Raw genomic sequence first — 144,179 nt, forward strand, 5'->3', positions numbered from 1 at the left:
CCCCTTACCTGTGATAAGACTCTGCCTTCCACTTTGCACCATGTTAAAATGGCTCCAAAATAGGCTAGACTTAAGCTCATTTAAAGTTGTGTTCAAAAGATTGATTTTTGTTATAAAGATTACTGTGATCTCAAACAGGGAATATAATATATAACTAAGTCAAAGTTCAAGATTATTAAAGTTATATTTCTTGTTTCATAGCTATCACACAAATTGAATATGTTTTTGCTCAGTTACTTTTATTTTGTATTTTCCTTGTAAATTTTATAATTGTTGCCTATTAGTGTTCTGCAGAGATACTGCTTTTGAATAAACAAAAAACAAAACCCAAATGGGTTCATTTGAGATAATAAGCCATCTATTACAGGACAGATAAGTAAATAATGCTGACTTCCAGTACTAATACCAACCCCAATTACATGAAAGGGGTATCTGCAAAATTATAGATATTTAAGTTATAACTGGTTACTCCCTCTTTAAGAGAGGCAAAATGACTTTGCTGTGTGTTTAAACCAAAATCTTGGAGACCAAAGTCAAGGAAGTAAAAATGACAAGGAAACAGTAGCTAACATTTGGCACTTGCCCTCTAAGATCATCCAGAACCCAGAGAATGGTGGGACCCCTCTCTGGGACCTGCAACTCTGGTGAGTTACTCGATCTTCTAATCAAGGAGATTGAGAAAACAGGAAGCCAACCAGTGCTCATTTTACAAAGAGGAGGGTCATTGGAGATGAAAATTTCCCTGATGCTTCCAAGAGAAAGCCACATGTGATCAGCCACATTCCAACCATTCTGGTAAGTGGCATCACTGTTAGAGAAAAGCTAAAGGAGCCAGGGGACTTCACACATGTCTCCAAGAGTGATCTCTGAGGAATCTCACCTGACTCATAAGAGTAGAGAGTAAAAAGGTCAGTTTTGACACGCTTGGTCTTAAACACTTGGCAAGAGAATATAACCTAAAAAAAAAGCACTGTCCTATGTGAACATTTCAAAGAAAAAAGAGAGTTTTAAAAAATGTAACTTAAGATGTACAGTTATGTCAGCCCTACCAAAAGTAAGTAAAGCTGGAGGCAATAACAGAAGGGTTCTTGTGTGAGAGTGCCTAATAATACTGACCACAAGAGTTGCAAATTTGTCCAGAGTAATTTGAGTCTGATTTCATAGACAAACAAATCTTCCTAATCTCTTACGTTGATGAACTTGATCTGGTTTTCACTGATAAGATTATGAGTTACTGTCTGCATGGCTTTCAGAGACTGGCTAAAATACTAATTGTTTTTGTTCTAATCACTTACATAAAAAGTAATGCTTTGCTGCCTTTATTGTTGTCTTAGCATGATCCCTGCCCTATATGTGTTTTTGTTCAGTCAGCTGCCATCTGACACTGTGGACCTCTGAACTGCTCCAATGCTGAATGCTCTTAAACTGTTCACACTCGACCTGATAGAGAACAAGAACTTGGGGTTACATCCCCCAACTTCAGCACCTTTCAGCAGGAAGTAGTTTGGAAACACTTTCCATAGAAATGGAAGGTAAAAATTGACAGTGGGGAATTGTAACAGGACTTCACTTGATGCTTTGATTATATTCCTTGTGGTTTTGAAACTTACATGTTGTTTTCTTTTTTCCCAACTTCTTCTCCCTGATCTTCCCCTCTGTGACATTCTCTGCTGATTTTCTTGTTTGTAACCTTTTCCTTCCTGATATTTTTTCCCCTCATCTGCTCTGATATTTTTTCCCTAAACTTCTCTTTCCTGATCTCCTTCTTGATCTCTCCTCCCTAATCACATTTTCTCTAAATCATCTCTTTAAAAACCTCCTGTGATCCCGCTAATCTAAGTATTTTTAAATTTTATTCCTGACTTATCCTGCTATTATGTTGCAGTCTATTTGATTTTTTAAATTGAGGAGAATTTATTTGATGTATGTAGATGCTCCATTGTTAGGGGCATAAATAGGTATGATTGTTATGTTTTGCTGATGTATAATTCCCTTAATCAGTACAAAATGCCCTTCTTTGTCCCTTATGATTAACTTTGGCCTGAATTCTATTACATCTGATATGAGCATAGAAACCCCTCCCTGTTTATATAATTCATGTGAGTGATATGTTTTCCCCATCCTTTCACTTTCAGTCTGTGAATGTTGTTGCCTATGAGGTAAGTTTCCTGGAGATAGCATATTGTCGGGTCTTGTTTTTAAATCCAGTCCCCATGTGTATGCCTTTTGTTTGATGACTTTAGGCCATTGACTTTAAAGTTTATTATAAAGATATGATTTATGTTCCTGGTTATTTTGGTTTATTTCTAGTTTTTAATAAATGTAATTTCTCTTTGATTGACTATTCCTTTAGTGTAGTTCTACCTTTGCTGGTGTTCACTTCTTTTATTTTCATTTTATCTTCATGGGATATTTTGAGAATGTTCTGTAGAGCAGGCTTTTCTAGTTGTGAATTCTTTTAACTTTTGTTTATATTGGAAATTTTTTACAAATCAAAGGAGTGATGAGAGCAGATATCTTTGTTTTATTCCTGATTTTAGAGGAAATGCTTTCTGTTTTACCCCAGTCAGTATTATGTTGACTTTGATTTGTCAATCTAGCCATTATGATGCTGAGGTTTCTTCTATTACTAGTTTTTTCCCCAGTGGTTTTCACATGAATTGGTGCTGAATTTTATCAAGTACTTTTTTTCTGCTTCTATTGAAATGATCATGTAATTTTTATTCTTAATTCTACTCTAGTGATGAATTATGTTTACAGATTTGTGTATATTGAACCAATTTTTCATACCTGGAATGAAACCAACTTGTTACTGGTGTACAATATTCTAGATGTGTTTATGAATAAAGTTGCTAATATTTTAAAAATATTTTTACATCTGTGTTCATCAGGGAAATTGGTCTGTAGTTTTCTTTTCTTGATGTGTCTGTCCTTATCTGGGTTTTGTATCAGCATGATATTAGTATCATAGGAAGTGTCTCCCCTTCATATTTCATGGAATAATTTGAGGATGATTGACATTAGTTCTTATTTAATGATCTGGTAGAACTCAGCTGAGAATCCAGGTGGGCCTGCACTTTTCTTTTTTGAACAACTTTTTATCACTGCTTCCATTTCATTGCTTGTTATTGGTATGTTTAAGTTTATTATATCCTTTTGCTCAATTTGAGTAGGTCATTAGTTTCTGGAAATTTGCCAATATTTTACAGATTTTTAAATTTATCCGAATGTAAGTTTTCAACATAGTCTCATTATCCTCTGGATTTCAGAAATGTTGTTAGAGATGTTTTCTTCTTCATCTCTAATTTTGATTTCAGTCTTTTTTCTTTGGTTAGTTTGCCTAAGGGTTTATCAATCTTGTTTAACTTTTCAAAGAACAATCTCTTTGTTGCATTTATCCTTTGTGTTGTTTTTATTCTCTATTTTGTTGGCTTTGACTCTGATCTTAATTATTTCCTGCCTTATATTGGTTTTGTTGTGTCAGCTTTATTTTTCTAGGGCCTTAAAATGTAACATTAGATTCTTTATTTGGTATCTTTCTGTTTTTTCTTCATATGTAGATATCAATACTGTAAACTCTTCTCACCCACATCCTGCACAGGTGATGGAATTTGGGTCTCCTCTGTGTGAAGTGGGCTGGCTGCAAAATTAAGCTAAGAAAAGGAAGCAGTAAAAAACCACACTACACGGGAAGTAACTTTGGAAACTGGAGGTGGGATGGCTCTATGAACTTAGGGGTCCAGCTTTACACTGGGAAGAGAGAGAGTGGGGCCCTGCATTTGTTTTATTATACATGGGAAATCTTCAAAGGTTATCCATAGAATGTTCTTTGCCAAATAAGGCAGGAGGTGTGCTGTCCATGCCCAATGGGTCACACCCAATTCTGGAGTTATGAGAGCAGTCTTTCTAGCTAAGTAAAGACTGAAGTCACATGCATGTGTAATCCATTAAGTGGGAGGGGCCACAAATATTATGCAAATGCCAGACCAAAATCTCCTTGGCTCAAGTCTTGAGTGAAGATGCTAAATAGCTCAGGAGAATCTTCCCACAAAATATTCTCTTAGAAATGCCTTTGTATTGTCCCATAGATTTTGGTGTGTTGTATCACTTTTCTCATTTTATTTAGCTTAGTTTGATTACAGAAATTATTCAATTTTTATGGTTTCTATAATTTTTCTAGCTGTTGATTAGAATCTCATTCCATTATGATCTGAAAAGGTGCAACAAATTCTATTGATTTTTTTTTTGTATTTGTTAAGACTTGCTTTGGACCTAAAATATTTTCTATTTTGGATAAGATTCTATGATCAACCAAAAAAGAAAATGAATCCAGTTGTTGTTAAATGAAATGTTTTATAGATGTCAGTTTGGTCCTTTGATTTATAGTATTTTTTAGATCTGATGAGTGTTTATTGATTTTATGTTGGATGATCAATCCATTGGTGAATTAAGTGTGTTAAAATCACCCAGTATTATTGTATTGGGGTGATTTGATTCTTTATGTAAAAAAATGTTTGTTTAACATAATTAGTCTCACCAATGTTTGACATATAAATATTTACTGTCATCATATCTTATTGGATAGTTCCCTTTATTAGTATGAAGTGGCCTTGTGTGTTCTGATTAATTTATGCTGAAATCTGATTTTTTAGATATAAAAATAGCTACTCCTTATGGTTTTCTGACTTCATTTACATGGAATATTGTTTTCCATCTTTTCACTTTTAACCTGTGGAAGTCATTGCACATAAGTCTCTTGCAAAAGGATACAGTTGGGTGTTATTTTGTTTTTGCTCTTAATTATTTTATTAGCATATATTAATTGTACATATTAATGGGATTCATTGTGATGCTTCCATACATGAATACAGCATGCATTGATCAAATCTAACCATTCTTTCTTTTCCCACCCACATTCCCTACTATTCCTTACTAATCCATAATAATCACTATTCTACATTCAGGTTTTTTTTTCTTTTCTGTATTTTTCACATATGGGAACACATAAAGATTACATAAGGAATCTTTTCATCTAAGGCTTATTGCTTTTTTTTTCCCTCTACACTTACACAAACCATAGTTACCTTTTGTTTGTATTGCTTCAATCTACCAAAAATTGGAGATATGTTTTACATGATTTTTCAGCCTATAAAAATCAGTCTCAATCAGCTGTAATTCATCTTCATTAAATTTTGAAAATATATTTTATATTCATTTATTTTGAGTTATAGTGGATGAAATAAAATATAGCAATGTGATTGTGAAACAGCATAGAAAATGCATAAAGTAATAGAATAAAAATAGTAATATTTAGTTTGATTACAATATTTTTTAGTTTAATTTAGTTTGATTACAGTTTTTCTAGAGGAATCTGTTGTCCCAAATACAAATAAACAACTAGAAGAAAAACTACCAGAATGTTAATAATGAATCTTAGTGTGATAGTTTTCTGATTAAAAATAAATTGGCATACATCACTTGTTTAGTGAAGGAAATATATGCATTTTTAAAAGTTTATATTGTCCCATTTTTGGGGAGGTTGACTTAACATGAAATCATCTGTATTTCACCAATAGATATGCTGTAGTCTCACAAAAACAAGGTTCTTTCTTGATCAACATAGAAGACAAAGAACTGTAGAACACAAAAAAACCTTAACCAAACAAAATGATTTAACAAAGCAAACTGGCAAAAGTAACTACAATTAATTTAGAATTCATAGCTCTACAAGGTCATAGCATGTTTTATATATAAATGGACACAATATTCTTATTTTATTTATCTTTATGTGGTGCTGAAAATTGAACCCAGTGCCTCACATATTTGAGGCAAGCAATCTGCCACTGAGCTACAACACCAGTCCCAGCATGTTTTTTTTTTTCTTCATATTTCTGGAGCTTCATGACCCATATTAACTATAATACATATAAATCTGTAATTTATATAATCTGAGCACAGTGAATTTGATATTTGAACAAGAGAGTAAATTCTTACTATGAAAATGATACAAATGTGAGATAACAGTTAATCTGGTAATTAATTTGAGTTAGCCATTTTGTTGCAAGACGTAAATTTATCAAAACATCATGTTTGAAACCATAAATATAGGCAATTTTTGTTAAGTAGGGTGTTTATTTTTTGTTTTTGATCTCAATTATTGTGATATTAATGGGATTCATTGTGATATTTCAATACATGCATACAGCATGCACTGATCAAATCTAACCATTCATCCTTTTTCTACCCACACCCCCTACTCTTCCTTACTAATCCATAGTAATCACTATTCTACATTCAGGGTTTTTTCAAGTGTTTTTTTTTTTAATTTAAAAATGAGACAATTTTATGTTCACTTGAAATGAGAATAGAAAGTTATTTGCTTCTAAACAAATTTTATCAATTTAAAATTTAGAGTGATAGGTTTTTTTACTTAGAATTTCAGCACAGGCTGGAAGAGGGGGCCATTAAAAAAGCATGCATTTCCCAGAAGATAAATGTTAAAAACAGAAAAACATATAAAACCCTAAGTTTTGTCTAGCATCAATTTTTTTGAGAAGGGTTTGTTTGATATATATAGATGCTTCATATATATCAATAGATATTTACAATTGTTATGTCTTGATGTATGATTCCCGTAAGTAGTGTGAAATGACCTTCTTTATCACTTCTGACTAACTTGGGTTTGAAGTCTGCTTTATCTGATATAATGATGGAAACACTTGCTTGTTTATGTGGTCCATATGAGTGATATTTTTTTCCAATCCTTTCACCTTTAGTCTGTGGATATCTTTTCCTATGAGATGAGTCTCCTGAATTCAGCACATTGCTGAATTTTTTAAATCCAATCTACCAGACTATGTCTTTTTATTGATGAATTTAGGTCATTAAGATTCAGGGTTATTATTCAGGGTATGGCTTATATCTCTTTTTTTCGTTTGTTTGTTTTTTTTTTGTTTTGTTTTGTTTTTAACTAGACTTGGTTTCTCCTTTGATTGGCTTTTCCTTTAGTGTAGGAACTTCCTTTGCTGATTTTCATTGTTGTTTTTCATTTTCTTCTCTTAGAATATTTTGTCATAAATGTTCTGTAGTGCAGAATTTCTAGTAAATTCTTTTATCTTTTGTTTATCATGAAAGATTTTTATTTTGTCATCAAATGTGAAGTTTAATTTTTTTGAATATAAGATTTTTGGTTGGTTCCATTTTTTTTCAGAGCTTGGTATATATATATTTTCCTTTTCCAGGATCTCCTAGCTTTCAGTGTTTGGGTTGAAAAATCTTCTGATATATGGATTAGTTTACTCCTATATGTAATCTGAAATTTTCTCTTGAGGCTTTTAAAATTCTATCCTTATTCTGTATGCTTGGCATTTTCATTATAATGTGGCTTGGTATGGATCTGTTGTACATTTGGTGTCCTACAAGCCTCTTGTATTTGATTTTCTAATACATTATTCAGGTTTGAAAATTTTTCTGATATTATTTCATTGAAGAGATTTTGCATTCCTTTAGTTTGTAACTCTGCCCTCTTCTATTCTGATAATTCTTATATTTGGTCTTTTCTTGTTATCCCATAATTCTTGGAGGTTCTATTCATGGTTTATTACCATTTTCACTGTGTGGTCAACTTTATTTTCCTTCTTTTTATTTTTTCAACTTTATTTTCAAGATTATATATTTTGTCTTCATTACCTGAGGTTCTGTCTTCCAAGTGATCTAGTCTGTTGGTGATGCTTTCTATTGAATTTTTAAATTTGGTTTATTGTTTCCTTCATTTCAAGGATTTCTGTTTTTTGTCTTCCCAGAATCTATCTTTCATGAATTAATCTTTTGCTATTTGTATTTGCTCTCTTATGTTTTTGTTAGAGTGACCAATTATTGCCTGTATTTATTTTCTTATTCATTGCTTTGCAGATCATTTTAATTATGTACATTGAAAACTCCTCCTCTGACATTTCATCTATGGTGCTGTCAATGAAGTCTATTATTGAAGCATCTTGGTTTGTTTGGGGCACTTTCTTCTTTTATTTTTTTATGTTGTCCTTGTGTCTTCCTCTCTATCAGTGAAGATCCAAGGTATTACAGTTTCTACCCTATAATCTTGTAGTGTCCATTCAGGTTAATAATACCTTGCCTTTATGGGGAAGATCAACACAGCATCTAATGCAAAAAAATATGTAGCCTTAAGTCAAATAGCTCCTATTTAAACAATTAGAGTTTTGTCACAATAAACAGAAATGATGTGCTAAATTAATATCTTCAACATAAATAGTAGGATTGCACAAGGGTCTACAGTTTCTAATGGTGAACAAAGAGAGCCAGGGAGGTGGGTAGGGTGTAGAATGTGGGGTTTATAAGGTAGGAGTCAAGGATATAGAGGTATATTAGATCACAGGAAGAGTGAAAGAGAAATCAAGAGAAGTATGTTAGCAGGGATACTTCCAATATAAACAAACCTACAGGGACGTTGGTGGTGGCTGTTGTCTGTAAATGGAAGAAGGCATGGCCCTAATTTTTGTTGATGGCAGCATTAGACCTGTAGGTACCTTGATGTTAGGTTTCCAGGCCCTAGCTGGTGTCTTAATATAGAAGCTGCCCAAACCAAATATGGTGGTGGCAGCAACAGAGGTAACACAAGATGTTGATGGAGGCATTCCAAGATGGAAGTGGTGGCTTTCATAGATGGGACTGACAAGGCACATTATGCAGTAAAATTGGGCAGTCTGTTTGGAGATGCAATACTGTGGTGTGCAGTGCTGCAGCAGGCTGCTGCCTTCAGGCCCTGTCTATTGTCCTAATGTGGAAGCTGACACATGCTGTGGGTGGTGGGGAGCTATCAGGATGGCTGCAATGTCACAAGATGGAACTAGACCAGAAGAGCCATGTGTTCATAGATGAGAGGCCATGGCACAGTCAGTGTCCTCCTCCACTCATGTACCAGTCAGTATCCTCCTCCTCCTCAAGGTGAGCCAGGGTCACTCTGCTTCTCCTCCTCTGCAAGGAAGGCCCGGGTCCTGGGTGTTATTTCCTGACATTTTTATTTATCCCATATATTTAATTTTGTGTTAATTCTCATTTGTTTAACTTCTCTTCTAATGAGCCTCATCCATTCAGGAGCTCTGGGGTTTAAGTTATTTTTTAGTATTTCTTTAAATATTTTCTGTAGTGCTAGCTTACTAGTCAGACTTTATTTAAAAATTTATCTTGGAAAGATTTTATTTCTTCTTCAATTCTGAAGGATAGCTTTGCTGAATATAAAAATCTTGGTTAACAGACCCCCCCGCCCAGGTATTTTTATTTTTAAATTTATTTACTTATTCTATTTGTTATACATGACAGCAGAAAATATTTCAATTCACAGTACACATAAGGAGCACACTTTTTCATGTCTCTGGTTGTACAAAAAGTAGAGTCACACAATTTGCATCTTTGTACATTTACTTAGGGTTATGATGTCCATCTCATTCCACCATCTTTCTTACCCCGATGCTCCCTCCCTTACCCTCCCTTCCCTTTGACCTATCTAAAGTTCCTCTATTCCTCCCATGCTCCCCCCACCCCCATTGTGAATAAGCATTCACATATCAGAGAAAACATTTGGCCTTTAGTTTTTTGGGATTGGCTAACTTCACTTAGCATAATATTCTCCAACTCCATCCATTTACCTGCAAATGCCATGATTTTATTCTCTTTTAATGCTGATTAATATTCCATTGTGTATATTTACCAGTTTTTTATCCATTCATCTATTGAAGGACATCTAGGTTGGTTCCACAATTTAGCTACTGGAAATTGTGCTGCTATAAATATTGATGTGGCTGCATGACTGCAGTAAGCATTTTAAAAATTCTAATTTGTTATATATGACAGCAGAATGCATTACAATTCATATGATTTATATAGAGCACAATTTTTCATATCTCTGATCATACACAAAGTAGAGTCACACCATTTGTGTACTTAGGGTAATGATGTTCACCTCATTCCACCATCTCTCCTACCCCAATTCCCTCTCCCTTCCCCTTTGTTCTATCTAGAGTTTGTATAATCTTCCCATGTTCCCCCCAACCCCATTACAATTCAGCACCATTATATAAGAGAAAACATTTGGCATTTTTTTTGGGGGGGGGATTAGCTTACTTCACTTACCATGATATTCTCCAACTCCATTCATCTACCTGGCAAATGCCATGATTTTATTCTCTTTTAATGCTGAATAGTACTCCATTGTGTATATACAACAAATTTTCTTCATCCATTCTTCAACTGATGGGCATCTATATTGCTTCCACAGTTTAGTTATTGTGAATTGGGCTGCTGTAAACATTGATGTGGCTGGGTCCTTGTGGTATGCTGTTTTTAAGTCCTCTGGGTATAGACTGAGGAGTGGGATAGCTGGGTCAAATTGAGGTTTCATTTCCAGTGTTCCAAGGAATATCCATGTTGATTGCACTAATCTGCAGTCCCACAAGCAATGTATGAGTATGCCTTTTCCCCCACATGTTCACCAACTTTTATTTTTTTCATATTCTTAATAACTGCTATTCTGACTGAAGTGAGATAAAATCAGAGTAGTTTTGATTTGCATTTCTCTAATTGCTAGAGATGTTGAACATTTTTTCATATATTTGTTGATTGATTGTATATCATCTTCTGTGAAGTATCGGTTCAGTTCCTTGGCTCATTTATTGATTGGGTTGTTATTTTGGTGTTAAGTTTTTTGAGTTCTTTATATATCCTAGAGATTATTGCTCTATCTGATGTGGGTGGTGGTAAAAATTTGCTCCCATTTTGTAGGCTCTCTTTTCAACTCACTGATTATTTCTTTTGCTGAGAAGAAGCTTTTCAGTTTGAATCCATTCTGTTTATTGATTCTTGATTTTAAGGAACTTGGGGACTAATCTGACATGATGAAGTTTTGCCATACTTTTTCTTCTATTAGGCTCAGGGTCTCTGTTCTAGTTCCTAGGGCCACGATCCACTTTGAGTTGAGTTTCATGCATGGTAAGAGATAGGAGCTTAATTTCATTTTGCTGCATATGGATTTCCAGTTCTCCCAGCACCATTTCTTGAAGAGGTTATCTTTTCTCAAATATATATTTTTGGCACCTTTGTCTAGTTTGAGATAACTGTATTTATGTGAGTTTGTCTCTGTGTCCTCTATTCCATACCACTGGTCTACAAGTCTAGTTTGGTACCAATACCATGCTGTTTTGTCACTATTGCTCTGTAGTATAGTTTAAGATCTGGTACAGTGATGCCAGGGATGCAAAATAAGGTGTTAAGGAGTTTAGGAGGTGAGGATATAGTTATTAGATCTTAGGGAGCTTGAAAGAGGAATCTAAATAAGTTGGCTAGTAGCAGGAGAAAAGAGAGAAAGTGATTTTGGGGAGACATAAAAGTAAGTGGGAAGACAATAGAGTATAACCCCCCCAATTTAAGAAAACAAAAAATGTAAAAACAGGAGATAAAAGAATACACAACACAACTATAATATACTATTCCAACATCCCACTCCTCAGTAGCCTCATTCATGAAAAGTACTTGGTTTCACAAATATTAGGGATGTGAGGGTTGCAGAAGAAAGAGAAAAGAAGAAGAAAAGAAAAAAGAGATATTAATTCTCAGGAAAATACAAGAATTGATTTTGTTGGAGGAGTATCTTTCCTGCTTCCCTTCTCATCCAATAGGTGGGGTTGTCTGTTGTTTGATGGTATCTCCACCCTCAGAATGGTGAAGGTTATTAGGTTGGGAGGGTTGGTCTTTGCGGAAGAGCTCCTGGAGGTGGGGTATAGCACTTGATGTTCCCCAATGGGAGATTGCAACCCAGAGATCTCCTTTGGGGCCTGCTCATGTGATGTGGGTGCCTGGTCTTATCTCCTTATATCACCTCTAGACCTCACAATTCCTGGTCTCTAATTTAGTCTCTAAATTGTATCTAACTCACCTTCTTGCTTTTTACTTCCCAACCAGGAACCTCTCTTTCTGAAGGTCTTTTGCTGCACTCTGGGGGCTGCACATCTGCTGCAGAGAGCTGTTTTATATTGGGCAGTTCAGGGCCAGACTTTGCAAGCTATTAACTGGCTGCATAGATGCAAACACTGTGCTGGGTTAGTGGCTGCAGAGAAGGGGGAGTTGGAAACCTTGATATTGCTTCTAGGCCCCAGCAGGTGTCCCAACCTGGGAGTTGCCCAAACTAAAGTTTGTGACAAAGGTGTCCCAAGATGGAGGTGGCTGCTTTCAGAGATGGGGTGTCAGGTTGAGTTGGGCTGGGTGGTAGCATTGGACAGCATGTTCAGAGATGCAGCTCTGTAGTGTGAAGTGTTATGACTGGCAGCTGTCTCCAGATCCTATGTCCCCAGGTGCAGACTTATGAGTGTAGGGGACTATGGCAGTGGTTCCAGAGTCCCAAGATGAAAACCCCACATTGATAGATGGAGGTCCACACAGGTGTGGTGGCCAGAGGTCCTGCATGTGGGCAGTGACACTTAGGTCTGGAGACCTGCACAGGCACAGCGGCTAGAATTCCTGTGAGAGAGCAGCTGTCAGGGGTCCTCTAATAACTCACAGAGAAACAGTATTTTCATAACCAGAATCCCAGGTCACAGAGTGACACAGAATGTGTCCTCCCTCTAGCCATCATCTTGGATCTCCCTACACCCAGGTCTTCAAATAACTCCTTCCAAGTCCTTCTGGATTTTTAATGTGTATGCTAAGAAATCAAACATTATTCCTATTGGTTTATCTCTACACATGACCTGACATTTTTATCCTGAGTGTTTTAAGATTCTATTCTGTTATTTATATTAGGCATTTTAAATATAATGTATCATGGAGATATTTTCTTTTTTATGTTGTCTATTTGGGATTCTGTATGCATCCTGTATGGGAATGTGTCCATCTCATTGTTAGGGTTTGAAAAAATTTCTTCTATTATTTCTCTGAAAAAGTTATTAATGCCAGTAGCTTGTATCTCAGTTCCTCCTTTGATTCCAATAACCCTTATGTTTGGTCTCTCAATTTCCCAGAATTCTTATGTATTCTCAAATTGATTTAAAATTTTTTCTCTATTGCTGATAAGTGTTCAAATTCATATAACTTGTATTCAAGACCTGAAATCCTGTTTTCTACATAGTTTATTTTATTGGAGAGATTTTCAACTAATTTTTTTTTTGATTTTGTGTCTTTCATTTCCAGGATTTCTGTGTTTTTTTTTTCAGAATCTCTCCTTATTGAAATACATTTTTTACATCCTGTATTTTCTTTCTTACTTCATTGCCTAGATAATTAATCATTTTAACAATATTTTGTAGTCACTCTCTGGAATTTTATCTCCTTCAACAACTGCAGATTTAGTTATTAGAGTGTTGCAAATTTTTGGAGGTGTCCTGTTGATCTGTTTTCTCATGTCTTTAGAGATCCTGTTGGCATGTTTCCTCATGTTTTCAGAGGTCCTATGTTTGCACATCTGTTGAGATGGATTCCTCTTCCTCATTTATGTTGGGTTCTGTTGGTGACTAGTTATCTCTTTATGAGTCCTGTGTTGAAGTTGTATTTTAACTTCAACAATTCTGATCAGCAAAATCAAAGCATTAATTTTAACCCCCAATATCTCTTTGAAAAGAGAGTGCTGCAAGTCACAGTGGAGGTTTATGAGCAAACCATATATTAACAGATTCTATAAATGTGATTACTAGTGATCTCTACAACTCTACTAATCAAGGAAGAATATGAGTGAGAAGTAATATAGAAGAGGCTGAACAGATTACACATTAATAATTGTATACTAAATAGAATTTGGATATGAGGTAAAAATAAACAGAAAAAAAAGAAAAGGACCAAGGGAGAGGAGACAGAGGTTAAAATGGGGAGAGTAAAATTGATGTAGGAGAGGAGGCTGAAATGAAGATGCAAAAGAAGAAAGAGATTGTGGATAGCAAATACTAAGTATTAGTGAATGTCAATCAGTTAATGCAATAATTATCATACAGAGTTTCAGATTACTTCTTCCTGAAGTTTTTGAAATAGTGAACCCAGGGGTGCTTAACCACTGAGAAACATTTCCAACACTTTTTATATATTTTTGGTTTTGAGAAAGGATCTTGTTAAGTTGTTGAGTCTGGCTCTTTGAACTTGCAATCTTCCTGCCTCAGACTCCCAAGCTGCTGGAATTACAGGCATGTGTCACCATGCCTGGCAATTTTGTATCCTGTTTTTCAATTTTAAAAACATCTAACTTGGAGGAAGTTTCTATGATGCAAACCTTCTACACTGCAGTTCTGACCCCAAATGCCAAACTTGTTAGGTGAGGCTATGTTTCCTTGCCTGGCAATCTCTGGTGGAGGAGAGTATAAGTATGGACATCTTTCACTCTCAAAATGGTTTGTTGTGTCAGGTGTGTGTGTGTAGAGGAGTAAATCTAGTTGTGTTGGACAGCTTCTTTACCTACTCTGTCTGTAGTCTGATCATGGTTTAATTGTAATCCTAGTTCCAAGAGTCTCTGTGTGCTGGGGAAATGTGTGTGGGAGCATCACTCTATCTTCCAGTCATTTCTGTGCTTGAGTGAGGTGGATCTCTCCATGTGACCTTGTTTGTCCCAGTTGCTTACCCCATCATCCACACTCCTTGTCCCAGAGTACAGCCTTCCAATTTCAAAATGGAAGTGACCTTTTCCCACTCTGTAGATTGATCAACTGGTCAAATCTCTCCCCAGATTGAGTTCAAGTGTTTCTTTTATGCTCAGATTGACTCTCACATGGGCACCACCAATTCAGTTAAAAGTAGAGTCCTAAGTTGTTATTTGTTCTTGGATATTCAAAAGTAAGCATACCAAATACAGGACAAAAAAATAGTGCTTTCTGAAAAACAATGATAAACTGTAATAATTCCTATTCTGCTGACTCAGAAAGTCTAAACAAGCCTCTATCTTTATCTTGCTCTATTAGAGCTTTGTGGTTATTATGTATTTGGGTTCATCTTGACAAACTCATGCATGCATGGCAATCAATTCCAAACAACAAGTCTCATAAAGTTGTTAATGCTTCCCCTCTCCAACCACCTGTTCCAGGAGGCTCCAGTTATCTTTGCCGAGGAGTGCTGGTTCTCTGGTCACCTCAGCTTTTCTGCTTTGATTCCGAATATGGTGGTCAGCATCAGTTTTTTTTAAGCTTGGTGAAAGAACGTCTTTGGACTTGTTGGGGAAGTATTTCCTTTTCCACTGAGCCACACTATGCCCAGCACTGGGCATATTTAAAATTTTATTTCTATTCTAGAAATTAGTATTTTTGTTTTTCTCCTGGTTGCTAAAGTTGTCCTCCAGCTTTGCCCTACCATTTCCTTACCTCAGTTTGCCTCTACAGAACTGCTGCTTTAATTCACTCTTGGGGAGCTAGTATGGTGCTCTAGGTTCCTCTGATCCATTATTTTTAAAAATCTCTCAAATCTTCTAAATACACTTACTGCTTTATAACAAAACTTTGTCTATTCTGTTACCAAAAAAAGCTTGCTACATTTTCCCTCCATGAACAATTTTTCTATTCTGCTTTGTATCCTTCTGCCAGTTGTATATTTAAATAAATTTAGGTCATTAAATTCTACATTATCTGATGGTGAAAGAGCTATATCAGCTCTTTTGATGTTTGCATGATACATATTTTTATTTTCAACATTTCCACATTCTTATGGTTAAAATGTGCCTCTTATAAGCAAGGGTATTTAAGAAAAGTCATCTACACAATTGTGTTTTAAATGAAGAATTTAGTCCACATATATTTAATATTAGTTTAATTGTATAATTTACTAAATGCTATTTCATAACAAGAATTGTTTTCTCTTTAGAATTGTTTCATTTTCAAATTTTCTTCTCCGTGAATTAACTTGGCAAATATATACTCTTTGGCTATTCTTGTAGTGGTTACCTTAAGATTACAACCTGCATTCTTGACTTATTTATAGTAATTGTTTATTTCACAACCTCATAGATAATGTAAGAACCTTAGGGATATTTAAGTCCATTTTTATTCTTCTAACATACAATATTTTCTTCTGGTATACCATGGACACAATATCTTTATTTTTATGTGGTGCTGAGGATTGAACACAGTGCCTCACATGTGCTAGGTGAGCGCTCTACTTTCACTCTTTATATTAGCAATCCAAACCCTTTATATTATAGATTTTACACTCTACAAGATATATTTGTTTTATATATGATCAAGATTTGTCTATTTTTACCCATCTATTTATTATTTTCTTTGTTTATTACTTCTCATATTTCCAACCCTCCAAGTAGGAATATTTTTCTTCTGTCTGCTGAGTTCTCTTGAATGCTTTCTTTTTGAGAGCTTGTCTGCAATGATTTCTCTTGCTTTTGTTTCTGTCTTTATTCTTGAAGGAAAATTTTTGCTAATTACAGAATTCTGTGTTGGCAGTTAATTTCTTTCTGCACAGTGAAGATATCTCAGTGTTTTTTGGATTTGACTCTTTTTATTGGCTGTCAATCTAATTGTTATTTCTTTGAAGACCACTTTTCCCCCATTGCTTTTAAGATATTTCTGTGCTTGGTATTTAGCAATTTTACCATGCTTTATCCAGATATGATTTTCATTTGTTATTTAATTTTAGAAAGCCCTCAGCTATGATCTCTTCAAATATTGTGTCAGCTCCAATCTCCTCTCATTTCTCCTATAACCTCAATTACAAATATTTTGGATCTGTTTTCTCTTTCATCCCTTTCCTATATAGTCCATCCTTTTTGTCCCTTTGTGCTCCATTCTAGATATTTTCTTCAACTATTAAGTTCACTAATTTTTTCTTTAGCTGGGTTTTACCTGCTGCATTATCCACTGGATTACTCAGATTTTCCATCTGGTTCTCATTGTTTCTTGTGTTAAAATTCTTAATCTTCTCTTCTATATATTTGAATGTTATATGAATATTTAAATATCTGTATGGCAACTAATTCTGGATCCCATTGGATGGGTTTCTATTAGCTGTTGCTTTTGTTGGTTTTGTTATTATTTTTATCTTCATATGCTTAGTTTTAAATTTTCTTTTTGCAAAAATTGTTTATAGCAGTAAGTTGAGAGCCCAAATAATTCTTCATAGAGCAGACTTCCATATAGTTGATGCTTTAGCACTATGGGATTACTTAAATGTAATTATAGGGACTGAGAAAATTCAAAGTTGGTTCAGCACCCTGGGAGAGCCTAAGTCTGGTTTACCCTTAAAGTGCTGACTATGGGACCCATATACCAAAATTAGCTTATCAGTCCTGACCTTCTTCTTAGTCCCCAGATTCCAATTTTGGTATTTTTTTTCCCTCTGTGAACCTACCCATACCAAGTCACTCTACCAGGTTTAGAAGATAACCTAGAAGAAAAAGGGCTCCAAAGCCAGAGGTCACCTTTTTTGAACTTCATGCCCTTGTAGCATAGTAATCTTTCATCCTCCAGTTAGTTCTCTAATGCCTTTAGGTAATTTTTATTGTTCTTGTTTTTTTTGTGTTGGGGATTGAATCAAGAGTTTTATAACATGCTAAACATGCAATCTACCATGGAGCTACACCCCTGACCGAGGTAATGTTTAAAGGCATTTTGCCTAGTTTTTCCATTTCTCAGTAGGGGAGTTTATCCATATTAGCTTGTCTGACATTGCCAGAAACAGAATTCTAGTAGAGTATGTAGTAGAAAAAAGTGATTTCAATTTTAACATTTTAACTTCAGGGAATATTTATATATAATTCATTGGATTAAAGTTCTTTATAAGGGAAAATAAGAATATACTATGATTCATATTTCCTAAGAAAATATGAACATGGAAGCTAGAACCAGTGTGACCTAACCTTCTGAGGAATTTGGAGCAGCTGATATCACTTCATAAGTTTTGACCAGGTAATTTCAGGTTCTTCAGCTCTTTAAGTCTTATTAAAAATTCAGGTGAGAAAATACTGCTTTCTTAAATCCTTGATTTTTAGCAGCTCCTAGAGTAGAAGGAGAAGGAAACTGCCTATCATAAAAGGCTTTCACGTGGGACTCAGCCAGGTGTTGATGCAGAATATTTCAGGACAAAGGGGCAAAGGTCATTCCAAGACAGTCCCTTTCTTTTTTCTTAAACCAGAGACCAGTCTGTGAGATACTGATACCCCAAAGTTATGTTCAAAAACAAAACAAACTGCTGCAAATGCATCTTTCCCTCACTTTTTTTTCTCTTCCAGTTGCTCAGTGTCAAAACACGTAAGAGTCCTTGCTTCTTTTTCTTTCAAACCCCTTATCAAATCCATTGACAAAATCCTCTTGGCACTACATTCAATGTATGTCCAGAATCATATCACATTTCACACCTCTACTGTCACCCCTTTCCAAGTTACCATCATTTCCTGATTAGATTATTTCAATAACTCTTAACTGTTCTTCAAGCTTCTATTTTTGCCCTGTATGGTCTCTTCTTATCAAAGTAGCTGGAGGAATACTTTAAAAACTGAAGACATGTCACACTTTTTGCTCAAAATCCCATAATAGCTTATTTCATTCAGAAAAGCTCAAAGTCAGTAAGTTGACTTATAAATTCATTTCTACATGCCCTCTCCTCTTACCTCTCTGACCTCATTTCCTGCTCTCACTGGCCTTGCTGTTTTTCCAGTGTCAGCAACTTTGCACTTGCTGGTCTCTTTTCCTGGGATGATGTTCTTAGAAAGAAGGGTAAAAAGATTGCATTTCTGCTTGACTCACAGCATGGTTTGATATATAGTTTTAAAATTATATTTTAATTTAAAAAGTCAGTTTGCCTCACTAGATCCTGAAAAATCAGGCATTATTTTTGAAGTTGAGATTACTTCATTCTTACCTTGAAGATTCACCTCACCCCAGGCTGCCAGAAGGTGATAGTGTGCCTGGCTGATTTCATTGTCCATTGCTCTCAAGAACCCATGTAGAAAAGGTGATATCATGGTCTGGATAAGATGCAGGTTTTTGAGTTCACAAGGGACAAGAACATTATATGACAGTGAAATAAACATTGTGAATACCTAGAATCTATCAATTTCACTTGTGTGTTTCCCAGAAAAATATTCTTAAAGGTGTTGACAGCAAGACTATTTTTAATAAAGGATTGATTAAAAGTCAAAAATGGTCTTCTTTAGAGATATGAATAAATGACAACATTATAGTCATTAAAGTAAGGAATAAATTAGACCTGCACATAGTAACATGAATAGCTCCCCAAAAGCATAATAACACAGAACACAAAGACTGGTTTATAAAGTAAATATTTAGTGATGGCTGGGTTTGGAGGACGAAATGGGATTAGAATGAGGGTAAAAGGAAAAAGCAAAATAAAATACATAAATATGAAATTAAGGGTTCACACACAAACCAATTATTATGATGTGCCATGAACTAAGTTTATAATCAATCCATTCTGAGAACCTAAGGTCATCAACTGATGTAGTCTTGGAAGAGGGCAGAAGCCTACAGTAAAACCCCCTTTAGAATGAATTGATATCAACCCATAAATAGAACCCTGTGAATAGTCATTCAATAAACATATCTTGAGAGGCTTCACTGTATTAGTCATTATTCCATATGTTGAGTCAAATATGAACAAGGCAAATATGGTATGTTTTCCAGCATCACAGGGTCTCACACAGTCTACCTACTATTCTACATCTTTTTGTTTGTTTGATTTTTATAGTAAATTTTGTGACCGGCTTGCCAAAACATAGATATTTAAATTAACAGACCATAGAATATAAAAGAGAATGAGTGACACACATATTGAGTCCCAGGAATCAAAGTCAAAATTATTCTCAGAAAATCATTTTAATTATCATGAAATCCAAAAAGAAGCCCAATATAACAAATAATGTAACATCCAAGTTTTTTGTGATTAGCCACAGACTTTCCTTACTCTACCTCTATGACAGAAAACTAAATGCTATTATTTATACACACACACACACACACACACACACACACACACAATCTCCATAGAGATCTGTCACAAAAATTTCTCAACTCTGCCCACAAAGTGGATACGATAGTCTTCTTCTAGTAAGTCTTGTCTTTATTTTCATAAAATAATGTCAGTTAAAGTAATTATATGCACTTCTCATGTATAAGATTGAGCTTTTACGTGTATGGGTTTTCTGGTGATAAGTGCTGGCTTCCAACTGAGGGCCATTCCCTCCCACATACTACATTTATATGGTATTCTTCAGTGGGTGTCCAGAGTTGAACCACAACAGCTCCTTTACTCTATTCTTCACACTCACAGGGTTTTTTCCTCCAGCGTAGATTCTTTGATGTTTGATGAAGTTGTCACAGAGCTTCAAGGCTTACCCACACTCATGACACAGATGAAGCTCCTGTAAAAAATAAACTTGTTTATGTTCAATGATACACAAACTGATTCTGAAAAGATCTTTTTAGTATCTGAAGTTTTTGACACATTCTTCACTCTGCTAGGATCCCTTTCCAGGCTGAGGATATTCATAGGGTTTTCTTCCAGTTGGATGTGCTGATGTTTAAGTCAGGGTTGCTGATATGTGGTAGGATTTATGTTATCAGGGAGGGATACTCTAAAACCAATGTTTTTTCCATTCATTTTACATTAAGAAATTGCTTCTTTTAATTACAGCTGAAGGTGAAACTTAAGTGCAAGGTGAATAGAGAGTTTCTACTCAAGAGCACTGGAAGGACTGAATTTCAAAGTGAATTCTCCCAGGTGTGTTGGTTTAAGCTATCAGCAATACTCTTCTTAGTTTGAGGCTGTGTCTCATGTGCTAACTCAAAGGGTGTTCCCCATCACTTGGGTAAATTATTCAAACTTCTTTAGGGTGGGACTCCTGAAGAATATTTCTGTTTAGTTTTCAGGGCATCACCCTCTGAATTGGACTTCTGGAAAACTCTGTCTGGAAACAAACTTTTTCTTTAAGGTCAGAGGTCACCACCTGAAAGAGCAGGCAGATGTTGTAATCAGCACCCTTTTCCTGAAGGCAGAAAGGAGGATTCAAATATATATGAGAGTATCCTACAGAGAATCTATCCAAACACAGCTCTTTTTTTAAAAAAAATATTTATTTTTGGTTATAGGTGGACACAATATCTTTATTTCATTTTTATATGGTGCTGAGGATTGAATCCAGTGCCTCACGCATGATAGGCGAGCGCTCTATCTCTGAGCCACAACCCCACCCCCAAACCCAGCTCTTTATATGTGAAAGCTTTAATTGCTTTTTCATTAATCTCTGCCCTTATCTTTAGTATTTTCTTCCTTCTGCTTTCTTGGGTTTATTTTCCCGTTTTTTTTTTTTTTTCTTCTTCTTTGCCTTCTTCTCCTTCAACATTCTCAAAATGGATATTTAGTGTTAGAGTCTGTAAACAAGTCTGGATGGCACCTGGCATTTTGCCAGAGGGAGTGGTTTGTGAAGTAACGCCAGCAAGCCATTAAGTGTGGAGATTCCTTATTGGTTGACTGCTGTATCTAGTTTATGTTAATTAATATAAGCTGTGTGGAATGTATAAATACCTCTGTTGTCCTACAATAAATGGCTCCCACTCCTGCTGTATCATTGTACACAAGTTGTTCGTCACCCCCCCCCCCTTATTTTGCTGCAGCCGGACTGCGACTGCGGCAGATGGTGGCCCATTATGGGGAGCCCCGGGACACTCGGGGGTAAGTGACGAAAAGAAAAAAAGCTGCCTGTCCATAGGTAGGACGGGAGCAAATCTGCTAGTCCCTAGGCAGATAGGGCGAGATGAAAAATGGCCATTTTGAGAAAATGGAGAAGACTGATACAGTATGTTTGTGTCTTGTTTTGTCTTGAAATGTTGTATTGTCTTTGTGACAAAAATATGGAAGGGGTGAGAAGTAAATTACTAAGGGAAGGAGGCACCCCAGTGGAACCAAGAATAGTTAGGGTATGTGTTGATAAGAGCCCAGGAACTCTAGTCAGAAAGAAGAAAGTTCAGAAAAAGAAGGATTATCAGAAAAAATGTTGCAGCAAAAGGCTATTACTGAATTCTTTTTGTTACCGGAGGGTGCATGAATCCGCGCGGCAGCTGCCATGTGTGAGAGCTGGTCACTACAGCAGCAAGAAATTTCCAAGCCGGGCAGCTGGCTCTTCCACTGCCGAGAGCTCAAATCTAGACCTGACCTGGAGGCACAGTCTCGCAGGCTCTTGCTCCCTGTGCGGGAAGCAGTTTGAGTCCGGGACTCTCCCCAGGGCCATCTGGGGCTGCAGGTGGAAGACAGCCTGCATCCCTGAAGTTTGATGTTTCCAAAGCCAGTAACTACAATGGTTCTCCCACACCTGGAAGCTAAAGAGTGAGCGCCATTAAGGCCTATTTCAAATGTAAAAAACCTTGAGATAATGTACTAAATTGTTCAGAAGGTTGTTTTCTTAGTGCCTGCTGGAATACTACAGGATTTTTCTTTAGCCATCCGGAGTTCCTGCCTTCCTCCCAGTTCCAGTGAAGACGAAGGTGGAAGAATTTCCAGTGTTGCTGAGAACCGGACAAGACTTCGGATCAAGATAGCTTCCTGCAAAACTTACCTTATGTGGACTGTGAGTTAATCTATTGAGACACTGCTTTACCTGGACTGAGACAACAAACTGTAATCTACAACAAATTGTAACTCGGTATCTTTGCTAACAGTGTCATTGCTGGTATAATTTTTCCAAGGGCTTCTTACATGGAGCCATCAATTGGCTTGGTATTGTGGCATTTTGTATCCTTCCCTTCTGCTTGTAGCAGATTATTTATGGTGTTTGTGTAAAAACCACTATGGTCATTAGTTAAATTAAACAAAAGGGGGAAATGTTAGAGTCTGTAAACAAGTCTGGATGGTGCCTGGCATTTTGCCAGAGGGAGTGGTTTGTGAAGTAACACCAGCAAGCCATTAAGTGTGGAGATTCCTTATTGGTTGACTGCTGTATCTAGTTTATGTTAATTAATATAAGCTGTGTGGAATGTATAAATACCTCTGTTGTCCTATAATAAATGGCTCCCACTCCTGCTGTATCAATGTACACAAGTTGTCACCCCCCCCCCCCCGTTAGTTTGCTGCAGCCAGACTGTGGCAATTTAGAGCATTATTTTTTTTTTTCAGTTTTGCTTTTCTAAATAAAGCACATGCACTTTTAAATGAAATAATATAAATAAACAGTCAAAAAAAGTACCTGGAGCAGAGTAGGTATCAATAAATAGTTGCTACTATTATTAGTAGTATTAATAGAACAGAAGAAGTAAAATGGATGGCACTAGGGAGGAAATCTCAATACTTACTCAAGATCTGTGAATGTAATAACACACAAAATAGCAGATGAATAAAAAGGTCATCCCATCAATAAGGTGTTTCTCATATACTCAAAGAGATTATAAAAATATCAATAAAAAAAAAGATCCTAGAGCCTAGAGACATTAAAAAGATAGTAAGGGTTTATCCTTGAATAAATGTATCCTTAAATATTATAAAATGAATGAAACAACTTGGATGAAAAAGGAAAAAATTTTGAAGGATATGAATTTCCAGAATTAATTGAAAGAGAAATTTAAAAATATGAATGTAAAAAAACAAAAACAAAAAAATTCTTCAAAAAAAAAAAACTGGAAAAGTATCACAAAATATCTCGTCTGTGTCCCTTACTTTTTTATTCAAATTTAGACCCAGCTAGATGATTTTGTCTTAATTACCAGACTTCAGTACTCAATTATCTTAACTAATCTATGAAAGGAGAGAAATTCACCATCTGTAGTAAGTTGCATGGTGTTCCTCCAAAAAATTATGTTCATGTTTAAACCCCTAGAACTTACAAATGTGACCTTATTTGAAAAAAGGTTTTTCACAGATAATTAAATATATTAAATTATATTAAATATATAATCTCAAAACAGATTAATTTATGACCTGACCTTGAGATCATCCCTGCATTATTCAGTTACTGACAAGGGGCCTTATAAAAGAAGACAGAGAGGAAGCAAAGGCCAGTGTGAAGACAAAGGTTGAAGCTTGGGCAATGTGGCTACAATCCAAGGAATTTTTGGAAGCAGAAATAAGCCATAAAGTATTTCCCCTAGAATTTTCAGAGGGAGTACAGCCCTGCTGACATTCTGATTTTGGACCTTCAGAAAAGTGTAACAATAAATTTCTATCGTTAGGTCATAAAGTTTGTGGCAATTTTTAACAATATCCCTAGGGAACTAAAATACCATCTGAAGATATTTAACAAGGCAATACTCTGCCTTCTTGTTTTAACTCTCACACTATAAATAAGTGTCCTTTTGAGGCAAAACTAATACATGGTATTAGTTTTGGGGTGGGTAATACTGCGGTTTAAATTGATCCCCAAGTATTGTTGAGAGCCACAGCCGAAGGGGCCCCAGCAAACTTTCAGACTGCCAGCTGATGATTGGCTCACAGCAGCCCCAGCAACTTCTAGCTGATTGGCTCCTCTGCGGTGATGCTCATTGGGCTGTTTCCCCGCCCTTTCAGACTACGGAGCTGCTCATTCGGGGACTTTTTTTGGCTCTGCCCACGTGACCCAGCCAATCGGCCTCAAGAGCAGGAGGAGTGGGGGAGGTTGAGAGGCTTGTGGGAAGCCAGTGGTGGCAGTTGGGCTCTGAAGGTTTTCCTGAGGAGCTGTTTTGTTTGGCGTGTGTGGTTCTAAAAATAAAGTTCGTTTCTTTTGACAAATGGCTCCTGAATTGTGCCCAGCCAGACTGCGGCATAGTATAGTGCCTAAGTGCTGTCTAGTGTTTGTATGTGCAAGACAGTAACATGTCTTGCAGAGAAAATGTGTGTGTTAGATAATCTTTATTCATATATAAGTTGTAGTTATGTGGTATGAATACAATATTAGTGAATTAACAACTTGGTATATTCAGAAAAGGGAAGAGCAAATTTGTCACTCTGCATTTCAGGCATAGAAAATGCAAGTAATATGTATAGTGTGTGACAAAGCTATGAAAAAGTGGTTAAATTTGTGAATTCATAAGCTGACAACTTTCTTATTTCTTTAACATCTTTAAAGAAATAATAATGGGTAGCATTGATTTGAGGGTGCAGACCTTATTTGAAAAAGCCAAGAAAATTCATGGTTCTTCTAATAAGGGTCAGGAAAAAAATATTAAGACCTTCTCAGTTAGGGCTGGCAGGTACACCCATCAATAGTGTGGAAAATATCAGATTTGCAGGTGAGGCAGGTTCTGCAGATTAGGCAGCAGTGGAAGACTTTTTAAAATACCTTTTAGTGTTATATAGGAAAAGGGTTACAATGAAGAGCTGTTTTCCAAAACTTATGGTAATTTTACAAGGATACTGACAAACAGACATGTACAATACAAATGACATTTTGATTAGTGAAAATGTAAATAGAGAGTCACAGGATTCTAACCTTGTATTCCTTTAGGAACAATAGTTTGATGTTCATTAATTCAGTGTTTACAGAAACTTTATAGAATACCACTACCCCGAATAATAAGAACTGACTGTATCTTACTAAAACCAGATCCACTAGAAGGGCATAGGAACTGAGTGTAACAGATAGGAAAATGATTTATTTTAAGCATAAGAAACTAGTAGCTCTTAGAAACTATTCCTCCTCCACTGAATGTGTAGCCCAGGAAGTGAATGATTAGCATAGATTTGGGATCTCTAAGTCTCAAAAATGTTAGAGATATGGGAGAAAGCTAATATTAAGATGGGATACTGCCAAGGGGAACCTATAGCTGAGGTAACAGCATGCCTTTCAGACAAGGATGCCATCTATCACTTCTTTTTATTATAGTACTAGAAGTTATTCTCATATAATAAAGGAAGGGAAAAAAAGTATCAAGATTGGATGGAAAATAATTACTGTCATTATTTGCGAGTGCCATATAAAAACCCCAGGAGTTTCTAAATATAAATCATTAGAATACTAGATAAGTAAATATAAAGAATTTTAAAAATGATTCCACTAACAATTACATGGGAAAAGAATCAAATGCCTAGGAATAAATCCAACAAAGTTATAGAAGACCTCTATATGGAAAACAATAAAATACTGTTGAGAAAAATTAAATAAGACTCTAAAAGACATGAAACCATTTTCATGCATTGAAAGACATGTAAAAATATTGATTCTTCTAGGTAGATTCTTTATATTCCTAATAATCTACTCCTTATATTTTTTAGGATTGGGTAGAACTTGACAGTTCATTTTAAAAGTTATATGTAAATGCAAAGGACCAAGAACAGTCGAGATACTTCTGAAACAGGAGAGAAGCTAGTGTTAAGAACTGATCTGATCTGGAGAGGGCTGAGCTGCTAGGAGTTGGGAGTGATTATGTAAAACAGGCTAAAATGATAAAGTACTAGTCAAGTCTTTAACCCTTCTGAGAGGCATTAGCAAGAAGTTCAACAGAAGAAAATGCTAGCTTTCATAATATTCCATTCGTGCCTATGGAAATGTGCTAACCAGGGTAAGATGTGGGGATCATCTCACTACCAAGAAAGCAGGTTGGTATTTTCAGATTCAATAAGTACACATGTTCCCTCTCTCATCAACCAACACTGCTTCTAATTTAAAACTAATGTTTTATCTATAAGACTCACAGCAATAAAATAACAAAAGACTTGTGCATAGAGAAACAAATATATTATTTGAATTACTAAAGTTCATTCTTACTAATTTATGGAATATGATTTCCCCTTTTTATTCATGTTACAGTTATACATAATAGTGGGTTCATTTTGACATGTTTATAATGCAAATAACATAATTTGCTCCATTGCAATCCCCAGCACTTCACCTTTCCCAACCCCTCTTCCTCTCTGATCCTCCCCCCTTTCTCTATGGAATATGATTTTTATTTATTTTTTGGTACTGGGGACTAAACTTAGGGGTGCTTAACCACTGAACCACATCCCCAACCCTTTTTATATTTTATTTAGCAGGGTCTCACTAAGTTGCTTAGGGCCTCACTCAGTTGCTAAGGCAGGCTTTGAACTCACAATCCTCCTGCCTCAGAGCTACTGGGATTACAGGCATGAGCAACTGCACGTGGCTCGGAATAAGATTTTTAAATGGCTTTACCTTACTGTTGTAAACAACACTGTCAGAGTAGATGTGATTTTTCAGTCTTAGATATTATGCTGCTGGAGTCACTTTCAGTGACTTTTCATTTCTTCAGTATTCCAAAAGGTAAAATGAAAATTAATGCATTAACTTTTTATCATATTCTTCTTTTGATGGTAACTTATGATGCAACAAAAGGCCTCTGGAATATCTTCACCACATACATCACTGATGACACTTAACTTTGGTGTGTATTTTCTGGTGCTTAGTTAAGACTGAAGTTCCCACAGAAAGTTTTCCCACATTCATCACACTCATATGGTTTTTCTCCAGTATAGATTCTCTGGTGATGAATAAGGGTTGAGATCTGACTGAATGCTTTTCCACACTCTCCACATTCATAAAGCTTTTCTCCAGAGTGATTCTCTGGTCATTAATAAGAGTTGAGTTCACATAGAAAGCTTTCTCACACTTCTTACACTCATATGGCTTCTCTCCTGTGTGGATTCTTTGATGTTGATGATGGCTGAGCTCAGACTGAAAGATTTCCCACACTCATCACATTCATATGGTTTCTCACTACTATGGATTCTCTGATATTTGATAAGGTCTGAGCTAACATTAAATGCTTTGCCACACTCTCTGCAGTCATAGGGCTTTTTTCCATTGTGGATTCTCTGATGTATAATCAGATGTGCCCTCACAGTTTAGGCTTTCTTACATTCATTACAAGTATAGGGCTTCTCTCCAATGTGGATTCTTTCATGCACAATAAGGGTTGAGCACACACTGAAGGCTTTTCCACTGTGATCACACTCATAAATTTTCTCTCCAGTGTGGATTCTCTGATGCCAAATGAGGCCTGAACAAACATTTTTCCACACTCAGTGCATTTACAACATCATTCTTCTGTGGTCCTGCCTTCATACTTTTCTAATTGGTCTTTATACTGACAGACTTCTCCATACTCGGGAATCTGTAAGGAATCCTCATAATATATGCTAGAGATCTTTTGGTATGTATTCATCCTTACAAAATCCTTCCCTTTAAAGTTGATACCTTGTTTGCAACTCTGGTCTTGATTCTGAAACAATACAGAGAATTTTCAAATGTACTTTATTTCCTGCTGCTAAAGCAATAAAAATAAAATAGACTTAATTGGGGCTCTCAAACATGTTGTTAGTAATCTGAGGACACACCAATTATATGGTAGCCAGATCAAATGTCTTCAGTCAGCTTATAGAAAGTAACATTACAGAATTTTTGGAATGAATACTTGACTCAAATGGCTATTTAAGTCTATCATCTAAGAAAGTATTTTAAACAATATGGAATATATGTAAATATAGGAATAAGGGAATGTACTTAATTGTAGAGCTAATGCACGATCTCCAGTACCAAAATAAATGAATAAATGAATAAATAAAAATAGCATACGATCATACATTAGACTTTGTGTATTTAATTAAATCGAAAAAGAGAAACTTGGGGACTTGCAGATACGGGGTTGATGAAGGAGCATGGGAATAAAAATGGCAAAAAAAATATTCAATTGATAAGAAGCCTGAAAAAAATGACAATAACAACATTTGATAGGTATGCTTTACCACCCACAAGAATCCACACTTCTTGAGCTGGAAGAGATATGGGGATGAAAAAGGCATTGCAGGTTATAATGCCATCACTGCAGCAGTTACTGTTGCTATCTGCTGTAGGATTCTGGAGGCTTCCTTCTCGGTGGTCCCTGAGCTGACAATGGAGCAGTGAAGAAAGGATTCTATTTACTCTGAAGAAGGTGATAAAAACAAAACAAAACAAAACTCCTTTGATCCTGCAGGAAAAACAGTATCTTAGCAACAGTATTTTAGCAACAGGGATGATATATCCCCTCTGCAATTGTGACAAAGTAAACCCTTTACTGGTTCCCACTAGCTCTTTCTACCTTTGTAGTTCAGACCAACATGCACAGAGCTTAGTGGACTGCAGCCACTCTCTTATGCCTTGGGAACAAACATAATTTTGTCTCCAAACTTGATAAAAACTTTGCTCCAAACCCAACTTACAATAATGATTCCCCCTCTGCCTCTTTTCATGTTACAAACTGTCTCAACAGAGGTAAGTTGTCAGAATGCACTCTTGATATGATAAAAATGGCATTTTATCTCTGATCTTCCTTTCCCTGTAACTTCAATATAACAATGATAAAACCAAATTCAGAAGGACATTTTACAAAGAAGAAGAACAACAAAACACACAAAATCAACACAGGGAAGAGTGGAGGACCGAGACAAGGAGAAAATAACATCTCCATTCACCCACTCCACCCGGAATTTAGCCCCATCAGAAAAGACAGTAGGGTCACTAAGAGCCTTGGACTCTGACACAAAGACTGGAAACTGGATCTAAGAGCCTGGCTCAGCTATCAGCACACTCCTCAAGCACCCTCTCTTCCAAGGTCTCTGGGGAGTCTGCTCTACTTGTGCACTAAGATGGGGTGGGGGCGGGAAAAGGGAATGAAAAAGAAGATGAGGGAGGAGAGAGGGAGGACAAGAGAAATGGAATGGAAGGGGGCGGGGTGAAGAATGGAGAAGGGAGAGGGAAGAGAAAGGGCAGGCCTGAGATGATTTCTTCCTTCCTCTGCAGCTGTTCACCCCAAGGTCCACGCAAAATCCAAGGACAAAGTCAAGAGAGAAACTCACCTGAAAAACTGATTAGACCTAACTGAGTGACAGACAGAAGATAGTGGTCTAGTGGTCGGCCTAGAGAGACCTTTTACCTGTAGAATTCTGCCCCTGGGCACCTGGCTATCTGCTCTAGGATTCTAGAGGCTTCCCTCTCAGTTGTTCCTGAGCTGACAATGGAGCAGTGAACATAGGATTCTATTTACTCTGAAGAAGGGGTTAAAAACAAAACAAAACAAAACACTTATTATCTCCTTTGATCCTGCAGGGAAAAACATTAAAATTTTCCTCTCATATATTGGAAAACTGAGAAGCAAATAAATTTTCCGAGTAAAGACAATTTTTAAGACAGACAGATGAGAATTGAACCTTGTTCTTTTCTGGCACTAGAGTCACCTTGTGGCTCTTTAGGGCTTAGCCCTAAGAGACTGATCTCAAAATCAGTTTGTAAATTTACCACCATTCTAATAGAAAACAAAACAAAATAAACAAACAAACAAAAAACAACAACAAAAAAACTTTAGAAGTAGATTTTAACATTCACATAAAAAAAAAGCAAGATTAAGTAGGAAGAGTGAAAAGAGAAGGGGACCTCTGTCCTAAAGAATTTTAAATATGCTATCAAGGCTTAAGGCTTAAATAGTGTGATATTGGTAAGAGAAACAAATAGTACCCAATAAAAAGCCCAGAAATAAACACAACTGCAGGTAGAAATTTAGCATAGAGGTAGAAAACAAGAAAAAGATGAGTAGATTCTTCAATAAATGTGTAAGAACTGCATAATCATCAGGAAAGACATTAAATTGGATTCTACCTCAATCTGCATACCAGGAAATATTCCCAATAAATCAAAGTTGTAAATATTAAAAATAAAAACAAAACATAAGAAAAATGTGGGAGGTATATTTTAAAGCAACAGATAGAAAAGCCTATTATGACCACAGATCCAGAGGTCATAAGTAAAAAGATTGATAAATATAAACCACATGTGGTTTGGATTCCCTCCTGTTCTAGCCTCACTCTGAATTCAGACTTTGTAAACATTAAGTACATACATCCTGACCCACTAATTAGTAGAATTTTTTTTTTCTTTAAAGCTCTGACTGGGCATGTAGCTTAGTGGTAGACAGCTTGCCTAGCATATATGAGGTCCTGGCTCCATTCCCAGCACCACATGAGGAAAAAGAGAAAGCTTTCTCAAGTCCCTTACTTCCAGAACCTCCAGATCACAGGATGTCAAAGCTTAACAGAACTCTCATGTAGAGAACAAAATCTCTGATATTTCAATAGTGTATTTCTGAGTGACACTGGAAAAAAGTTATTTCCCCTCTGCTCCCATAGCTGGCATTTCTTGTCAGTTTATTTTCTGACTGTGTGCAATAGTTGGGACTAAAAAAAAGTTAAACACACGAATTTATGGATCACTGTAGAAACAAATCAGAGAGCAGAACAGATCATCTTAGGAAGTATAGATAATAAAAAAAAAAGAAAAAAAGGAAGTATAGATAAGAAGAAATAGAGTGACTATCTGGATAGCACTTCTATGTACAAGGTATTTTCATGATGTCTTCATAAGAGCTTAGGACGTGTGCTTTAATCACTTTTGATTATAGATGAGGAAATAGAGGTAAAAAGAGATTAAATGAATTGGTCAAAACCATAGGTAGTCTGACTTCAGATTAACATGTCTACAAAGTAGGACAAAGAAAAAGAGAAAGGAATTCTTAAGATACTTATACAAGTTTTAAAATGACTTCATAAATACCTTTCCCTTTCCATCTGCTGTTTGGGTTCATCTAACTCCATTCACCTTAGCCAGTTCCCCAAAGACAACAGGGCACACTCACCCTTCCAGCAGTGCTTCTCCCATTCCCAGAACTGGTGCTCCTCAGTCAGTGCCAACCATGCTGCTGGAGCCAGCTCATAGTTGCTGGCCTGGAGAGTTTTCTTGTTAATAGAATCCTTGGGGTCATTGAAATCAGCTAAAGATGCATCCAGGCATTTTCCTATAATTGAACAGTCTACAATCCACTAAGTTCCCGCCCCCCCATAATTGAACATTCTACAATTCACTGTTTTTTTTTTTTTTTTTTTTTTTGAGGGCTCTTCTTCAGGAACACTTTTGTAAAGGAAATCTTATTTTATCCAAAGAAAAGACAAAAGGTTGCCATATTGCTTACACTAGGTATTATGGAGAAAAAAGTGCCATGTCAAATAAGAAGCTAAGTTGAAAAGGGCCATGAGATCACATGCTGGAGCATTACATCTGCTTTAACAAACTCTCAACCATTGCCTCTAAGTACTGCTGGGGGAGATGGTGTGTCCTCACAAGAAACATCAAAGTTGTTGGAAGGGGCCCTGGTGTGGGAGTGACTACTAAAGGAAAGGGTGACCATTTACTGACAGTTTGAAATAGAGAGGTCTATTCTACATTCAAAAAGAAAATGTCACTGCATAAGTGGAGGTGGAAGCTGGTGGTGGTGGCACACGCTTGTGTATCCCAGCTACCAGGGAGGCTGAGGCAGAAGGGATTGCAAATTCAAGGCCAGCCTCAGCAACCTAGCCATCTTAAAAAACTAAAAAGGGGTGGGATGTAGCTAAGTGGAAGAGTGCCCCAAGGTGTAATCGCCATTATGGAGGGATGAGAGGAGATGAAGAAGCCTCTCCTAATACATATTTCCAATTATTTGCAGTTTCCCCTTTTGTTAGAAAAGTGAGCTGAGGTGTGGTGGGCAGTGGTACCAACTGTAGCCGGGATACACTTGTAGTTAATTAAGACAGTAGAAGGGATCAGAATTATAGTCCCAGAAGGGAAGCAGTCCTAACTAGTCACAACACTGAATCTCTAGGAAAAACTCTCTAGGAAAGTTGCACTAGGGGGTAATTCCTACCATCCCAGGAGGATTTGCTTCTCTGGGAATTTTCTACAAGTTCTAGCCTGGGCAATCTTGAATGTGACCTGAGAGGTACAGAAGAAGAATGCCCACCCAAACCCCTCCCCTTGTTGCCTTCCCACACCGTATCTGAAGAAGAGCAGCAATGAGTTCCCAGGCTTCTCTGCTAGGTGGAAGACTCTCTGGCACCTCCAGGGAGGTGAAAGAGCCTGGAAATCTCTGGGTATGGCCTATATTTGCCCAAGGATGTTGTGTCCTTTTCCTTGCAATGGCTCTAAGATTGGGTCCTGCCCAGGAGCGCCTCTGACCTAGGTCACTGGCAAGGCCTCTCAGGAAAGTAGTTTTTACTTTCTTGAGTTTTACCCTGAGTAGGACCACCCTTGATTTTTGGAATTTAAAGGCACTGCAGCTGGGAAATGTCTCTGGTGCAGCTCTGTAGGATCCCCTTAAATGGACAATTGGGACGACACAACATCTTGTCTTCATTATTAGTTACCTGGTAGTCGACACTGTATATCTGTGTTCTTTTTCCATATGATGGACTAAGCGTGAGTGTACAACTTTCAAAACATAACTCCATTACTGCAGAAATCTCTCGGGCTACTCATTTATTTATGAAGGAATTTAACTTGACACCACACTAAGTATGCTGGTTTGGGCATAGAAACTTCCTAAAATGAAATATTCAGATGCAGTCACCAAGTTTTAATCCATCCTATGACAAAACTTGAAATAAGAACATAATATAGGGACAACCTTGGGGTATAACCAGCCAAAAGTGAAATGGGGAAAAGCTTCAGGAAACCTGGATTTGAGTTCCACCTGTACTAACTTAATGGGTGTCTCAGGGTAAGTCAGGTGTCCTCTGTGGGCCTCCACTTTCAGAATAATTGATTAGAACACTGAATGATACCTAAACTTACCATTCGTTAGACTATGATTATTTAAATTCAATAAAGTAATAGTTATTTTTTGGTGCATTACACAAACTCATTTCTAACCCCAGAGGTGATCCTTTCTAAACCCATTTGAAAGTACCACTGAACTGCAAAAAGACTAGTTTTTAAAGTCTTGCTTACTATTTAATTTAGGGAATCACATTTCCTCTGACACTTGTGCCTTCTAAGTAGGATTAACAATGTATTAAAAACTTTATGAGAATGGGTTTTATGTAGCAAATGACATTCTGGTTTGTGATTTTCTTGGAGAGTCAGTAATTTTCCTGTTTATTGACTACCGGAGGGATTGTTGAGGATTGTATACTGTGACCAAAGATAAATCTTTGATAATTTACAGCATTCTCTTTCTCCTTACTGAAGATAGCCCTGACATTCGATGCTATGGTAATGAGCCCATATGTGAAGGCTTAAATTAGATTTACTCCTGTAATGCTTATAATAGGGATGTTGGCAGATTTGATGTTGAAGTAACTTTAAAATATCACAAGGGACACAGGGGTGCAATTGGATAGGAGTGCTTTTTTCTCTTCTCTTTATTTTATGGTACTGGGTATTGCAACTAGGGCCTTGTACATATGCTAGGCAAGTGCTCTACCCCTGAGTTCCATCTCCAGTCCTGAAACAACTTCTAGTTCTATAGCAGTAGAAAATATTATTGACATCAATAAATTGAAAATAGCTAATAGTATTTTGATTGTCTTCAACACAAAAAATTATAAATGCCTGAAGTGACAATATACCAATTACCCTGATATGATTATTACACACTGTATACATGTATTGAAATGACACCCCATAAATACAATTACTTTCAATGAAAAAAATGCATTAAATTTTTGTTATCAATACCTGACACATGTTGCTGTGAATTACAAATATTAAGTCTCTGTTTTCTTCAATAATTTACCATAAAGTAAACATAAGATTCTTTTAAAGCTTGGTATAGCTAACTTTTCATTAGTTGTAATGCTAGTATTTCATCTCTCTTCTTTCTTCCATTTCCCTAAATATAAATAAAGTGAGGCCTCTGAATCTTGGTATTAAACATTTTGGGGTTGATTTTTTTTTTTTTTTTTTTTTTTTTTTGCTGCGGAGGCTGTCCTGGGAATGTATGTTTGACAGCATCCCTGGCTTCTATTCACTAGATACCAGTAGCATCCCAGGTTTCTACCAATGATACAACCAAAAACATTAAATATCTCCCAATAACTGCTGAAGCTCTAACCTGAGATACAAAAGCCTATTCTCAAACAATTTTACAATTATAACTTTAACACAATAGTCTTTAGTGTTTCCTATTTTCTTTCTTTATCCATAAATAAGTCTTGCCAAGCAAATGGAGAGCTTCAAACTTCAACTTTTCACCATACTTGCCTAGAGTTGGATTTTTTGGCTTTACTTTTAAGTCAAGCAGATCTTCTTTTCTTCTTGAGCACAAAGCCAGTAAGATACATCCTTGAAAACTACTTAAAAATTCCTATAGTACCAAAAATAATCCACACAATAATTCAACAAGCATTTATTAAATGCCTAAGTGCTCAGCACTGTACTAGGCACTAGGGGGTGCAGCAATACAAACATGAAAGTCACTGATTCCTGCCCTCAAGGAGCTTACAATGTAATTTTGAAAATAAATACAAGTGTGAAATTACAATACAGTATGCTAGAAAATAATTACAGAGCAATATATTAGTAAGTGCATGGATCACAGTACAAACTCAAAACATAAATGCTGAGGCAGACAGAATAAGGGAGGTCTCAGTGTGAAGTGAAGTCAAATTAGAAAGAGCTCATTCAGAAGATACAAAGAAAGCCTTTGAAGGGACTGATGAACATGAGCAGGGGCCAAAGATTAATGTAAGCAAAAAGAACAGCATGAGAAAGGCACAAAGGCACGGGTTTTAAGACAACAGTAGAAGGTTACAGGAAGTTTAAATGTGGTGAATCAAGATGAACATGCTAGGGAATAATGAAGACTAAAGGCATTTAAGTATGGAGGGCAAGGTGGGAGAACACCATTATGGTATTCTGGAACCATTCTATATCATTATGGTGTAATGGAACATCACTATTCTAACAGGAATTACCTGCTGGGTACTGAATAAACAATAAATCATTATGAAAATGGAGTTTGGAGGATCATTTTAGGAAGATTTATACAAGATGGGAATTCTGAGGACCAGGAAATTGAAAAGAAAGAATTACAGTACCTGGGCCTTACATTATGTGGATCTTCATGGAAAGCCATAAAGGGATGGCAGAAATGTAAAAGATCATGATTCAAAGAGAACATAACTAAAAATTGAGTCAACAGCAAGACTCTGGATAAGGAGATTGGAGAGCAAAAAATGATGAAAAGGTAATTCCAATGTTGGGATAAAAAATAGGAAAGGTAATGAGTCTCTTCAGGGCAAAGCAGTTAAGCAATGATGCCCATTTGAAAAGAAAATGGAGACTGGTTCAGAAGAGTGATGAGTTTTGTTTTCAAATATCAAGTTGGACAGGTAACTGGAAAATTCCAAAAATTGTGAGATGGCACACAGGGTGGAAAACAGGAAGCCACTCAAATATACAAAGAAAGCAAAAGAGAAAAATAGGGATATAGAAAAAGCAGTAAGACATTATTTTCAGTAGAACAAAGGAAAAATGAAGAGACTAACAAAGAAAAGCCAGATATTGAATAAAAACAATCTAAAAGGATCCCACAAACCAAAGGAGAAGAGTATCTCTGAGGTGCAGGAGAGATTCAATAATATTAAAGATAAAGGAGACTAAAAAGGACAAGAACTATAAGAAGAAAAAAAAGTAAAAAAAAAAAAAAAAAGCCTTTCTATTTATCCACTGGAGAGTCTAAGGACATTTCAATATGGTCAGTATGAAAGCTAATAAGGAGAAATTTTACTAATAAATCAAGGAGAAAAATGGGTTAAAAAATGAATGATATCTAGAAAACCAGGGTTGAGAAGACAAACAAAATGGTTGTTGGAAATGGGCAAAGAAGTTGAAGGTTCTTTACATTTCATGCTTTTGATAAACTTACTATTGTCATCTTAGCAATCTATCTCCCCAGCCTGGAACACTGAAGGTTTCATTTCCCTCCATAATTCTACTTTCCCTTAGGCAATTTGGAGAAATGTGTTTGAATCTAAGTTATTATTGCTTTATTTTCCCAGTTACTCTTTTAAAGATTTTATTTGTATAATTTAGCTTTCAAGAACTAAAAAGCATCAAGAGAACCAACATTTAAAGGAAGTATACCATTTGTATTTTTCAACCAATTTTCCAGTTATTATAATGAATTTGTACTATACCAGTACCTATGCTGGCATTTACTCAGTACCTTTTTTTTACCAGGGATACATGTCTTTTAATGTTCAGCTTTCTCTGCCTCCATTAATTATCTATAAAATGGAGCATATAACAATAACTATCATAAGCAGGAGAAATGCTTAACATAGGGTTTGGCACAAAGTAAGGACTCAATAAATTCCAGCTATTATATGGAGACTTAGAACCAAGAATAAAGCTAAGCAGCTTCGTAAATGAATCAACTATTCTAGCACTGCCACCTTGCCTCATGGGGAAAGTCTTTGAAACCTAAGATACCTCTCCTTGGACTGTGTTGAATGGCAAAAGAGTTATGGAAGAACCACCTTATCAGTTCTAAAACTAGAAACTGAGGATGAAAGAAAGCACTGATGAATAGTTCATTTCAGATTAAGAGCATAAAAACAGAACCTGCAGATAAAGGAGCATAATATATGTAATTCAGAGTTAAAAGTTCAAAATAATTTGTGGCTCAGTGGTTGAGTGCTCACCTCACATGTGGAAGGCACTGGGTTTAATCCTCAGCACCACATAAAAATAAAGGTATTGTGTCCATCTACAACTAAAAAAAAAAAAAAAAAATTTAAATATTTGAGTGGTAAGAGAACTTGAGACAAAGAATGACTTTTACTTATGTGTTCAAAGAATCTAATCTTAAATCACTTGGCTATTTCTATATAATATGCCGAATCAGCATTTTTTGGGAGGCCATACTGAGAAGTGAACCCAGGGTGATTTTCCACTGAGCCATACCCCTAGTGCTTTTCATTTTTTGAAAACAGAGTCTAAGTTGCTGAGGCTGGCTTTGAATCTGTGATTCTCCTGCCTCAGTAGGATTACAAGCATGCACCATCACACCCGGGTGAATCAGCTTTGATAATTCTTTCAAGTGACAATCTTTTCTCAAATTCACCCCAGTTTAACAATAACATTCCTAGTTGTGCTATTTTTTTTTCTCTCTGAATTTCTGCCAGATGCTTAGTAATTTTGAGGTTTAAGTAATCTGGCTATACACTACTCTGGGTACTGATATCTAAAGAAACATTGGCTAGTATACTTATAAACATTTTATTATGTTGCTCGGTTAAAAGAGCTTTGTTTTAGAATTGAAGGCAAGTGTTTTCCTAAAATATGTAAGAGGAGTGTATGGGTACATACATATGTGTGCACAAATGTGTATTTTCCTTCTAACATACCCATCCTATGAACACAAGGTAGCACTGATGCCATGCAGAATTAGTATCTTACAAAGGGTAAGGCACAACTGAAACAGAAAGCAAGGATCTAGACACAATCAGACTTGTTTCTGGTTTGTTGAAATTTAAAGTACAGGAATTAGGAATGGTCATCTATAAGTAAAAAAAAAAAGGAAAGAAAAAGAGATAAGAAAATAGAATAAGAGGAGCTGGGCATGGTGGTGCATCTGTAATCCCAGTAGCTCACAAGGCTGAGGCAGGAGATCAGGAGTTCAAAGCCAGTCGCAGCAACTTAGCAAGGCCCTAAGTAACTCAGCGAAACCCTGTCTCTAAATAAAATATTAAAAAAGGCTGGGGATGTGGCTTAGTGGCTAAGTGCCCTTGGGTTTAATCTCTAGTACCAAAAGAGAAGAAAAGAAAGGATAACAAAATGAACTGATCTGAAGAAGTTAACCAAGCAAACTAGGATGACTGGTGATACGAAGGTACTGATGGTTTAATGAAATAAATGCAGATAATAATCTTCATGTTGTAGATACTCAAGGTGGGCTATAGGGAGGTAGAGAGGAATGTTATAGAGAAGAAATTTCTGATTGTTCCAAAGGTGTACATCTATGAGGTAAGGTTTTATGATTGGCTTTTTAACATATCAATCATAAACCAACATGATTATTATCCTTTTTCAGGATTGTTACAGTGTGAAACTGCATTATTTCTCTTGGAGTTTTCATCAGAACCCATATAACTGTCTTCTGAATAGACTTAATGTAATTAATAATTTCAAGTTTGAAGGTTAATTTTGAAAAGCAAGTTATTCAATTCAAAGCCTGGTGAATAAAAGAAATAAAAGACTAAGACTAATAGAGGGTTTTCTTGTATAGTTTATTAAATGGGAATTCTAAGAATGTTCCAAATATTTAGAGGAATAGAACTCTTGGAATATAGTACTTAGAATAAGTAAACTACCTAGTTTAAAGGACATCCTATGTAGAATGCATCAAATTTGGCACGTTACTTTGTACCAGTCTCTTTACTTTACAGTATCCCTTGGTTTACCAAGAGCCTGATGAAATACAATGCCTGGTGATGATAAATTTAATAGTGTCTTTATTGGTAGATTACAGACACGATTACTGATGGACAACATCAGAACTCAGAAGAACGAGGAATTGTGAGGTAAGATATTTAACAAATTACCATTGTGGATATATAAGTTATACAAACAAATGGGAATTAACAGATGAGAAATGATAAATGAGGTGCCGAGGTCGTATAAGGAGGTAGGTCCAGAGTAATAAGAATGACAGACAATCTATTCAGGGAGTTGGTGAAGATTGATAGGAACCTACGAGAGTGGCACTGTAATGGGCCAGAAGGGATGATGCCTATTCCTTTTAAGGATTCTTTCTTCAAGCATCAGCTGTCTCCTTTTTATCCTATGTGATGTCATAACTAAGAGAGTGCAAATACTTTTTGTATCAGGGTAGAGTGGGGAGGTGGAAGGAGAATCAGAAGTCACCAAAGTGTACTATCCAAGCTCAAGAAAAGCCAGGCTGAGCCTCCACTCACCTCTTTCTCTGCATCACTCTCACAACCATCTAATGCGTCCACTTCCTTTGCTGACACAGGTACTGGGACTGGGGGTGGTGAAGGATACGTACAGATGCTCAGTGATTTAGTGGAGTCAGTAAAGGTGATAAATGAAGAAAAATGCTGGAGTGCTGTTAAAAATATAGCATTTTGAGTTTGCATGGGAATAAAGATTTTCATCAACTAGGAGGAACATTAGAATAATAAAAAGAAACACATTAAGTGTCTGTAAAATTTCCCTAGAACTAGGATATCAGAAAGCTAAATATAAATATAAATCTCACAAAGAGGCTGTTTTGGATGCTGCAGCAGCTTCTTGGATCAGATTAGCAGTACAAGGGCACCTTGAGGGGAATAAATGAGAGAACGGGATCACAGGCCATGGGAAGCAGAGGAATTAGGAGTAGCAGCCTCTCTCAAAACTATAGTTACTCACCCAAAAGACAAAGTTTAGTGCCTCAAGCCATGACAAATAAATTGCTCTAATGCTATTTTAATTTCTAAGATAGTATTAGGCTGTTGGGAGCTCTACTCCATTAGATATCACCAAAGACAATCAAGCTAATCAACCTGGGTGTCAAGGCACTGGGCCCAAACTACTGAAGAGCTATTCTTTGATATCACTATAAATTCTGCTACTAAATGATGATGGCGAACTTTCTGCCTTTTTTACTAAATGAAAGACCTCTCCACCAGTGTGTGGTTTGTCTAATGTTGAAAAATGTTCAAACTGTGACCGAAGCTTTTCCTAAACTCCTAAGGATTCAGATTTTTCTCCACTATGGATTCTCTGATGTCGTATGAGACTTGACCTCTGAATAAAGGCTTTCCCACACTCACTGCATTGGTAGGGCTTCTCCCCTGTGTGGATTCTCAGATGTTGAATGAGGCCAGTGTTCCCATTAAAAGCTTTCCCACATTCTTTACATTTATAGGGTCTTTCTCCAGTGTGGATTCTCTGATGTTCAATAAGGCCTGACTTTTGACTGAAGGCCCTCCCACACTCACTGCATTTGTAGGGCTTCTCCCCAGTGTGGCTTCTCTGATGGCCAATAAGATGTGAGCTCCGCCTGAAGGTTTTCCCACACTCATCACACTCATAGGGCTTCTCCCCAGTGTGGATTCTCTGATGTCCAATGAGGTGTGAGCTATGACTGAAAGCTTTCCCACATTCATTACATTCATAGGGTCTCTCCCCACTGTGGATTCTTTGATGTAGAATAAGGCCTGCACTCTGACTGAAAGCCTTCCCACACTGATTACACTGATACGGCTTCTCCCCAGTGTGGATTCTCTGGTGCAGGATCAGTCCTGTGTTTTGACTGAAGGCTTTACCACACTCCTTACAGTGATAACGTTTTACTTTGTTGTGGATATCCTGATGGGAAAGAAGGGCGGACCTATAACTGAAGGCTTTACCACACACGTTACACTGATAGGGTTTCTCCCCAGTGTGGATTCTCCAGTGGCGAACAAGGCCTGAGCTCTGAGCAAAGCTCTTCCCACATTCATCACACTTATGTCGTCTCTCTTGTGTGGGATTTCCCTGCTGCCTCTCTAATTTGCCCAGGTCTTGGGTTTCTCCATGCTCAAGACCCCTGATAACATCCCCGTTGTATTTGGCAGCTGTCTCTCCATGTGGTTGTACTCCAGTAGATATTACCTGTTTTGAAGCTAATTCCTTGTTCTCATTCCTGGTCTCAACACCTGAAATAAAAGTATAATAAACATTAAGCCAATGTTATTTCCTATTCTCTAAGCTGGAAGAAAGGAATTGAAGATAGAAGAAAAAGAAAATATATATGGAATAATACAAGTAAATACAAGACTTTAGTCTCCAAAATGGCTTATAACAGGGGGAAGATGTGCAGGATCACACAGAAGTACCATAGGCCAATTGGGAAGGGGTGCCATGAACAAAAAAAGAGGATTACTGATGGGGGACAGGAGTTGGGAAGGAATCAAGTAAGAAGTGGGAAGAAACATGGAACTACTAAAAGGTTTAATGAATGGCACAGAAATGGGCAAATGCCTCATTCATGAAAAGGAAGGTTTATGTGAGCATCTATGTCAGGATCCTACGAGAATTGGGAGGGAAAAAAATACACGAACTAAGAGAGCACTAGTGAGATGTCAATTTCCAACTGGACCAAGACCCAGGTACAAACTATAAGGAATTTCTGTATTAGAGAAGAAAGGTTTAAGTTTTAAACCTCAAGGAGGCTTAATGTTGTATCCCTTTCTGATGAATCCTGAGTTTCATCTAAACTATATTTCCCAGAAAGCTCATAGATATCATGTATATAACAAACAAACTTAAATGATATTCATAAGCTCTCCTTACCCAGGGAGAACATATTTCTGTAATTCTCGGGCCTATTATCTCTACTCAGATCCTTCTGTGATGGATCAAGAAGCCACTCCTCTCGAATAAGGGACACAGCCATATCTTCAATCTTCTCCAAAGTCTGAAACAAAACAACATCTTCATTTGGGGCATACAACTGTTTCATAGCCCAAGTCTAGAATGTAAGAGAGACCTACCAATGTATTAAGTAATGGAAATGTACCGTGATAAGGAATGTGAACAGCTGGGAAAAGGGAAATATGCTATATTCATTGTTAAATTTATCACTGTGCAAAAGAATTTGGGTAAGTTCTTTTTAAAAAAAAAATTTTTTTTTTAGTTGTAAATGGACATAATGCCTTTATTTTTTATTATTTATTTATTTATGTGTGTGTGAGAGGTGCTGAAAACAAATCCAGTGCCTCACATGTGCTAGGCAAACACTCTACCACTGAGCCACAACCACAACCCCAGCCCAGGTAAGTTCTTGAATAGGTACTACTACAGACACTCCAAATTTAGGGCAGATGCTAACCAGAGCTATAGGGATTTAGTGAGAAGGAACATGCAACGTACCTGGAACCCTGCTGTGAGAAGTGTAGCTGTTACTTCCTTGTCTCTGGAACTTCCTTTTTGGGAAGAGGTAGGATTCTGAGAAGCAGTCAGGGCTGAGGAGAAAGGAGTTATAAATGAGACCAGTCTTGTCCTAAGGTCTGGGAGCTGGTATTTAACCATTCCAAATTATTTGTATTTCAGCATATATGCATGCTGAAGATTTTGCATGTAGAATGCTGATATCTTAGACTCTGGGCTCATACCTACAGTTGCCCACAAAACACCTGCACTTTGATGTCCTTAAATGCAGCCTAAAGTCATGCTCAAAAATATAAAGTGGATCTCAGGGTGGTGGTACACACCTATAATTCCAACTACTTAGGAGGCTAATGCAGGAAGATCACAAGCTTGAGGTCAGCCTCAGCTCAGCAAGATCCTATCTCAAATAAAAAATAAAAAGGACTGGGATGTAGCTCAGTGGTAAAATGCCCCTTATTTCAAACCCCATTTCCTCCCCTGTAATTAAAAAAAAGGAAAAAGCATACTGGTTTCCTAACAGAAATTCCCTTTCAATTTTTTCTCTATCACCCAAACTAATATCTTTGTGCTTGTGAATAGTACTCCTTTAAGTCCTAACCTCCTAGCAAACTAAAAATGAAAAACAATCTATGTCTATTAACTCAATTACCTTTCTGAAATGTGTACCATAGTTGCCAATCTCTACTTCCACTGGATATGAGACCACTTATTACCAAATTAAACATAGGCTGTGTCTTGAATAATAGGCTTTTATTCTTCAGGTAAGAATTATACTAGTAATAGAGTTTCTATACCTCTTTTGAAATATTAAAATTCATTTACATAAAATAAACAACTATAAACCACATATATGAAAAAATGTGGGCTGGGATGTAACTCTGTGGCAAAGCGTCTGTCTTGCATTCACAAAGCCCTGGGTTCGACCCCCCAGTTCCAAAAAAAAAAAAAAAAAAAATTAAAAACAACAACAACAACAAAAAACCCTTAATGTGGGCTGAGGATGTGGCTCAAGCGGTAGCACGCTTGCCTAGCATATGTGAGGCACTGGGTTCGATTCTCAGCACCACATAAAAATAAAATAAAGATGTTGTGTCCACCTAAAACTAAAAAATAAATAAAGAAAAAATGTAATGCAGGGGAAAATGAGATTGAAACATATTATTCTTCAAGAAAGTAAGGAAATTCTCAAAAAATGACAGTGAAATGTCAAAAGGCTATAGGAGTCAGAATCATGAGGCCTACTCTGGCCAAATCTGAGATGATGCAAGCATCAATTGAAAGACTATAACAGAATATTTATGGGATAAATAAAAATTTATGAGTCTATGCTGATAACAAAAGAAGAAAATGCGCTCTTAAAATAAACAACAAATAAACGTAGAAGGAGTGACAGTTAAAAAAAATCATCATTTTTCTAACCAGCTTAGTAATCACTCAGTAAAGAAGCATCAATGAATACCAAAACTAGTATTTTTTAAGAAGCAAAAGTTTGATGAGGATTAGGATTACACAAACTCAAGCATACCTCTCCACAAATTATTTACTAATGCAAAGGGAAAATCAGTAACTTTACAATGATTAACCTTGCAAGAATAACTTTAATCAAGTCATCAAAGACAACATGACCAATAGGACAAATTTATGTTGTACCCCTGAAAAGAATACAACATCACTTTTGAAGTGTTCTGGCCAAATATATACAACCTGAACCTAAACATGAGAAAATATTACAAGAATCTAAATTGTAGCTGTTCTACAAAACATCATATTTGTATTCTTCAAAACTGTCAAGAACATGAACGAGAAAGAAAGAATGAGAAACTATGTTGAATTAAAGGGTACTAAAGAAAATTGTATTTTTTTTGTTTTGGTCTAGACTGGACAAAAAAAAAATTATTGGGGCAATTGGCAAAATATGAACTATGGACAAGATTAATATTACATTATTTTTACATTCCTACTGTGTTTAATTTATTGTAGTTATCTAAGAAATGCACATGTTTGAGGAAATGCATATTTCAATATTCACAAGTGATGTATTATTATATAAGCAAAATCTCAAAAATGTTTATGTTGTAAATATACTGGGGTAATAGAAATGTGTGACTACTTAAAAATCTCTAAATCCTTTAATTTGTACATAAGTTTACCACTAGGACTAACAGTCTGCATTTGAAATCTAGATAAACATTTAAATTTAGATATTGAGCTGGTCTGTAAATAGTAGTTCTAGCTTCTGATTTTCTAGGAACTAGACAGGTCCCAAATGTGTCTTTTCATTCCTATGAAATCTGACTCCTCACCTCTGTCCTGTGATTTACGCTGGGTTATCACAGGTTGGAGCTGAGTACTTGGAGGTTCTGGTGCAGATTCTGAAGGAACCACTTCCTCCCAGAGTACCCTATGTCCATGTGCACGAGCTGGGACCTAGAAACAATGGGACAGTTGGATTATAAGAAATTCCTTTGAGAAATGAAGTGAATAACATAAGAGGACCAACAGTCTATCTTCAGGGATACACACTTTGGGAAGAAACAGTAGGATTTCTTTTTTTTCCCCTAGGGGTAGCAAAGAATACAATCATGTGAACTAGACTGAAAGAAAGGCATTTCTTCTCAGTCCTTAGGGAAAAGATTTTGCCCTCACTACTACACAGAACACCAATATTTTATACTCCCAGGCAAGGGGAAGGAAGAAAAAAAAAAAAAAAAAAAGACAAACTACTACCTAAAGTAGTGCCATAAAGTGGCAAAAATCATTTTTGATGAGGAACTAGGGACACCGAGTTCTGACTTCAGATCCATCTTTTAATTATTTGGGTGCTCCTAAAAAGATAATTTAAGCTTCCTATCTTAAATTTTTCAGGTTCCCACCTGGCAAACAGGGACAGTACAATTGTAGGGATGTTATGATAATAAAGTATGGATTATACTCTTTACAAAAACAAACAACCCAGTTTCCAGGACTCCCACAATCATAGCATGTACAACTTCAACTTACTGGCCGTCCTAGTATATCAATCTGTCTTTCCAAATCCTCCAATAAGGTCACCACTTCTTCTCCATTTTCTAACTGATGTTCCTTAACTAGAGTTTGCAGCTCCTCAGGCAGGATAGTCAGGAACTGCTCCAGCACCAGCAGCTCCAGAATCTGCTCCTTGGTGTTCAAATCTGGCCTTAGCCACTGATGGCAAAGTGCCCGGAGCTGGATCAGAGCCTCTCGGGGTCCTAGAGTCTCCTGGTAGCACAATTGTCTGAAGCGTAGGCGGAATAGTTCTTGACCAGGAGGGTTATTTTCATGCAGGCTAGATTCTGGGTCCCAATCATGATCTTCCTCTACCTTGACGATTACAAGGTCCTCTTCAGGAGTCTGGTCAGGTGGAGATGGGGTTGAAGAAAGCTTTCTTGATTCCGTAGCCATTTAGGGCCAGAAAAACTCGAGAAACTTGTTTTTACTACCTTCTTTTCCTTCTTAAGAACCTTCTGAGGGCCTCAAGAATACTTCTTCAGAAAGAGAAAATTAAAAAATAGTGTTAAAGCAAGTTATGAGTCATAATGACTAAGACAGCTTAACAAGCTCCACCCCCAAGACACAGACTTAATGGCTCAACTATGTATATGTTCCAGCAATAACTCCTTACATTTCCTTAAGCTTCTGTCATGCCAAACCCACCCTGGAAATATCCCTTCCTTCTGCTTTCTCTGTAGGGTCTTGGAGGATGGTTAAACAAAGCAGGAAACCATAGAGACTTGGAATAACTGAAATTCTGTGCTTAACTTCAGCTGGTCCTTTAACCCCTGTTAGCATTCTTTATCTCACCAGTTACACTAAACTGTTTCTACATACTTTTTCAACCTTTCTCTCATTGATAAGACTAATTTCCATAAAATCTAGCTCAAGAGGAAGAACTTTCCTTTTTTCCACCTAACATTTAGCATCAATGCCCATGCCCACCCAACTTCCCTCCTATCTCAAGACTAATCTACTTTGGACTTCAAGTCTAGCTTCAGAATTCTTTTTGGAACAGTGAATCTCCTAGAAACCTGCAGGCTCCAGGAACATCTATAATGCAAAAACTGAATCCCACACACTAATAACATTCTAAAATGTTATTATAAATAAAATACAGTAAATATTCTTTTCAGTCTTTCACTTAGCATAATACATTTGAAATTACTCAATGTTGTATGTACTGGTAGTTTATTCATTATACAAATCAATGTTTATCCACTCCCCAATGGAGAGATAATCTGAGTGGTTTCCAGCTTTTGATAATTATGAATAAAGCCACTATGCACATTTGCACATTAGTTTTTATGTGAATATAATGCTTTTCCACTTGGGTAAATTGTCCAAAACTAAAATTGTTGGGTCATAAAAACACATGTATAACTTTATAACCAAGTGACAAACTGTTTTTCAAAGTGGCTGTAACATTTTGTATTGCACTTACAATAAATGAGAGATGCAGGTGCTCACCATATCCTTGCCAGTACCTGATAATTGTGTTTTTAAAATGAGATATTCTATATGTAGTAGTATCTCATTTTAATTTGCCCTTCCTTACCCACCTGTAGATGTTGAGCATCTTGTTATGTATTTTATGTGCTTTTTTGCCATGTTTATTCTCTTTGGTGAAGTATCTATTGGAAACTTTTGCCTACTTGGAGTTTTTTTTTTTTTTTCAAATTTTGAGAATTCTGTATTTATTCTAGATACAAGTTCTTTATGTGATATGCGATTTACAAATATGTCTTTCGTTTATTCTTTAAATAGTGGCCTTTGGAGAACACAAATCTGTACTTTTTTGAAGTCTAATTCCTCAATATATTTTTTTTTCTTTTAAGGACTGTTTTTGATGTCCTATCTAAGAACTCTTTTGCTTAACCCCAAATCACAAAGATTTTCTTCTAGAAGTTTTATGTTTTACATTTTAATTTTTTCTCAGAGTTTGAGGTATGGATAGGGGTTCTTATTTTTTTCCCCTTGCACACTTCTATAAATTTGTTCTAGCACCATTTGCAGAAAGGGTTATCCTTTATCTACTCTCTTTATATCTCTTGTCAAAAGTCAATTGACTATAGATATGTGGGCCCAATTCTAGATTCTATATTCTGTTCCCTTGATGTAAATTTAACAGATACAAAACTGTCTAGATTGTTGTGGATTTTCAAGTCTTAAAATCAAGCAGTCTGAGTCTTGCAACTTTGTTGTTTTTGAAACAGTTTTTGTCTTTTTCAGTTCTGTTAAAAAAATCCTAGAATTGGATCTTTGTTGAATGTAGAGCTTATTTTAAGAATATCTTTTCTTTCTCTTCCTTTCTTCTTTTTTTAGGGGCGGATGGGGAAGTGGTGCTGAGAATCAAACCCTGGACTTCACATATGCTAGGCACGTGCTCCACCTCTGAGTCACAACCTCAGCTAGGGATATCTTATATTGCCAACAATGTTAGAAATGACATTTTAACAACACTGAGTTTTCCATTTCATGAACTTCAATCTTGCTCTTCATTTTCATTTGTGCCCAAACGACGTCTTCCCACCTCCATCTTTGAGCACCTGCTCCTTAATGACTTCATGTTTCAGCACTGAGATTCACAACATAAACACTTCCCCCTTCAGGGCTTTGAGACAGACAGGAACTACATTTCCCTCCTGAGGTTAGTTAAAAGTTTGTCTTGCAAATCCAAATCCAGCCTCCTTTAAGGGACAGGGGGCCCAGCATAGCTAGTGCCCTTCTGTTATTACTCATTGCCCAACATACAAGCCCAGGATCTACTTCTCCTGCTGGAGTTTGTGATCTTCCCCGGGAAGAAACTTTCTGGGCTAGATATCTAGCACTAACCTTCATCTGGGTGTGGGGGAAACCATGACTTTGTATAAACCTTTATCGGCACCTTTGTTTCAAACTTCCTTCTTTTGGCAGTGAAGAGGTGGAGACCGGGGGAACAGAGGGACGGGGGAGGGGGGCTAGGGATTAAATTTAGGGGCATTCCACCACTTTGCCACATTAGAGGCAGTGTCTGACTGTTGATTAGTGCCTTGCTTTTGTTAAGGCTGGCTTTGAACTCACAATCTTCCTGTCTCAGCCTCTCTGGAGCTGATGGGATAAGGGTAAGAGAAAACACTGTCACTTGAATTGGAAGTTATTTATTTCTTTACTACTCTATATCTGTCTATAAAAATGTATACTGCTTTCCCATTACTGTAGATTATTAGTTGCTAGGGAGTTTTTACTTCCTAACTTAAAATGTATATTCCTCATAGATACAGATTTATCTTATTAATAGAACCAAAGAACATTACCTTATTTTATTTATAATACCTAACAGAGAATATGTCTAGGTTTGTTATAAAAGGGTTAGAAACAAAAATCTGAGGTCCAAAAAGAGTCTAATTTCATGGCCCTATGTATTTGTGGGACACATGTCTCTGGTTTCTATCCTTGGTATAGGTATCATCTCTTGCCTAAGGTTGCTGTGGTTAACTGGTCTTCTTATCTTTGGTTATTCTTTCTCTCATTTATGTTTCACATGCTACCTTTTGGGGGTTGAATTGTATTCCCAGAAAAGAGACATCCTAACCTCTGGGATGTGTAAATGTGACCTTCCTTGGAATTAGGATCTTTGCAGATATAATCAAATTAAGATGAAGTTATACTGGAATAACGTGAGTCTTTAATCCAACATGACTAGTATATTTTTAAGGGAAGAGACTCAGATACTCACAGAGGGAGACAATCATGTCTTAAGAGGCCTCCTTTTCACAGACCTACAGATAAAAGAAAGCCATTTGATTACAGAGACAAAGAGTTACACAGGTGCAAGCCAAGGAATTCCAACAATTACTAGTAAAAACCAGAAGCTTGAAAAGTACAGTCCCGATGACACCTTGATTTTGGATTTCTAGTTTCCCTATTTGTCAAAGAATAAACTTCTGTATCATTAAGCCATCAACTTCGTGATACTGTTATGACAGCCTCAGGAAACTAATATATTGCCAAGGAGCCTTTTAACAAATAAGTAATATAGCTCATCTCCTTTAGAATCTTTCTACAGGGAACCCAACTCTAGTATGGTATGCAAGATCAAGAAAAGTAGGTAAAGGAAAAACTTTGTTTTGGTTATCTTAGATTGTGTTAGCTAAATGTTTTAACACCTACCACTTTTAACATTTATGCACCAAAAAATTCAAAACGTGTGCATTTGTGAAACAGACGCTTCCATAAATGTGCTCAAAAGAACTAATCAAACAACAAAATATGTTTTTAGAGATGATGGTTCCACTCACAGTAGTCTGACAAAAATTATTCATTATTGACTAGAGTTTTGGAAATGAGACCCTCCCAAAGAGTTCTCAGGCATCTACTAAAGTTAGCTTTAATAAATTAAATAAACTATTCGGAATAAGATACCATACTATCCTGAAATTGTCGAAATGTTTCTTTTGTTCAATTATTCAGTCAACACACCATCAAAGAAAAGAATAACCTAACAGCAAAAATGGATAACTGGGGCTTCTACAACAAAACAGATCTTTAAAAACAAAAACAAACAAACAAAAACCAAAAAAAAAAAAAAAACCCCAAAAAAACCAAAAAAACCAAACAAACAACAACAACAAAAAAAACCCGGAGATTTTATTGAGACCAAAAAGTAAAATTACTAAGTGAAAAAACAATTCAGAGCGTGGAAATAGTCGGATAAAAGACTACGCGGGGCAATTCCCTATATTAAGATAAATAAGATCGATGGCAAGATTATACCACAAAACGACTAGCTTTGAAGAAGGCGAACCCCCATAACAGGTTACCTCGCAAAAAGTTTGGGCACTTGTATTCCGCCTGAGATAACAACTAAAGAGGACCCTCAGCGTGAGACTCAGCCCCAGTCGCCGACCACCGCACAGGCGCCCTCTCCGGACCCCTCAGGCCTGTCGTTAGCTGCGGCCTGCTCCGGCCACAAAGAGACCCCCTTCCTCCGGCCTGGAGCCCGACGGTACTCACCGCGAGTTCCAGAGGCTGCGCGGGGTGGGGTCAGGGGGCTGCAAAGGGTGGGCAAACACAAAGAAAAGGAGTGGAGAAAACAGTACGAAAACCACTCTTGGACCAGGCCTCTCCAGCCACCAACTTCCAAACCTGTGGAGGTACAACACTGGCCAGCACGCATCTTGCCCCAAAGGCACTTCCGGGAGCTCTCTAGGAATCCAGGAGGTCTGACAGCTCTATGGTCAGACGACTGAGAGGACCAAAGCACCTTGTTTCTCCAGGGCGTTACACTGTGACTTGGGCTCCTCCTGCGTCTGCGTACGTGAAAGGCCTGGCTACTAACGGATTTGGATGTCACCTGTGCCTTGCGCCCTAGTCAGCTCAGGCAACGGTCCCCAGAGGCAGGTCCGAGGGCGTGCAAAGGCCGGCCTGTGCTGGCAATAGAAGGGAAGGGAAGACTTCAAAGATCTTAGCGATGCTAATCTCTCATTTGAGTTTGACCCTCTTAGTTACTTTTTTTTTTTTTTTAATATTTTTTAGTTATACATAGACACAATATCTTTATTTTGTTTATTTTTATGTGGTGCTGAGGATCGAACCCAGGGTCTCTCACGTGCGAGGCGAGCGCTCTGCCACTGAGCCACAACCACAGCCACAGCCCGTTACTTTGTATTTTACTGTTTTCTCTTCTTAAATATATCGAGTCCTCCATAAACTGCAAATTTCTTGAGTAATTCCTGCTACTCATAGTTCGTATTTCTGTTATGGAAATCCCCTATGACAGCTAGGAATAGTACACTTTACATTCAATAACTAATTGCAATTGAACATAAATCCTTTTTGCATTTTTACATATTTTCCATCCTTCTTATTGCAATCTCTTGGAACACCTTTTTTACCGCTTAGATTTTTAAATGCGAAATCTGTCATATAAGATTTAGGAATAGACTCCGTTTTAAGACCACAAAATTCAGGGGACAAATCTGTGTTTGTTATTTATATACCTCTCTCTTTTTTTTTTTTTTTTTAACCTTTATTTTACTTGTTTTTATTTTTATGTGGTGCCGGGATCTAGCCCAGTGCCTCACACATGCTAGGCAAGCGCTCTACCACTGAGCCACAGCCCTGGCCCTTTATGTGCCTCTTGTACAAAAGCTTTTAACTTTCCAACCTAAATAGGACTTGTGGGGTGGAGGTTTTATTTTTGTGTTTTGGTCCCACTTTTTAACTTTTTTATTCTTTCAGTACCTTTCCTAACTACCCATTTTTTATGAGTTCTCAGGTGCCCCTTCAAAACTTTACCTTAATCTCCATCTTTGTCAGCTTCTGTTGGTAGCCACCTCCAATGTTTCTGACACTTCCTCATTTTTAACTCCTAAATATTTTGCTCCTCTTTTAGGATAAAATCTTAGTAGTAGTTTTCATTTGATTTATGGGTTTGTCATCCAATCATCACACAAATAAATAACAATATACACCAAGAAGTTACAGTGTTTCTGGACTCTTTCAAAGCACTTATTTTTGCTCTTTATTTCATAGTTCTTGCCTCCAACTGGCATAGTACTAGAGATAGTTAACAACAGACTAGAAGTCTACTCTCAGATTTCTATGTTTAATTTTTTTTTTTTTTTTTTGAGGTGCTGGGGATTGAACCCTGGGCCTCAGATGTACCAGGTAGATGTTTACCACCAAGATCCTGTCTTGAAAAATAATAATCTTTAACAATAGCAAAGGCATTACAAGTTAAATAGTATATTTTGTGAAAATTAATAATATTTTCCAAAACAAATAGTGATAGGAGTAGAATTAATCTCTTTTAATGTCTTTTTAAATGGTGTATGGATTCTTATATCTGCTTCTTCACTCAATCTCTCACTTTTGCTCAGTGTCCCCTGCTCTAGAAGTGTACTTCCTATTGCTCTTCACTTTCACTTTAATCAGAAAGTTTTCTATAAGAATCCAAAAGTAAGGTGAATAAAAATGAGAAAATGGGAAAAAGGAGAAAAGAATATGGCTTATTTCAAGACCAAGTTGGAAGAGTGACATAGATATCGCTCCCTTCTAAGTCTGAAAAACTAAAAATGCATTTTTAAACAGTGCTAGCAAACAGAAGAGTGCAATTAGTGGATCAGAAATTTAAGGAATTGCTGGAAAATAATGAATTAGGAAGACCAAGGCCTAAAAAAAGTATAGCAGAATTTAAGGTTATTCTTGTCCATTACAGTGAAACAAGGGGGCAGAAAAATAAAGACAGCACTGCTTAGGAATAAAAAATCATGAAATTCTTTACCCCAGAGAAAGTAGTTTTCATTTTTGGTAATTGTAGAGGTCCTCAGCTGGTCTGCAATCTCCCTGTTCATTTACTCCAAAGGAAGTGCTGCCTCTTTTGCAACTATCATTGAGTGTTATTAATATTATCAGTTTTTAAATTATCTTGAGCCTTTTTTGATTTACTGAGATGAATTATGGAGATATAAGAGAAGCCATCAGATTTTTCCTTTGAAATACACTCTTCTTCATTAGCATAACAACATCCTTGATTCCAACTACTGCATACCCTCATGATTGCAACAGTTATGAGATAGTCTTAATTATTCAAAATATGGCTATTATTAGGTTCATGTCCTTAAATATCACTATCATTTCCCCAATCACTAATCGAGTGGCTCCTTATCTCCTATGAAAACAAATTTAAACTTCTCTGCTTGCCTTTTATTCTTGTTTTCCTTAAAAATTAATATAAATTATAAGAGATGATAAAAATTTATAATCTAGACATATATGTAAAAAAACCTGACCCCAAAATGCTATTAAATTGTTGGGAGAAAATTCCCCAAATTCTGTAATTTCTCCAAGTCTTGTGGCAGATTTTTGAGATTATCTCTTCAATGATGTTTTATCTACTTTCAGGGCAGGTTTGTTTCCCAAGCAGGACAATAACAATAAAGCCTTACCAGGTGAGGTGACATGCCAGTAATCCTGGAGAGGGAGGCTGAGATAGGAGGATTGCAAGTTCAAGGCCTCAGCAACTTAGACATACCTCAAAATAAAAATAAAAAGGACTGGGGATGTGACTCAGTGGCTAAGCACCCCTGGGTTCAATCCCTAGTCCAAAAAAAAAAAAAAAAAAAAAAAAAAAAGCCTCACCTTGGGGCGAGATTGAGCAAAGACTGGGGTTTCCTAAGCTTGGAGTTCCTTTACTAGGATGCAAATGGACCTGTGTGAACAACATTTACTCATCTCCCACCACACCACAGTTTTGCGTGAGGGGAGGAAGAGAACATGAAGTTCATGCTTGTCATTAAGTAATAAAGGCTTTTGTTTCTGATCTGGGAGTCTAGTTTTTTTTTTTTTTTTTTTTTTTTTTTTTTTTTTTTTTGCTAGTATCCATAAAACTGTGGCAAGTTAAACTGTTAGCCTGCAAGTAAGGGTAACATCTTCACAATTTTTCTACATAGGAAATCACTGTTAAACTTGGAGTGCATCCTTTTCATTTACATGTACAGATACCATACATAATTACTCCATCTTTGTATAGTTTCCCCCCCAAATGAGAAAAATATATATCCTCTTCTACACTTCTTTTTTCATTGATAAATTAGCATTTTAATGGATGAATAGTAATCTACAATAGGACACAGTATATGTAATTATTCCTGTATTGACATTTAAATGTTTTTTTTCCTACTATCAGCAGTCCCTTCTGCCTTTTATTGCTCTCCAGAATATCCATCTCCCTACTTAGTCATTTAGTTACATTTCCCCAGTACTCTGAAGTCAAAGTACTTGTCATTCCCTCATCTCATTCTAAGCACTGGTCTATTATTCTACAACAGTTTGTTCTCTCTTTCTCCCTCAGATTTTATCATTCTTTTTTGTACTGATCATATTGTTTTAGATTTCTTGTTATTATCATATTTTCTGCCCCAAACAGTAAAGCTTCCTTGGTTTAGGTGTTTAATATTTGTTCTGAGGTCACCTCAATTCTGATAGTGGCAGCCCTTGAAATATGCAGATATTTCATATAGTTCCTTCAGAAAAAGCAGTTTCACTTGTCACTTAGCTAAATTAATCCATCAGATTCTTCTCTTTACTGTTATAGTCTCAATTTCTTCTCTCTAGATCTGTCTTCACTCATCCAAGTAAGTACTTATCAAGTGCTAAATGATATGAGAGGATTGGGGTGAGCACATATTAACTAGTCAATCTCTTGCAGTCTTATTAGTTTCTTATTTATCCATGTCCTCACTTGTTTCATACATACTCCAGAAAAGTAGAAGGTGGCTAATTAGTCCCATTTGTCTAACATGAGTGTGATAGCAGAAATGTCCAGACTTTTTATGTGAAGTCATTCTATATGAAACAGACACCACATTATTATCCTGATTTGGAAGGTTAAAAACAATTATCTTAGGGCCCTAACTGAAGAGTGGTGGGATCAGAATTTGGAGAGGTTAAAAAAAATTGTCCTAGGCCCTAACTGAAGAGTGATGGGATCAAAATTTGAACCTAGGTTTAAAGGATTCTATTGCTGGACCTCTTTGAAAGCAAATCAAAGAGAATACCAAAAATAAATAAATAAATAAATAAATAAATAAATAAATAAGCCTCAGAAGATCAGGGATGCTTTTTATTAAGCAGTGAAGGGGCACATTATCAAGGGGAAAATGGCACATGGCTACAACAAGAGTCTGAGTTTTATAGGGGTTTAGCAGGGCCACATAATAGGAGGAGTTTATCAGATACTTTTAGCAGGCAGGGGAACTTGGCAGATAAGGGAAAGTGCTAAAGGTCAGAATCCTCAGTTTCCTTCCCCCCCATTCTGCCCCAGGGATTATAAATTTCCACCTCCTTCATTCTTCACCCTTTCAATCTTGTTCTTTTTCCTTAAGGTTCAGAAAAACTCAAATCTCCACAAGTGTCAGCTTATATTAGGCAGGGAATCAGCAAGTACTGACACTGCAGTTATCATGGGTGACGAGTTCTGCTGCCTCACATGTTGAAGTTTGAACATTAGGGAAACATGCTAAGGCAAGCATATAAACAAGGCAAGCATATAAATAAAGCATGGTTTATTTAAAAAGGGTAACAAAGACTTCTCCTGGGAGGGAGAAGGGGTCCATAGCTGGTATCCTGGTATTCCTAGAATTTGCTTTTTTATGTCTTAGGCTTCCTTTGTCCTCCTGCCCTCTTCCCCTTATCTTTCTCCTCCCGGAATAGGTGACTAGGCCCAGGAATGCTCAGTGGAATGGCCCAAAGGTGGAAAACAGGTGGACTGAAGAGGGAAGGCAGAATGGTGCAGCCCAGGGCACATTAACAAACTTAAAGCTCCCTGTAGGGATGTTACCTTAGCAACAGGTTGGAGCTGGGGCAGGTTCTTGATAAGGGTGAAGGAAGGGCTGAAGGAATTAACATTTCAATCCCTCAGAGGATAGTCTCCAACTTCCCAGACTCACTCAAAATTGGCCTCCTGGATCTTACTTGACTAGATTTAACTATACTGACTGCCTGTCTAATTCTGGCTTCAGTACCATCAACAGCTGCTGCAGTCCAGTCTGGCTGCAGCAAAATAACTTGGGGGGTGGGGGGTGGGGTGTAGATTGATTCAGCAGGAGTGGGAGCCATTTATTGTAGGACAGGAGGGGTATATATATATCTTACACACAGTTTATCTTAATTAACATAAACTTGATACAGCAGTCAACCAATAAGGAATCTCCACACTTAATGGCTCGCTGGCGTTACTTCACAAACCACTCCCTCTGGCAAAATGCCAGGCGCCATCTTGACTTGTTTACAGACCCTAACAAACAGCAAGATATTAAATAGGAACACTTCTCAGTGCCCCTCTCCTGTCTGATCAAAGTCGCAAACATCCCAGTTTGATCTTGTGGGAGTAAGGCGCTGGTCCACCTGGGTGGACTAAAACAGTGGAACCCTCTCTTCTATGTGCTTAGTAGGTTGCATCTCTCAGGAGGCAGGAGTTCTGTAAGACCACTCCTCTACCTAGAGACTCCCTCAGCTTAAAGCCCGCTGGGTGCCTGGGCCTGCTGGCCTCTAGTCTTGGGAAGTTGCAGGCTGGGAAGCCGAGTTCTGAGAGAAGGGGGGATAGGAAACCACCATTCATGGCAGATGTGAGATCCCCCAACCCTCACCTCACGTTTTTAAAGTATGGCCTGGCTGTGGGGAAGTGAGTTTCCAGTCCCCGGAAAATTATTCCCCTCTTTATTTGTGTGGGATTTCTTTCCAAGCCGGAACCCCAGTGTTTCGTTTCCGGAACTGGGAAAGACCAATGCCCCTTTCTAGTTCTCTTGTGACCTTTACCCACTGCTGGTTGCTAATGGTTCCAGAGCTGCCCGCTGAATTTAGGTGTGTAGTAGGCCTGCCTCCACAGCCTCAAAACCACAGGAAGAGGTCTGTCTGGTGAGTGTTGATATGAAGGAGAGGGCAAATGGTGTTCTCTGCCAGTGGATAGGCTGGACTGCCCGGTTTAGTGTTGGGGTTAGGTATTTAGGCAGCGGTTTAAAATTATGGTAACTGGTAATATACAGGTATTATCTAAAAACATAACAGCAGCCAGTGTGGTGGCACAACCTGTCATCCCTCGTGAATTCAAAGCCAGCTTTAGCAACAGTGAGTTGCTAAGCAACTCAGTGAGACCTTCTCTGAATAAAAATACAAAATAGGGCTGGGGATGTGGCTCAGTGGTTGAGTGCCTTTGAGTTCAATCCCTAGAATTCAAAATCAAGACAGGACAGGAGAGGACAACAAAATACACAACACAACACCAAACAAAACCAACCAAACAAAAACAATGCAGTAAGTTCATGAAGGTCAAACACCAGTTAACTGTTTTAAGTAACTTTAAGGAGAATAAAATGACCTAACAGAGCTCAGGAGCTATTGTGTTCACCTTTGTATGACCTGTATCTGCCAATATATTAGAATTACCTGTCTCCCTGTTCTAGCTTACCAACTCTCTCTTCCTTATTTTTTCTTTTCTTATGTCCTTGTTTTTTTTTATTCCCCTTTTCTTCTGTTCCTTTTTACTCTATCTTATTTTCTTTCTCTTTGTTAGTGCCCCCTTGCACCACCTACAGCCCTGTCCCCCAATACTCATCTATTTTATCTATCCATAACTATTGGCTCCTGCTGTGCTTTGCCCCTCAAAGATTCATGTTCTGGAACCTGAATCCCAGTGTGGCAGTGTTGAGACGGTAGGACCTTTAAGATGTGGGACCTACTGCAAGGTAATTAGGTCATGTGGGCTCTATCCTCTTGAATGGATTAATGCTTTTTTGGGGGGTGGGTACTGGGGATTGAACCTAGGGACACTGAACCCTTTGAGACACATTCCCAGTCTTTTTAATTTTATTTTGAGACAGGGTCTCACTAAATTGCTTAGGGCCCAGCCGAGTTGCTGAAGATGGCTTTGAACTGTTGATCCTCCTGCCTCAACATCCCAAACTGCTAGGATTACAGACATACACCACAATGCCTGGATTAATGCTGTGTTTTGAGGGTGGGTCAGGCCCCTGAGATAGATGAGTTTTTGAGAAAGTGGATTGTTAAGAAGGAATGTTATGTGTTGGCTCCTTCTGCCTCCTCATGTTGTGATGTTGCAAGGAGGCCCTTACCAGGACACAGGCATAATGCTATGAGGACCCATCAAAACTGTGAGCCTAATAAGCTTATCTGCTTTATAAATTACCTAGTTTCAGTTATTTAGTTATAGCAACACAGAATTGACTAAAACAGCTCACTGAATGCAGAATTACCAGTTTTCCACAGATGTCCTCTGGGTCTAATAAGAGAGCTGCCCCCCATATTTCCTACAGCTGCCTCTTATGGTCCTATTCCTAAAAACTACAAAATACAAATTCTTGCCTCTTCTCTTCCCGAAGATGGTAGAAACAACAACACAAATGCTTCTAACACAGCTCTTTGAGACTGCCCTTCATGTTCAAGTTTCTTTTAGTTTCTTTTAGTGCTGTTCATCTGTTAGAACTTAGTGATTTATGATTACAGTTTCTGACATATATATATTCTTTTCCAATAACTATAGTAGTGACTGAACTCAGTGCTATTCTTTCTAATAGATTGTACCCTCACCAGTTTCTTCTGTGGGATTCTACAAACTTCCTAGTAAATTGTTTGTTTCTCCAGATCTCCTTTGAGTTTATGCCTCCTTTGCATACAGTGATCCCAGATCCACTGACCTTTCTTCTGTTGCTTACATTACTCCAATGACTCTGGCCCCACAACTTTCTGTCCCTCCCTGACTTACCATTACCTATCTGGTCAATACTAGAACAAACCTGAGGGGGACACTATGGGGAATTTGGAATCCACAGCAAACCTAAAAAAGGTAACATGGTTGTAATGCTCCAAACTGCTCTTCATTGGGCCTTTAAGGGTGTAAAAGACTAGAAAAATTTTTTTGTATATAACAGGTATTCAAAACTACTAGATGAATTCAATATACTATTATATAGAAGATGATAAATAAAAATCAGTCTGTCATGTCTTTGGTAATTTTAGGAAACTTAATCTTGTAGTAGTCAAGAGCATCTTTCTTCTTATTGCAGAAGCCTCTCTAAATTTGAGGACAGCTAAGATCAGAAACATGAGTTTCCCCTATAAAGACTGTAAATAGCTTCCAAGAATTATAGTGTGTCTCAGCAAGACTAAAGGTAAAAGGAAAGAGCTATTATTCAATAAATACCTTATTTTACTTTAAAAATAAGAATGTTTCTAATCCTAAAGATTTTGTAATAGTTTCCTTTAGGACTGTTGAGAAATACTTTTCTGAATTGTTTCAAATGCTTTGAAATATTTCTCAATTATAGTAAATCATAAAACAAGTATTAGTGTGAAACCGAACATTTTTAAAAAACTATCAGTTGATAATATGACATTGAAAGCAAACATATATATATATATTTGTGTTCCAAATACACAAAAACTCAGTTTATGGTCTTACAAGGTATGCATAAAGATTCATCTTCCTATTGTACAAGGCATAAAAATGATTCTGGTGGTTTTCCTTTCTCAAATATAATGCAAGAATGAAAAGTGATTAATTAATATTGTTAACAAAGGATTTAAAGAGATAGATCACCTTTTTCTTGATATTTTTAGTGATGATGATTACTAGAAAGACAAGAAACCAGAGGTTTGGACAGTTTGATGGTGGTATGAATTTGAATGTGCTGGGCCTGTCCTACTATGAAATTCTCAAATTAGGGATGGAAATTTGTTGCAAGTCCATTCAGAAGTCTAAAGAAAAAAATTTGGATTATTCATGATTTTCAAGCATTGGTATCCTGAGAGTCCTAGATTCTCATTAGTGTAAGGTGTATTACAAGGGATCCTTTTCAGAGGTAGGGTAGTAATTTAAACTTTCAATTTAGATCAGATTACTAGATTATATTTACTTTAATAATTATCTTACTCTAATTATAATACACTTTTTTTAAGGCTGAAAAAATTCTGTATATGAGTATTACTGTTTATTTTTGTTTTTGTTGTGTTAGGGATTGAACCCAGGGCCTTGTGCATGTGAGGCAAGCACTCTATCAACTGAGCTATATTGCCAGCCCCACTTTTTTATTTTTAGAGAAAGGGTCTCAATAAGTTGCTCAGGCTGGCCTTGAGCTTGTAATCCTCCTGCTTCAGCCTCCTGAGTCACCAGGATTATAGCCACATACCACCATGCTGGCTTCTATTATTTTCTCTAGGGATGACCCCTGTTGCTATTGCATCCTCCATAGGTGTCTCTTTAGCTTCCTTAAATTCATAATCACACATTGTCAAGGCTGGAAGATATCTTAATAGTGATTGATTTAGAACATTCTACAATGATAAAAATGATTATAAAAATGATTTTAAAAATCTATATTTGTGCTGTTGAGTATAGTAGCTATTACCACTGAGTATCCTGTATTTAAAACTTTTGGAACCAGATGGATTTTTTAAAAAAATATATTTGCATGTAGGTAATGTGCTATTTGGGGATGGGATTCAAGTCTAAACATAACATAAAATTCAGCTACATTTCACATATACTTTATATACATAGCCTGAAGGTAACTTTATACAATATTTTAAATAATTTTGTGCAGAAAATAAAGTTTGTGTATAGCAACTAAAGGCCTGGAAGGGTCTTTTTTCCCTTGGGGATGTTGAATAAACTATGTGTTTATGCCTGCATTTTCATTGCCACTCCAACACATAAAATCAGGTGTGCAATTTTCTACTTGTGGGGTCATGCTGGTGTTCAAAAAGTTTTAGATTCTGGATATTCAACCTGAAATGTGGCTAATGTCATTGAGAAATGGCACTTTCCATTGTACTTGAGTTAAAGTTTAAATTTATATAGCCACATGTGGATACTTTCTACCATATTGAATAATATAATTCTAGACTAACTTATTCCCATCTCCCTCAGTGAACAATGAACTGAGATCAAGAAGTGATTTATTCAATCTCCTATTCTGAAAAGGGGTGAGAAGTAAATTATCCAAAGTTACAGGTCCATAACCCCACTTCCTAGTAGTTTCTGTGGATTACTTCCTGTTTTCCCCACACCTTAATTTTTCCCTCAGCCTTCTGTGTTTTTTGATGGCTTTCTATTTTTTTAATCACTTCCATAAAATGATCATACTTCCTACTTCAAGGTAAAGAAGGGATTATTATTTAGGCCATTATACCAGTTTTTATCTATTTTAACTTGTCAAAATATAGCTGTTGGGTCTCTGTTATTATCTAGGGGAAATGAATTCAGAGAAAAATGTGAATGAAAAATGAATTCAGAGAAAAATTGCCTAATGTCATACACTGAATGGGTAAGTAAAAGGGAATTAGAATAGAGAGGAATTCACTTTTATCTAGAAAATATCAGTCTTGGGCTACAAGTGCACAGTGTTGTCAGCAGGCAAGGCTTTCTGAAATAACTCAATTCCTCCCCCAAACTGAACTTAGAAATAAACGGATATTTTATACTGATATATTCTCTGGGTCCAGAGAAGCTTTTTAAATGATGATTGAAACTTTGCCCACATTAAGGAAATTTATAAGGTATCTAAGGTAACATTCTCTGTAACTAATTATGCCTGAGCATCTAAATAACTTTTGTTACTTCCACCATATTATTAGAGCTTATTTGCTATTTGAATTCTTTGATGTCTAATAAGAATTGAACTTACATGGAAGGGCCTTCCACATTCATCACACTGAATAATACGACTAAAATCTTTCCCACAGTCTTTACATTTATACGGTTTTACTCCAAGGTGTACTCTATGATGTCCCATAAGATGTGAGAGTCAAATGAAGGCTTTTCCACATTCATCACACTTATAGGGCTTCTCTCCAGTGTGAATTCTCCTGTGTTTACTAAGAGCTGAGCTTTGACTAAAACTTTTCCCACATTCATCACATTTGTATTTTCTTCTTTCCCTTTGTTGACAGTTTAACCTACCCTCATTTTCAATAGCATCTTTGGATTCAGGTTGCTGAGGAAGATCTTTGCTAAATCTGTCATTTATTTCCCCAAGGAATTCCATATCTTTGGGCATATCATCTTTCTGGGATAATTCTTCATTCTCAGTCTTGGTTTTGTCACCTACAGGTGACAAATAGTACACAAACAGATCCTAGTCTAAGTTTGAAAAACAAAAGCCTATGGTAGAAAATATGTAAACATTATGAATGTCTAGGTTTGAAAAACAAAAGCCTATGGTAGAAAATATGTAAACATTATGAATGTATTACAAAATAATGAGAAGTCATAACACATATAGCACATATTTAGTACCATTTTGGTTTTGGTACTATCATATTATATAGTTATAATCTAAGAAAGAATTAAAAGAAGCCAGAAAGGAAGACAGCAGCAGCATAAGTGATTTGAGAGTAGATTGAGAGAGAAAGTCATAAATGTTGATCAAGGGACTACTTGAAGATCCTTCCCAAAGGTAGAGTGGTAAATGTTTATGTGTGGGACTACAAATATGCCAAGGATAATGAAGGGAGACAGACTGGAGAATGGAGATGGTGAGGGAGGTAAAATTTCCATTGAAACATGTAGGGCCTGAAACAGGTGGTAAGTGAGAGAAAAAGTGAGTAATATTGACTGGAGAGGAAAATAAGATGTGGGGTATGAGAGGAATATAATGAAAATATAAGAATATAATGAATCCTCCAAGAAAGAGCATGTATAGAGGATAATTAGTTGGAAACAGAGTGAAAAGCATGCAGGTCAGGGTATATAAAAGGAAAATAAGCAGAAAGTAGTGGCAGATGGTTTAAAGTATGTTCTGGGTTGACTTTTTTCCTGAAACTGATATCTTCACTATTGTCTTCTTCTGCCTAAATCCTAGCTTGATAGTTTCTAACTTTATTGTGCATCAGTCTTACTTGAAATGCTTATTAAAACTCAGATTACTGAGGTTCTCCTACCCACTAGCTTCTGAATTGGTAGTCTAGGTAGAACCCAATAATTTGCATTTTTAGTAAGTTTCCTGCAAAGATGCATACTGATGCTCCAGGGATCACACTTTGAAAAACACTGCCCTTCCCCTGATTCAAGGGCCATCTCAAATACTGTCTCTTTTGGGAAGTCTTCCCTAATCTCCCCAAGTAGATGTGTTGTCTTTCTTTTCTTAATCCTCATGTTCTCAACCCCAGACTGAGTGTAGAACTTGACACACAGCAAGTATCAAATAAATATTTGAGTTGAATTTTTAAATAAAATGGTTGTGTTGATGATTTGAAGGGTAGTAGCACCTACTTTGTCATGCTGAACCACTATCTCCCCAACTCACAGCCAGGACCATCTTCCAGTGTTATTGTGGCACATGTAATAACAAGAGTCCTTATCAGATAATTCCAGATAGGTTCTAGCTTTGCTGGTCACTGAGATGAAGATAAATTCACAAATATTAATTGATATCCATGTGTATTAGCTCTCTGACAGTCTATGGGGAAAAGAACAGGGATGAAACTCTGGTTGATACATTGTATCAGGGTTGATAAATTGCTGACTGCAAACTGGTGCAAACACCCTGTATGGAGATTCCTCAAAAGACTAGGAATGGAACTACCCAACTATCCAAATCCCTGCTTATTCAAAAAATTAAAAATCAGCATATTACAGTGCACAACCACATTAATGTGTACAGTAGCTCAATTCACAACAGCTAAGCTATGGAACCAACCTAGATGCTCTTCAATAGATGAATGGATAAAGAAATTGTGGTATATATACACAATGGAATATTACTCAGCAACAAAGAAGAATGCCTTTATGACATTTGCAAATAAATGGATAGACCCAGAAACTATCATGCTAAGTGAAATAAGCAAGTCTCAAAAAACCAGTTTGGATGTTTTTGCTGGTTATGTGGAAGCTAACCGACAATAAGGGGGAAAAGGGAAAGAAAAGATATTCAGTAGATTAAACAAAGGGGCATAAAGGGAAGGGAGGAGGTAAAGAAAAAAGAGTGGAATGGATCCAAAATAATTATTCTACATACTCATATGAATACACCACAGTGAATCCCATCATCCTGTACATCCATAAGAATGGAGTCCTAACTAGAATAAGATATATTATATGCTTATACAATTATATCAAAATGGATTCTACTGTCATGTATAACTAAAAAGAACCAATAAAAAGGACAATATTGAATATTTTTTAAATTTTTTAAACTATTTTTTAGTTGTAGTTGGACATAACACCTTTATTTTACTTATTTATTTTTATGTGGTGCTGAGGATGGAACCCAGGGTCTTGCACATGTGAGGTGAGTGCTCTTCCACTGAGCCACAACCCCAGCCACTAGTGTTGAATATTGAGTGATATAAAATTGGAACAGAGTTGAGTTTGACATATCTTAACACTAATAGAAAAAGTCAGTGTTACAGCATATTCAGAAAAGATCCCATTTATTTTTTGGTAGTGGGGATTGAATTGAGAGGTGCTTAGCCATTGAACTACATCCCTAACCCTTTTGATATTTTATTTAAAGACAGGGTCTCACTAAATTGCTTAGGGCCTTGTAAGTTGTTAAGGCTGGCTTTGAACTCTCAGTCCTTGAAATACTTTAAAATGTGTTACAAAAAAATTGTTAAGATACTTAGGTATCTAAGTTCTCTGTCAGTTATAAAGATCATTCTATATAAAATGACTATTATTGTAATTCTCAGTTATTTATACATGGAAATGACTCCTACTACCCTAGCCAACAGCCAGTAGTAACACTGTCTTGTTGATACGTATACAATAAATAAAGAAATAAAATAATACTGCATTAAAGCACTGTAGTATTCTTTCTATTCAACAGTAAATTTATTTTTAAAATATACTGGCTTTTTGGTACAATATCATAATGGTTTTAAAAAACTGGTCTGGATTAGTAAGCATGAGACCCAGGTTCTGATTCTAATCTCAGTTCTTCCTGTAACTACTTATGGAAACTTGAACAAGCCACTATGGGTAAAATCCACTGTAAAATGAGGGCATGGCATAAAAAAGGATGAATTTATGTTATTATCAAGAAAGTGGTTAGAACTGGAGAACATCATACTAAGTGAAATAAGCCAGACTCAGAAAAAGTGTCATGTGTTTTCTCTTGTTTGTGAAAGCTAGAGAGAAGAGAAGGAGAGAAACAAGATCTTGTGAAAATAACAGGGAGAAATTAGGATCAGGAGGAGGGAAGATAGGAGGGAAAAGGGAGGTAATGGGGAATGATATATACCAAATTATGCTATGTGCAGGTATAAATATACTACAGTGAATATATTATAATTATAGTGTACCAGTAAAAGATTAATAAAGTGAGGTCTTGGACCAGACATTACATACTTTTAAAAAAGTTGAAAAGCACTTCTTGAAATATATGTGCCTTGATTTTTGAGGGATTGTTTTCTTTTGTTGTTTTGCTTGTCTTTTTTTTTTTTTTTTTTTTTTTTTGGTGGAAAGTGTGGAACTCAAAAATTGTGGAAGGTTACTGGTGGTATAACTTGGAAAAAAGTCACACGTGTAATGTTCAATATAGACAAAATGGACTTCCTTAAGAATTCTCAGGCTTCACATAATACCTAGATTTCATGAAGCCTCATATTTTAATTATATAGTATTCCCTTGAAAGGTGACTTTGGTAGCAGCATATGTTCAGGCTTCTTCAATTTTGTGTTTTTCTGGATTTATGCTAACAGAAAGCAGAATGAAAACAGCCCAGAAGTATTAATGGAAAAGCAGAAGGAAGGATCATCTAGAATTTGAAGTGTTGAATAGATGAGCAATACTGTGTTCTACATGGTAGAATTTAATATGTTGACATGTAACACCATTATAATGAACTCTGTTATGAACAAATCCTGTTTCCTCCAAAATTCTATGCCTCTTCAGAGAAAAGAGGCAAAGCCTCAACATAGATAAGCTTTGAAAGGTAGTCTGTACCTTTTAGCTTCTGTCCCCTTCCCTAACTACTCTTGCTGAGGGTATTAATGTCTAAATGCCAAATTCTAAGAAATATTTATTGGTCTTTATCTTGTGTCCTATTAGTAGCATTAGCTCCTTCTGATCTCTCCTCCTGCCTGAAACTCCTCCTGTGGCTTCAAGTTATCACTTCTGCTTCTTTTACCTCTATTCTTTCTCTTTCACAGAATCTTTCCTCCATCTGAACTTTAAACAGTGGCATGCCTTAGGATTTTGTATGCAGTTCTCTTCTGTTTTTACATTATGCCTTCTTTCTCCTCTACACCCATTTACTGGGGAGTGACTGCCAAATCTCTTTCTATACCTTTGTGCTAAATTCAGAACCATAATTTAAGCTTCATGGCTCACTGGATTTTATGTACACTAATTTTTAACAGGCACAGTTCACATAAAAATTGAATTCACTACCTTTAACTTTTCTTCACCCAAAATGGACATCTCTCTCTTAATTTTCCTCTCAACTACTGGCACTGTTTTTGACCCACAGGACCAAGTTACAAGCTTGGATAGTATTAAAACTATCCCCTCAAATCTAATCAAATCTGTTCATTATACTTCATAAATATCTTTTGAATTTTTGGCTTCTTTTCCAGCCTTATTCCTACTCTGGTCCATCATTATCTATATTTGAGAGTGGTTCTTCCCCCATCCACTTCATGTTTATATTTTTTCTCCCTACTGTAGTTCTGTGACACAATTACAGACTTGGAAGATAGGAAAAAAAGAAAATAAGTCATCTATTATTTTATCAAAATAAAATAAAAACTTGATACAACCACTGCCTAATACTTCCAATCTTTTTCTGTTTTACAGGAACTTTAAAAAAATCCTTACTTCTTAAAATAGATTCTTATCATCTATGTTACCTACTTTTGTATTTAAAAGCATAAAACAGACCTCCTCCATCTATAGAGAAAGGGTAAGAGGCACTGGAAAGGATAGGTCTTGGGTAACTGGGACTTAAAATTTACTTGTTTTTTAGTGTAGCCTGTGGATACACATACAACTGGCTTGCAATTAGTGAGTTGGGATGGTGACTAAACCCGTTTAACTCACTAAGCTATTTTAAAATAACTCTATTGAACTAATAAATCCTTGCTCTCTTTTCCTTACATCTTTTAGCATGGTGTTATGTTGTAGACTGAGTTGTGTCCTCTCAAAAATTCATACATTGAAGCCCCAACCCTTAATGTGACTTCATTTGAGAAAAGGGCCTTTAATAAGGTAATTAAGGTTAAATGAAATCATAAGATAGGACTGTAACCCAACAGGACTGGTGTCCTCGTAAAAAGAAGAGATACCAGGAATGGTGTACAATAGAGAAAAGGCCAACTGAAGACACAGTGAGAAGTCTGCAAGTCAAAGAGAGATACATCATCAGAAATTAATGCTGATCTTGGACTTACAGCCTCCAAAACTATGAGACAATAAATTTCTGTCATTTAAACCACCCTGTCTATGATATATATTTTTTTTAAATGGCAGCTCTAGCTGATTAATAAGAAGAACCATGAATTCTCTTGTCCCAAAATGAAAACTTAAGAGAATTTGGAATTAGAATCATTAGATAACAACAGATAGAAGTGTAAGCTATTATTAACTTGAATGAGTATTTAAACCCTATATTCTACCCATTGGGTCAACTAGCAACTTTTATATATATAGTGAAAAACTGAAATAATTCATTCTGTTTTGGGACGAGGGTAAAAAGAGGATAAAATTCCCCACGGTGAGGTAAAAGACAAAAGGGAAATCTTTAAAAAGAAAGGATAAAAACGAGAAAGTTGTACTTTGCTATGGTTTGTTCTCTTTGGAATTCATGTTGGGGTTTAATCCCCATTGTGAGGTATGCATAATGTTTAGAGATGAAATCTTTGAAAGGTGATTAGGATTAAATGAGTTCATCAGACTGGAGTCTTCATGATTGAATACCAGTAGCTTTATGAACAGAGGGAGAGAACCCAGATGACACACACATGTCCCTTGTCCATTGACATGTGATGTCTTGTGTTACCTTGGGACTCTGCCAGTAAGAAGGCACTCACTAGGTGCAGCCCTAGACCCTGACCAGAACTGAGAGCAAAAATAAACTTCTTATGTTGATTACATATCTAGCCTATGGTATTGCTAGCAATCGAAAATGGACTAAGTTACCTCAAACCTAAGAAACCCTCTCTTCTCTCATATACAAAAAACTGGCTCCTCACCATTCCTATGTAGCTTCCCAAGTTCGAGTTCCAGCTGGGTCTTCTTGGGATGAAGCTGCACAGTCTGCAATTCACTTGGCATTCCAAAGGGGGTCAACCTGTCCAACAGTATGTCCTGTCATTCTGAATTAGCTTGGACCTGGGAACAATGAAGTATGATTAGGCTTATCATAGATAGATTTTGTGACAACTGAAAAAACTTCAAATAAAGGGTCTTAAAAAGCATCTGTAGGGGCTAGGATCATAGAAAACTGGTCAAATTTTTATCATTGGTCCAAGAAAAATAAAAAAAAATCCTGTCCTCTCCCATTGATCACACAGAAGTCCAGGATCATAATTTTGGGATTTGGAAGATGTCTAAAAAAATCACCTAGCCCAACTATAGCAATGGGGGCATTTCTTCTATAACCATGCCATTCAATATAGTAGCCCCTAGCAAAATGTGCTTGAGTAAAGTTGAGTATAAATGGAGGTAGACTAAGTATAAAATACACACCAAATTTTAAAAACAATACTAAAAAATCTAAAATACCATGTCTTAACATTGATTACATACTTTGGGTTAAATAAAACATTTAATTTTACCTGTTTTTATTTTTAAATAAAGTTATTATTAAATAATTCTGTGCCTACTAGAAAATTTAAAATTATATATCTGGCTCACATTAGAGTTGTTGAACAGTGCTGTTCTACAATGTCCTTAACATCTACTTGAATCTACTTCAATACTTCTGTGGAAAGGGAGTATGTCTCCCAATTTAGTTATAGGTAGTTTTAAATGTTAGAAAAATCTTGTTTCTTTCAGATGCCTATTTGCCTTCCTATAACTTCTCACTGATCCTAGCCTTCTAAACTAAAACAGAATCCGTCTAGTGTTGTCTTTTCCTTTTACTCAGTTATATTTTATCTATTGACATAGTTATGTCCCTCACTAAGTCTTGTTCTTTTCTAGGGTACACATTTTGAATTATGTTCAGGTATATCTTTCATATGACTTTTGTTTTGACTTGGTCTGTATACACTGATCAGTCTAATGACTGTCTCATCACACCTGCTTTGGGGGCTCATCAAGCTCTCTTTCCAAATCCTCCAGCACAGTTACTGCCTCCTCTCTAGTCTCTGGATGGTGTGCCTGCACCCATTCTTGCAGGTTTACAGGAAGAATGCTCAGGAACTTTTTTAGCACCAACAAGTCTAAAATCTGCTCCTTGGTGTGACATTCTGGCCTTAACCACTGGCGGCAGAGCCTCCAAAGCTGGGTAAGAGCTTCACAGAGTCCAGGCGCACCCAGATAGCAGAGCTTTCTGAAGTGCTGTCTGAAGAGTTCTCTCCTACAATTACTAAACTTCTTAAGATGGAGTCCTGTTCCCAATAATGGTTCTCTGCTTTAATCATAAGTCCTTTTTGTTCTTTAGGTTCCAGGGCTGAAGCCATTTTGTGCTTTACCAGGACATTAATACTTTATCTGGGATTGATTCAAGGACAATCTCTTAGGATTTTGCTTCAAAGACACTCCCAAGGCATAAAAAATTGTTACCATAGAGAAATGACAAAAGCTGTTGCAATGATAAACACACCAGAGCTGAGTCAGAAAAAAAATGTCTTATAAGTGGCTATAAAAAAACAGAAAAGCAGGGACAGGATTTGAATGTGTGCTCTACCATGCAATTTAGAGAAAATTAGTTACCTAGATAGACTAGAGTTTAACTAGAGGTACATTTTACATGTATGTAAAATGATGCTGCTCACTGAGTTAATGTATGGAGTAACCGACAAAGGTTTGCCCTGGCAGGGCAGCTTGTAATCATGAAAGTAACGCTAAGTATTAACAGTTTTGTTAAAAGGCTTTTCCATTCCACATCTAAGATGCATGGGTTTACTTGTGTCTCCAGGATTGGTTGTGGAGGTCATGTGGCAACCCAGGAATGAGGTCTAACGGATGTCTCCACGAGAGGAACCCGCAACCTGTGTCATTCCACCCCAGGACCGCCTGGAGGGTGGCCCTAAATCCTAAATTGTAGATCTTTTGGGGAGGGGGGCAGGACAATGGCAGTGCATAGCGCCCACGACAGGGAGTTGTGGGAAGGGGAATGCTGCTGACTACAGCTGTGCTATTCCTTACTCTTTTCCACCTGGGAGTCTGGAAATACTCACCTCGCATGTGGACAGGAAAAAGGGAAGCAGCTGACACCCCTAAACCGCCTGAACAAAGGCTACACTCAGACTAGTTAGTGACCCATCACGACCATCAGGTATTTCTGGATCGCTCTAGGAAGCTTTGCCTCAGGGGTAGCTTCACAGCTTCTCTCCTCCGTGCTAGCCTGTGGAAGACCTGTTTCAGTACCTCTATTGATGGGCCTGCGGGGCCACAGGCACGTCGTCTGGTACTTAAAAACAAAACAATACCCCAAACCAACTTTTTCCCCCTCTAGAGAATTTTTCGGCTTAGTTATTAAGTAATGTAAATAACTAGTGCATTCACATAAATTTATTAAAAAGAATAAATGTCCCTTGGCATATAGTTTTGACAACAAATATTTCTCAAATCTTGTACATCTTTCCATAGACATATATTACACTCGCCATGTACCTGCTACACAAATTGTAACATATCTATACCTTGTTTATTTTTTCTCCTAACAGTTGACCTTGAATATGAAGGTACTCCTGAATCTTGCTTTAAAAAAATTTTTAAAACTCTATAGTATTCAATTGTTTATGTACCATAATTTATTAATAGCTACTTCATTGGTGGTTATGTAGATTGCTTCCGATTTTTCTTTTTCAAATGCTGCCGCAATAAATTATTGTGAATATACATCATTTCCTGTGCATAAAAACATATTCATAGTCTATACACTTAGAGAATTACTAGATCATAGAGTAGGGATATACTTTGGTAAATGCCAAGTCAGCAATCACAGAACCCACTGGTGATGTTGTTTTTCACCTATACTTGTCAACATAATGTTATATTTTGATCTTTGCCTAACTGATGGGTGAAAAATACTGTCTTCATTTTGTCCTCCTTTTCCCCCTTCTTTCCACAAATTCTGATTATTCACCTTCTATGCCAGGCACGATTCCAGAAACTAGAACTATACTTTTGAGCAAAACATTGCCCTTGTTTTCATTGAATTTGTAGCCTGTTGGAGTCACAATGAGGCAAATTGCCAGAGTGACTCTATCGTGTGCAAACATTTTGTGGGAAGTAGCACATGGGGAGAAGTTTACATTAGGTTAAAGAAAGTTATGAATAGAGAGAGAGAATATATGCTGCACATAGCAAATAGTTTTCTGAGTTCTGCAAACAAACATTCTGGGAAGTTAGAACAATGTCCCAGGGAGGAAGTCATTAGTTAGAAAATATTAACATATTATACTGATTAAAATAATAGAGGTTCTCCTTGCTAGAACTTGCTTATGTTAGTAAAAAGATGAGGAGCAAAACTCAAAGGAGATTGGCTCACTCATGGTTTAAATGACTACATAAGTTATTTTTCCTTTTTTTCTTTTTTTTAATTTGTTCTTTTTTAAAAAAAATACAACAGTAGAGAATATTTGGATATACTATACATACATGGATTGTGAATTCCCATTCTTGTATGAATTAGTTTTTTTTTTTAATTGCCATGGCAATCCATGAGGTAGTTTATCTTTGTGTGAATACCATGACAATAGTTGAATGTGTATGTGAGATGAGAGGTAGGAAAGAAACAAGAAAAATGGTGTATTAGATGGTGGATGTTAGTTCTAAGAAGAAAATAAAGGAACTAGGGAATTTTAGGGTGAGATTGAAGTAATGTAATCTAAACAAGATGCTCACAGATGACTTCATTTAGCAAAGACTGAAGGAGCTGACAGAACAGGCCATCATTTATAAAGATGTTTCATAGAGAAAGTTAGCAAACTCAAAATCCTGGAGTGTATTTGAAGAATTTTAGGAAGAGAAAGGTGACTTATGTGTCTGGAGCACATGAGTAAAAGGGTGTTGGGAGGAGCGAAAGACCATGGGAGAGTGAAAGGAGATATATATATATATATATATATATATATATATATATATATATATATATATATATATTTTACTTCAGGATGGGAAGCATTTGGGGCTTCTGAGCAGAGAGATAACATGATCAAACTTAGGTACTAAATAATATTCTGGTTGCTGTATTAAAAGCAGACTTGTGCTGGATGCAGTGGAGCATGCCTGTAATCCCAGTTGCATGGGAGGCTGAGAAGGAGGATCACAAGTTCAAAGCTAGCCTCAGCAATTTAGCAAGGCTCTGTCTCAAAATAAAATATAAAAAAGGGCTGGGGATGTGGCTCAGTGGTTAAGTGCCCCTGGGTGTATTCGTTGGTACCCAAAACATAAAACAAAAACCAAACAACAACAAAAAACAAAAACCAGACTTTGGATGTGAAGTGGTTTGAGCAAGGGCAGAAACAGGCAGACAGGTTGGAAAGTTATATTATCTATAGAGTGGGGATGGCCTTTGAAAAGAATAAGAACAAAGTATCCTAAAGAAAAATGTAAATGAAAGTGATTTTGAAAAAAAGTTTTAAAATTTTGAATGAAAAAAGTCAAAATAGAAGTTAAAAATAAAAATATACCAGACACCTAAAAGACATGGGGCTGATTTTCCTAACATACAAAGACCTCTTATAATAAAATACAAATATGAAAAGATCAATAGAAAAACTGGCAAAAGACTCAAGCAGACACTTATAAGACACAAATAATAAGGACAATAATGAATAGAAAAAGGTTCCCTAACAAATAATTTAAAACAAGAAATATTATTTTTTTTTTCAGATTGCTAAAGACAAAATAACGGGCAATATTCAGTTTCAGAGCATGTGGAAATATAATTGTTTTGTACATTTTTAGAATAGTTAATGAAATTAATATGCCCATACCCCTCGATCTTCTTGGAATCATCCATATAGAAATGCTTACTATACAAATCATGGACAAAGAAATGTTGTTTATTTAAATTGGGAAACCTAATACTCAACATTTGTGAATTTAAATTTCTATGTTCATTAAAATAGCACTCACTTTTAAAAACTTAAGATGCCAAAGGTATATGGGCAAAAAAAGTTACAAACTATGTTATGATCATTTTTTGTAACAATAATGTTAAATATTTTCACAGTGATTACCTTTCCTTTTTCTTTTTATAGTGCTGGGGGTAGAACTCAGGGCTTCACACATGCTAGGCAAGTGCTCTGCTCCTGAACTACATCCCAGCCCCACAGTGATTATCATTTGGGATAAAGTTATAGAAAACTGCATTTAATATGTATTTCTGCAAAATATAAATTGTTACAAAAATTTGCTATTAGTATAAACAAGAAAAGAAAATGGTTGAGGGGGTATGGGAGCAGGAAAGATGGTGGAATGTAATGGACATTATTACCCTAGGTACATGTATGGTCACACATATGGTGCGATGCTACATCATATACAATAAGAGAAATGAAAAGTTGCAACTGCTGCAACTGTGCAACTGTGTACAATGAATCAAAATAATTCTTCTGAAATATATTTATTTATTTATTTAAATAAATAAATAAATAATTTTTTAAAAAATTAATTGTTTTAAGAACCCTATTTATTCTTCACAATCTCCAAAACATTTTTCTGTGTGGGGAATATCATCAGTATCCACCCCCACCCACCTCATACACACCCAGATTCTCTGCCTGATAAATCATCCTGTAAAAGGATGTTAACTTCTTTAAGAGGAAAATCAGATCATCTGTGATTTTGAAGGACAAATACAAATGATCAAATAGACGTGGGTGGAACATTTTTAAAGTACAGAAAACAATAACTTCCAAATAAGTTTTATAATGTTGTAGGGCAGATAGACAAGGCACTGAAGATAGCAGGAAACAGTTTTATTTGGCTGCAGCCAGGTTCAGAGGGCACAGCTTTTGCTGTAATTAATGAATCCCTTGAACCCCCGAGTATTCTCATCTGCCCAGAACTTTATACCCAGCATGTAAAGGGAGGGACTCAGAAGTTCACCATCTGCAGAAGTTTACATAAAAGCAGCTTTTTCTTTTTTATTTATTTATTTTTATTTATTATTTTTAGAGAGAGAGATGTATTTTAGTTTTCAGTGGACACAACATCTTTGTTTGTATGTGGTGCTGAGGATCGAACTCTGGGCCTCAGGCATGCCACGTGAGCACACTACCGCTTGAGCCACATCCCCAACCCCAAAAGCAGCTTTTTCTTTTACTGCTCTGGGCAAGTTAGTGCTTCAAGGACAACACCTGAGAAGGGGAGAACTTCAGTTACCACAGAGCCCAATTGGTAACTGCTCTTATCTTAAAAATGTAGACATCTCTGTGAGGCTCCAGCTCAAGGCCAGAGGCCTTGTTTACACATTTCTACAAACTACTATATTGGATACATGTTTGTGAAAAACTAGTAAGGGGGAGGGGTGTTCAACACCTGTAGTGCTGATTTCTTCCAGGCTAGTGGCCAAGTAAAATAGGGCAACAGGAAAATAGGAAGTTTAATTACATTGAACTTTTTTGTAGAGACTCTTTTGCTTATAGTCTTAAAACTTTTGGAATGAGAGGCAGATATCTTTAAGCCTTTCCAAAGCCACTTGGTTTCACTTGGAGCAAGTTAGAAACTGATGTTTCTGTTCAGAGGAATAGCATGGATGAAAGTTGCAATGATCACTTTGGAGCTGCCCTACTCAGGATGTAGTAAGAACTGGTCCTCCAGGAAGGGGCAGTCCCAAAGCACAGTTGAACCAATGATGGACCAAGAGCACTCCTGGGTTTTGAAGCAGGTGACTCCAATTGACCAATAGGAAAACTATTATTTAGAAGTCTATACAATTCAGTCATAATTACCTGGGGTTTCCCCAGGGCTACAATCCTTGAATAGGAGTTCATTCTCCAAGAAAAGAGACATGATGATTCATAAGAAAGGTGGCAAAGTAAGAGGGTATCCCAGTATTCTTAGATTTCTGAAAGAATAATGAGTATGGATAAAAATAGAAGACTTGTTGGAGAGGAGTGAGCATGGGCTATAGAAATGGGGTGCAAAAATCAGAGAAAACCTGCAAAATCTCAGCATCTCCCAAGCAATATCTGGGCATGAGACATCATATGGAATTCCACTAAAATGTATGTGAAAAGATCCTCATGAGATTTCCTTCTGAAGAAGATTGGTTGGAAGGTTCAAATGAGCTTAAAAATGGGAAAATCCCACCTGACGAGCAGGAGGGGCTGGAGAAATTTACCAGATGTGGCATCTTCATAATATGTTCCTCCACTCTCTTCTTCCTGTGAAAGAGTGTATGAGTACATTGTACAATTTTAAAAGAGTGTTCAGAGAGCATAAATACATGTCTAAACTAGACTGGCCCAATGGCTAAATGTAAGCAATCTATTCATAATTCTCATTTCTCCACTGATTGTGGGTTTGAGCTTTAGTAAATTCCCAATGCCCTTTGAACAAACTTGTATGGGTCTTTGTTAAGAAGACTAAGGCTAAAATGCTTTGGGTATAGAATCACATAGAGTTTATATCATAGATTTTGTGGGGCAGCCACAATGTCTACCACATGCTTTCATCTGCTACATGTGTACCAGAGCTACATACCAACTTCATTTATAATAACCAAAAATTGTTCTTCCAGGGAATCTTTGAATGAAAGGTACCCAGAAGTATCAGTTCTGTCTTTGTTGGTGGTTCTGAATGACAAACAGTTTTCCAGGTCTAAACTAATACAAATAAAAGTATAATAAAAATTGAGGAGGATCTAGCTAAAAAGGAATATTTTGGTAATGAGAAATTTTAGCAGGAGTTATTTCAACTCCCAAAATTGTTTTGTGGATTAAATACTAGTGTATTTTGGTTATGGTTTATACATTATAATGCTGGCATTTACCATTCAAGAATCAATAAAGAAACCATACTTTCAATAAATTCCCTAACACATGTTTATTGAAAACATAATATTTGTGCAACTTTCTGACAGTTACTAGAGATAACAATGATTTAAAATTAAGACTTGGTTACTACACACATTCAGGGAATATGTGTAGCAAATAGTTCTAATAAATGAAAACAAAGATGTTTAAAAACCAAGACTCCGCTTTTCTGTCTTTTGGGGTGTGTGACTTTCTTTTCTTCTTTCTTTTGGTGTGATAGACCAAAACCTAAGGCCTTCTGCATGCTCTGGTCTCTCCCACATGTTCTAATCCATCCTATTCCACTCTTACTTCATCTTGACTTTGTGTCCCACCATCAGTCATTCTAGAATCCCAAACCAGCATCAGTACTTACTGACCTGAGTTTCCCAGTTTCCTGCCATCCCCAGTCAACTGATTGTCATGTTCCAAACTAAAGATCTGGGTGAATACTATTTAGGTATGAAGGAATGGCACATCAGGATGTGGTGGTGATGAGAAGGGTCCTAGAATCAAATGTCTTCATTTTAAGGCATTCTTCCCCTACTGAATAGCTGTGTAAACACTCTGACCTTCAGTATTCTCATCTGCCCAGTAGAGAATAATTCTTATATAAATGTTTATTAAGTCATTCACATCCTAATACAGCTTGAGGAAACTCCTCATCTTCCTTTAAAGGTCTGAATCAGCCATCTGTGCAGGAGATGTACTTGTCTTTCCTCTTTTCTGTGGTCATGAATTTGAAGTATACATTCTGGGGCAATTGCAGTCCCGATAGTATTTCTGTTAGTAGTGTGGTGATGTTATTTGTTTTGTAATATTGGTTCAGTTCACACATGTGTCTTTCATTTATCTCAGTCATCTCAGGGCCCAGCTTCTAGAATTTGGCTAATCATCAGCTGGGTCAGTGCAGGTGATGGATCCTTTGTCTCTTACCATCCTGTAGGATAATGGTCTGAGCTTATTCCAAGAGAAGTTAGAATCCTTTCCTATTCTGTTAGAAGATGTATGTTAACAACTTGACCAGAGACAGTGAATAGGATATAATGGTCTCTTTCTCCTTTTGAGAGCAGCTGCAAGTCACAATTCTGAGAGTGGAAATAAAGGAGAATACAGAAATAAAACTAATTTGGAAAAAATCTGTGCCCAGCCCTAATAGTTGTGAGATTCAATAACTAATCCCTAGAAATTTAACTAAATGCCTAGAATATCATTATCTCTCTTTACTGAGAATAATTTGCAAAGAATTTTGAGTAAGGAGACATAATTTTCATTTTACTTACATAATTTTATTTAAATTATTTTACATTTTGAGTATACATTACTATTTGCAAAAAACCTATTTTATGAGAATGCTTATAAAGTGTATCTCTGACTAAAGTTCTAGCTTCACTGAAGTTATAGAGTGTAGGGATGATTCATCTCTCAGATATATTACAATATTTATTAGAAATTTTAGATTAAAATTATAGATTTTCAACTTTGACTTATTTTTGGTGCACAATATATATTAATGCAATGTATTTTTATGGTATTAATTATTGACTAGGAATGTTCCCCTTGTTAAATTAATTCACAAATAGGTTATTTTTGGCTGGATTAACTAGGTCTTTTTTTTCCCTTCTCTCTTTCTTTTTTCCCCCCACATAGTCAGTATCCTTGATCAGATAAAAAAAGTTTCTTCTACATGATCTTTTTCAGCCCTATAGAATGGGAAGCATGTTAGAGCATCATCTACATGTTGTAACTCTCTTTGATCTTGTAAATTGAGTTCCCTTAAATCCTTCATTAATGCTTGCCCAAACAAGTGGGGACCCTCCAAGTTACTTGTTGGGCCTTCCCTTCTGGCTCTCTCCATTCAAATGCAAACAGTTATTGAGAGTCAGGATACAGGAATGTAGACTTTGCATGTTTTAAATCATGCACCAGTTTGTGTCTGGAGGAGTCTACCTTAAGATTATATAGGGATTAGGAGGCATTGGGTCAATGGGAATGACTGCCTTATTAATTATTCTTAAGTCTTGAAGCAAAGGATAATCCCCATTACTTCTTTTAACAGATAGAATTGGGGTGTTACAAGGCACCCAGAATCCACGATTTAAAAACTTAGTAATTAAGGGCTGATTGGCAGCAAGAGCCTCAGGTTATCAAGAATATTGCCTCTTGTCAAGTTTTGGAAATTGCTCAATAGAACTAGCACCACTCAAATGATTTGAGAACTTGGGTTTATTTACACTAGCATACTCATATAAGATATTGCTCTAAATTCTGGGCCCCGAGCTGTGGTAACAGAAATTTTACAGATAGTTTAACATCATTTATTAGCTATGTACCACTGTCAGATTTGAATTTTTGGCCTATATGACTAAGGACCATGAGTGGTAATTCTTGTGGCAAGCCTGTTTACTGAAGCAGAGAGAAAGGTCCAAAGCAGGCCAGCACCTGCAGGTGATAAGGGAAATTGTGCCTTCCACAGGCAGCTGTTTCTTAGGATAATTGCAAGTAAACATTCCTAAGAGCTATACTTCCAACCTAGCACAGAAAGGTTACAATTTAAACCAGTATTTAAACAACACTCTTACAAAGACCACAGCTATGAATATTCCCCCTCTTCAGTTAGAGAATTTAGTAGGCTCCTTAAATCTAATCATAATGAGTAGGTTTGTTTTGACCCTCCCTGGGATTCCAATGTTCCATATCTCAGTATCTGTAGGCATTGTGAAGATGTTCTCTGGGATTTGTGTTAAAGCCTTAAATGTCATAGGTGATTCCTGTGAATTTTCAAAAATGATCTGAGCTCCTTCTTTTTAAATATATCTTGACCTAACAGAGGGTGAAGTCCCTTTGATCTTCAGGGTAATGATGTTTTCAGTGTCCTCATCACTCACACTGTGGCTATTGCATGGGAGCAAAGCCACTCTTGGGCTGTTATACATCCAGTGCCTCGATTTTTTTTCAGAAGAAACATTTCCTGGGTGGAGATATCTTTTGAGTGTATAGAAAACTAGATTTGAGTAGTGCTGCCATCAAGATATGTACTTCCCATTCTATTACCTTATCATTTCTTCTTTGGGCCATTATTTCCTTTTCCTGTTCTTGGTTATAATATGTGGATGTAGCTATTTTTACTAGCTCATCAGAGGGAATTCCAAGACCCAAGCCTAGCCACTGTACTTTCTTTCTAATGTCTGGGCTGACTGAATGATAAACTTACCTATTAAAATTAACGGTCCTTCTAGAGAACCTGAAGTTATAGAAGTGTATTTAATGAGTATAACCTAAAGGTGTTTCATAAAAAAGCAGGACTTTCTTTATTGTCCTGCCCTATTGCTATTAATTTTGCATAGTTTAAAGGCTTTGTTTCACTTTCTCTCAGACCTTAATTTAAGCAGAATAGGTAATGGTTCTGCTTTTTCCTATCTTCTTCCTCATCATAATTTCATTTAGGGTCTATAGTAGGAACTGCAGTAATTCCTATAAGGTAACTCTGATCTACAAGATGCAGTGATCTCTAAAAGCTTAAGGAGATCCTGTCACTTTCTATTACTCTGTGCTTGCTAAAATCTGTCCAAGTAGTATTATTTATATCCTTAAAAGTTAAGTCCAAATCTTTGATTAAGTGTTGAAAGTTCTCAGTGTATTGGTGTAGGTCATGTGTAAATTTTCCTAGATATAGTCTGTTCTGTTTTAGATCCTTAAATAAAAATAGGACTTGAACCCCTGTAATGCCAAAGTCTTCAGCTGCTTCTTGTGTTATGGAATTCACTCTCAGAAAGACACCAAGCACCACTCCAAGTTCTTGAAGTCTTGAAGAACTCAGGTTTCTTTACACTGATGGACCCAGATAAGCTAGAGCTCTGAAGTTCTGGACCCAAAGCTGAGGTTACAGGGGGCTCTTGATAGGAAAGTAGACATCATTTCTTAACCAATATAATATTGGAGGGTTTGATATCTTGGCCAATGTGACCAAAGAGCATGCACAGGGCATTTACAGTAAATAGTTTGTAGGTGCAGAACAAAGATAGTAAAACACCTGTGAGTGCTGCCATGAAGTGGCCTTCACCATAGGCAGCAGTAATGCAGATAACTTGATTTTACTTCATGAAGAGGCTAGAATTCTAAGAACAAAGCCTACAAGATCATTGTTTAGGCAGCAATTAATTGGCCCAGCAATTAATTGATATAGCTACATTTCTATAGAGTTCAGAAAGTTACAAAGTATAGGAAAATTAACTCTTTCCTCAGAGAAAGGTTCTTTATCTTAATGTTCTTATAATTTTATTTAGTAATCAGGTCTGGATCTCTGTCACATTCCCCCACTTAGAGGCATGCCTGTTTTTGTATTAGACACCAACCTTAGAGATTTCTCTTATGTGAGATTGGGTGTTTAGGGTCTTCTTGTCCCATTGCATGATAATTAGATCCAGAGGTCAAGACCATCTGTAATTTTATCACTTTAAGATGTGACATGACAAATCCAATTAATCTCATGTTTTCACCATTTATATCCACTTGTCCACTAACATTTCCCCCTCAAGTATGGGATACCCTGAATCACACAGGGAATAAGGGTGATGAAGTTCAATCAGTAGCTACTTTCTGATGATTAGGGCTGTAGGTCTATAGTGTTGGTATTTTGAATCCTTGTTATCTGTCAGTGAAATGCTTCATATTATTTATAAGGTCTATCCTGGGGGCCAGGGTAATTATCTGGTTTGATAGAAACAGATTATAAAGCCATCTGGGAGGTGGATGCCCTATGAATAAAACAAGAAGACATAAATATAGGCCAAAAATTGATACAGCAACAGACATAGTAACATCAAAATACAACAATGATATGAAAATGACTATAGATAACAGCAATTTGTTCCACTAAGAAGTACCAGAAAACCAGCTAAAAGGTTGATTCCATGCCACAAAATGAAAGGACATAACATCATCTATTTGAAAATTAAAATCTTTAAGAATTTGAGTTACATTGTCAGAGTGCTCAGGAACACAAAAACAATATTCAGTCTAAATAATGGCACAAGTGCCAACCCAAGCTGTAGTGTGAAAATGCAAAGCCATCTAGTTTTCTAGGATTTTTTTCTGTGTTAAGAAAAAAAATCTAAGAATCCTTCCTTCATATTCTCTGGTCTTACTTACTCTTCATGGAGATGACACAAGTGTACATCTTCAGTTTCATTTAAAGAAATGCTTTTCTTTTTAAAAGACCATGTAGAACTGTACTTAGGCTATACTCCTGCCAGGTAAGACCAAGTAGGTCAGAACTGACCTTGTTTTTATCTATTGGTAAGAGTCAGCTGAGTTTTGTTTAGGGTTCACACTTGAGAACTTTGGAGAAGCTTTCTTGCCTCCTTTAGCTTTCTCCCATCAGTTGTGCCATATTCAAGGATGGGTCAGGGTTTTGCCAACCACATGTGGCTTCTGTTAGAAGCTTTAGGGATATGTGTTTTTCCAATGACCCCCCCCCCTCCTTTTTGCAGAATGCACACTGGTTGCCTTCCTGTTCTCTGTAGTTGCATTTATTCTCCTAATTGGGAGGTCATGTGGCTCAGAATTGCAAACTCTTTAGAGAAGCCCCTTTATTCATTTGGTTCAAGCCAACCTCAAAGAACAAGAGTGACATTTAGGCTGTTTTTTCCCCCTCTTGGTCCTTTTACTTTCTTAATTTTAGTCTTCATGTTTTGGTTTTAAATATCTAGCAAGCCAGTTTCACCAGTCATAAAGTAGAAGTACTGGGTTTCACAGTTATTTACCCCTTCCATTTAATTGGGGTCAGTATTAGCTTTGAAAGTCACCCTTACATCCTGTCTGTCCTATAGGTGATGGCTTATTATCTTAAATTAATTTAGGTTGTTATATAAGACATTGGAGTTTGCAAGGCACTAACAGGCAATAGTTGTCAAGTTAACAAGAAAAGTGCAAAAAAATTAAGAATAAAAATATATTCAATTTGTGAAATAGTTGTGAACCAAGAAAAATAATTTTTATAATCTTAAACATTTATTAGTTATATATTATATCCCCTGCTTGAGATCACAGTGATTTTTACAACAAAAATTACTCTTTTGAACCCAATTTCAAATAAGCTCAAGGGTATCCTATTTTGAAGCCATTTTAACATGGAATAAGTAGAGGAGCAAAGCTGAATCCCAGTTAAGGTAGGGCTTTTCACAAGGTTAATCCAGGGGGCCAAAGTATAAGAGAGCTTTTAACTTCCTTTTTCTGGAAAAAGTGGAAAAATGCTTCCATGTTTTACAATGTCACCTTTAAACAGATCACGCCCTCCTGATTACTTTTTAAAAAAATTTTTTATTTTTTAAAATTTTTATTATTGGTTGTTCAAAACATTACATAGTTCTTGACATATCATATTTCATACATTTGATTCAAGTGGGTTATGAACTCCCATTTTTACCCTGTATACAGATTGCAGAATCACATCAGTTACACATCCACTTTTTTACATATTGCCATACTAGTGTCTGATGTGTTCTGCTGCCTTTCCTAACCTCTACTATCCCCCCTCCCATCCCCTCTCCTCCCATCTTCTCTCTCTACCCCATCTACTGTAATTCATTTCTCCCCCTTGTTTTTTTCCCTTTCCCCTCACTTCCTCTTATATGTAATTTTGTATAACAATGAGGGTCTCCTTCCATTTCCATGCAATTTCCCTTCTCTCTCCCTTTCCCTCCCACCTCTCATCCCTGTTTAACGGTAATCTTCTTCTCATGCTCTTCCTCCCTGCTCTGTTCTTAGTTGTTCTCCTTATATCAAAGAAGACATTTGGCATTTGATTTTTAGGGATTGGCTAGCTTCACTTAGCATAATCTGCTCTAATGCCATCCATTTCCCTGCATATTCCATGATTTTGTCATTTTTTAGTGCAGAGTAATACTCCATTGTGTATAAATGCCACATTTTTTTTTTATCCATTCATCTATTGAAGGGCATCTAGGTTGGTTCCACAGTCTAGCTATTGTGAATTGTGCTGCTATGAACATCGATGTAGCAGTATCCCTGTAGTATGCTCTTTTTAGGTCTTTAGGGAATAGACCGAGAAGGGGAATAGCTGGGTCAAATGGTGGTTCCATTCCCAGCTTTCCAAGGAATCTCCATACTGCTTTCCAAATTGGCCCCACCAATTTGCAGTCCCACCAGCAATGTACAAGTGTACCCTTTTCCTCACATCCTCGCCAGCACTTGTTGTTTTTTGACTTCATAATGGCTGCCAATCTTACTGGAGTGAGATGGTATCTTAGGGTGGTTTTGATTTGCATTTCTCTGATTGCTAGAGATGGTGAGCATTTTTTCATGTACTTGTTGATTGATTATATGTCCTCCTCTGAGAAGTGTCTGTTCAGTCCTTGGCCCATTTGTTGATTGGGTTATTTGTTTTCTTATTGTTTAATTTTTTGAGTTCTTTGTATACTCTGGATATTAGGGCTCTATCTGAAGTGTGAGGAGTAAAAATTTGTTCCCAGGATGTAGGCTCCCGATTTACCTCTCTTATTGTTTCTCTTGCCGGGAAAAAAACTTTTTAGTTTGAGTAAGTTTCATTTGTTGATTCTTTTTATTAACTCTTGTGCTATGGGTGTCCTATTAAAGAATTTGGAGCCCGACCCCACAATATGTAGATCAGAGCCAAATTTTTCTTCTATCAGATGCAGAGTCTCTGATTTGATATCAAGCTCTTTGATCCATTTTGAGTTAACTTTTGTTTAGAAAGAGCTGCATGGATTTGAATTCCTAGCAACCTGTCCATCTTTTATTACTAGAGTTAATCTCTTTGGTAATTTAATACTTAGTGTGCCTTCTATGATCTCTTTGATTGGTTCCTTCAGGAGATATAAAACATTCTATTAATTTATTTTACTTTTTTTATTAGCTTGTGCTTTCTTTCAAGCACTTCATCTTCTTTTCCTAAATCTTGGGAGCTGGCATCAGCTCCTTAAAACAAGCCAGCATGCTTTTTCCCCCTTCCATACAAGTAAGAGCTTGTAATCACCCAGTGTTCCTCTGACCTAAAAAAGCTGAGAAATTCACATTAATGAAAACACCGGGACTAACAAAATTGCTGTCAGCTCTCTCCCATGGAAGCATGTCTGGTGCTTGGTAATTAGCTGGATGGAATGTGGGTAATAGGGGGAGAGCCTGGCCACTCTGCTGCTGCTGCTGCTGCTGATGATGATGATGATAAGGTTATGCAACTTTGAAATCAGGAAGCAGAATCCGTGGGGTAGGGGAGAACTGCTTTTAACAAGCTACTGGGATTGGCTGAACTTGCACTGGCCTTGCACTCTACTATTATAACCTTGATGTTTTTCTCATCTGTAAACTTTATTTGCACGCCAGAGCTCAGCTGCATTTGCCCGGGTCCCTAGTTTCTTTAATCTTTTGTCTTGGCTGCCTTGCATGTAAATTGGCTTCAGACTTTCAGCTGCCCATATATTGCCCCAGTTCACACTCTGTAAAGAGTTTTTTCTTTGTAGGCTCCTGTCCAAATGGCAGTGTGGCTTAACACTGAGCAATATGGTTGCTATCAATAGTAATGAGTTGTTATTGAGCCTCAGTAAGAAGCTTGAGTAGATGGAGCAATTCAGACAGTTCAGGGCTGAGGGTTTCCCAGCTAATGATCTGTGAGACGCTGGAGAACCTACCCAGCCACCCAGGTATCTCTTCTGCTCCTTCCAGAGGAGAGGTTTCCTTTCCCTACTAGAGATGTCATAACTGATGATTCTAAAACTGTTGCAGTGAAAGTTTGTAACATTATTCTGTGTCCCTCACAGTAATGGTATAAGCACCATTTCCATACCTTTACATAAAACTTATGCATTATTCGGTCCTCTTCTCATACCAATGCACCAAATGTGGTCATTTTTCTTTTTGAAAATATAGAAATGCAGAAAAACTGAACTGATAGAGAATGAGGCTGTTAATATTGAAAGAGGAAGGTGCTTAGCTTTCCTACTACTTAAATATTGAATTTCTTTAAAGGTGATATATGCTTAAGAATATTTTTCCTTGTCCTTTTTCCTTTACCTTTTCTCTAGAACAGATGAATTTATGTTGCAAAGTCTAAATAACTGAGAGGATATATGCTGATTTACAATTTAGAGAAACAGTTTGGCTGCTCTTGCTAACAGAACCTGAATAGCTTTGTCCTTTTAAAGACTGTTTAACTTGATTTCATGAGTTAATCACAAAAAAGAATTATTTTTTTATATTTCATCATATTCCATTCCTTTCTTTCATGCCCATAAAACAGGAGCCAAGTCAGCTTTTTATAAACCTTACTGTTTTGACCTGAAGCCCCCAATTGTTTTATAGCAAGAACTCAATAATCTTGCCAAAAGTCACGTTGAGGCAGGAATCCTGCAGAGGCAGCAGTGTTCTTGGAACTAAGTTCTCAGGGTGACCAGCTGTGCCCATCACCTTCTTCGGTCCCAGCATGATTTGTACAATGGGTTCTACTATTATAACCTTGATGTTTTTCTCATCTGTAAACTTTATTTGAGGCTGGGTGGGGTACAGGGACCAAGAGAACGGAAAATAAAAAGGACCCTTGGGATGCAGAAGAGGTGAACCAGAGGTTAAGTGGCCTACATCTCTGCTAGCCGACACAAAAGATCCATCAGCAATAGCACAGGTCTGTGACTCTGTTCCATAATCTGAGTCAAATTTCTAGAGACGTATGAGCAATTCAGCACACACAGGAATCATCTGGATGCCTAACAAAAGCATAGCTTCCTGGGGGCCCTGCTCAGATTCTGATGCGGTAGGTCTTGTGTGGGGAATCCAGGTATCTGCCCTGTGTGGAGGGTGCATGTGATTGCTGGTGTTCTGAGGACTACACTTGGAAAAACACCAGGTGAATGCCCCTTGTCATCGCTTCCCTTTGGCTCTTTGACTCTGCTTCATAAAGTGACTCTGAATTTGACTTTGGTGTCACTACCTGGACTGGAGTCAGGATTCCTTTGATGTAAGAATATGTTATATATATATATATATATATATATATATATATATATATATATATATATATATATATATTTTTTTTTTTTTTTTTTTTTTTTCCTCACCCCACTCGAACTCCATCTGAGGGCACTTTAGATACATTCTTTCCTGGAAACCTGACTTTCTAGAATGTTCCCACTAGTCCAGTGGTGGAACTGTAGAAAACTGGAACCAACACCTAGCTTTTCAGACCACCACAGATCTTCTTCCTTTGAAAAGCCCTCTACCATTCCAGTGTTAAGAGATGTTCCCAGGCTGGATTTTCAATTGGGAAAAGTGAATGAACCAGAATTAAATTGTCAAGAATTTTAAAGTTTCCCCTGTGTATCAAAGTGGGATCTATACAATCTATAGGTACAACTTAAATAATAAAAATAATACAAATCATTTATAATTGACTACTGTTTGTCAGGTCTTATGGTCTTATTCTACAGGAGTGTCATATATTCAGCTAATCCTCAGAATTACCAATACTTTAAGAATTATTATTATTCTCCTTTTATAGATAATGAACCAAGGTACAGGGGAGTTAAGTAACTTGTTTAGTGTTAGACAGCAAGAAAATAGAAGCCTGACCATCTTGGCTTAGAGAAGTTAAAATGAAGTTCTTAAGGAAACCATGAATCAAGAGCTTCCATTTTCAAAAGATAAAGGAAGTAAATTCATGAAAGGTGGGGATCAGAGGGACACAACACAGCCAACTATGAGAAGCGCAGCTATTTTTTTTAAATTTCCAGAAGTGTACCTAGACATAGTAGCTTTATCCTCTAATACATTTGGGGGTTAACTCCAGGACTTTTATTGTCATTCAGGATTTGACAATATAATAGTTATTTGTGTCACTAAACCTTTAAGGCTGGAAGGTTTTGTACTTTAGTAGCTGTTAAAGATCTTATGGAGGAAATCACTGTCATGACCCTGGAAGTTCTAATTTAACCTGCATTGGTCAAAACATGTTTTTGGCATGGTCAAACAGTTCTTTCCTGACTCAAGTAGCTTTACAGAGTGTTTTTATTTTTTATTTTTATTTTTTAAAATATTTTGTTTTAGTTGTAGTTGGACACAATACCTTTATTTTATTTTTATGTAGTGCTGAGGATTGAACCCAGGGCCTCACACACGCTAGACGAGCACTCTACCACTGAGCCCCAGCCCCAGCCCCTACAGAGTGTTTTTAAAGTCTGACTTCAGTCTGTCTGGAGATATGTAGCCCTTCTGGTTAGTCCTAGTAGGTTCCCTTTTGAGGATTTTTGCTTGTTTATGTTTAGTGTTCTAAAATGACAGAAAAAGAATTGGTATTGCTTAGTTCTTAATTCCAGAGTTCCATCTTGATAGAACTGTCTCCTGGGGCTGGGGCTAAAGCTCAGTTGGTAGAGTGCTTGCCTAGCATGCACAAGGTCCTGGGTTCAATCCCCAGCATCACAAAAACAAAAAATGAACAAAAAACATCAACAAAAAATTCTACTGGCTTACCAGCCACAGTGCAAAGGTGGTTTCATTATGGCTCATGTCCAGTTTTGCATCCTGTATCCTTGGCTTGCAGAGCTGCAGCTCCCCATGCCTCCTACCAAGTCTTCTCCAGGCAATTCAGAGAGTTTCAGGGGTGACTCTTCTGTGCTCAGTCCCAAGCTGTTCGTGACCATCAGCTTCTATCATCTCATTAGTGTACTGTGATATAATAAAAGTTGGAATAGAAAATAAGTGATAGGAAGGAACAGATTTCTATGCTTTACCACTATTTCTTTCTGAGGAGCTATTTGTTTAAAAAAAGAAAATTCCCTCTTCTGGAGGTGTGGAGTTTTTCATATGTCAGCCAGCTGTAACCTTTTGAAGCTTTAATGAAATCAGCAAATATAATCCACTATATGAGAGTGGATATGAATCAAGTCTATTATAGTTGAACAAATGGCATTAATTTCCAGTGCACATGTGGACCTGTTTTAAAATATTTGTTTGAAAAATGTCAAGCTGCTCATTGTTTTAGAATATTTGAGCAGCCTTCTAGTGTACTCTTTTTAAACAGTTGTGTTTCTAAAAGGTTACTGTGTTCACATATTTACTCTTTCAAATTTAAAAATTCTTCCAGTGGCATGGTAATAGGGAAGTAACTCAAATCCCTTTTTTTCATAGCGTGTACTTCCTCTAGGGTATAAAAAATTCCCTTTCACTTTCAGCAGTGGCTTTAGGCTATGGGACTATTGTATACCCTGGTGCTTATCAACTTGTCCCTGGGTGGGGAAGGTCACCTCAGAGTCTCCAGAGGTTACAGAATTCAGTTGCTTAAAGCTAATGACTCCTGTGTCCAGTGTCAGTGCCCTAGGAAGGAGAGGGCCTGGAGGAAACTAGCTTGACTGCTCTTAAGACTCTGGGGGTTGAATGATGAAGAAGACAGCACCCTGAGCCCTGTCCGCCTGGAGCCCAGCAAGGGTCACTGTGGGCACAGGCACAGCAGTCTCCAAAGTGAGTATGGGGAAATGCATAAGAATGTTGGGAGAAAATAGAAAACTTAAGTTTATCTCATTTTGAGTTTCTACTGTTGTGTATATTTCATAACGCACATAGTATGTTGATATCATGGTACATCTTTTGTAATAAACTTAATTATTTTGTATATAGGCACAGATAAGCTTCAGGACTTATCTGGTTTTTTTTCCCTGTTGATCTTACCTAATATATTTAAGAAAGATTGACAAGTACATTTCAAAAATCTAATTTATCTAATCAGGAGATTGATTTAATCAGAATGCCACATTCCATAAAAGATTTGATTGAGCATTTTTTTCCCCTAAAGATGAAAGAATACCCAGCAGCATGGTTACTTTTTTTGCTCTTATATCCAATTTAGCACTTCTTTCCAGTTAGATTTGAAACTAGAGATACTTCATTGGTGTGAGATAAACTGTTGTAAAGGTAAGATAACTCCATTTCTTACTAAAACATAGCCCTCCTTGTTAATTTGTTCACTCTTCTCCCTTCAATCCTTTCTGCCTTGTGTGATTTCTCTGTTAACTGGTTTGCACTTGCTCCTAAACCACCTCCCTGCTTGGGGAAGGCCCCCACACTCTCACCTGGCTCTCAAATTACCCTGGGTTTTCTCTCTACCCAACACTGGTGCTGAATTGCAGACAGCCCAGGTGACTTCCAGGTGACTACTTGCCTGAGCAGTGGCGGCTCCTTTCATGCACTGCGGAACCCCCTGGGTTAGGCTGACCAATGGATGTTGCCGGTGTTACAAGCTGTTACTATCAGAGCTGCTTTCTGTGATTTTGACCTTCCAGTCAACAGAGCCAGAAGACGTTTCTCTGAACTCCGCTTCCTGCGATCCATCACTAGCACTCATCCTTTCCCAGGTTTTCCTGGTATAGGTTTTTTGTTTTTGTTTTTTCCAAAAGAAATTCTTTCTTTTTGCTTCCTTCCTAAGGTACTTCTCTAACAATTAGATGCATGTATTACTTTCATTTCTGAAACAAAATTATTTGATAACTGTGTATGATTGAAAAAAAAGAGTTATAAGAAGATCACATTTTCGTTTGCTGTATTGAATCTTTCCTGGCTTATTTCTCCAGTTCTGATTTGTCACATTTCACTGTAAGAATGGAAATTACCATCAGCATTTCCAGATGGATCTGTGTGTCAGTGTTTAATAATTTCTTTAATTTTCTAAGTTAGCATGCCCATCCATAATTCCCCAATTTAAATTAAGTCAGTATTTCTGGCACCTCAAGTATTTCCTAAGTGGGGCTCCCTGGTTCACTACTCTGCTCAAAGCTGACAAGTTGTTGTGAAGAAAGTCTCCAGCGCTCAATCTCACTTCCACCCATGGGCCTGTACCAGCTGCTCCCTGAGGCTCAGTCCTCTTTCTCAGATCTTCATAGACTGGCTCTTACCACTCAGGTCTCAATTCAGATTTGACTGTGTTGGCCACCGAGTCTTCTGCCACTGTCGGTCACAATATTTGCTTTTGTAGGAAGTGTCACTGTCTAGAGTTGCATCACCTAACCTCTGATGAGAATGAAGGTTCAGAAGAGGAGGAGCCTTGTCTATCAAGTTCAGTGCTCTATTCTCTGTACTTAGTATGGTGCCTGGCACTTGGTGGCATGAGAAATGCTTACTGAATGCATGGATAAAACATTTGAGAAATGCTGGGCAAAATACAGTCAGAGTGAGCTCTATTGGCACAACACTTCCAAATGTACCTAAGAACACACATACACAGCTGGGGGAGCATAGAAGAAACTGGATATAATGTCATAGCAATTTACTGCATATAAGGGCAAATTCAGGTACATGATTGTCAGCTTAGTCTTTTAGTAATTAACGGTTCTTATAATTTTAAGACTGCACTACAGGCCAGGCTTAAAGGTGAACCAAGAGAGCCTCTAGAAAGTGCAGAAGAGCCCTCCTTCTTCCATTGCCCTCCATGTGTGTCCTTAGTTTCACCATTCAATGCACGTCACTGCTAGAGAGTAGACTTGGAGCTGCCACAGACTAGAGGTAGGCTTCTCTTGTGTCTGATTTCCGTGTTATTTTGGCTTGGTCCCTTATTTTGGTTTGGGCATTTGCAATTGTGATAGCAGAGGTGTTTCCCTTGCCATGTGTGGGACAGCCCTTAGAACTCCATGAAGGGGGAATTCCTAAGCCTCCTTTCCTAAGTGGGGGCCTGGGGCAGCCTCCTGCTTCAGGTATAGGATAACAAATTTGGGAGACAGTCTCATATTTCCATTTTAGTGTCGTTTTGATCTTTTATATTGTCAGATACTTCTCCATTAGTACAATACTGTACATATTCAAGAAAATTAAACAGTGGTGCTAGTGTAGTATTGTTAGGCTTTCTAGATTTGGGTGACGAAGCAGAAGGAGTAAACAGATTGAATGTGATCATTTTCTACTAGACACAAATCTTTAAACAAGAAACTAAGGTTGATCATCCTAAATGTCAGGTACATAATCTACAGAACCCTTCATGTGGAGAATCAGAATTGTAGGTTTTAATTTTTTATAAAAACCACTAACTTACATTTCACATTTTAAGCCAAGCATAAGTTTTCATTTATTTTTTTATTTGCCTTTCCAAGATAGACAAATATACTTTAGGACTATACATTACATAGATTAACTAGAATCATAAACCCACTTTTAAACTTTGCCTTTTTATTTTCTTGTTTTATCTATTAGAATTGGAGGAAGTTTTGCTGCATGTTTAATAACCGTGCATTTTGTTCATAGCTAAGATTAGTCGAAAATTTATGTTACTATGCTGTCCTTATTACAGTGTCAAGAAAAGTGAGTTGGCTTAACTTGATGATTATTCCTTTAAATTGGATAAACTCACTCATCAAACCTCTTGAATCTAGTGACTTCATATGTAGGTGAAGAAGGGAGAGAGCACTTTTTGATTTTTGATTTAATTTCTCAATGTTTACTTATATTTTCAGGGTTTTAGTTTCTTCTTGAATCAATTGCGATAATTTTTTTTCTAGATATTTATTCCTTTCATCATCCCAGATAGATAATTTTCAAAAATGTGGGCAATCTTTCCATAAACTTAATGTAATCTGGAGTGGAGTTTTCCTCCTAGCTGTCAATTTTATTGTTTTATTTTATTTTACTGTGGTAAGAACACATAATAGGAGATCTACGCTCTGAAGAAATTTGAAGTGTGTAATACAGTATTGTTGACTGCAGGAACAATGTGGTTCAACTGCTTTCTAGAGAGTCTTCATTCTTGCTTCACCTTATGACTATTGGTTCATGGCCCCAAGTCCCCCTCCCTCCCGCACTGGGCAGTCACTGCTCCACCCTTTGATTTTATAAATCTGACTATTTTAGATACCTCCTATAATCCTATGGCACAGTACTTGTCTTTCTGTGACAAGCTTATTTCACTTAGCATAATGTCCTTCAAAAGGTTCATTGTGTTCCTACTTCTTCATAGATTTATTTCAATCCCTTCTGGATAAATACCCAGAAGTAGAACTGCTGGATAATATGGGAGTTCTGTTTTTTGTTTGTTTGTTTGCTTTTTAAGGTACTTCCTTTTTAAGGTACCTGCTTTCCACAGCAACTGCACATTTCACATTTCCATGAACACTGTGCAGAACTTCCAATTTTTCAACATGGACAATGTGTGTTGTCTTTTTTTTTAATTTAATTTTATTTTTTAACTAACAGCCATTCTGACAAATGTGAAATAATATCTCATAGAGGTTTTGATTTGCATTTCCCTAAAAATGAGTGGCCTTGAACATTTTTTTATTTATCAATTGGTTATCTCAATGTCTCCATTAGAAAAACATTTGAGTCCTTCACCCATTTTTTAAACTGGGTTATAATTTTTTTCTATACTGAGTTATTAAAATTCTTTATATACTTTGAAGATTAACCATATATCAGATATAGAGTTGGCAATTATTTTCTTTCTTTTCACAGGCTGTCTTTTTACTCTCTTGACTGTGCCTTTGTTGGCAGAAACTTTTCAACTTCATGTAATCCCACTTGTTTGTTTTTGTTTTTGTCACCGATACTTTTGGTTTCATATCCACAAAATCGTTGCCAAAATCAATGTCATGAAGATTTTTCCCTGTGTTTTCTTCTAGGAGTTTTACACTTGCAAGTCTTATTTAAGTCTTCAATTAACATTTTGAGCTGATATTCATACATGGTATAAAACAAAGGTCCAGTTTCGTTCTTTTATAGTGATTATTCTGTGCTTCTCAGAACCGTTTGTTGAAGTATCTGTTCCCTAGTGTGCATTCTTGACACCCTCGATTAAAGTCATTTGACCATAGATGCATATTTATTTCTGGGGTCCCCATCCTGTTCACTTGATCTGTTTGTCTTAATTCCAGTGCTATATTGTTTTGATTACTGTAACTTTGTAATATATTTTGAAATCAGAAAGCATGATGCCTTCAGTTTTGTTATTTCTTAAGTTTGATTTGGCTATTCTTTCGTGGTTCCCTATGAATTTTAGAATTGCCTTTTTTATTTTAAAAATATGTTCTGATAATTTAGATAGGAATTACATTGAATCTTTAGATTGTTTGGAAACATATGGAGATTTTTACAACATTCAGCTTTCTGATCCATGAACACAGATGTCTTTTCATTTGTTTGTGTCATGTTTAATTTCTTTCCTGTTTTGCATACAAGTTTTTAACTTCCTTGGTTAAGGTTATTACTAAGTATTTATTATTTTTGAAGCTATTATAAATGAGATTACTTTCCTAAATCCTCTTCATATAATTTATTGTTAGTTTATAGGAACACTGCTAGTTTTTTAGCTTATTGACTTTGTATCCTATAACTTTGCTGAATTAGTTCTAAGTTTTTTGTGGAGTTTTTAGCACTTTCTCTAAGTAAAATTATGTCATTGTAAATAAGGACAATTTCACTTATTCCTTCCAACTTGGATTCATTTCATTTTATTCTTGCCTATTTGTTCTCAGACTTCTAGTACAATATTGAATAAAAGTGGTGAAAGTGAGCATTCTGACCTTATTCCCAATCTTCAAGAAAAAACTTTCAATTTTCCACAGTTGAGTTATTATGTTAACTGTGGGCTTTTAATATTTGGCCTTCATCATCTTGGGGTAATTTATTCCTTCTCCTTGTTTATTACATATCTTTAATAGGAAAGGATGTTGAATTTTGTCAAATGATCTTTCTGCATCTATTGAGATTATCATGTAATTTTTATCCTTTATTCTGTTAATGTTATATGTCATATTAGTTTATTTTTATATATTAAACCATCACATCCCAGGGATAAATTCCACCTGGTCATAGCATATGATCCTTTTAATATGCTATTGGATTTAGTTTGTGAGTATTTGGGGATTTTTGCACTGTATGTTTATTAGGTAGTTTTCATTTCTTGTGGTCTCTTTGTCTGGCTTTGGTATAAGGGTAATTCTGGCATTGTAAAATTAGTCTGGAAGTATTCCTTCTTCTTCAGTTTTTCCAGAGAGATTGAGAAGGATTGGTATTAATTTGTCTTTAAATATTTGGTGTAGAGTTCACTAGTGAAGCTGCCGAGTTCTGGGCTTTTCTTCATAGGGAGGTTTTTGATTCCTGATCTAGTTTCTCTACTAGCTATAAATCTCTTCAGACCTTCTACTTCTTCTTGCTTTAGTACTAGTAAGTTTTACATTTCTAGGAACTTGTCCATTACTTCTAGCATATCCAGTTTGTTGAAGTAGAATTGCTCATAAATTTCGTACAGTCCTTTTTAATGGTTATGTCATCAGTTGTAGTACTTCTTTGTTCATTTTTTAAGATTTTATTTATTTGGATTTTTCTCTGTTTTTTTTCCAATTTTAGTTGGTTTAGTAAAGAAAGAGTTGGTCAATTATATTTACCTCCTTAAAAATGCCAACTCTTAGTTTTGCTGATTTTTTTCCATTTTGTTTAGTTCTTTGTTAATCCTTATGTCCTTCTTTCTGCTAACATTGGGATGGGTTTTTCTCATTTTACTAATTCCTTAAGGTATTAATTTAAATTGTTTATTTGAGATCCTTCTTCTTTTTAAGCATAAGCAGCCCTTTCTGTGTACCTCCATCTTAGTACTGCTTCTGCTATGACCCACAAGTTTTGATGGACTGTGTTTTCTTTTTGTTTGTCTTGGATTATATGATAATTTCCTTTTTGATTTATTTTTTGATACAATGCTTGTTCAAAAGTGTTGTTTCATTTTAAAATATTTATGACTTTCTTAAGTTTCTTCTTGCTGCTGATTTCTAGTTTCATTTTATTGCGGTCAGAGAAGATACTTGGTAAGATTTCAATCTTAAATTTATCAAGACTTGTTTTATGACCTAGCATGTGATCTACCTTGGAAAACACCTCTGTGCACCTGAGAAGAATGTCTACTCTGGTGCTATTGGGGGGAATTCTGTACATGTCTGTTAGCTCCCTTGGTCTATAGAGTATTATTCAGAATCCTCTCTTTCCTTATTTATCTTCTATCTGGATGTTCTGTCCATGATTGAATTGGGATATTGAAATTTCCTACTATTGTTACTTTCTGCCTATTTCTCCCTTCATTCTGTCAGTGTATGCTTTATGTATTTGGGTGCTATGATGTTGGGTGAATATATTTATTATGGTTACATTTTCCTGGTGAACTGACCCTTTTATCCTTACAGGTTTTTCTTTGTCTCCTATGATATTTTTGTCTCAAAGTCTATTTTGCCTAATAAAAGTGCAGACACTCATTCTCTCTTTGGTTACTATTTGCATGGAATACCATTTTTTCATCTCTTCCCTTTCAGTCTATGCACGTCCTTAAACCTAAAGTGAGTTTCTCAGGTTGAATTGTATTTGTTTATTTATTTTATCCATTCAGTTACTGTGTGTCCCTGTATGTCTTTTTTTTTGTATTTACCTATTTATTTTTTTTAAATTTCTTCTGATTTGTTATACATGATGGCAGAATGCAATTCATTTCATATTATACATATAGAGCACAATTTTCCGAGACACTGATTGTACACAGAATATTTTCACACCATTCGTGTCTTATTCATGTACTTAGGGTGATGATGTCTGACTCACTCCACCATCATTCCTATGCCTTTGCCCCCTCCTCCTCCCTCCCCTTTGCCCTATCTAAAGTTCCTCCATTCTTCCCCACTCCCTCTCCACCCCAGTCACCATTATGTGTCTGCATCCTCATATCAAAGAAAACATTTGGCTTTTGGTTTGGGGGGGGGGGATTGGCTTGCTTAATTTAGCATTATATTCTCCAGCTTCATCCATTTACCTGCAAATGCCATGATTTTATTCTCTTTCAATGCTGTGTAATGTTCCATTGTGTATATATACCAAAGTTTCCCTATTCATTCATCTACTGAAGGGCATCTAGGTTGGCTCCACAGTTTAGCTATTGTGAATTGTGCTGCTATAAACACTGATGTGGCTGTGTCCCTGTAGTATGCTGTTTTTAAGTCCTTTGGGTGTAGACTGAGGAGAGGGATAGCTGGGTCAAATGGTGGTTCCATTCCCAGATTTCCAAAAAATCTCCATGATGCTTTCCAGGTTGACTGTACCAATTTGCTGTCCCACCAGCAGTGTATGAGTGTACCTTTTCCCCCACATCCTTGCCAACACTTACTGTTGTCTGTATTCTTAATAGCTGCCATTCTGATAGGAGTGAGATGAAATCTTAGAATAGTTTTGATTCGTATTTCTCTAATTGCTAGAAATGTTCAACATTTTTTCAAATGTTTCTTGATTGATTGTATATCCTCTTCTGAGAAGTGTCTATTCATTTCCTTGGCCCATTTATTGATTGGATTATTTGTTTTTTTGCTGTTAAGGTTTTTGAGTGCTTTATATATCCTAGAGATTAGTGCTCTATCTGATGTGCTTGTGGAAAAGATTTGCTCCCATTCTATAGGGTCTCTATTCACCTCACTGATTGTTTCTTCTGCTGAGAAGTAGCTTTTTAGTTTGAACCCATCCCATTTACTGATTCTTGGTTTTAATTCTTGCACTATAGGAGTTTTATTTAAGAAAGTTGGGGCCTACACAGAGATGATGGAGATTTGGGCCTACTTTTTCTTCCATTAAGTGCAAGATCTCTGGTTTAATTCCTAGGTCCTTGACCCACTTTTAGTTGAGTTTTGTGCATAGTGAGAGATAGAGGTTTAATTTCATTATGTTACATGTGGATTTCCAGTTTTCCCAGCACCATTTGTTGAAGAGGCTATCTTTTCTCCAATGTACATTTTTGATGCCTTGGTCTAATATAAAATAACTGAAGTTATGTGGGTTAGACTCTGTGTCCTCTATTCTGTACCATTGGTCTACAGGTCTATTTTGGTGCCAATACCATGCTGTTTGGGTTACTGTTGCTCTGTAGTATAGTTTTTAGGTCTGGAATAGTATTGCCACCAGCTTCATTCTGGGTCTCATATTTTTCCAGATGAATTTCATGATTGCTGTGTTTATTTCTATAAGGAATGCCACTGGGATTTTGATTGGGATTGCATTGAATTTATATAGTGATTTTAGTAGTATGGTCATTTTGACAATATTAATTCTGCCTATCCAAGAACAAGGTAAATCTTTCCATCTTAAATTTAATGAAAAAGGTGAAAGACCTCTATAATGAAAACTACAACATGCTAAAGAAAGAAATTAAAGAAGACCTGAATGTCTATTTATGGGGGAAGGGTATACCTGAGATTGAACTCAGGGGCACTTAACCATTGAGCCACATCCCCAGCCCTATTTTGTATTTTATTTAGAGACAAGTGTCACTGAGTTGCTTAGCACCTTGCAGCCTTGCCATTGCTGAAGCTGGCTTTGAACTCACAATCATCCTACATCAGCCTCTTGAGCCACTAGGATTATAGGCATGTGCCACCATGCCCAGCCTACTATATATCTTTTAATAGGAGAATTTCATCCATTACATCCACTTATTGTAATTATTGATAAGGGAAGGATTTACTATTGCCATTTTGTTGGTTGTTTTCTATTAGTCTTGAAATCCTTTCCTCTGTTTTTCCTCTCTTGTGATTTTCCTTTGTGTTTTTTTTAATATTAATTTGCTTTGTTTCTTATTGACATTTTAAGCCTTACAGTTTTTTGTGTGATAGGGAATTTTGGTTTGCTGACTTATTTTGCATAGGCTGTTTTAAATTCCATTTTTGTTGAATTTACTCTCCCTTTAGGCTCATTATTTTTTCCTCTAGAAGTTTTGCTATCACTTCCACCTGGCCTGCAACACTTCCAGTCCAGAGCCAGTTTTTTTATCAGTCACTCTTGCTAATAGTGACTTTGAGGATAGCTCATTCTCTCTCTAAGCCAGCAGGTGACTGGACTGAGAGCCTGGTGTCGAGTCATGTCTTCATCCATTTCTCCTCAACAGGCCCCAACTTTTATAAATTTTTATCACTTGCCATGTTTTCTTGTTTGTTTGTTTCAGCCTCCTCTCATAAGCCCAATCTCCTTGCTTGACTTCACTCAATTATCCTGGCTTAGGTCCCTTATCCTCTGTAAAGCAATTTTATGTTCTTTCCCTGAGGATCAGAATACCCAGTGGTCAATGCTAGCTTCTTCAGCAGGTGCCCTGCAGATGCCCTGGCTTCACATCTACTCTCTACTTGTGATTCTAATCCATTTCTAGTCCACGGAGATGCTTATCTGCTTCTTGGAGCCAAGCTGTAACCTTTTGGTTTTCACTTTTTATATATCATCCCTAATTGCCTTGTGTTTGGAGCAGAGGAGTCATAATAGTGTAGATTTGCTGAACCGTATTGACCAGAAGTCTCATCATTAACTGTTAAGCATTGCTTCATTTCTGGCCCTAATTTCTTGTCTGTAGCTTTGTATGATTCTGACCTTTGAAGAACACAATAAAGGTTAATTTTTTAAAAATGCACTCATTGTTTATACTCATCACTGAGCGAAAGTGGGTTATATTACACAGTAGTTGAAAGTAAACTTCTTTAATGTTTTTATGCCTCTGAAATTGTAAAGGTCAAAGTGATTAATGGGAAATGTGTTTTAATTGGGCATTGATCACAAAAAGTGATCTTGTTTCCTTTTAGGGACTAAATTAAAGCTTGATTCTGAGTCACATTTTATTACTAAACAAACAAATCAACTTGAGTTGCCTCTACTGTCCTCCAGGCCTTGTGAAAAATTGATGTGAAAGGGGATAAAGGAGGCCTGTGCCATCGGGAAATCTAGTGAGTCTTAGCTGGAGACTGGGGTGGAGGGCATGCTCCTCCTGACCCCTTGTAGAAGTCCACCAGAACCAGAGAGGACAGCCTTTTTGTTTTTGAACCTCCCAAACTATGTCCTGGCCTCAGCTCCCTATCACCAGAGGAGTTTATTCCTTATCACACACCACCACCCCCAACTGCTTGAGAATTACCGTCAGAGCCACTTTACTAACAACATCCATCATTGGGCATTATGATAACAATAAAACCTGTAATTCCATTCTAAGAAGGATTAGGAAGGTGGACAGACTGAGCATGTGCTGGGTGCCAGGCAGTACAGTAGGTCTTTGCCATCACTGCCCAGTGGCACAGTGGACGGATATTAATATCCACTGTTAGATACATTGAAATAGGTGCTCAGAGAGCTCGGGCAGCCTCTGAGGTTCCTAGTAAGTGGTGGAGGCAGATTCCAAATCCTGGCCTTTATGTCTCTAAAGCATATGGTCTTTGCTGCAATAAGAGGGACAAATACAAAGCTAAAACTTGTTCTATGTCACTGTAAGTTTGCCAAAGGAACATCTGAGGATTAGAAGTGATAAATTGTTAGAGTGTAGGGTTAAAACAGAGGAAAGGATACCATCTAGTTTTTTCTTTGATCTTTAAACAAGATTCCACTTAAACCTTTGTCTACAACAGCATATCAAAGTGAGAGTCACCCTTCCTTATCTGCTCCCCATTTCTGACAACCTCTACTTCTCGACAGAGTATGCTTTCATGGCATGTCATGGTACCTCAACCAGTGCTTTTCGTCCTCTGCTTATGCTTCTCATTCCTCCATGAAATATTCTAGACTTTTAATGCTTTCTTCAAGGCCCATTTTGCACCTTCTCCTTAGATTTAAGGAGCTCCTAGGGAGAGGGCCATTGTGTGGCCATTTTTGTCAACTCTGTTCATGAAGTTGACTAGAGTCATTCATAAGATTCATCAAAACCAACAAAACCATCCCAGGTATATGGGAAGCTTCAGTTCAAACCCAGAGCTGCCTGGTTACCTAGTAACTCCAAGTTCTTTAGAGAAGGCTGGGCATATGTGCTTGCTTAAGCTGTAACTTTTTCACCCTTTGTACCCTATAGTTGAAATTAAAATGTAACTTAGTTATTTCATGGCCTATAGATGTATTCAAATGGAGCAAATTCATGCTGTTTTAAATTAGGCTCACCAAACAACATTTTTAGAATATTTGTCACATTTCTAAATAACATGTGCTTGTGATTGATACTCCCTCTAATTCAAATTGGCAGCACATAGTACCCTCAACCAGTGTGGGCTGAAGCAGACTCTATGAAATCTACTTATGCTCTGCAGTTACCAAGTGACTCTTTCCTAGGAACAATGTTTGCAATGTTTGAGGTCATCTTAAGATAATTATGGTATAATCATGAAAACATCAATTTCTTAATTGATGGCAATCATTTGACAAATTCATGTCATGTGTCAGGGAATAAGACAGTGGTAAGAATTCATCTCCTTTAATTCTTACAATGTTAAGGTTGTAAGACTTCAAAAGTAGTTTTCGATTATTACTTCCACTTTACAGATTGAGAAATTAAGTTTAGAGGTGTTTAGTAACTTGCCTGTGTCAAGCTGACAGGCATAAATTGTTGAAAGCACTCATGACCATATGTGTGTCAGCATCATGGTGTAGAATAATTTTTAGCCTAGTCAAGTACAAGGTCATGCATCAAAGGAAGGCTCTGCACCATCTTTTGTAAAGCAGACAAAAGGATATGATTGAAATAACCCTTGGTTCTGGGTCAGGAGCCCTGCATTCTGTTCTCAGGTCTGGTGACTTGGGCAAATCATTTTACTTCTTTGTGTAAAAGTAGGTATTGCATGTGATCTCCTAAGGTCATTATAGCTTTAATAGAGTATAGAAATCTAGACTCATTATAGGCTTTTTAAATTTATCATATTCTATGCAATTAAAGAGGACAAATAAATTTTGGAAACTGTCATGAAAGTTATTATAGTTTAGACATAATATACAAGAAGTTCATGGTATCTACACATCCCAGTCTTGGTTGCTATGTCTCTAAAATATAGTAAAATTTAGGAAAGTTCTGAGGGAGCTATCAGAATGACACCATAAGACATTATGGGAGGAGGAGTAGCAATCTTCATAGCCTGCAAAAGGTTAAAAAAAGATAGAAAAAAAGAAAGAAAGAAAGAAAGAAAGAAAGAAAGAAAGAAAGAAAGAAAGAGAAAGAAAGCAAGCCTCATTTCAAAATGATCACACATCATGGTTTTATGTATTTCATGCCTGAGAAGGTAATCTTTGGGCAGATTAAAGGAAATACTGTTTCACAAGGTGGGTAATAAATTTCTAGAACCTTCTGCCCATGGACAGAAAATAGTAAAAAGAACTCTGAGAACATTTATGCCAATGCAGAAATGAAAGTTCATCATAGATTATCGAAGGACACAATGTGTGGTGTTGTCATTGATTGTAATCATTGTGTCCTTCGCAGGGTTCCCCTAGGCTCCAACGGAAGCTGGTGCTTGCCCCATGGTTTCTATTCAGAAAGGCAAATTTTAAGTCCTTAAACATTCCTTTTAGGATGGCAGAGTTCTTTAATAAATATTATGATTAACGTAGTATAATTAAAACTTTTTTTTTGGTTCCAGAAGAAAAAATTTATGATGATAGAAACTTAGAAAAACAATACTAGACTCATAAGAAAACATTAGAAGTTCCTTCCCACTGAGTAATGGCCAAGATAACCCCCCTTTTTCTTTTAGAATCATGCACTTTAGTGTTGACAGTTTCTTGGAGATCATCTATCCCAGGGCTACCTTCTGCTCCAGGTCAGGTATTCACTCTTTACCTGACAGATGTTCCTGCTTCCTCCTCCATGATTCTTTTGCCTCTGTTTCATCACAAGGATTTCCTTCCATGGACATTCTCTGCTGTGCCCCATCCTCAAATCAATGTTTAATCAGTTTCAGCCATTTCTTCCAAGTACACTGCAATCACATTTTCCATCTGCCCAAGGTTTTCAGGAGCCACAGATAAATTACACCCTTCTTGTTTTAGCCTCAGATACCAGTCCAGTAATGTGCTCAGAGAATTCAACTAGGAACAGGCATGAGTTTCCTTTTATGAATCTAATCTGAGTGACCTGCACAAATCAGAGTGGATAGTCTGGGAGTGGAAGCATCTCTTTTCAGGGGCAGCTGTGGTGGTGCATGTACATGTGGGCAGATGGCCCATTTTCTTGCAAAAGGAGTCTGCATCCTATAAGCTAGCACTCAGCAGTTTCACTAAAAATGCTTGAAGATAAGAAATCAATTCAAGAGCATCACAGATGTTGCTGTGTTGTCTCTGGACACACCCTGTATGTCAGGGATCTAGCTTTGTTCTGTGAACCACCTAGTCTGAATCACTGGGAAGGAAAATATTTGTTCAAACATAGCCCCTTTTGTCTGTGCTGAGCAGTAGCATAATACATTCAGCTATTGCCCTCTGAAAGCCAAGGCTTTATCTCCAACAGGGATCATGAAAACATCAATTTCTTAAGAATCTCTAGCCCACCTGTGCTTAGAATCAAGTGTATGAAAAGATGCATAGAAAGAGATGCTCAGAAAAAAAAGGTGTGGAGAGGCTGAGGCTGTGGCTCAGCGGTAGCACACTTACCTGGCATGTGTGAGGCACTGAGTTTGATTCTCATCACCGCATATAAAAAAAATAAAATGAAGATCCATCAACAACTTTAAAAAAATGGTGTGGCGTTTATGGAGACTTTTCAAAGGACAATTTCTTTACAAGTTTTTGAAAACTGTATAATTGTGTTAGGAATTTTGTTAGTAGGAACCTTGAGAGGTTTTACTTATTCCTTCCTTTTTAGTTTTCCATCTAAGACCTATACATTTATTCTATTTTAGAAAGCCTCCAAGAAAGGAAATTTTCCCTAATCTTTCTGCTGCTATCCATTTTTTTTTTAAAAAAGACCAGCCTTTATCAGAAAATTCTTGATCACTTAGATGGCCCTAATGCTCATGGCTGCAGCTGAAGATCCGTTCCCATTGCGTTTTCTTCTGCTGTTCACATATCTGCAGAGGGACCAGTCTCAGCTGAAGCCCATTATTAGGTCACCCCTTGGCCTCTTCTCTAAGGCTAAATAATGAGTTTCTTTTTCCTCCTCCTTTGTAGGTCATATTTTTCAATCTCATTTTTTTGTTGTTGAAAATTTGGGGATTTCCTGTCAGGAAATGCATTAGGCCTCAAACTTTGTGGACCTAACACTTCTCCTAGCACCATTTAAAATACACACAGTAAAATTAAGACTACAAATAAAACAAAGCCTCACAGAAGCCAAAAATAAACATGCTGAGTTGCTGTCTTCCTGAGTTCTGATTTACCAAGATATTTGTAGAATGAAGCATGACTCATTGTCCAATGGACATCCTGTTTATTAGTGACCGATCAACAAGAATGTGGTCAGGTTAGATAAATACCTATACAACTTAAATTTCAGTGAGAAACGTTAAAAGCTAGGCATGCCAAGAAGATAAGTGTGGCCCAACAGTGGCCCCTTCTCAGTCTGACTGATTGATTGATGGGTAGCAGAGATTGAACTCAGGGATGCTTAACCACTAAGCCACATCCCCAGTCCCTTTTTATATTTTTTATTTAGAGAGAGGGTCTTGCTGAGTTGTTTAAGACCTCACTAAGTAGCTGAGACTGGCCTCAGCCTCCCAAGCCACTGGGATTACAGACGTATGCCACTATGTTCGGCCCTTCTTGGTATTTCTGATATGTATACAGCTTCTAGTTGCATTTGGAGACTATGGAGCCAATATTGCAATATCTTTTAAGAAGCTGCTAGATACAATGATTTCAAATTTGCACAATTATATTTGATCCCTAATAGGTATTTATGGGAACTATTGTATCTGTCAGGTTTTCGTATTAAGGTTATTATGGCTTTGTAAGTAATTATAGATGTTGTCCATATTTTTCTGTTTTAGAACAATTGAAATAGGATGAGATAAATGTTTGGTTGAACTCATTTATAAAACTGTCTGACCCCATGCCTTTCAAAGGTAGGTCTTTGATAATTCTTGTGAGTGTCTAACAAAGCCCATATACAAAAGTCTTTATTGTGTACAATCCAGAGAACTGTAAAGGAAGCATCTCACATGCTCTCAGCACTCTATTCCAGAAACAGACAGTAGCAGTGCCTCAGAAGCTCTTGTGTCTCCCTTCCTGTGCATCTCCTCCTCTCTGACCCAACCCCATGTTCATGTAAATACTACCCTAATTCTGGTTTGTTGTTATGCACTTGGCTTTTCTTCATGGTTTTACCATTTTTTGTATGTATTACTCTATTGCCAGCCTAGCTGAAATTTATCTTATAAAGTCAAGCCTTTCTATTTCTTCTTGCAATTTTTTCTTTTTTGTTCCAGATTTTTGTTTTTAGATTCATTTAAATTTGTATATGCAACTGAAAGTCATTTTCACTATTTTGTAATATTTTACTATATGTCTGAGCCACAATTTATTCATCCATTCTACTGTTGATAGACCTTGGGACTGTTTTCAATTTGTTACCTGATTGCTTCTGACTATTTTGGTAGATGTGTTCTAGAACTCAAGCCCTGGAATTCCTCTACACCTTAATTGGAATTCCTCTACACCTTAAGTGGAATTGTTGGATATGGGATGCACGTATATTCACCCTTACAAGGATATGCCCAGTTGTTTTCCTGAATGATCTTACTAATTTCCTGCTCCTACCAAGAGGAGATGAGAATTCCTATTGCTCAGCATCCTTGCTAAGACTTTGTAGTGTCAGATCTTAAGCTTCTTTCCAGTCATTTGCAAAGAGGTGTCTTATGGAGGACTGAGTTTAAATGTCCCTCATCAATTATGAGGTTGGTCATCTTTTAAATGCTTGATGTCCATTTGTATTTTCTTTTTTTATGAAATGCTTGTTTATCTCTTATCCACTTACCTTCGAGTTGCTTGTTTTATTCTTGTCAATTAGTAGGAATTCTTTATCTCTTTTGAATACAAAATCACATGTTTTGGGCTATATGTATATTATAAGTATCTTCTCCCAATTGGTGCCTACTCCTCTCATTCTGTGATTTCTCTTGATCTCTTGATGAACATAAAGGCTGCATTTGTGTGTGTGTGTGTGTGTGTGTGTGTGTGTGTGTGTGTGTGTGGTTCTGGGGATCAAACCCAGGGCCTTGTATATGCAAGGCAAGCGCTCTAACAACTAAGCTATATCCCCAGCACTCAAGGCTGCATTTTATTGTAGTTGAATATGTGCATCTTCCTTTTCCTACTTTGAATCTTTTTAAAAATATTTTTTAGTTGTCAATGAATTTTTCACTTTATTTATTTATTTATGTGTGGTGCTAAGGATCAAACCCAGGGCCTTACACATGCCAGGCAAGGGCTCTACCACTGAGCCACAACTTCAGCCCTGCTTTGAATTTTTTATATCCTATTTTAAAACTCTTATATTCCCCACTGAAGATATGGTTTTATTTTCTTATAAAAACTTAAATTTTGACTTTTACACTCAAGTATTAAGTCCATCTATAATCATTATGTTTTTCACTTTTAGCATTTACATTTGATTTTAGTTTTGGCATATCTAATAAAATGCCCCATCTTTTCATTAGCTCCATTAACATATTAATCATGTCTTTAAAAAATCCTTATCTAATACTTTAAACATTTAGGTGATATCTGGGTCTGGTTCTGCTGAATACTGGGCTTTGATAATGGATTGGTTTACTTTTTCTTCTCTTGTATCTCATAATTTTTAATTGGATGCTAGACGCTGGATGTAAGAGAAGGATGGGCACTAAGAGAATCAATGTCAATATTTATATCCCCAGGTGAGAACACCTCCTGTAACGAACGTGGTGCAGTTGACTGGGTCCATGCAGAGTGGAGCTGGGTTTGGGTTTCATTGCTGGGTGCTCACATGCTTCACAGGCTGGTGCTACTCTGCTTTAGTTTGGGGTTTGCATTGCTGCAGGCATCTGCATGGTGTCCGGGCTCATCCTCAGCTTTCTACAGGCTCTCTGTGTCTGCACTGCAGAAGGTGCATCTCTGTGCTCCTGTCCTTCCCTGGCTAGAAACTGTTTCTGCTCTGCCTGTGACTCAGTCTGATGGGGACAGGGTGATTTCTTGGTCCTCCTACCCCTTGGTCTTAGCCCTGTATGCCTGAGCTCAAGGGTGGGCTTCCTCAACATATTACTCCCCTCCTACCTCCGTGCCCCTTTCCAGTGCAGTAGGACTCATCATTCTGTCTGTCTATGCAGCACTGTGGGCCTGAGTAGGCTTCTTGCCCTTCTCCAGAGGCCAGGAAGCACACACATTTCCCCCAGTGTCAATGCAGGACAGGAGTGCCACTTCCTACCCCTCTGCCCGTGGCCACTGACCCTTCTCTGCAGCTGGCATTCAGGACAGTTTTCTGCTTCTCCCTCAGAGAGATGGCCCTGTTTCATGGGAGAGAAGGGTCCCAGAAGCATGTTTGTGGGCCACCTCCCAGCAGCGTCGGCCATCACCTGCACCCATGCACCCCTGCTCCCCTGTGGCAGGCTGTGCCAGGGCTAATGCCCAGCTTCCAGTTTTTCTTGAGAGCACTAAACAGAGGCCTGTGAAAAAGATGTAGAAAATGGACACCAAGTGCCCTTACGTGGGACTTCCAGAAATTCTAAACTCTCAGGCCAACCCACATTTGCCCTCTCAGAATTCATTAGCATTTCATTTGCTTTCTTCCTTTCCACTTTGTCCACCTTTCCTTCCTGTCAGGCCAAAGGCAGAACAGTTCTTGGGTCCCACCTCTCTTTGGAAGGGCTTGTCATCCCCTGGAACTCTGTCCATCTTGTTGAATCTCTGAACCACACTTTGAAAAGGTATGATGCATGGACTATCCAGCTTTTTGTCATTGTTAGGTGGGTACACCATTTTCCTGGGACTGTGTACATTTTAAGAGGGAACAGACGGATTTTCCCTTGCTAATTGATTTCTGATGAATTACTTTCTGTGAAATTGGCCTTCCTTCCTTTCCTCCTTCACTCTTTCTCCATACTAGCAACAATATTTAGGCATCAGCTGGGTCCTGTGATTTCCCCCAGCTTCTCCTCCCAGTTAGAATAGGGTCCAAGTTCCCCGTGTGGCCTACAGGCTCCTCCTTGCTTCTTCAGCCTCAAGCGTCCCTCTGGCCACTTCTCCCTTCCTGCTGTCTCCACTCCAGTCGCAGCAGCCCTCTTGCCAGACTTCAAACAGGTCACCTGTGTTGCCACTCAGAGCTTTTACATGTTTCCATGCTGCCAAGAATGTTCTTTGTCCAGATTTTTCAGGACTCACTTTCTGTGTTCCTGCAGGTCTCTACTCAAATGTCATCTCCTTAGGGAGAGACCCCCGCTCCCGACATTTCTACCTAACACAGCTTCCTTTTTCCATCCACTCCCTGCCAACTTCCCTCTATTCTCTTTCTCTGTCTTAAGTTTTCTTTATGGCACTTAACACTGCCTTGATATTGTGTGTGTGTGTGTGTTTGTTTTCCATCTCCCCCAGCAGAATGTAATTCCACTTTGTTCATTTCTGTATCTTCACCATTTAATCAGAACTCAGTCAGTTGGTTGAAGGAAATCATCAACAGATTCCAAAGATCATGACATTTTCTCTGATACCTTACATTAGCTCAGTTCATAAAAATGCAGTTCCCCTGAGACTGTCCTCTCTTGTTCCGCCATATTTTGATCATGTGCTTAGGTATCTTTTAGTCAGGTGAATCCATTTGGATTCAGTGTCTCCATAAGTGCCAGTAACAGGAGAGAGGGCTTGTCTTGGGTCTGCTCACCATCCTTCCATACTTTCGTCCAGCTCATCTCTGGGAGACCTACCACAGACCTTCAGGTGGCTGTGCCATTGCCAGGCTGATTCCTCACCCCAGCAACCTTGCACCCTCTGCATTTCTGCCCTGCCATGCTAGATTCTTCCTCGATTCCCAAAGCCTGTGGGAGTCAGAGCTAATGTCTGCCGCACAATGAATAAGCTGAACATCCCTGAGCGCTGGACCCCCCATTCTGTCTTCCCAGTTGTTTTGTTTGGGCTGTTATTTCAGTTGCTGTTGTTTTCAATCAATTTAACTCTGTACTGCCTTTGGAAGAGATGGTGGTGGAAAGCAAGTCGGGGGGGAAAGAATTGGTCAGTGTTCTCGCTGCTTCAGGGAGCAGTACAAGAGGAGGAGAGACACAGGTGCCCACATCTGTCTCTGTTGGCTCTAGGCCATATTTTTGCTCTAGGGGCTCCATATCTGACAAGGGAGGCAGTGAAGGAACTGTGTGTTTTCTGACTTCTTCCAGGTGATTATCTTTCATGAAACGAGTTTACTACAGCTCAGGGTAGTCTGTTTCTGTTTGCTTAAGCCAGGTCCAGCTTCATTATAATTAAACTTCATTTATGCCTGACCTTGACCTAAGGCAGATTTTTCAGCAGCTTTGTGAGTTTTGTATATTTTTATGGAGTATCTTCAGACTGTGTTAAGAAATGTTGGCCAGACACCATTTTGAATGAAACCTTCTTGCACTACTATTTTCTAAGTGTATGCAGAAGTTCTTATAATCAGAAAGATTCAAGTCCATTCAAAAATGCTGATGAATGAGAAGTATTTTTTTATTATTACCTAGTTTAAAATCAATAGATATTGAAATTATAGCTATAGTATTGTGGCCTCCAATTTTTTTCTTATTTGAAAAAATCTCTCACAAGCTAAATGACATATAATTATTCTTCTATAGCGTTGTATCAAAGACCTTATCCTATGAGATATCATTTAGTTTTCTATTATTGAAAACCATCTTTTAACTACTGAGTTTAAGTAATAATTCTGGTTTAGAAAAAGGAGGCACTTAAGAAAACATAACAAAGTATAATTATAAAACCCCAGATATTGTGAAGGAAGTTTGAAGGATAAAGTAATAGCTTTCTTGATTTTGTAACTTTTATTTATCCGAGAAAAAGTGTTATCTGAGAAAAAGTTTATTAGAACACATTTTGTCATTTTTAATCCACTGCAACCTTATTAAAAAAAATGGTTGTGAAATTGATGAGAATGTTGACTAATTATGCTCTCTTGTCTCACATGGGATTACACCACACTCTAAATCAAAAGTTCCAGCTATTGCACCATGATCACCATGATTCATTCTTTCTTTCTTTCTTTCTTTCTTTCTTTCTTTCTTTCTTTCTTTCTTTCTTTCTTTCTTTCTTTTTGTTTTGTTTTTCCCCCTGCCCCTTAGAAACAATCCATTTGGGTCCATCACATGGCCACTTGTTAGTCTGGGGCATTATCCCTGTTTGTGACTACAATGAGGTCATACTAGGCTGGGTCTGCATATAGTCAAAGGGATAGCCCACAGCTGCTCAGGGGACCAGGCAATACAAAGGGCCACCCTGATATTTTAGGTCAAAGTCCCTGCTTTCTCGGTATAATGGGGAATTTTTATTTTAACTATCAAGAAGATTGGTTCAATTTTGGTTTGCTTATTACTACATGCTGTGCATAGATATCAATCTGTTGAACTTTTTTTTAGACTTCATATTGAAGTGTAATATTCTCAGAGCAAAAATGCTAAATGTATGATATGACATACTTCTGCAAGCTGAGCATGCCTGCTCAACCAGGACCCTCATCAGGAAACAGCATGGCCCGCCCCAAGAAGCTCGCCTCAGACCCCCTCCCTGTCACCAGCCCTCCTCACCAAGGGGAACCACTTTCCTGCTGGCTTTTATGCTTGATGTAAATGGAATTGTGCACAGTATATTATTTTGTATCTGGCTTCTTTCATCCTTCATTATGTTTATGAATTTATCCACATTTATTGTGTATTTTGTCTTTCATTCTTATTGCTGTGCAGTGTCCTATTCAAGAAAACAATTTATTCTTTCTACTGTTAGCAGGTGTTCCAGTCATTTCCTTTTGGAAGGAGGGTGGGGTCTTATGGATTTTCTGTTATGAACATTCTAGTACATTGCTTTGTTAATCACATATATACACATACGCACCCGCCCCCCCCCCCCCAGTCTTGTGGAGGTACCTTCATAGTTGGGAAAGGGACTGTGAGGTCACAGGCTTCCCTACTGATTTTTGTGTCCAGTTTAAGAAATCTTTGCCTACTCTAAGTTGGTAAAGCTGCTCTATTCATGTCTCTAAAATCTTTATTTTGCTCTACAATCCACCTAACTTGATATTTCTTTATTATATGACATTGTAAGAATCAGGGCATATTTTTTCATATCAACATCCTATCATCATTTTGTTTAGTTTTTAATGTGTTTGAAATGTGCCCATAAAATTTAATTCCAGAGAAACATTTTTTAATATATTCCTAGAGACAATAATGTTTCTTGAAAAACAGCTTAGACTTATGGTAATTTAAAATTCATCGTGTAATCTCTAGGTTTATTTAAAACTAATGTAAATTGAAATCTCTTTTAAAGATCTTCCATTCAACAAGTTTAAGTTTTAAATCTAGCTACTTAATTATTCAACACTAAAAGTAAAGTATAATGTATAAAATGCAATCTTTTAAAAAACAAAGTATTGGGTCTGGGGTTGTGGCTCAGCGGTAGAGTGCTTGCCTACCATGTGCAAGGCCCTGGGTTTGATCCTCAGCACCATATGAAAATAAATAAATAAAATAAAAGGTATTGTGTCCAACTACAACTAAAAAGTGAATGTTTAAATAAATAAAGTATTATTCCCCTTTTTCCATTCAAATTCAATTGGATACTTCTTTATTATGTGTTTTCTAAAATGAGAGACAATTAAGAATATGATTGAAGTTTTAAGTACATTTTAGTTTTAATTCATGTAATAAAATTACCAAACATCTGTCAATATTAAACCAATTTCTTTAGTACTCATTTATTAATAAGGAGAGGACTTTTATTACTATTAAAATGACCTTAGACTCCTTATGCAATGCTGCTATACCAAGTATTCTGCTAGTGGGATAGATATAAAAATAGAAAAGGAAACATAAAGTTTCATTTTTGTGTTTCTGATGCCTAAGATGTCAACTTGCTTAGTTTGTGTCATTTATTTGTTCTAGGTTGTGCTGGTCAGTGGACATCTGGACAGCTGGGATGTTGGGCAGGGTGCCATGGATGATGGTGGTGGAGCCTTCATATCATGGGAAGCACTCTCACTTATTAAAGATCTTGGTAAGTATTTAGAAAATTGTTCACCAAGGTGTGAGGATCTCAGTAGTGACATGTTGAACTTAATACACAAAATTCTTAACAGATTAGTTCCTATGGTATGTTCAAAGATACTCCTGAGGCTTATATTTTTTTGTTGTTGTTGATTCCCAGAAAAGAACTAATTTATTCCCTTAAAGAAAGACATTTTTGTGTGAGTGTTCTCCAGACATCCAAAGTATCACATGTTATTATCAGCCACTGGGGAAAATGAACAAGCAAATAAAACTGAAGCAAATGTAACCCATCACCTAGAGACTGTGCAAGGAAACCATGACCAAGTGCCGAGAGGTCGGCAGCTACCCTACTTCCTTTCCTTCTTCATCATAAGACATTTCCAAGCTGTTAGGATAACGAAAAAGGTAGAAATTAAAGAGTGTGACTCAGGAATGATTCCTCCAGACACAACAGGAATCTGGGATGAGAAATTGGACCTTCCAGGTAAACCCAGATGTGGGTCAGATGGTGAAACATAAAAGGGGATGGCTAATAACAAAAGCAGTTTAATTCAGTGACCAAATTCGCAAACAAATTACATGTATTTTCTCTGTGCGCTGGCCAAATAGGTGGATTTTGAGTGTGGTTAGAAATTTTTGACAAAATAGTCCGAACTGAAAGTTCCATGCCTGATCAGACCTGTGGTGGTTTTTGAAGTGCTTATCAGCAGAACGTCTTGTACCATAACTGTGGAGTAACCTGGTTTTTCAGATGTAGTAAAGATCAGAACATTGCACTGCTTCTTTGGGAGCATATGTCTTCGTGTTTCCTACTCTTGTAGGAAATCTTGTCCACTGTCCTAAGCCCCCAACCAAGCCCTGGCCCTTGGCTCTCAGTTCCCTGGCCTGGCTCCTTGCTTGAGCCTCTTGTGGCCCTTCTTGCTCACTGCTTTTCTGGGCATTATATGAGGGCTCCTCAGTGGGGCATCTTCCCTGCTCCCCTTGGCATTCCTGTACTGCAGTACCCTAGTGCAGCCCTGCCTTCCCGGCCCAGCATTCCCTGCTCTCCCATTGCCTAGGGCCTCCTCTAGGTCGCTTGCCTGGGCTCCTTGATGGGGTCCTGGCCCCCAACCCACCCCCGTCCAGCGGCCCATCAGTCTGTGCCCTGCTTCAGCCCTCCTGTCCGTTCTGTCTCTGCCACGCCCGCTTTCCTGATCCCCTTCCCAGTATGCTCACCCGGGCCAAGCAACTTGACCTGGCCTCCTTGCCCTGCAGGCTCCCTTTGGAAAACATATCCCTGCACCTTGCCTGGGCCCTTTTGCCTTTTACAGCTGGTGCCATGCTCCCGACCGCTGACACCCTGCAGTGGACCTGGGCCTTGAGCCATTCTCCCCCTGTGCCACCCACTTTCTCCCCTTCTCCCCTTCAGCTGCTTCCCCTCCATGTTCCTTTTCATTCACTCAGGTCCAGGTGGCAGCACTTGCCTCTCCATTACTGGGCCCGGCTCCTTGCTTGAGCCTGTGGCCTGTCCCTGTCCCTAGATTTCAGGCCCCTTTTGCCAGCGCCCTCCTGTGCCTCCCCTCTGATCCCCTCATGCTGTGGTATCCTGGCACTGCCCGGACACTCTGCTACCCCCTGCTTCCCTCTAGCTTAGGCTCCTCAAATGGGTCGGCAGCCTATCAACCTCCCTCAACCTCCACACACCAGGTATCCCCTCACAGTACCCTCTTTTGCCCCTCATTGGTCCAGGATCCTCTCTGAGGATCTATTCACCTTGAGCAGAGGAGCAGAATTGGCTGGTCTCTGCACCCTGAATGCTCCTTATGGGAAACACAGCCCTCCAGTCACCTGAGTCCTCTTCACCTCCTGTACCTTGAGGCCTGGCAGTTAACATGGGACTTGCTCCAACCCAGCCCTGAGCGATCTCCTCCCTTCCCTCCCCTGCCCTCTGGCCTTCCATGCTGCCCCTACCACAACCGAGCCCTCCCTAAGCCTGACAGTTTTTGTTCCAGTCTCTGGGCCTGGGTACTTGCCTGAGCTCCTGTCCACATTCATGTCCCTTGGCATAACATGGAGTCTCTTCTTGTTGGGTCTGACTTGGGAGCCCCTTACTTGGGCCCCCAGCAGGCTCACCTAGGTGTCCCTTGTGCCTCCCTCTGTCTCTTGGTCCTCACTCAGCCCCTATCTCCCTTCCCCTTGTGCTTTTTCCAAGGAGCAAGTCTCCTGCTCCTTTGGTCTCTCATCAAAATCGGTTGGGTGGGTCCCTTGCCTGGGGGCCTGTCTTGGGTCATGTCTCTCGCCCTACATTGCACCCACCTCAACCCCCCGATGTACTCTCCCTTTGCCCTCCTCCTGGCCCCCTTCCCTTGGCTGGCCTCCTTTGCCAGGTCCCTGGCCCTGGATTCAAATCTGAGCCAGGGCGCCTTATGGGAAACAGAGCTCTGCCTCTTGCCTGGGCTCCTTGCTCTCCCTGAGTGCTTTGTCCTGCACCAGGAACCCTGAAACCTGGAGGTGGGCCTAGGCCTGGAGCTGACTGCCCTCTCCTGGATCCCCTGCCTTCCCTCCCAAATCTTGTCCAGTGTCCTGAGCTCCCTGCCCAAGCCCTGGCCCTTGGCTCTCCGTTCCCTGGCCTGGCTCCTTGCTTAAGCCTCTGGTGGCCCTTCTTTCTCACTGATTTTCTGGGCAATGTCTGAGGGCCCCTCGCTGGGGCTGCTTCCCTGCTCCCTTTGGCTTCCCTGTACTGCAGTACCTTAGTGCAGCCCTGCCTTTCAGGCCCGGTGTTCCCTTCTCTTCACTGTCCTGGGCCTCCTCTATGTCCCTTGCCTGGGCTCCTTGCTGGGGGCCTGGCCCCCACCCTACCCACACCCTTCCTGCCACCCCTCAGTCTGTGCCCTTCTTCGGCCCTCCTGTCCTTTCTGTCTCTGCCACGCCCGTTCTCCTGATCCCCGACCCAGGATGCTCACCCAGGCCAGGCGACTTGACCTGGCCTCTTGGCCCTGGGGGCTCCCTTTGGGAAAACATAGCCCTGCCTCTTCCGGGCCCTTTGGCCTCCCTCAGCCCAGGCCCTGCTGCTGACCCCTGACAACCTGCAGTGAACCTGGGCCTTGAGCCCTTCTCCTCCTGTGACACCCACTCCACTTTCTTCCCTCTTGCTGCTCCCCCTCCATGTTTCTTTTCATTCACCCAGGCCCAGGTGCTAGCACTTGGCTCTCCATTACTGGGACCGGCTCTTTACTTGAGACCCTGGCTACCCTTCTTGAGGACCATTTCTCTGTCTCTTGGTTTTAGTCCCCTTTTGCCAGCACCCTCCTGTGCCTCCCTTCTGATCCCCTCATGCTGTGGTATCCTGGAACTGCCCAGACCCTCTGCTCCCCCTGCTTCTCCCTAGCCTATGCTGTTCCTGGCAGCCAGACTCCTTCCCCACTTCTGCACACCATGTATCCCCTCACAGTATCCTCTTTGGCTCCTCCTTTGGTCCAGGTCCCTCTCTGAGGATCTACCCACCTGGGGCAGAGGAGCGGAATTGGCTCGCCTCTGAGCCCTGAATGCTCCCTATGGAAACACAGCCCTGCCACTCGCCTGAGTCCCCTTCACTGCCTAAACCTTGAGGCCTGGCAGTTATCATGGACTTGCTCCAACCCATCCCTGAGTGATCCCCTCTCTTCTCTCTTCCCTCCCCTGCCCTCTGGCCTTGCGTGTTGCCCCTACCCCAACCCAGCCCTCTCTAACCCTGACCTTTTGCACTTCAGTCCTCAGTCCTTGTGTTCATATGAGCCCCCCTGACAGTGTTCCTCATGTCACTTGGCATAGCATGGAGTCTCTTCCTGTTTGGTCTGACCTGGGACCCCTTGCTTGGGATGGCCAAGTGCTCCCTTAGGTTCTCGTTGTGCTGGTTTCTGTCTCCTCATCCTTGTGCAGTCCTTCCTCCCCTTCCCCTTGTGCTTTCCCCTGGTGCTTGAAAGTCTCCTGCTTGTTGGGTCACTCATCCACAGTCGGTCAGGTGGGACCTTTGCCTGGGCACCTGGCTTGGGTACTGTATCTTGCCCCCCCACACCCACCAAAAACCCCCGCTGTGCCCTCCCATTTCCCTCCTCCTGGCCACCTAAGCCTCTTTGCCAGGTCCCTGTACCTGGATTCTCATCTGGGCCAGAGCACCTAATGGGAAACTGAGTCCTGCCCCTTGCCTGGGCCTCTTGATCTCTCTGGGCCTTTGGTCCTGTACCCAGAACCCTGACACCTGGCAGCCACCCTGGGCCAGGAACCTGCCTGCCCCCTGCCGGATCCCCTGCCATCGCTCCAAAATGTTGTCCAATGTCCTGAGCCCCCTGCCCAAGCCCTGGCCCTTGGATGCCCATTCCCTGGCCTGCCTCCTTGCTTGAGCCTCTGGAGGGCCCTTCTTGCTCCGAGAATCCCTGGGCTTGGACTGCGGGCCTCGCTAGGCCCAGTATCCTACTCCCCTTGGCTTCCTTGAACCTCAGAACCCTACTGTCATCCACCTGCCCAGTCCCGCCCTTCCCTGCCCTTTCCTGGCCTGGGCACTCCTGTTGGTCCCTAGCATGGGCTCCTTTCTGGAATCATGGCCTGCACCCCATCAACACCCCTCCTCTGGCTTTTCACACTGTACCCTCCTTCATCCCTCCTGTGGTCCCTGTCCCTGCTGGGCCCCTTTCAATATCCCTTTCCCAGGATACTCACCAGGTCCAGGGGACTGCAACTGGGCATTTGGCCCTGTGGGCTCCCTTTGGGAAAATGTAGCTGTGCCCCTTGCCTGGGACTTTGGACTCTCTCTGCCCAGGCCCTACTCCTTGATCCTGACACCCAGCAGTGAACCTGGACCTTAAGCCCTCCTCTCCCTGTGCCACCCACTACTCTTGCTCCTCTTTCTCCCCTCCCCAGCCCTGTCTGATTTCATAGGACCTAGGACCGGGTCCTGGCACTTGGCTCCCCATTCTTGGGCCTGGCTCCTTGCTGGAGCCCCCGTTGTCCTTCTTGAGGGCCCTGTCCCTGTTCATTGATTTCAGGCCCCTTGCTTGTCCCCCTCCTGTTCCTCCCCTCTGTTCCCCTTGTACGGTGGTATTTTGTCATTGCCAGGACCCTGCCCTCCCCCTGTTTCTCCCTAGCCTGGTCTCCTCCAATGGTTGCTGGCTCCCCACTGACAGCCCCCCCAATCCTGGAACAAAGGTATCCCTCCCATTGCCCTCCTTTGGTCCTGGTCTCTCTCTGAGGATCTACTCACTTTGGGCAGAGGAGTGAAATTTGCTGGCCTCTGGGCCCTGAAGGATCCCTATGGGCAACACAGCCCTGCCCCTTGCTTGGGCCCCCTTTGCTGTCCAAACATGAAAACTGGCAGTGGACTTGGGCCTAGTGATGACCTGGCCCTGGGCGATCCCCTCCCTTCCCTCTCCTGCCCTCCAGCCTTGCAGCTGCTCCAAGGCAACCCAGCCCTTTCTTACCCTGACCCTTCATCCTACAATTCTGTGGCCTGGATGCCAGTCTGAGCTCCTTACTGCATTATTTGGGTTGCTTTCCTTTTTCTGGTGTCTCTTTCTGTCGTGTCTGACCTAGGTGCCCCTTGATTTGGCTCCCAAGCTTGCTCCCCTCTGTGCCCTTTGCACAGCCCTCTGTCTCCTCATCCTAGCGCCAATCCTACCTCTCCTTCCCCTAGTGCATTTTCCTGGAGCAGGGGCCTCCTGCTCATTGGGTCCCTAATACCTTTTGGTGGGGTTGGTCCCTTACCTGATCTCCTTGATTGGGTTCTGGCTCTTGCCCCTCTCTGCACCCACTGCAACCCCCCACTGTGCCCTCACATTGCACTCCTCCTGGACCCTGTTCTTTGCAGGCCCTTTGGCCAGGTCCCTGGCCCTTGATCCTCATGTGGGACAGGCCGCCTTATGGGAAACAGAACGCTGACCCTCGCCTGGTTACTTGCTCTCCCTAGGCCCTTGGGGCAGCACCAGGAACCCTGATACCTGGCAGTGGTGCTGGGCCTCGAGACTCCCTCCCCCCTGCTGGATCCCTGTCTTCCCTCCCCAGGCCTGTCCACTGTTCTGAGCCCCTGCCCCAGCGCTGGCCCTTGGCTCTCCATTCCCTGGACTGGCTCCTCTCTTGAGCCTCTGGGGGTCCTTCTTGCTCCATGCTTTCCTGGGCTTGAACTGTGGGCCTTGCTGAGGCGGCTTCCCCACACCCCTTGGCTTCCCTGCATCTCACAACCTTAGTGCAGCACCTGCCTGCCTGGCCCCACCCTTCCCTGCTCTTCCCTAGCCTGGGCTCCTTTCTGCCATCCTGACCCAAACCCGACAAACCCCCTTCTTCCAGCACTTAACACTGTGCCTTGCTTGGCCCTCCTATTGTCCTTGTCTCTGCTGGGCTCCTTTTCCAGATCCCTTTCCCAGGATGCTCACCAGAGCCAGGGGATGGAACTGGGATGTATGGCCCTGTGGTCTTCCTTTGTGAAAAGGTAGCAGTGCCCTTTGCCTGGAGGCTTTGGCCTCCTTCAGCCTGGGCCCTCCTTCAGCCTGCTCTTCAATCCTGACACCCTGCAGTGATTCTACGCCAGGAGCCATCCTCTCCCTGCACCACCCATTCCTCTTACTCCCCTTTACCCCATATACTGCCGCAGCCATGTGAGAGGGGACTCGCCCTTCCAGTGGAAGACCTGGGTTTCAGGGGAGCTCTTATAGCCCAACAGCCAGGGTAGAGAGATTCCCTCCTCTATGTGGGAGACCCCTCCCACCTGTTGGGGAGAGCGCCTATACTTTTGCAGTCAGGGTAGAGGGCATTCGTCCCTATAGGCAGGAGACCCCTCACACATGGGTGTTTGAGGAACTCAAAACAGCCACAGCCAGGGTAGAGTTGACTCGCCCATCCAGGGAGGAAGCCTCACCCACCTGGGTTTCAGGGGGGAGCTCATATACCACCACAGCCAGGGTAGAGGGGATTCACACCTCTAGTCCCCTCTACCCTGTCTAACTTGGTGTACAAGCTCCCTGCAACACCCAGGTGGGAGGGGTCTCCTTCTTGGAGGGGCAAGTCTGCTCTACCCTGGCTAGGGCTGTTTAGGAGCCCCCCCATCAGACATCTAGGTGGGAGGGGCCTTCCGCCTGGAGGGGCGATTATGATCTACCCTGGCTGCAGCAGTATACAAGCTTCCCCTGACACGCAGGTGGGAGGCATCTCCTGCCTTCTGAGGTGAGTCCCCTATACCCTGGATGCGGCAGTGTATGAGCTCCCCCAGACACCCAGGAGGGGAAGAGTCTCTCCTCTTGAGGGGAAAGTCCCTGCTACTCTGTCAGCTGTGGTATACAAGCTCCCTCTGACACCCAGGTGGGAGGGGTCTCCCACCTAGATTGGTGAGTCCTCTCTACCCTGGCTGGGGCAGTATAGGAGCTCCCTACAACACCCAGGTGGGTGTCTCTCGACTGGAGGGGTGAGTCCCTTCTACCTTGGCTGCAGCTGTGTAGGAGCTCCCCACAGTACCCAGGTGGGAGGGTATCCAGATTGGAAGGGCTAGTCCCCTGTACCCTGGCTTTGGTAATATAAGAACTCACCCTGACTCTCAGGTGGGCGTGGTCTCCCGCCTGGAAGGGTGTGTTCTCAGTACCCTGGCTTAAATGGTATAGGAGCTCCCCAGGACACCCAGGTGGAAGAGGTCTCCTGCCTGGATGGGAGAGTCCCCTCTATCATGGCTTTGTCAGTATGAGAGCCCCCCTCCCCCGAAACCCAGGTGGGAAGGGTCTCCCGCCTTGAGGGGCAAGTCCGCACTACTTTGGCTGCAGCAGGGGGCAAGCTCCTACTGGACTCCCAGGTGGGAGGGGTTTCCCGACTGGAGGGGCAAGGCCCCTCTACCCTGGCTGTGGGGGTATATGAGCTCCCTCTGACACCCAGGTGGGAGGGGTTTCTTGACTGGAGTGGCAAGTCCCCTCTACCCTGGTTTGGCGGAAAATCTTCCCCCAACACCCATGTGGGAGGAATCTCCCACATGGAGGGCAGGTCCCCTCTACCCTGACTGTGGTAGTATACAAGCTCCCCCTGACACCCAGGTGGGAGTGTGTTGAAAGCCACAGCCAGTCAGAATGATGCCTGACATTTGCCAGAGGGAATGTTTGAAAGGTGATGCCAGCGAACCATTGAGATGATGATTTGAGTTAAGCTGTATATAACTGCTGTGATGCTGGATTGATTGTATTGTATATTTGACCTTTACTGTCAGGCAATGGGGCACTCTTGCTGCCTCTGGTGCCCACTACTTTGGAGTTCTCGCACTACTTTGGAGTTCTCGCACTACTTTGGAGTTCTCGCTGGGATTCCTGGAGAGTTCCCATTGGTTAGGGAAGTGCCAGAGGAGCGGTGTGGGGGTTTCTGGAAGGGCTGCATGGGTGGCATTGGCAAAAAAGCTGTGCAGTGCCAGTGAGAGTTGAAATAAAGTAGTTGCTGTTTGAACCTACAAGGCTTCGTGGCCACTCAGTTATTCGTGCCCAGCCAGACTGCGGCATTTGGTGGTCTGTGCGGGGAACGCCTGAACCTCGGATGTAAGTGAAATTGCTCGCTCCTGAGGGAAGGAGAGAGAATGGGTGAACATTTCAAAAAACAATGTGTTCTTGTTTTGATTTGTTTTGTTTTTGTTTCAAGCTGCCTATCCCTAGAACTTTCTCAGGCAAACTGGGAAAAATGGTTGGCTCAAGGTTTGAAGTTGTTCAGCCCTGAGGAAGAGAGAGAGATAGACTATGAATATACATTTCAAAAAAATAGGAAAATTGATACAATGATTGTTTGTTCCATTTTTGTTTTGTTCTGCTTTGGTTTTGTTTTGAGTTATCTGTTTGAGTTGCGTTATCCTTTTAAGCAGAAATATGGGGTCAGAAATTAGCAAAAAACAAACCAAAAGAATGTTAAGTAAATTGTTAGAGGAAGGAGGCACCCCAGGAAAACCAAAAAGAGTCAGGGAATACGTTGATACAAAACAAAAATGTAGCCCATGGCTTTTTAAGGAGGAGTTGTTGAATATATCACAATGGAATCATCATGGTGAAGATTTAAGGGACAGGGAAAAGAAACACCCAGGAACTCTGCCAGTTGGCACATTGCCATTGTGGATGATGATATGATTTTGTTTGCCTAGTCCAAACATTTCAGTTCAGATTATGGTAGAAGACATATTAGATCAGGAAAAAGAAGAGGCCTCTTGAGATAATCAGAAAGGGAAAGAAAGATTAGAGTGGAAAAAGCCATCAGGGTAAAAGTTACAACAGGAGGCTGCTACTTACACCTTTCTATCAGCAGAGGGCGTAAGTGTCCAACCAACAGCTCCACCTATAGAGACAACATATGCTGAGTGGCCCTCAACCCCCGTAGTTGATAGATGGGATCCTGAGACAGGACCTCAAAGATTAGCATGCCCTGTATTTGAGGCAGCAGGAGGGCAGCGAAATCACCATGTTTTAGAATTTAAAACAGTGAAGCAGCTAAAAGAGGCTGTAACAACCTATGGTCTCCAAGCACCCTCCACTATAAGCTTGGTCAAATCCTACCAACTTGAACATGATGCCAGCAGATTGGACTAGTGTGTGTAAGCTGTGCTAAATAGAGGACAATACCTGTTATGGAAGTTTGCCAATGAGGAATTTTGCATGGAGATGGCCAGGAGAAATGCAGCAGCTGGTTATCTTCAGAGAAATCTAGATATGTTGTTAGGAAAAGGACCTTATGAGGGTCAGCTGCAACAAATTGCATATGATCCTGCTATATATTCACAAATTTCTGCAGATGCAGTTAGGACATGGAAGATTTTACAAGGACATGGAGATTTACAAGGTCAATTATCTAAGGTAATACAAGGAGCTAATGAACCTTATGCTGAATTTGTAGATAAGCTTATTTAAACAGCTACCAGAGTTTTTGGGGATACAGAGCAAGCAATGACATTAATTAAACAGCTAGCCTTTGAACAAGCAAACAGATGGTGTAAGGAGGCCATTAGACCATGGAAACATGGAGATTTAAACACATATATCAAATTATGTAGAGACATTAATGAACAAGGGCAAGTCCTGGCAGCTGCAGTATAACAGGCTTTAGATGCCAGGCCGAAAACATGCTACAATTGTGAACAAACAGGACATTTTAAAAGGAGTTGCCCCATAGAAGGAGGGTTTAACAAAGCTAGGTATCAAAGGAGTAGAATACCGGGTATCTGCCCACGATGCCATAGAGGGAGACATTGGGCTAATGAATGCATTCTCCAACCACCATAGAGGGTACTCTATTATCAAAAAACAGACAAGGACCAGGTGTTTACCCATGATATCGTGGAGAAAAGCATCAGGCTCCATTGCCAAAAAACGGACAGGGGGGCCCAGTGCTCCGGGGCCCACAACCACAAATATACGGGGCAATGGAGGAACCCAGCAACACCATCAGGGTAGTACCCAGGACACATTATCCATAAGATCCCTCATCAGACAAACCAGAGGGAGTGCAGGGTTGGACATCTGTGCCTCTGGCAGAGCAGTATTAACTCCAGGGATGGTAGTTCAAATCATTCCCACAGGAGTAAAAGGACCTCTTCCCAAGGAAGAGTAGGCTTATTATTGGGACACAGTTCTTCTACACTAAAAAGACTTATGATAAGTCCTGGGGTAATTGATCCCAGATTATGTAGGTGTAATAAAAATTATAGCTAGTTCTCCAAGAGGTATATCAGTAATTTGACCAGGAGATAGAATAGCACAATTATTAATAATACCCAGCCTGCAGATAAATTTTCCAGTCATACTGTAGAAAGAGGTTCCAGGGGATTAGGCTCCACAGGTGTAGATTGGGCTATGCTGTCTTTAAATTTAGATTCTCGCCCAATGCTAAAACTAAATATTCAAGGACATGGATTTAATGGGCTACTTGATACAGGTGCAGACCTTAGCATCATATCTCATCAAGAATGGCCAAAACATTGGCCGTTATAACAAGCCACTCAAACGCTTCGAGGCCTAGGAGTGGTGACTAATCCCCATAGAAGTGCAATGGCATTAGATTGAAAGGATCCTGAAGGATGTGAAGGAACTATACAGCCATATGTATTGGATCATCTTCCTATAAATTAATGGGGATGAGATGTCCTAGATCAATTAGGTTTGAAATTAACAAATAACATCAATCCAAATGCGCCCACAAATAGGGCTAGACAAGGTTTTAGGAAAGAAAAAAGAGTAGGAGAACAAAAACAAGGTATATCAGCACCAATTCAAATAGATCAAGGAATAAATTCATATGAATTGGGTTTTCAGGAGGGGTCACTGAGACAATAAAAATTACTTGGAAATCAGAAAGACCAGTGTGGGTTCCTCAGTGGCCCCCAACTAAAACTAAAGAAAAGATACAAGTAGCCCATGACCTGGTCAAATAACAATTAGCAGAGGGACATATACAACCTTCCATATCTCCCCATAATACTCCCATTTTTGTCATCAAAAAGAAATCTGGTAAATGGAGATTATTGCAAGATTTAAGAGCCATTAATAATGAGATGGTTATTATGGGACCTGCTCAATTGGGGATTCCCCAATTGTCTGCTTTGCCAAAAACCTGGTATGTTTTAGCTATAGATATTAAAGATTTTTTTAAAATTCCAATTCATCCTGAGGATAGTCCACGTTTTGCATTTACTATCCCTGCACTGAATCATGAAGGTCCCGATCAGAGATATGAATGGAAAGTACTCCCTCAAGGGATGGCTAACAGCCCAACTATGTGTCAAATTTATGTTAACAAAGCAATCCAGCCCCTTAGAAATCAAAATCCTGAACTACAAACATTTCACTATATGGATGATGTATTATTAGCACATAAAGATAAAAACACACTGCTAGAATGTTATGCCACACTTACAAATTTATTAAAAAATTATAATCTAGAGATAGCAATAGATAAAGTACAATTAAATTTTCCAATTAATTATTTAGGAGTTCTATTATCCTCAACCATGGTCCATCCACCAAAAATTCAAATATGAGTAGATCAACTCAAATCACTTAATGACTTTCAAAAGTTATTAGGAGACATAAATTGGATAAGGCCTTATCTAGGCATACCAACAGGAGAGTTGGGACCTTTATTTGATATCCTAAAAGGTCATCAGATCCAAATTCACCCCGCATGTTAATGCCTGAAGCAAGAAAGGCATTAAAAATTATTGAAACATATGTGGAAAATATGCACTTGGATAGAATTGATATAAGTTTGCCTTTATTATTTATTGTAATACCAACAAAAAATATTCCTACAGGAGTATTTTGGCAAGAAGGTCCATTATTGTGGATACATTTATCTTATTCTCCTAACACTATTCTTACTAGGTATCCTGAGGCTGTAGGACAATTGATACTCAAAGGAATAAAAGCAGCAAAGGGAGTGTTTCGAATTTCTCCCAATAAAATTATTACTCCATATACTATGGATCAAATTGATGAGTTAGCTAATGAGTTAAATACTTGGGCAATAATCATGTGTAAATCTAATGTTTCATTTGATAATCACTTACCATGTAATCCTTTGTTGTCTTTTTGGTCTTCGCATCCTGTAGTTTTTCCAAAAATGACAAGAAAAACCCCTATCATGAATGCTCCAAATATATTCACTGATTGGTCAAATAATGGTACAGCAGCAGTAGTTACCCCTGATCAAACTTACATTTTTAGTTCTCAAACAATCAGCTCAAAATATAGAGCTTAATGCAGTATTACAAGCTTTTGTGATATTTAAAGATTCTGTATTTAATTTATTTTCTGATAGTCAGTATATAGTTAATGCTATAGTATTTCTTGAAGATGCTGGTAGGATTTCTCCTTCCTCTACTGTTTTCTCTTTGTTTTCCACTATTCAAAGTCTAATCTGGGACAGAAAAGATCCATTCTTTATAGGACATATCAGAGCACATACAGGATTGCCTGGGGCTCTTAGTTTGGGCAACGATTTAGCAGTTAAAACTACACATGACATACATATTTTCTCTACACTAGAAGAAGCAACAATTTTCATAAAAGGTTCCATGTCAATGCTAATACTTTACAAACACGTTTTAAAATAACTAAGGAACGAGCTAGACAAATAATAAAACAATGTCAAAATTGTGTGACCTTTTGACCACAAGTTAATCTTGGAGTCAATCCTAGAGGATTGATACCTAACCATATTTGGCAGATGGACATCATACACTTGCCAGAATTTGGAAAATTAAAATATTTGCATGTTACAGTTGATACTTCTTCTGGATTTTTGATGGGCTCCCTTTATGATGGAGAAAATCTAAAGATATTATAGCTCATTGCTTACAAATTTTGCCACTGTGGGCATTCCAAAACAGTTAAAAACAGATAATGGTCCTGGCTATACCTCTACCTCTTTTAAACAATTTTGCTCATCATTTGGCATTACTCATATAACAGGAATCCCATACAATCCACAGGGACCAGTCATAGTTGAAAGAGCTCATCAAACTATTAAAATGTACTTATTAAAGCAAAAAGAGGGAATTGGAAAGCGGTATATATCCCCCAAAGATAAACTTAAAATAACCCTCTTTACTCTAAACTTTTTAAATTTGGATTCATCAGGGCTTAGTGCTGGAGAAAGGCATATGTGTACAAAAAATGTACATAAGCCTAAGGTACTTTGAAAGTATCTTCTAACAGGACAATGGAAAGGTCCTGACCCAGTGATTGTCTGGAGTCAGGGTTCTGTTTGTGTGTTTCCACAGGGAGAACAGCAGCCAGTTTGGATTCCAGAGAGATTAACTAAGGTCCTGACCCAGTGATTGTCTGGAGACGGGGTTCTGTTTGTGTGTTTCCACAGGGAGAACAACAGCCGATTTGGATTCCAGAGAGGCTAACCAAAGAGATTTCTACAGACCAAAAAGAAGATGATTTGACTCAAATCCATAACAGCTGATATCCAGAGCTCCAGCTTGGCTATTCTTACATCTGGGACAGTGATTAACCAGGATGCTTTTTTCAATATCTATTTTATTATTGCCTTTTCCCACATCATAAAGTTCTATTTTATTTTTTGAGCTCATACAAACCTAGGTTAATGTTTTTCTGATCAGTTTTATTTTTTGACTGTGGAGTTTTAAACATGCAATGGAAATTTCACCTGTGTAAAGCTACAAGGCCTTTACTATTGTCTTATGTGTTGTACGTTTGTGTGCACACTTGTGTTTGGTGTTGTATGTCTGTGTGTGCGTATGTCCATATATCATATATGAGGAGCACTCATGAAAAAATGGATCCGAATTTTTTTTTATTCACGTGACTTAATGGTTTAATTTAAATTGGGTAAACAGCTGTTGAGGATTGTTTTAATATGTGAACAAATAAGGAGGTTAACAGATCTGTTTGTTTACTTTCACCTTTCCTTTTCATTATATTTAATAATTCTGTTCAGGATAATGTAAATTGTTCAGAAAATTGTTTTCTTAGTACCTGTTGGAATGTTACATAATTTTTTTTTTTTTTTTAGCCATCGTTGCCAGAATTCCTATCTTCATCCCAGTGCCGGTGAAGACAAAGATAAAACCAAACTATAGCTTCTTTGATAGTTATCACAACAAACTGCATAAACTGATGCATCAATGAATAATAACTTAACAAGTAATGCTCAATCAAGGAGTCGATTTACTTTGGGAGGAAATGGACATATTGATGGATTCCTCTGCTTTGAACTGCTTGCAGAACTTGCCTGGACTATGTATCACTTGTATGCATTGTGAACTATCTGTTGGTGCAGCGAATTGTGGTAGTGCTGGCATATCTTTGCTGATGGTGTCACTGGTGATACAATTTTTTCAAATGAGCTGTCAATTGGCTTGGTGTCGTGGCATTTCTGTATCCTCCTCCCTTCTGCTAGTGATGGTCTAAAATTTGGGGGCCAACAGAGGTGAGACGAAGAACCTCACCCCCCCACTGGCACCAAGGCCAAATTTGGGGGCCAACAGAGGTGAGGCAAAGAACCTCACCCCCCCCACTGGTGCAAAGGCCTATCCATAAGTATGGCTGTATGCTGGACCGGTAGTCAGTGACAGGTATGATCCAATTGTAGTGGTACCAACCTAAGACAGGAGGCTGACGCCTAGAGGTCAGCTCATCTGGTGACGGGTAAGAACCATATGTTGTATTGGACAACCTAACAGGCATGGTCCCTAAGCCACATTGCTTGTTGTTTAATTAAACAGAAGGGGGGAGATGCTGAGAGCCACAGCCGAGTCAGAATGGCCCCTGGAATTTTGCCAATAGTATTGGTTGACAGGCGAGGCATTACTATCCGCCTCGGCTGCTACTTTGGAGTTCTTGTGGGGAGTTCCCATTGGTTGGGGAAGTGCAGGAGGAGGGATTTCTGGAGGAGATTTTCCAGTGGGTGGTTCCTGGATGAGCCGTGTGGCATTTGGGAGAATTCCCCCGGAGCGTGTGTAAAGTGTTTTGGTGGAGTTCAAAAATAAAGTTTGTTCCTGCTTCAGTGGCTCGTGGTTTGTGCCCAGCCAGACTGTGGCAGGGGTGAGCTCAGAACATCCACAGCCAGGGTAGAGGTGACTTGCACCTCTAGTCTCCTCTACTCTGGCTAACTTGGTATACAAGCTCCCTGGAACACCCAGGAGGGAGGGGTGTCATGCATGCAGGGGCAAGTCCCCTCTAACCTGGCTGTGGTGGTATAGTAGCACCCTCTGGCACCCAGGTGAAAGGTGTCTCTAGCCTAGAGGGGCGAATACCCTCTAGCCTGGCTGCAGCTGTATAGGAGCTCCCCTGACACCCAGGAAGGAGGGCTCCTTTGACTACATGGGCGAGTCCCCTCTACCCTGGTGGCTGTAGTATAAGAGCTCCCTTTGACACCCTGGTGGGAGGGGGTCTCCTGCCTGGAGGGCCGAGTCTTCTCTACCCTGGCTAAGGTGGTATACAAGCTCCCTGTGATACCCAGGAGGGAGGTGTTTGCTGGTCTGGAGGGGCAAGTTTCCTCTACCCTGTCTACAGCTGTATAAAAGCTCCCTTTAACAGCCAGGTGGGATGGATTTCTCTACAGAGTGGCATATACCCTATACCCTGGCTTCAATGGTATAGGAGCTCCCCCTGACACCCAGGTGGGAGGGTTCTCCTGCCTGGAGTGGAAAGTCTTCTCTACCCTGGCTAAGGTGGTATACAAGCATCCCCCTCCTACACACAGGTGGGAATGGTTTTCTGCATGGAAGGGCAAGTCCCCTCTACCCTGGCCTTGGCTGTATACAGACTTCCCCAACACCCAAGTTGGAGGGGAATCCCCCTTGGAATGGCAAGTTCCCTCTACTTTAACTCTTGCTATATAAGTGCCCCCAGTACACCCAGGTGGGAGGGGTCTTTTGCCTGCAGGGGCATATTCCCCCTACCCTTGTTGTAGGGACAAAGGAGGCAAGGCACCAAAGATAGCAGGTAACAGTTTTGTTTGGCTGCATCCAGGTTCAAAGGGTACAGCCTTTGCTGTAATCAATCAATCCCCTGAACCCCGAGTTCAGGGAGTTTCAGAGTTTTATACCCAATGTGTAAGGGGAGGGGCTCAGAAGTTCACAGTCTGCAGAAGTTCACATAAAGGCAGCTTTTTCTTTCACTGTTCTGGGCAAGTTAACTCTTCAAGGACAACACCTGAGAAGGGGAGAGCTTCTTCTCCCCTTTCTTTTCTCCCCCTGCCAGCTGTTACATGGAGCCCAGTTGTAACTTATCTTAAAAATGTAGACATCTCTGTGAAGCCCAGCTCAAGGCCAGAGGCCTTGTTTGCACATTTCTTCAAAGTACTATACTTAATATGTTTGTGAAAACTAATAAGGGGGTGTCCAGCACCTGGAGTGCTGTTATCTTCTCGGCCAGTGGCCAAGTAAACAGGGTGACATGAAAATAGGAAGTTTATCTACATTGGACTGTTTTACAGAGACTCTTTTGCTGACAGTCCCCAAATCAGCCATAGTGAAGAGGGCTTTTCTGTGGATAAAGGGGGTGCCCACTTCACCCTGGCTGTGGCAGTAGAGGAGCTCCCCCCTACACCCAAGTGGGAGGGGTCCCCCACCCATAGGGGCAAGTCTCCTCTACACTGGCTGCTGCAGTAATCAAACTCCCCAGGACACCCAGTTGGGACTGGTCTTCCTATTGGAGGGGTGAGTCCCCTCTACCCTGGCTGTGGAGGTATAGGAGATCACCCAGACACCAAGGTGGGAGGGGTATTATGACTGGAGCAGCGAGTCCCCACTACACTGGCTGCCGAGGTATACAAGCTCCCCCAGACACCCAGTTGGGAGGGCTCTACTGCATGGAGAGGCGAGTCCTCTCTATCCTGGCTGTGGCAGTATATGAGCTCCCACTGACACCCTGGTGGGAGGGGTCTCCCGCCAGGACAGGCGAGTACTTTCTACCCTGGCTGTGGTGGTATATGAGCCCCTGCAAACAGCCAGGTTGGAGGGGTCCCCCGCCTGGATGGAGGAGTCTCCTCTACCCTGGCTAAGGTGGCATACAAGCTCCAGGAGACACCCAGGTGGGAGGGGTCTCCTGCCTAGAGATGTGAGTCTGCACTAGCCTGGCTGCAATGGTATAAGAGCTCCCCCCACACAAACCCAGGTGGAAGGGTCTCCCGCCTGAAAGGGCGAGTCCCCTCATCCCTGACCACTGGCATATAAGAGCCCCCTCCTACTCCCAGTAGGGAGGGGTCTCCCACCTGGAGAAGGGAGTCCCTGCTACCCCAGCTGCAGCTGTATAGAACCCCTCCTCGCCAGACACACCCATGTGGGAGGGGTCTTCCACCTGGAGGGATGATTTTTCTCTACCCTGGCTAAGGCCGGTAGAGGAGTTATCCCCATTCCTAGGTGGGAGGTGTCTCGCCTGGAGGTGCAAGTGGCCTCTAACCTGGCTGCTGGGGTATATGAGCTCCACCTGACAACCAGGTGGGAGGGGTCTTCCACCTGGAGGGGCGAGTCCCCTCTAACCTGGCTAAGGTGGATAGGAATTACTCCCATTCCCAGGTGGGAGGTGTTTCTCACCTGGAGGGGCGAGTCCACACTACCCTGGCTGCAGCGGTTAAGGAACTTCTAGGCCTCCCACCTAGAGGGGAGGCTTCCCTCTACCCTGGCTGAGAGGGTGTACCAGCTGTCCCAGACACCCAGGTGGGAGGGGTCCCCGCCTTAATGGGAAAGTACTCTCTACTATGGATGCGGTGGTATAAGAGCTTCCCCTGACACCCAGGTGGGAGGGGATCCCCTGCCTGAAGGGGCGAGTCCTCTCTATCCTGGCTGAGGTGGTATATGAGCTCCCCCTGACACCCTGGTTGGTGGGGTCTCCCGCTAAGAGGGGCAAGTACTTTCTTCCCTGGCTATGTTGGTATAAGGGCTCCTACTGACAGCCAGGATGGAGGGGTCTCCAGCCTGGATGGGTGAGTCTACTGTACCCTGGCTAAGGTGGTATACAAGTTACCCCTGACACCAGGTGGAGGGTCTCCCACCTGAAGGGGTGAGCCCCCTCAACCCTGGCTGCGTGGGTATAAGAGCCCCCTCCTACCCTCAGTAGGAAGGGGTCTTCCGCCTAGAGGGGCAAGTCGCTGCTACCCCAGCTGCAGCTGTTTACAAACACCCCCTCGCCAGACACCCATGTGGGAGGCCTCTCCCTACTGGAGGGGCGAGTCCCCTCTACCCTTGCTAAGGCGGTATTGGAGTTACCCCCATTTCCAGGTGGGAGGTGTTACTCGCCTGGAGGTGTGAGTTGTCTCTACCCGGGCTGCTGGTCTACGTGAGTTCCACCTGACACCCAGGTGGGAAGGGTCTTTCGCCTGGAGGGGCGAGTCTACTCTACCCTGGCTGCAGAGATTAAAGAGCTTCCCCTGACCCCCAGGGTGGAGGGGTCTCCCGCACAAAGGGTGACTTCCCTCTACCCTGGCTGAGAGGGTGTACCAGCTCTCCCAGACACCCAGTGGAAGGGTCTCCTACTTGGAGCCCACCGGCATACCCAGATGGGAGGTGTCTCCCGCTTGAAGTGGTGAGTCCCCTTTACCCTGGCTGCAGTGCTTTACTAGCTTTCCCTGACACCCATGTTGGATGGGTCTCTCGCCTGAAGGGTCGAGTCCCCTCCACCCTGGCTGCAGAATTAAAGGATCACACCTGACACCCAGGTGGGAGGGGTCTCCTGCCTGGAGGGGCGAGTCCCCTTTATCCTGGTTGTAGAGGTATATGAGCTTCCACTAACACCCTAATTGGAGGGGTCTCCCACCAGGAGGGGCAAGCACTTTCTTCCTTGGCTGTAGTGGTATATGAGCTCCCGCTGAAAGCCTGAAGGGGCGAGTCCCCTCAACCCTGGCTGCAGGGGTATGTGGCCCCCTCCTACCCTCAATAGGAAGTGGTCTCCGGCCTGGGTGGCGAGTCACTGCTACCCCAGCTGCAGCTGTATAGGAACCCATCCTCACCAGACACCCATGTGGGAGGGGTCTTCTGCCTGGAGGGGTGAGTCCCCTCTACCCTGGCTAAGGAAGTATAGGAGTTACCCCCTTTCTCAGGTAAGAGACGTCTCTCACCTGGAGGTGCGAGTTGCCTGTACCCTGGCTGCTGGGGTATATGAGCTCCACCTGACACCCAGGTGGGAGGGGGTCTTAGAGGGGTGACTTCCCTCTACCCTGGATGAGGGGGTGTGCCGCAGTCTCTGACTGGGCACAAATCACGAGCCTCCACACAGCTTGTAGATTCAAACAGCAATTCTTTATTCCCGAACTCACACCGGCCTTCTACAAACACGTTCTGGGGAAATCCACGTTCTCTGCCCAAATCCACACCTCCTGGGCTTCTGTCTCCCAAATATACTGTCTGACCCTAAGAACTCAAGAGGAACTCAGGCAGCAGGATACGCCCTATTCTAAACGGGGAACACCCTAATCTCCTATTATGCTAAACCGGGGACACCCTAAACACGGATCCGCCCTGGTCCTTGAGCAAGGTCACTTTTCAGGAGTCCTTCCACTAGACAGCATCGAAGTACGCTGGCAAGGAAATTGTCATACCTACTTGGCTGATGGCTCCCAGCAGGGGTGTACCAGCTCTCCCAGACACTCAGGTGGGAGGGGTCTCCTGACTGGAAGGGCAAGTACACTCTACTGTGGCTGCAGCCCTGTAGGACCTCCCCCTGACACCCAGGTGGGAGGGGTCTCCTGGCTAGAGGTGGAGTTCCATCTATCCAGGCTGCTGCAGTATAGGAGCTCCCCTGACTTATAATTGGGAGGAGTCTCTGGCAAGGAGGCTAGAGTCCCCTCTACCCTGTTGCAGGGGTATTGGAGCTCCCCAGGACACCCAGGTGGAAGAGGTCTCCAGTCTGGAGGGTAAAGTTCCCTCTACCCCGCCTGCGGCGGTATAGGTGCTCCCCTAACACCCAGGTGGGAGGGGTCTCCCGCCTGGAGGGGCGAGTTTCCTCTTCCCTGGCTGTGGCAGTATAGGAGCTCCCCAGGACATGCAAGTAGAACGGGTCTCTCTACTGAAGGGGCAAGTCCCCTCTACACTGGCTGTGGCGGTATAAGAGCTCCTCCTGAAACCCAGGTGGGAGGGGTCTCCTGCCTGGAGGCGCGAGTACCCTCTACCCTGTCTGGGGAGGTATAGAATCTCCCACACACACACCCAAGTGGAAGGGGTCTCCCGCCAGGAAGGGCCAGTCCCCTCTACCCTAGCTGTGGTAGTATTCGAGATCCCCCCGCCACATGCCCAGGTGGGAGGGTCTCCTGCCTGAAGGGGTGAGTTCCCTCAACCCTTGCTGCGGCGGTAAAAGAGCCCCCTCCTACCAACAGGAGGAAGGGGTCTCCCACCTGGAGGGGCGAGTGGCTGTTACCCAATATGCAGCTGTATAGGAACCCCTCCTCACCAGACACACATGTGGGAGGCGTCTTCCACCTGGAGGGGCGTGTCCCCCCTACCCTGGCTAAGGCAGTATAGGAGTTACTCCTATTTCCAAGTGGGAGGTGTCTCTTGCCTGGAGGTGCGAGTTACCTCTACCCTGGCTGCTGGGATATATGAGCTCCACCTGTCACCCTGGTGGGAGGGGTCTTCTGCCTGGAGGAGCGAGTCCACTCTACCCTGGTTGCAGTTGTTAAGGAGCTTTCCCTGACACCCAGGTGGGAGGGGTCTCCCGCCTTGAGGGGTGACTTCCTTCTACCCTGGTTTAGAGGGTGTACCAGCTCTCACAGACACACAGGTGGGAGGGATCTTCTGCTTGGCGGGGCGAATCCCCTCTATTCTGGCTGCTGTGGTGCCGCAGTCTGGCTGGGCAAAATAACCAGGGGGTGACAAGCAACTTGTGAAGGTTAAAACAGCGGGAGCCTCTTTATTGTAGGACAGCAGAGGTATATATACATAAATGAATACATAGCTTGATTCAATTTAGCATCATTCAGTTACAGCAATCAGTCATTAAGGAATCCTTATCATCTTAATAATTATACACAGCTTAACTTAATTATCATCTAGATACAGCAGTCAGTCATTAAGGAATCTCCATCATCTTAATGGCTCGATGACGTTACTTCTCAAATCACTCCTCCTGGCAAAGTGCCAGGCGCCATCTTGACTTATCTGTGGCCCTCAACACTGAGGTATTCAAGATCCCCCCATACCCAAATGGGAGGGGTCTCCCAACTGAAGGGGTGAGTCTCATCTACCCTGGCTGCAGTGATATACTAGCTTTTCCTGACAACCAGGTTGGATAGGTTTCTCACCTGGAAGGGCGAGTCCCCTCTACCCTGGCTGCTGCAGTATATGAGCTCCCCTGACACCCAATAGGGAGGAGTCTCCTGCCAGGAGACTAGAGTCCCCTCTACTCTCCTGCAGCAGTATAGGTGCTCCCCAGGACACCCAGGTAGAAGAGGTCTCCCATTTGGAGGCAGAGTTCCCTCTACCCTGTCTGCAGCGGTATAGGAGCTCCCTTGACACCCAGGTGGGAGGGTCTCCCGCCTAGAGGGGCAAGTCCCCTCTTACCTGCCTGAGGTGGTATTTGAGCTACCCCCTGACACCCAGGTGAGAAGTCTCCAGCCTGGAGGGGCAGGTTTCCACTACCTGGCTGCAGGGGTATAGGAGCTCAACCCCCACACTCAGGTGGGAGGGGTATTCCGCTTGGGGAGTGAGTCCCTTCTACCCTGGCTCCTGTGGTATAAGAGTTCCCCTGACAACCACGTGTGAGGAGTCTCCAGTCTGGAGAATAGATTCCCCTCTATCTTGTTTGTGGCTATATAGATGCTCCCCTGGACACCCAGCTGGAAGGTGTCTCACTACTGGAGGGGTGAGTCCCCTCTTCCCTGGCTATGGCGGTATAAAAGCTATCCCAGATACCAGGTGAGAGGGTCTCCCGCCTGGAAGGGCAAGTATTCTCTACCAGGCTAATAGGATGCGTTATACAAGCATCCCCCTACACACAGGTAGGAGTGGTCTTCCGCATGGACAGGCGAGTCTCCTCTACCCTGGCTTTATCAGTATACAAGCTCCCCCGACAGCCAGGTGGGAGGGTTATCCCTCCTGGAAGTGTGATCCCCTCTACTTTAGCTCTTGCCATATAAGAGGTCCCAGTACACCCAGGAGAGAGGGGTCTTTCGCCTCCCGGGCATGTTTGCTCTACCCTGGCTGTGGTAGCATAGGAGCTCCCCCAAAACCCAGGTGGGAGGGGATCCCGATTGGAGGGGCGAGTCCCCTCTACCCTGTCTGCGGAGGTATAGGAACTCCCCCTGACACCCAGGTGAAAGGGGTCTCCCGCCTAGAGGTGCGAGTCCCCTCTACCATGCTGCAGCGGTATAGGAGCTCCCCAGGGCACCCAGGTGGAAAGTCTCCTGCCTGAAAGGGAGGACTCTACTTTGGCAGGTGCCTTATAAGAGCTTCCAGGACATCCAGGTAAGAGAGGTCTCCCGCCTACAGGGGTGAGTCCCCTCTACTCTGGCTAAGGCAGAATACAGTTTCCCTGAACACCCAGATATGATGGGTCTTCCGCCTGTAGAGGCGAGTCCCCTCTACCCTGGCTTCAGTGGTATAGGAGCTCCCCCATACACCCAAGTGGGAGGGGTCTCCCACCTCAAGTGGCAGTATATGAACTCCCCTGACAACCAGGTGGAAGGGATCTTCCGCCTGAAGGGAGGGGGTCTTCTGCCTCTCAGGGCATGTTCGCTCTACCCTGGAGGTAGAGTCTAGCCTGGAGGGTCGAGTCCCCTCTCCCCTGTCTCTGGCGGTATAGGAGCTCCTTCCGACACCCAGGTTATGGGGTCTCCCGACTGAAGGGACGAGTCTCCTCTACACTGGCTTAGGGGGTATATGGGCTCCCCCCCACATCCAGGTGGGAGGGGTTTACCGCCTGGAACAATGAGTCACGTCTACCTTGGCTGTGGCGGTATACAAGCTCTCCCAGAAACCCAGATGGGAGGGTTCTCCCGACTGGAAGGGCAAGTCCCCTCTACCCTGGCTGTGGCACTATAGGAGATCCCCCTGACACATAGGTGGGAAGGGTCTCCCGACTGGAGCAGCGGAGTCCCCTCTACCCTGGCTTCGGAGGTATACAAGCTTCCCCAGACATCCAGGTGGGAAGGGTCTCCCGCATGGAGGGGCGAGTCCCCTCTATCACTTCTGTGGCGGTATATGAGCTCCCTTTGATGCCCTGGTGGAAGGGATCTCCCGCCTAGATGTGTGAATCCCCTCTACTATGGCTTCAGAGGTATAGGAGCACCCCAGGACACCCAGGTGGATGGGGTATCCCTCCTGGAGTGGCGAGTCCCCTTTGCCCTGGCTGCAGCGATATAAGAGCTCACCCCTGAAGCCCAGGTGAGAGCGGTCTCCTGCCTGGAGGGAAAAGTACCCTCTACCATGGCTGGTGGTATAAGAGCTCTTCCTGACACCCAGGTGGGAGGGGTCTTCCACCTGGAGAGGCGAGGCCCCTCTACCCTGGCTGCAGTGATATAGGAGCTCCCCCTTACACCCAGGCTGGAGGGGTCTCCCGCCTTGAGTGGCGAGTCCCCTCTACCCTGCCAGTGGCAGTATATGAACTCTCCTGACAACCAGGTTGAAGGGATCGTCACCACTGGCTCTGGAGGTATAGGAGCTCCCCGTGACACCCAGGTTATGGGGTCTCCCGACAGGAGGGTCCAGTCTTCTCTTCGCTGACTGCGACGGTATAAGAGCACCCCCTGACACTAATGTTGGATGCGTCTCCCGCCTGAAGGGGAAATTACCCTCTACCATGGCTGCTGTGGTATAAGAGCTCCTCCTGACACTCAGGTAGGAGAGATCTCCTGCCTAGAGGGGTGAGTCCCCACTACCCTGGCTGCAGGCAAATGCTAGCTCTACTCCCCACACGCAGGTTGGATGGGTCTCCCGCCTGAAGGGGAAATTACCCTCTATCATGGCTGCTGCAGTATAGGAGTTCCCCTGACACACAGGTGGGAAGGGTCTCACGACTGGAGCAGTGAGTCCCTTCTACCCTGGCTGCAGAGGTGTACAGGCTCCTGCAGACACCCAGGTGGGAGGGGTCTCCCGTATGGAGGGCTGAGTCTCCTCTATCCTGGCTGTGGCGATATATGACTCTCCCTACACCCTGGTGGAAGGGGTCTTCCGCCTAGACATTCAAGTCCCCTTTACCCTGGCTTTAGAGGTATAGGAGCATCACTGGGCACCTAGGTGGAAAGGGTCTCCCTCCTGGAAGGGCGAGTCCCTTACCCTGGCTGCAGCGGTTAAGAGCTCCCCTGAAGCCCAGGTTGGAGGGGTCTCCCGCCTGGAGGGAGGACTCCCCTCTTCACTGGCTGTCGTGGTATAAGAGCTCCCCCCCTCCCGGACACCCAGTTGGGATGGGTTTCCCGCCTGAAGGGGAAAGTACCCTCTACCATGGCTGCAGTGGTGTAACAGCTCCCCCTAGCACCCAGGTGGGAGGGGTCTCCTGCCTGGAAGGGCAAGTCCCCTCTACCCTGGCTTTGGTGGTATTTCCCACCTGACACACAGGTGGGAAAGGTCTCCCAAGTGGAGCTGTGAGTCTCCTCTACTGTGGCTGCAAAGATATACAAGCTCCCGCAGACACTCAGGTGGGAAGGGTCTCCCGCATGTAGGGGCGAGTCCCCTCTATCCTGGCTGTGGCAGTATATGAGCCCTCCCTGACACCCTAGTGGGAGGGGTCTCCCGATAGGAGGGGTAATTGTTAGGGTCTATAAACAAGTCAAGATGGCGCCTGGCATTTTGCCAGAGGGAGTGGTTTGTGAAGTAATTCCAGCAAGCCATTAAGTGTGGAGATTCCTTATTGGTTGACTGCTGTATCTAGTTTAAGTTAATTAAGATAAGCTGTGTGGAATGTATATATACCCCTCCTGTCCTACAATAAAGGGCTCCCACTCCTGCTATATCAATGTACACAAGTTGCTCCTCATCCCCCAGTTATTTTGCTGCAGCCGGACTGTGGCAGATGGTGGCCCAAATGGGGAGCCCCGGGACACTCGGGGGTAAGTGACAGAAAAAAAGCTGCCCCTCCATAGATAGGACAGGAGCAAATCTGCTCGTCCCTAGACAGATAGGGCGAAAGAAAAAATGGCCATTTTGAGAAAATGGAAAATATTGATACAGTATGTTTGTGTCTTGTTTTGTCTTGAAATGTTGTATTGTCTTTGGGACGAAAATATGGAAGGGGTGTTAAGTAAATTATTAAGGGGAGAAGGCACCCCAGTGGAACCAAGGGCAATTAGGGCATGTGTTGATAAAAGCCCAGGAACTCTAGTCAGAAAGAAAAAGAAAATTCAAAAGAAGAAGGATTATCAGGAAAAAAGTTTCAGCAAAAGGCTATTACTGAATACTTTTCGTTACTGGAGGGTGCGTGAATTGGAGCTGCGGCTGCCATGTGCACAAGCCAGTCATGGGGTAGCAAGAACTTTCCAAGCCTCGGCAGCTGGCTCTTCCACTGACTGGAGCCCAAATCTAGACCTGACCTGGAGGCACAGTCTCGAAGGCTCTTGCTCCCTGTGTCCAGTGGCAGTTTGAGTCTGGGACTCTCCCCGGGGCCATCTGGGGCTGCCTGGGACACTGCAGGCAGAAGACAGCCCGTGTCCCTGAAGTTTGATCATTTCCAAGGCCAGTAACTACAATGGTTCTTCCACACCTGGAGGCTGATGAGTAATGAGCACTATTAAGGCTTATTTCAAATGTAAAAAACCTTGAGATAATGTACTAAATTTTTCAGAAGGTTGTTTTCTTAGTGCCTGCTGGAATACTACAGGATTTTCTTTAGCCATCCGGAGTTCCTGCCTTCCTCCCAGTGCCAGTGAAGATGAAGGTGGAAGAATTTCCAGTGTTGCTGAGAACTGGACAAGACTTCGGATCAAGATAGCTGCCTGCAAAACTTACCTGGACTGTGATTTATGTGGACTGTGAGTTAATCTATTGAGACACTGCTTTACCTAGACTGAGACAACAAACTGTAATCTACAACAAATTGTCACTCGGTATCTTTGCTAATGGTGTCATTGCTGGTATAATTTTTCCAAGGGCTTCTTGCATGGAGCCATCAATTGGCTTGGTATTGTGGCATTTTGTATCCTCCCCTTCCGCTTGTAGCACATTATTTATGGTGTTTGTGTAAAAACCACTTTGGTTGTTATTTAAATTAAACAAAAGGGGAAAATGTTAGGGTCTATAAACAAGTCAAGATGGCGCCTGGCATTTTGCCAGAGGGAGTGGTTTGTGAAGTAACGCCAGCAAGCCATTAAGTGTGGAGATTCCTTATTGGTTGACTGCTGTATCTAGTTTATGTTAATTAAGATAAGCTGTGTGGAATGTATATATACCCTTCCTGTCCTACAATAAATGGCTCCCACTCCTGCTGTATCAATGTACACAAGTTGTTCGTCACCCCCCGGTTATTTTGCTGCAGCTGGACTGCGGCAGGTAATTACTTTCTATCCTGGCTGGGGTGGTATATGAGCTCCTGCCATTGGCCAGATTGGAGGGGTCTTCCGCCTGGATGGTCGAGTCTCCTCTACCCTGTCTAAGGTGGTATACAAGTTCCCTGCGACAACCAGTTAGGAGGGTCTCCTGACTAGAGGGACAAGTCCCCACTATCCTGGTTGCAGCAGTGTACTGGCTCCCCCCTCAAATACCCAGGTGGGAGGGGTTTCCCGCCTGGAGGGGCAATTCCCCTCTACCCTGGCTGTGAGGGTATACAAGATACCCATGACACACAGGTGGGAAGGGTCTCCTAAATGGAGCTGCAAGACCCCTCTACCCTGGCTGAGGTGGTATTCGAGCTCCCCAGTCACCCAGGAGAGAGGAGTCTCCTGCCTGAAGGGGAACATACCCTCTACCATGGCTGCGGTGGTATAAGAGCTTTCCCAGACACCCAGGTGGGAGGCATCTCCTGCCTGGAGGGGCAAGTCCCCACTACCCTGGGTGCAGGGGTATAGGAGCTCCACTCCCCACACCCAGGTGGGAGGTATAGGAGCTCCCAGGTGGCAGGGGTCTCCTGCCTGGAGGCGCGAGTTCCCTCTACCCTGGCTGCTGCGGTATATGAATTCCCCTGACAAGCAGGTGTGAGGAGTCTCCAGCCTGGAGAATGGAGTTCCCTCTACACTGCCTGTGGCTGTATAGGTGCTCCCCCAACACCCAGGTGGAAAGGGTCTCATGCCAGGGGAGTCCCCTCTTCCCTGGCTGTGGCGATATACAAGCTATCCCAGACACTCAGGTGGGAGGGTCTCCCGCCTGGAGGGCCAAGTCTTCTCTACCCAGGCAAAGGCAATATACAAGCACTCCCCTACACAAAGGTGGGAGTGGTCTTCCACTTGAAAAGGCGAGTCCCCTCTACCCTGGCTTTGGCGGTATACAAGCTCCCCTGACACCAGGTGGGAGAGGTATCCATCCTGGAAGTGTGAGTCTCCTCTACTTTAGCTCTTGCCATATAAGAGGTCCCACTATATCCAGGTGGGAGGGGTCTTCCGCCTGCAGAGGCGTGTTCACTCTACCCTGGCTGTGGCAGAAAGGAGCTCCCCATGACACCCAGGTAGGAAAGGTCTCCCAATTGAAGGGGTGAGGCCCCTCTACCCAGGTGAGAGGGGTCTCAGAATTGGAAGGGCAAGTCCAATCTACCCTGGCTGTAGCTGTCTAGTAACTCCCCCTGACATCCAGGTGAATCGGGTCTCCTGCTTAGAGGTAGGAGTCCCCTCTACCCTGGCTGCTGCAGTATAGGAGCTCCCCTGAGACCCAATTGGGAGGAGTCTCCCACCAGGAATCTAGAATCCCCTCTAACCTGCTGCAGTGGTATAGGAGCTCCCCAGGACACCCAGGTGGAAAGGGTCTCTCATCTGGAGGGTAGAGTTCCCTCTACCTTGGCTGCTGCGGTATAAAAGCTCCCCCAAAACCCAGGTGGGAGGGGGTCTCCTGTCAGAAGGAGCAAGTCCCCTCTTGGCTTGCTGTGGCAGTATAGGAGCTCCCCCTGACACCCTGGTGGAAGGGGTCTCCCGCCTAAACTTACATATCCCCTCTACCCTGGCTAAGGTGGTATAGGGGTTACTCCCTTTCCCAGGTGGGAGGTGTTTCTCCTCTGGATGTGCAATTTGCCTCTACTCTGGCTGCTGGGGTATTTGAGCTTCACCTGACACCCAGGTGGGTGGGGTATTCTGCCTGGATGGGCGAGTCCACTCTACCCGGGCTAAGGCGGTATATGAGTTACTCCCATTCCCAGTTGGGAGGTGTTTCTTGTCTCAGGTGCCAGATGCCTCTATCCTGGCTCCTGGGGTATATGAACTCCATCTGATACCCAGGTGGGAGGGGTCTTCCACCTGGAGGTGCAAGTGCACTCTACCCTGGCTGCAGCAGTTAAGGAGCTTCCCCTGACACACAGGTGGGAGGGGTCTCTCGCCTAGAGGAGTGACTTCCCTCTACCCTGGCTGAGGGGGTGTACCAGCTCTCCCAGACACCCAGGTAGGAGGGGTTTCCTGCTTGGAGTGGTGAGCCAGCTCTATTCTGGCTGCTGTGGTATAGGAGCTCCCACCACCTTACTCAGAAGGGAGGAGTCTCCCGCCTGAAGGGGTCCCCTCTACCCTGGCTGCAGTGGTTCATTAGCTTTCCCTGACACCAATTTGGATGGGTCTGTCGCCTGGAAGGGTGAGTCCCATCTTCCCTGGATGTGGCAGTAAAGGATTTTCCCCTGACACTCAGGTGGGAGAGTCTCCGGCCTGGAGAGGTGAGCCCCCTCTACCCTAGCTGCAGTGGTATAGGAGGTCCCCCCTACACCCAGGTGGGAGGGGTCTCTCACAGGGAGTGGGAGTTACCTCTACCCTTCCTGTGGCAGTATATGTACTCCTCTGACAACCAGGTGGAAGGGATCTTCCACCTGCAGGGAGTACCCTCTCCCCTGGCTCTGGCGGTATAAAAGCTCCCCAAGACACCCAGGTTATGGGGTCTCCTGACTGGAGAGGCGAGTCCTCTCTACACTGGCTGTGGGGGTATAAGAACTCCCTCTGACACCCAGGTGGGAGGGTTCTCCCGCCTGGAGCAATGAGTCACCCCTATCCTGGCTGTGGCGGTATACAAGCTCTCCCAGACACTCGGGTGGGAGGGGTCTCCCGCCTGGAGGGGCAAGTCTTCTCTATCCTGGCTGAGGTGGTATACAAGCGCCCCCCAACACACAGGCAGGAGTGGTGTTCCGCATGAAATAGCGAGTCCCCTCTACCCTGGCTTTGGCAGTATACAAGCTTCCAGGACACCAAGATGGGAGGGGTATCCCGCCTGAAAGGGCGAGTCCCCTATACTTTGGCTCTTTCCATATAAGAGGTCCGAGTACACCCAGGTGGGAGGGGTCTTCTGCCTGCAGGGGCGTGTTCCCTCTATCTTGACTGTGGCACTATAGGAACTCCACCCCCCCACTCACACACGGAGGTGGGAGGGTCTCCCACCTGTAGGGGCGAGTCCCCTCTACACTGGCCCCTGCAGTCATCAAGCTCCCCCAGACACCCAGGTGGGAAGGGTCTCCTGATTGGAGGGGTGAGTTCCCTCTATCCTTGCTGTGGAGGTATAGGAGCTCACCCAGACACCCAGGAGGGAGGGGGTCTCCCGACAGGAAGGGCAAGTCCGCTCCTACCCTGGCTGCACCAGTGTAGGAACTTCCCCTGACACCCAAGTGGAAGGGGTTTCCCTCCTGGAGCGGCGAGTACCCTCTACCTGGCTACAGCAGAATAAGAGCTCCCCATGAAATCCAAGTGGGAGGGGTCTCCCGCCTGGAGGGGCAGTCCCCTCTACTCTGGCTGTGGCGGTATAGGATCTCCCCTCACACACCCAGGTGGGAAGGGTCTCCCAACGGGAGCAGCGAGGCCCCTCGGCTGTGGAGGTATACAAGCTTCCCCAGACACCAGGTGGGAGGGGTCTCCCACATGGAAGGGTGAGTCCCCACTACCCTGGCTACAGTGGTATATGAGCTCCCCGACCCAGGTGGTCGGGGTCTTCCCCCTGGAGGAGTGAGTCCCCTTTACCCTGGCTGGGGCAGTATACTAGCTCCCCCTGACACCCAGGCAGGAAGGGTCTCATGCCTGGAGTGGCGAGTTTCCCCTACCCTTCCTGTGGTGGTATCAGAGCTCTCTTGGACACCCAGGTGGAAGGGGTCTCTCCCCTGGAGGGGCGCGTCCCCTCTACCCTGGCTAAGGCGGTATAAGAGCTCCTCCTGACATCCAGGTGGGAGGCATATCCTGCCTGGAGGGGTGAATCCCCTCTACCCTAGCTGTGCAGGTATACGAACTTCCTCAGATACTCAGGTGGGAGGATGGGTATCTGAGGTGATATACAAGCTCACCCCAGCAGCCAAGTCGGAGGATTCTCTCACCTGGAGAGGCAATTCCTCTCTACCCTAGCTGTGCAGGTATACAAACTTCCTCAGATACCCAGGTGGGAGGATGGGTATCTGAGGTGATATACAAGCTCACCCCAGCAGCCAAATGGGAGGATTCTCTCACCTGGAGAGGCGATTCCCCTTTACTTTAGCTCCTGCCATATAAGAGCTCCCAGCACACCACGTGGGAGGCGTCTCCGGACTGGAGGGGCGAGTCCCCTGTACCCTGGCTGGGAGGTATAGGAGCTCCCCCAGACACCCAGGTGGGTGGGGTCTCTCGCCTGGAGGGGAAAGTCCCTGCAACTGTGGCTGCAGCAGTATAGGAGCCCCCCCCCCCAGGTCACCCAGGTGGGAGGGGTCTTCAGCCTGGTGAGGCTAGTTCCCTCTACCCTGGCTGCGGTGGTATATGAGCTCCTATGGACCCCCAGGTGGGAGGGTTCTTTGTCTGGAGAGGCGAGTCGCCTCTATCCTGCATTCGGAGGTATAGGAATTCCCCCAGACATCCAGGAGGGAATGATTTCCCTCCTGAAGGGGCGAGTCCCCACCACCCTGCATGTGGAGGTAAATGAATTCCCTCAGACATTCAGGTGAAAGGGATCTCCTGCCTGGAGGGGCAAGTCCCTGTTACCCCGGCTGCAGCTATACAGGAGCCCCCCGCCCCCAAACCCAGGTGGGAGGGGCCGCTTACATGGAGAGGCAAGTCCCCTCTACACCGGCTGAGGCAGAATACAAGCTAGCCTGGACACCAAGGTGGGATGGATCTCTTGCCTGGAGGAGCCAGTCTGCTCTACCCAGGCTGCAGAGGTATAGGAGCTTCCACAAACAACCATGTCCCTTTTCATTCACCGAGGCCCAGGTGCTAGCGCTTGGCTTTCCATTACTGAGCCTAGCTCCTTGCTTGAACCCCTGGCTGCCCTTCTCCTGGAACCTGTCCCTGTCTCTTGGTTTCAGGCCCCTATTACCAGCCCCCTCCTGTGACTCCCCTCTGTTCCCCTTATGCTGAGGTATCCTGGCACTTCCCAGACCCTCTACTCCCCCGGCTTCTTTCTAGCCTGGGTTCCTCATGGGTCCTGGCTGCCCACTGACCCCACCCCAAACTCTACACCAAAGGTATCACCTCACAGTGCCTGAATTTGCCCCTCCTTTGGTCCAGGTCCCTCTCTGAGAATCTACTCACCTGGGGCAGAGGAGCTGAATTGGTTGGTCTCTGCACCCTGAATGCTCCCAGTGGGAAACACAGCCCTGCCACTCACCTGTGTCCCCTTTACCACCTGAACCTTGATGCTTGGCAATTAACATGTGACTTGCTCCAACCCAGCCCTGAGCAATCCCCTCTCTTGTCTCCAGTGCCCTCTCACCTTGCATGCTGCCCCTACCCCAACCCAGCCTTCCCTAACCTTGGTTCGTTGAGATCCAGTCCCAGGGCCTGGCTGCTCACCTGAGCCCCTGATCACTTTTCTCATGTCCTTTAGATAGCATGGAGTTTCTTTGTGTTGGGTCTGACCTGGGGGCCTCTTGCTTGTGCTCCCCAGAGGGCTCCCCTAGGTGCCCCTTGCGCTTTTCTCTGTCTTCTGGTCCTTGTGCAACCCCTTCCTCCCCTTCCCCTTGTGAATTCCCCTGGCGCTTGTGGGTCTTCTCTTCTTTGGGTCTCTCATCCATGATGGCTTGGGTGGGTCCCTTTCTTGGACTGCTGTCTTGGGTCCTGGGTCTCACCCCTTTGAGCACCCACCAGGATCCCCCACCATGCCCTCCTGTCGCCCTCCTCCTGTCCTCCTTCCCTTTCTAGGCCTCCTTTGCCAGGTCCCTGGCCCTGAATTCTAATCTGGGCCAGGGCACCCTATGGGAAACAGAGCTCTGCCTCTCGCCTGGGCCCCTTGCTCTTTCTGGGTGCTTGGTCCTGCACCTGGAACCCTGACACCTGGCAGTGGTCTTGGGCCTGTACCTTCCTGCCCCTGTTGGATCCCCTGTCTTCTCACCCAAGTCTTTTTTTTTTAAAGAGAGAGAGAGAGAGAGAGAGAGAGAGAGAGAGAGAGAGAGAATTTTTAAAAAATATTTATTTTTTTTTAGTTTTTGGTGGACACAACATCTTTATTTTATTTTTATATGATGCGGAGGATC

At 40.6% G+C, this 144,179-nt stretch overlaps 2 protein-coding genes, 1 non-coding gene and 1 pseudogene across 3 annotated transcripts; all 4 read right to left on the reverse strand.

Moving 5' to 3' along the window:
• Positions 1–27,320: 27,320 nt before the first annotated feature.
• On the reverse strand, positions 27,321–27,944 carry LOC143402165 (uncharacterized; annotated as a pseudogene).
• Positions 27,945–35,092: 7,148 nt separating this feature from the next.
• Positions 35,093–50,792, reverse strand: Zkscan8 (zinc finger with KRAB and SCAN domains 8). The gene is made up of 7 exons (XM_076859102.1): positions 50,648–50,792; positions 49,371–49,413; positions 45,644–46,146; positions 44,947–45,070; positions 42,626–42,717; positions 42,047–42,170; positions 35,093–41,409 (listed from the first exon to the last, which is right to left on the reverse strand). Exons 3-7 carry the CDS (start codon positions 46,061–46,063, stop codon positions 40,451–40,453), a joined length of 1,719 nt encoding a protein of 572 aa, XP_076715217.1. The 5' UTR covers positions 46,064–46,146; positions 49,371–49,413; positions 50,648–50,792; the 3' UTR covers positions 35,093–40,450.
• A 415-nt stretch (positions 50,793–51,207) lies between these two features.
• Trnaa-cgc (transfer RNA alanine (anticodon CGC)) lies at positions 51,208–51,280 on the reverse strand. The gene has a single exon. It is a non-coding gene; the product is annotated as a tRNA-Ala (tRNA).
• Positions 51,281–61,782: 10,502 nt separating this feature from the next.
• Positions 61,783–69,778, reverse strand: Zscan16 (zinc finger and SCAN domain containing 16). Its single transcript, XM_076859103.1, is given in 4 exon segments — positions 61,783–62,255; positions 68,345–68,483; positions 69,396–69,700; positions 69,703–69,778. Coding segments are annotated over 4 exon segments (993 nt in total).
• Positions 69,779–144,179: the final 74,401 nt, after the last annotated feature.

This window comes from Callospermophilus lateralis, chromosome 6 (genome assembly GCF_048772815.1).
Source record: "Callospermophilus lateralis isolate mCalLat2 chromosome 6, mCalLat2.hap1, whole genome shotgun sequence".
NCBI classification, from domain to species: Eukaryota; Metazoa; Chordata; class Mammalia; order Rodentia; family Sciuridae; genus Callospermophilus; species Callospermophilus lateralis.

Excerpts from the sequence above, each read along its gene's own strand:
- Zkscan8 (XM_076859102.1), bottom strand. The coding sequence starts at position 46,063 with ATGGCTACGGAATCAAGAAAGCTTTCTTCAACCCCATCTCCACCTGAC. Across the intron at positions 45,071-45,643 it reads TTGATATACTAGGACGGCCA|GTCCCAGCTCGTGCACATGG; the intron begins GTAAGTTGAAGT and ends CATTGTTTCTAG. Across the intron at positions 42,718-44,946 it reads GCGTAAATCACAGGACAGAG|CCCTGACTGCTTCTCAGAAT; the intron begins GTGAGGAGTCAG and ends CTTTCTCCTCAG.